Here is a 144,179-nt window from a genome sequence, read left to right as displayed (position 1 = left end):
TTATCTAGTTCTTTCTTAAATTCTGTCCTAGCCTTCACAGTCTCCTCTGGCAAGGAGTTCCACAGGTTAACTATGTGCTGAGTGAAGAAGAACTCTCTTTTATTAGTTTTAAACCTGCTACCTGTTAATTTCACTTGGTATCCTCTAGTTCTTGTATTATGGGCACAAGTAAATAACTCCAAGATCTCTTTCCTGGTTAGTTATAGCTAAATTAGCTCCCATACTAACTTGTAAGTATAGCTGGGGTTATTTTTTCCAATGTGCATTACCTTACACATCCACATTAAATTTCATTTGCCATTTTGTTGCCCAGTCACTCGTTTGATGGGATCTTTTTTAGGTTCTTCACAGTCTGCCTTTGTCTTGACTATCTTGAACCGTTTAGTGCCATCTTATTTAATATTTAGAAGGAAAAATATTGCTAGCACCAAATTTTTTTATCACATCATGTGGAACACCAGTGTTCCATGGAATACAGTTTGGGAAACACTGGGATAGACAGTATGGGAAGTTATGCTGTATAATGACCAAAGGGAAGTAGCAAGGGACTAGCGATAGGAACTGGGACAGCTCTAAACTCTACCATCTCAGAAGGAGACGGGATGGGGAAAGAGACACCTACTATATATCTGAGAGTCTCATAAGGCCATACAGAAAAGAGCTAGAATCATCATGAAGGTGAAAGGACAGCTCGAGCCCTGTGCCTCCCATCCCACAGGCACCCTATATAGGTAGGGGGTGTGGAGCTGAATCCAACTTGTACAGGAACACTGCTGGTTGTTCCCCTTCATCAATGAGCATGGAGAAAGTACACAGTTTGCCGCTTTGCTCAAATTCTAGCAGGGGCACACAGGTGGCAGATGAACCTGGACCTGCCCTGGCCAGGGTTGGCAGGAGGATACTGAAGCCCCTGCTACCAATTCATATGAGAACCTTACTGGATGTTCTCTTTCATCTGTGAAAGAGAGCAAAGTGCGAAGTTTGTAGCATTCCTCACTCTGGCTAGGGGATGCAGGCGGAAGATGAACCTGGAACTGCCCCACCCCCAGGTCAGGCACCCCTCCACCTCCTGTGCCTGCTGCAGCTGCAGTGGCCATGCATAGGTAATTCTGACATGGCCTCCGGCAGCTGCAGTGAGAGAAATATGGGATATTTCTCTCTCCTCATGGCAGCCTTCCTACTGGATCCCTCATCTCCAGTCCCCACCACAAAGCAGTGATTTAAATGAAGAAAAGAAAATTAATTGAGTTAAGGACCCAAGCACTACTACTACTAATTTTCTAGCATTTACTACGTTTCAATTGGTGTTCAATTGTTTAACAGTGCATTTAAAACAGCAATTAATCATGATTTATTTTATTAATCACAATTAGTTTTTGAATTAATCACTTGAGTTAACATTGCCTAATTGACAATCCTGGTGTAAACTTCACAAAACGTATTCCCGCAAAAGGCTTCCTTGGTGGCTGCAGAAATTCAAAGAATCAAATAGGCCTAGGGACAGAAATACCTGCCTCATTTTGAAGAGTAGCACAGAAATTTGAACCACTGTGTCCAGGCCCAGCATCACTAATGACCGTATCATTAGGAGAAGGGATATTAGTTGATTCAGATATAGATGGGTTAATTAAATTACCTAACTTCTTAAGAACCTCCAGTATGGGAAGTTATCTACCACAGGGAGTGGGTCACACTTGTCTGTGGTTTCTTTAGAATGCAGACACAAGCTGAATTTGCATTTTAGTTTATTATTCCAATTTATCTTATGCAATTCATCTCCACTTCAAATTATCAGAATTTTGTGCTGATTATTTTTGCAAGACATTTGCTGTGTCACATAAAACAAATCTGGCATTATTAAGTAAATAAAGTAATAATTTACTAGTACCTAGTTTTCAGTCTTGCACTACAGATTGCACACTTGCATGGAATTTTTTATGAAATAAATTTTCATAAAATAACTTACTGGAAAGTAGTTTATTTATTGTTATATAATAATATAATGCTTTGGAAGTATTTCGCTCTAGCAGAGCTGTTTGCTCTGTGACAGAATTAACTGCATGCAGATTAAGTGTAACCATGTAATGTAATTTGTATGCACACAATATGTTAATATACTTCAGAAATGAATAAATGTGAATTTCAGGAAAGCAAGCTTGCCATATTTTTATTCTTCCTTCGATTCAAGCTGCTGAAGAGTATCCACATCATATCCTCCTCAGATTTTATATCAGACTGCTTCAAAATAGCATCAAATGCCACATTAAAAATAAGGATGAGACAGACTGCATTTTCACTTTGCATTCATTGTTCTTTAGTGACCTAAATCACTCCGGCCCTTAAATTATATAAGATCTATAAACCTTATTTTGCTGTGAAAAATTAGGGGCCTCTGGCACAAAGTCAGGCTTTTATTTTAAAGCACTAGCTTCACTAATTTTAATCTACAAAAGCAAACACATGCAGATAGGAAATTATTCTGAAGCATGGGCAGGTGGTCTTATTTCAGGCAGTGGAAGTGTGACTTCATGCTCTGTACCATTTTTAGGATTAGTAGTAAAACTTAGAGCCTGAACTTGACAGGAACAATAGATGAAATACTTGCTTCTTGCGACAGGAATGGGCTCTTCATCCGCTGACCCTCTGAAGCCCTATATAGACCCCGAAGCCAAAAACATACAAATAAATACAGAGACTGAAGCAAGTCTCTAGAATGCAATTAGGAAAAAGAAGAGTATCCTAAACTTCATAGCATTTTCACCAAATGTGTGTTATCCGTAGTCTCCTAAAGTATTTTCTGTTGCATTCCTGAAATTAAGTGCAAGATATTTCTGGCACAGCTCTTGTGTCTGTAGAACTCATGATGACTTGCTCATGGAATAATGCAATAAACAACTGCTGGGGCTACAGTAATTTAAAATATCCTGCAAGGCAAAATGTAAAACAGGCAAATTGAAACAAATTACAAAATTAGTTATTAATAATTTAGGATCTTTATGGTACACAGAACCTGGAGCATTGATCAATAGCTTGTTTTGTATTAATGAACAATCCACCACTGCAGTTTTAGATGTTTTTTGAAGGGTCTATCTGTTTTTCCCATGAAAGCACCTTTAGAATGTAGTGGAAGTGCTTTCTGACAAAGGTCTCACTTACCTGACCACTGCACAACATTTATGGCAGCAAAACGACCGTCCAATTGCAACTGACTAAAGAAGTTGCATGGGAGGAGGGAGAACCAAATGAGAATAAAAACATCTGACCTCAGTCCATATTGTCACAACCTTTCAGAAATATTTATTTACAAAACAACTACTTTTCATACCAATTTCTGTATTCCAACCAAAGCTCCATAGCTCTCATCTGACACACTTTTAAATATATAATTGTGAGTTTGGACTCACCTAAAAACCTTCCTTCCCCTCTTTTAGTACTCATTTTTTCCCACCGCTGAGTAGCAAAGATTAATTCATTATGTGGCAGGGGACTCTCAGTAAACTATCTCCAGCTACAGCGAAAGACAGAAGGGGAAAAAAGCCTGAGAGATAGCAAATTGAGAGTCTTTCAAGTGAGTTACAATGTCTTTATCTCCCATTTGTGTGAATCCAGTCACACAAAGAAAAACCTACCATGAAGCTGTTCAGATGTGTCTAACCATGTTCTTTTGGTCTTTGTATGGGCAACGTATCATGTAGCTTGTTATCATTGTTTTTCATGAAATGCTGGGTTGTAAATTATCCATGCTTATAAAGTAGTCAGGGGTAATTCAACTAGCAAACTGGGTAATTCTGTTCTCATATATTATTTATCTCAGACGTTTCTAATTTTCCTCGTTATGCTTCTATTCCATTTTATGGCAGTTTGTATTTTATGATGTCATTTTCATATCTTGTTACTGTGTATTGATATGTGATTCGAAGCTTAGTACCATAAAATAGCAGTCTATAAAGTAAAGGGACTCATACCAAACAACTCAAATGTTAAAGACTGCATTTATTTCCTGATCAGGTGTCACCATCTGAGTAAACAAATACAATGAGCTGCCTGACTGCTCTGTTTACCGTTGGTACATCACTAAGTAAGCAATTAGGGTAAGTTTTCTAAAATCAAATAATGGCTTTTTGTTGTTCAGTTAAGTACGGCAGTAGGCTGCTTTTGTTGTAACTCAGACAACAAAGGCTATGTCTGTGCTGAGACAATACAGCGGTGCAGCTTCACTCCTGTAAGATCTCCCTTGTAGCCTCCGCATGATGATGGGAGAAAGCTCTTCCAGTGACATAATTAAACCAATTCGAATAAGTGGCAGCAGGTACGTCAGCAGGAGAATCTCTCCCATCCACACAGTGCTGGGCACATACCACTTACGTGGTAAAACATATGTTGCTGAGCAGGATGTTCTTTCACATCCCTGAGTGATATAGTTTTGCTGACATAAGTGATAGTGTAGACACCACCTCAGATTGTCCCCAGACCATGCACAGAGAAAGAAACAAGGGGAAAGTTTCTTGAATCCTCACCACTTTGTCACTCATGCATGATAAAACATTCTGATCATGACAGTCCCAGGACATTAGAGAGACAGGGTGGCTGAGGTCAGACCTTTATTTGGACCAGCTTCTGATGGTGAGAAATGTGCTTACTCAGCCTCTGTCTACACAGCAGAACTATTTTGGGATACCTCAGTATCCCAAAATAGCAACTCCATGTCTTTGACACACACCCGTTATTTGAAAATATTATTTTGAGTTTAGGCTGTAGTGTAGATGTAGCCTCACAATGTAACAGCTGAAGACAAGGTGGAATGGATTGTTTAGCATAAGTTGTTAACACATATTCTAACAAAGAGACTACTCAAGCCTTCGTGGCCCATTACCACCTCTTGTCTCCAAATGGAACGGAAGTGGAAGGGATGAGGGAGAGTTGGTGTAATCTTTATTCATTCCATGCTTTTTGTGCCTTCCAAAGTTACATATTTAATCTTCCTGGCTCCTCCTTTGAAAGTATAGTGCAGTTTCTTGTGAAGATGAGGATTGATGGGGGTGATGTGTGTCTGGGGGTGTGCACTTAATTATCTAACCCTTATAAAAGAGGGCAGCAGGAAGAGGAGGTGGGAGTTGCAACACCCCACAGAAAGCTCAGGGCCTGAAGGCAGTGCTAGCACTGGATTTTACTAGAGCTGCTGCAGAGAAGAATTGCACTAGAAAACAAATGGGCAGAAGGGAGTCTGTGTGGAGTTCTTTATTGCTGGGCCTCTGAGGTGAGAGCCAGGAAATTTTGGGTATTAGAGTAACAGATGAATTTGGGTTTCAGAATAGCTGACTTGAGAAAATGGCACAAGTGCTAAATGCCTTTTTTAAAAAGTTTTTACTGAAAAGCTTAGTAGCTATTGGACATCTAGCATATTACTGTAGTGACTGCCAGTGAAAATGAGGTAGGCTTCAGCAGCTAAAACAGGGAAAGAAAAAGTGAAAAATTACTTAAGACAAGTTAGATGACTTCATGTTTTAACAGGGTCATCTTATTTCACTTCTTAGAATACTCAAGGAATGAAATGAAGAGATATCTGAGCCACAAGTGATTATCTTCGGAAAGGTTTGGAAAGCAGGAGAGACTCGGAGTGGTAAAAAAGCAAATACAGTGCCGCTCTATGTAAAGGAAAATAAGGATGACCTGGGAAATTACAGACCAATTAGTGTAACTATAGTACCTGGAAAGATAAAACAAACAATAAAGCAATTTGAAAATGCTTAGAAGGTAATAAGGTGATAAATAATATTTAGCATGGGTTTGTCAAGAACAGATCATGTTAACACAATGTAAAAGTTTTCTTTGATAATGTGACAAGCCCTTGAGTATGGGGGTAAGTAGTAGATGTGGTAAATTTTGAATCTACTAAGGCTTTTGATACTATCTCTCATGACCTTGTCAAACAAACTAGGGAAATACAACTTAAATCGAGCTATTATAAGGCAGGCACATAACAGCTTGGAAAACAATTTCTAAACAGCAGTTATCATTGGTTGACAGTTAAGCTCGAAGAGCATATCAAGTAGGATACTACAGCGATCGCTTTGAAGTTTGGTCCTGTTCAACATCTTCATCGATGATTTAGATAATGCCATTTATGATGTTTGTGGATGATGCCAAACTGGAAGGGGTTGTAATTACTTTGGATGATAGAATTAAAATTTAAAATTATTTGGACAAACTGGAGAAATGGTGTGAAGTAAATAGGATCAAATTCAATAAGGACAGATGAAAAGTACTCCACTTAAGAAAGAACAATCAGTTGCACACAGACATAATAGCTGCATCTACACTACAGTCCCATTTTGAAAGGAATAAAATGCCAATTTACATATGTCATGCTTCTTTTGCATAATCACGCTTTCAACATAGAATCTTTCAAAAGAAAAACAGCTGTGTAGATGGGTTTTTTTTTCGAAAGAACCCTGTCTACACTGCTGTTTTTCTTTCAAAAGACTTTCTTTCAAAAATGAGATTAAGCAAATAAAGCATGAGATATGCAAACTGGTGCTTCATTTGCATTTCTGATTTGCCTCATTTGCTTTCTCCTTTTGAAAGGGGACTGTAGTGTAGACGTAGCCAATGTGACATGAAAGTCTAGGAAGGACTATTGCAGAAAATGGGATCTGGGAGCCAGAGTAGATTACAAGGTAAATATGAGTCAACTGTATGACACTGATGCAAAAAAGCAAATACTCTGACATGCATTAGAAGCAGTGTTGCTAGCAAGACGTGAGAATAATTCTTCCACTCTACTTCACCCTGATTAGGAATGCATGTGTGTGGAGTACTGTGTTCAGTTCAGTTTTAGGAAAAATTCAGAAAAAGTCTGGAGAAGTGCTATAAAAATTATTAAGGGTTTAGAAAACATGGCCTGAGGGAAAAGTGAAATATTGGGTTTGTTTAGTCTGAGAAGACATGATTGAGAGGGCATATAATAACAATTTTCAAGGGTATAAAAGGTAGTGACATGGACTCAAGAGAAAAATTATTCCTCTTAACCTCTGAAGAGAGAAAAAAAAGCAAAGGGCTTAAACTGCAGTGAAGAAGGTTTAAATTGGACATTAGGAAAAAACTACCTACCTGTCAGGGTGTCTAAGCACTGGAATAAATTGCCTGGAGAAGTTGCAGGATCTCCATTTTTGGACGAACACTAGTCAGGCATGGCCTAGATGAGGGGTGGCCAATACGTGAAGTGTGGGCCAGAATCTGGCCTGCAGAGCCTTTTCATCAAGCCCATGGAGCCAGAAGCAGTGCCATTTTGAAAGCTGTCTGGGCAGCTCCTAGCCACATGTGTCTCTTTAAGGAGCCATTTGCAGCTCCCACCACTGCCGATGCTGACTGCTCCTCGAGCTCCCTGCCCTGCTGTGCTGAAAGAGTAGAACTCAATTAAATTGGTTTAATGGTCAGCAGGAGGGATCTGGCCATTAAACCAATTAAATTGAGTCCCATTATTTCAGCATGGCAGGGCAGGGAGCTACCTCTGCCACACAGTAGGTGGGGGAAGGGAGGAGGAGGACTGGGGGGAGCCATGAAGCTGCAGTGAGGAGGAGATGGCAGCCTGGTGAAGGAATGGGGGCAGGTGGCAGCACACAGTGCTCCTGTATAAGGTAAGATGGTCCTGCTTTGGAGCTGCAAAGGGTTAATCCCAGGCTTGGTGGGATGATTTGGGACTGTGAAGGGTTTAAGCCTGGGGGTGAAGGGGTGAAATGGGGCTGCAATGGGTTTAATCCTGGGGGTGGGGGAGCACTTTGGGGACCAGAGGGGTTAAGCCTGGGGGTGGTTTGGGAATACAGGTGGTTAACCTTAGGGGTTGGGGGGCAGTTTGGGGCTATAAGTTGTTTAAGCCTGGAAGCAGGAGGACATTTTGGGGCTGTGAGAGGTTTAAACCTGGGCCTTAGGGAGCAGTTTGGGGCTACAAGGGGTTAATCCTGGGGCTGGGAGTGGTTTGGGGCTGTGAGAGGTTAAGCCTGAGAAGGGGGAGGCAGTTTGGGACTGCAAGGGGTTAACCACAGGAACCAGGGGTTGGTCTGGAGCTGAGAAGGTTTAAGCCAGAGGGTGGGGGCATGGTTTGGGGATATTTTGTGTTCGGACACCGGAACATGTAAAAAATTGCTATGTGGCCCCCAATGAGAAAAGGTCAGCCACCCTGATCTAGATAATACTGTCATGAGTGCATGGTACTACACTAGATGTCCTCTCAAAGTCCCTACCAGTCCTTCAGTTCTATGGTCTATCTGGATCTTGATCATTAAGAAGGTAAGGAAGCAATGTGTTCAAGTACTTCTTTGCCAGAGTAAGTGAACTGATAATGGGTGGTCTCTTGGTTTCACCAGTCTGGAGGTTGGAAATTATGGTTTCTTGTTGGTAGAGGTCAGAGGTGAATTACTGTTGCCTTGGAGCAACAGGGGAGCAGAGAAGGAATTGTTGCTTTATGGACCACTGTCCCTTTCCAGGGATGGTGAAAGAACTATTGGCTTTAACTATGTGACAAAGTCTAATCCTAAATGTTCATGAAATGTTTCTGAAGATGAAAACTGGAAGAGATTAGAAGGATGCAAATGAACATTTTGAGAGTTTTAAAATTATTCATTGTGATTTTATCTGCTTTCTTGATCAAACACTTTGTTCTTTGTCAAGATGATTTCAAAAGATCCCCAGGCTCTATTTTCTATTATAAAAATAATATTATGATGCTAATTTGGGGTGTAGCAGTGGTAAAATGGATATTGGCTCTTAGTTAAATTCTTGAAAGTGTGGCAGGAAGAGGAGAGGAAAGTTCTGGGACAGCGGAAAGAACAGATTATTTAACAGATTTAGCCTATCGTGTTTCAAAACAAATGAATTACATGTTTCTAATGTTGGGATGCTCCATATTTCAAATGTATTCAGCAAACAGCAACTAGAAAGCCTAAAGGTTAATATCTGTCTTTGTCTTTTCAAAAGCAACACACACTACAGTAGTCAGTCTAAAACAAAAGCTTCTATGGGAAACAAAAACAAAAGCTCATGCTCCAAAATATCTGTTAGTCTATAACTTCTTGTTGTCTTTGAAGATACAGACTAACTCAACTACCCCTCTGATGCTTATGGGAAACAAAGCAATAGTTGGTGGTCTGTAATAGATTTGTGACTAGTTTTCAAAATTAGCTCCCAGAAACCGAGCTCTGGAATTTCTTTACTACCAGTTGAGTACCAGGACTTCTTTTACGATTAAAAAAAAGGCGTTCGGTGTTCCATATGAGTTGGGCAAAGTAGCAAAATTGAAAAGGAAGATAGAATAAAAGAAAGGGCAGGAGATTTCAAGGGCAGAGCAGAACATTCATTGTTTTGAGCTCCCTTTTCCTTTTATCCTCCCCAGCTCAGACCTGTAGGGAGAGTCTCAGCTGACTTCAAAGGAGATATGACAATTTATATACTTTTAGTATCTGGCCTGTGCAGCATTATGGGAAATAGGTCATTTTTATTTTATCCTTTGAGTATGGTTTGGTGCACTTTTGTTCTGAGCTTGAAGGAGATATACTGCTCAATGCTTTCTATGGAAAGTACCCTCTGAACTATAAGAGTGAAAGTGTCTTTTAAACTGAGAAACTGAAATAATTTAAAATTTGAATTTCTAACCATGACAGATGGCAACCTTCTTAAGAGTTGCATCATGTGCAAAAACAGTTCTCCAGATTGATCAGTGTTTCCCTAGTTGTGGAGTGCTTCCCCCATTGCGTATGAAGAACTATCTGACGGGAAAACACGATGACAAACTTCTGATTTCTTTTCTGTAGTTTCTGCTTTCAGTTTTAAAATGAAGTCCTTAGCTGTTATGGGTGTGAAAAACCTTTGAAAGTTGAAACATCTGAGTTTAAAGAGACTCTGAAACAATATCTGTTGTGAAGACTGATCTATAATACTTTATCTGTAAACATTCAGTATTTCACTATTTAAAAACATAAGAAAGAGGAGGAAGTATGAAGTATGAAGAGCTGCACCACCTTTCCCCAAAATGTATGTTATTTCATTTTGTTGGGCACAACAAGTAGCTGGTGCGTGTGTACAGAGTATGAATATCTTAAGATACTTAAGCCTGTATTGTGCTGAAGGAGGACAACTTTAAACTGTTTAGGAAACCCTGCTCTGGACCTTGTTTGGTGAGTGTGAATTTATCTTGTCTAATACATTCTGTGGGAGGAATGGTACTGGATATTTTTAGTCACTTGTTACAAATTCTCAACTATTTTTCATTCTCTGCTTCATATTTCCGTGAAGTGTGTTTTGATCCCATAGTCAATGTCTTGTCCTGATGTCTACAAGCACCTGATTCCCCCAGAAAATGTTTCACTAGAGCAATTTGGTCCATTTTTCCTGATTGTTTTTATTAGAAGGGACATTTGTGTGCAAAAGCGTCTTTGTGTCACAAGAGCTTATCTGCATCTACTATTTATTTACCAATTTTTGATTGCAGTTACAATCATCTTCACATAAACCAACAGTGATTTTACCCAGGGCATGACTCAAAGTACAATTCAGTAAATTGCAGTGCTTTCATTGCTTTTTATCAGGTTTAGAAAGGATTATGACATGACAGGGAAAAGCAGATGAATTACTCAGGAACAAAGATTTTGTATTCATATTTCCCTGGGAATAAAAGTGGGGAGGAAAGAGAATTGTAAGTGGCATTCTCCTTATCTGTAAATATTTCTTACTGAACATGTAAATAGATTGTTAAAAGGAAGCTTCCCATTAGTTATCAGTGGTCAAGACTGTGGCCCTTTAATTGTGAAGTAAAACCAAAGTGAGTCATTGAAGACCATTCAGATCAGAGGCCCACTGTGCTCCCTCTGTTCTGTAGTTCTTTCTTTTCAGAGATCCTCTCCTCTGTCAATTCCATTTCTGCTCCCCAGGTCCACCCCTGGAACCTGAACCCTCCATGGCCACGTCTACATGGCCTCGGTCTTCAGCTCTGCTGCCAGCAGAGCATATGTCTGAATGGCATAAGGGACTGGCAACAGAGGGGGGGTTTAGCCAGCAGAGACACATCCACATGGCCTCTTTACTGCTCTGCCAAGAGAGAAATCTTGTTAGGCTATGCTAATTAGCTGGATGTGTATGCAAATTGGAAGCCAGTTGCAATTTCCAGAAACCTGCTTAGCATATCTCTGCCAGCAGCAGAGCTGAAGGCCAGTACCATGTAGATACATTCCACTTAGCTACAGATCTTCATATATGTTGGTGAAAGTAAAACCATTGATCACAGACCTTTTGCTCATTTGGCTTCCTTACTGCTGTAGCTACCTGGCCTAGCGTTCTCCCCTTTCCTGTCCAACTGTCCTGCTTCACCTAACACTGCTCTGGTTCCTCCTTTACAGATTTCTGGGTAACCCTTTCCCACAATCATTGTAATTCCCCACCTGAACTTTCCTTCACCATGGATTCTCCCCTTTCCTGCCAAAGTCTACAGACTTAAAGAATTCAAGACTAACATTCCCAAACCTTCTCATCTTTGTACATAAATATGGCAGCCAAATAAGCTATATCATAGTTGTGAGCCAGTCAAGCCTTTTGGTGAGTACAATAGGTCTTGCTGTTATTAAAGTTCGATGGAAGTAGATTCATACTGTACTTCCATACTGCTGTAGGATGTCACTTTCAAGGAAATGACTGTGCTTCTCTCTTACCCATCAGTAGGATAACAATCGTGATTTTAAGAAACAAGCACATTTTTGCCACAGTTGTTCCCTTAGTATTGGAGCAGAGCCTTTATTCTTTATGGCAGTGCACACTATATTTGTTAAAGAAGAGGATTTTCACACTGCTCTGGTGATAAAAATGAGTGTAGCATCTCTCAGCAATTATCACTATGACATTAAGACTTGCATCCACTTTAAATGTCCTCCTCTTGCACAGTTTGTAAAAGGGATGATGACAGAGCAAAACATGGCAAGTGGCCCAGTGCCCAGGAAAAAAAAAGAGATAAAAAATGCCCAGCCTTATTTATTTATTCATTGTGAACCCTCAGCTACAACCTTCTTTGTCTAAACTGACCTCCTATCGGAGGCACTAAATCATGTTGTGGACATTCTTTCACTATAACAAATATAATGACATGTTCCCATCTCCTAATTTCCTCATTTTTTCTATTTCAGGCAATTGTATTAATATAGTTTGGCTACTCAACAATGAAAGCTTCCCGCATCTGTATGTTTTGTTGACTGCCTGAGTCCAGCTTTCACACTTACTCTCTGACGGGTTAGTTAAAGAAGCAGTGCCATTCTAAAAGATACATTAGTACACTGTAACTATATTGGGGTTGAATGTACACTTGAGGCTCTTTTATCTCTATATGCTCCAGTAGGGGCACTGTAGCAGTACAAATCCATCCCACACTTCCACACGTAAATGTGATATTATGAGGCCCAAATGAACACTTCTTATCTAGAAATCAGAGGACAAGCATACCACTTGCATGTACCTTCACTAAATCAAAGAAGCAAATAAGGACAAATGACCACTCAGTGTGCAGATGTCAAATATATGATCCCACTGACCTGTCCATTCTCATTACTTTGCAGAAGAAAAACTTCTTTGACAGACAAAAGGAACGTGGTGATACTGTGTTTGCTGACGGGCATATTAAAAAAAAATTAAAACTGACATTTTTATATTGCACATTGCTAACCACAAAGTGGTTCATTTAAGGCACAGTGTGACTTCCAACACCTATGTCTTGTGCTTCTGGGAAACAACTTTAAACCTTTACATATAACTAAAAAAACACTATAATGTTTGGGAATTGATTTGATAGCATAGCATCAGTGACCATTCTGGGAAAGGCAAGATATTAATGTGACCCTACTTAAGTGCTTAGTTCATGCACCCCATTCCCAAGTCTAAAGGATGTCTTCACCACACCAGCAATCAACCCATCAGGGATAGCTCCACCAGGCATTGATTTATGTCTTCATTAAAGACGCAATAAATCGATCAACAAATGTGCTCCCATCAATGCTGGTACTTCAGCAAAATGAGAAGAGTAGCTGGCATTGATGGGAGAGGAGCCCCCATTAACCTTATCACGTGGAAGAACCAAGATAGGTATGTCAACTTCAGCTACACAGCTTGACTAATGGTAAAGGAAAGGGCAGACAAGGCCAGTGAGTAGGTCGTCCAGCTTCTATTTCCTAGAAAGACATCTAGTGGCAGGATATTCGTTGAAGTAGTAGGTGCCATAAAATACTTGCTTAAAGCACAGGCTGCCTCCTCCCCACCTCCCCTGAAAACAAACAAAATGTAACCATATAGATGAAGTTGGGATTCCTTCCAAGAACAGTTCCACTCACTTTCTTTATGACTGATGTACTAATTTTGTAAGTCAAACTCTGTGTAGACCAGGAGTCATCTGGGAGTGCTAGTAAGCAAAGCTGCAGCTGCAGCTGCAAATGTCATACATTACTCTTATTAATTATGTATTATTATTAACAAGGCCACTTGTGAATTCATACTTTGTTCATTTTTAACTTTGTATCCTTAGTTCTGTTCTTTTATTTTTCATGCAAGGCCTATAGGTTTTAAAATCTTCTGTAACAAAGCCCAAATTTAAAATCATATTTAGCAGACCATCCCTTTAAAAACCAGTTCAGATCTATAAACACTCCAGAATACAGAAGACAGGTCTTTATTCAGTTATAAACTCTAATTATGCTAGTCTGTTACTTTTTAATTTTAGTTATTTTTTGCCACCCTTTCATTAATTTGTCTTCTAATAGCCTTGTGACAGGCCCAATATTAAGTGCATGAATGTACGGCCATAATGCAGTTCATTGTAAGTTGACCTTATTTCATGCTGGTGATGTGAGTTAATTCCACTCCTGTCACAAGACTTCAGAAGGAGAGTATGGCACACTACCACAAGTCAATGCAGCTGGAAGTCATTACTTCCAAAGCTCCCCTTGTAAAGCCTTTATAGTGCCCTTTAAAAAAGTGCTCAGCACAATGCAGCGCAAATATTTTTAGATAGACAATGAAGCAAACAGCAATGAACTGAGTTTTGGTTTCCTAACTATAACTTTGTCCCATTGCTTCAAGCGACAAATGGTGCGGAGAGCTACACTATCTTCCTGTCTATGCCAGGAAGTCACAGGCACCACTCATCCCTGCTTCCACTGTACTCAAAGGTGGAGTAATCCTCTGCTGGGCTGAACCAATAGCAAATAACTGTAGTTACACCTAGGCACGCAAAACAGCTCAGCTCCAGCCTGTCCCCATCACTCTAGCCACCTGTCGTCTCTGGGGAAGCTCAGTCTTACCACCTATAGAGTGGGAATAATGCTACTTACCTCACAAGCCTCAGGCAAGGAGTAGCTAATGGCTTTGAAGCACTTTGTAAAACTGGATATGGGTGGGGAGAAATGGGCGTGCAGGCAGTATCTCCTTACTCCTGTGAAACAAGACTCAGGGTCCACATAATCCACACAAAGTTTTACTTCATGTGTGGGTGTATATTTCAAGTCACTATCTAGCTCATAGTTTGGTGCTGGATTCAGATTGTCAACCAAAAGTTTGTCTGTTTATCCAAATCAGTTTCACTATTCAGTAATTAAAAGTCACAAATCTGCTGTCATGAGACCCAGCTTTGTGTCAGGGTGGGAAGTCTCCCTCATAGTACAAAGGCACAACAACATGAGAAATAATTTAACATGAGAAATAATAACAACACTGAATTAAGTGTTATGAAATGCCAGAAAATGTTGCATTGGGCAGAGTTTGTTTCAGAAGAAAGATAAAGTCCTTCTTTTATTTGAACTCTAACAATGCTTGATATCTAATGGTTACATAATATATCCCACTGTGTTACCTTTGTTACGTAGTGAAAACCCAAGAATTCTGTGGATTTCCCAATTAATGTCTTTGGAGTCTTCATTATGTTTCTTTCAAGATTTAAGCACAATAGCTGAAACACTAGCTTTGAGCACATCAACTGTAAAAATTTTCAGAATGCTTAGCAATGTAAAGAACACTCTGGTACTGTGTTCAATACCTCATAAGAGCTTTTCTTTATTTCCAAATTACCTGTATGTGCACCTCTCAGTGCATCAGTGTATATTTATTTGTTTCCTCCATTCCAGCCACCGCTGAAATGAATGGATGAAAAGCTGACGGTTAAGAACTTGACAGCATTTTCCTTGTGAAACTTGATTTTTTGTCAGATTATTAAAGGCTTATGTATTAAGATTCTATTGTGACTGTGGGAACAACAAGAAGTCTTGGGGCACCTCATAGACTAACAGGTATTTTGGAGCATAAGCTTTCACGGGCAAAGACCCACTTCATCAGATGCATGATTGTGACTGTGTGGCCCAACCTGCTTTCCAGTGCCAAAGCTCTGGAAGTTTGTTGGAGTCATGAGGCTTTGTGTAACCAAGGCTGGTGGGTGTCAGAGTACGGGAGGTTGCTGGAGTCAGAGCAGCAGTATCTAGGATTTCTAGCACACCAGTATTTCAGGGTGTGATCTGCATGCTGGTTGGGTAACTGTAATTGTCCCCAGCTGGCAGCTACAGCAACAAAGTGTTTAAGGCATTCATATTTCCATGGCAAGTGGTGACACAATCCCTTGTGGGTCTGGATTGCCCTGCCAAGTCCATGACAAACTGTTTTGATTCGAAAGTATTATATATCAACGTTATTCTGCATTTTGTAGAACAGCAGGCACAAAAACAGGTATTAAGCTAAGCATTTTATAATCTAAAGGCCAAAAGTGACTGAGACAAAGAAAATAGATATAGCAATGGTGGGTTTTGTTTGCATTGTTTTGTTCTGCAACATTGTTATTTATCTTGGTGGGGGAAGATGTACTGCTGGGAGAGTGTGGCTTAAAGCTGAGCAGTTTGGTGTTTTGAAGGTTCAGAAGAAGTTGGTTTTTGGGAGGCATTTGAATGCAGAAGAAGGCAGACCTGTACTTTGGCACAGGACACTCCTTCCAGGAGTAGGAAATGGCATGAAAGGAGGCACAAGGCAAGAGATGGGGTAAAAGTCAGGCCAAGGTCAAAGAATGGAGATCATCTGTAGTACCAGGCTCAATTTTGGAGGCAGAAATCTGGGTCACATCCCAGGAGACCAGGGAAGGGCTGTAGTGAATGAAAGGACAACACCTGTGCTCCCCAGACAATTTCCTGGGTATCCAGAAGTTCAATAAGGTGATTGGACAATCATATGGCCACAGGGTACCCCTGAGCCATACTTCCTTGAGTGTGTATTATCCATAGGGTTTCCTGACTGCTTAATCTCCAGATGGCAGTGTGGGAACATCAGCTGTACCCTCTGAAGCCCCAGGTGTCACTCTTTGCATACTTACAGCGTTGAACTGTCCCCACACAGATTTAGTTTTTTGTTTGTTTGTTTGCTTCTTTCTTTCTTTTTTGTTTTTCTGTTTTTTTTTCCTGAGGCAGCATTGTTTGAAATATTAACCTGCCTCCTAAACAGAAAACTTCTGCAGAAGGTCCTAATGTCAAGTCCGAAGCTATGACCAACAGTCTCTAAAAAGCAGAGGCCAACCAGGATAAGGATGGAGAAAGAACCTGGAGATTTCAGCAGGAAGAAGTCATTAGAAGCCTGAGGAGCACAATTTCAGTTAACTGGAAAGGGAACAAACATGAAAACAGATATGTTCAGCAAGTTTAATGACAGAGGGAAGAAGGGATGTGACCAGTAGAGCTATGACCAGGACACCATTTTGGATGGAAAGAGGTGGGGGGCAGCAGCCATGCATACCAGGACAATGCTTGTTCTTCCTATCTGTGGCTATCAGGGAGCAAGGGCAAAGTGCACAGATTGTATATTTTCCCACTGCCCGCTTCATACACAAGCCAGGAATGAGAGGCATGCACATGAGCCATGTACTTTTTCCTCACTTCCTGATATGGGAACAGGAAGAAGATCAAGCAGTATCCTGGGGCACACAGCTTCTGCCACCCCCAGAAATTGCACCTGGGAGTAAGAGGAGGTGCACATGAGTTTCTATCAGGATTTCTTAGAATAGGAAAGGCCATAACATGCTTGTACGGCAAGGGGGAAGGAAGGTGGAGTGGCAGGGAGTGGGCAGGAATTGATTCAGAAGAAAAGATCAGTCAAGTAGCACTTTAAAGACTAACAAAATAATTTATTAGGTGAGCTTTCGTGGGACAGACCCACTTCGTCAGACCATAGCCAGACCAGAACAGACTCAATCTTTAAGGCACAGAGAACCAAAAACAGTAATCAAGGGGGACAAATCAGAAAAAAAAATGATCAAGATGAGCAAATCAGAGAGTAGAGGGGTAGAAGTGGGGGGAAAGGTCAAGAATTAGATTATGCCGAGTATGCAAACAAGCCCCTAGTGTGACTCGGAAAATTCCCATCCCAGTTCAAACCACATGTTAATGTGCCGAATTTGAATATAAAAGACAGCTCGGCTGTCTCCCTTTCAATAGTGGTGCGAAAATTTTTCTTCAGTAACATGCAAACTCTTAAGTCATTAACAGAATGGCCCACTCCATTAAAATGTTGACTAACCGGTTTGGGGATCTGGACTGCTTTTATATCTCTTTTGTGCCCATTAACTCTTTGTCTAAGGGAGTTAGAAGTCTGTCCAATGTACAAAGTATCTGGGCATTGTTGGCACATGATGGCATATATGATGTTAGTTGAGGAACATGAGAATGTGCCCGTGATTCTGTGAATAACCTGGTTAGGTCCAGTGATGATATTTCCAGAAAAGATATGTGGACAAAGCTGGCAGTGGGCTTTGTTGCAAGGAAAGCTTCCAGGACTGGTATTCCTGGGGTATAGACTGTGGCTTTAGAAGAAAAGTGATGTGATAGGTAGCAAGGGGACTGGAAGGTGGTCAGAAAACCCCAAAGGGGTATGGGCTAGTAGAACAGGTGAAAACCCTTGCTGTTGATGAGAAGGAAGAATGAGAAAGAAAGCATGGAGCTTCAGTTTGCATATTCTTTTCTGCAGAAGCAGCCTAGCATTGTGGAGGATGTGTTTATCTCTAATAACAAGCCTTCCTTTATGCAGCCCCACTAATGAAAAAGTAAGGTGGGAGGGAAATGAATAGTGATTCAGCACACCTCTTTAAAAGCAAGAGGGAAAGGAAACATTTACCAGATAATACAAAATTTCAATTAAATATGCTGCATTCTAGTTTAAATCTATTTTAAATAGTGAATAGAATCAATAGCTATTTGTAATGGCCTCCGTAACTACTAATCATATACCTTGAAGACCTTCCAGGTTTCTGGTAATGACATTGATGGTAATTGCTATAGCATTACTGTTGGCCATAAAGGAAGGGATTTCTCTACTGATTTCATTGTAATGCAAAATAACACCTGTCATTTCTGTTCAGCTTAATCAAGTAAGCCTTTGGAGACTTCATGTTCCTCTGGCAGACTAGAGTACAGTCGTAATCACTCTAAGAACTCAATATCAAATCATAATATTAAAATAACTCTGTGACAACCTACTCAAAACCAAGCCCAGAAAGAATAAACTGTTTTATCCCATTTGCTGCCATATTACTCCATCAAGTTGCTACATCTTGAATAGTTTATATAGCTTGATGATAACAGCAAGACATTCCTTTATGATGATACTTCATGGTAATGTCATTGTGACTTTTCAAAAAGTGTTAGTTGCTGCAATAGGAATGTAAATACTGGAGTTCGTATTAGGAAAATGATACAATTGTTGCTCTTTGGAACAAACAAAAACCCCCATAACCATTATTTTTGAGGTTTTTGCACTAACCCCTTCGACAATGCAGCTATAGAAATAACAGAGCTTAAATATTATTCAGGCTAAGCCAATTTAGAAATGTTTTATAGATTCCTTTCCAATGCTATACAATAATGTATGTTCCTAACATTACTAGAATCAAGTTAACTAAAACGTCAAGATCAAGCTTCAAGGTCAAATTTAAATCAGCTGTGAATGATAGAAATAGGTAAGGAAAAGAAGTACTCAGGTGAGAGGTCCTTCAGACAAATTCTGTAACATTCGGTACTACAATGAGCTCCATTTTCCAAAATGGTTTTCTTTCTTTTTAGCCATTTATTCACCACAGTATCAGATCTGGGGGCAAGATACAATGGATGTTGTATCACCCTAAGAGCCTAAAATGCATACTGCAAAAAAAAAAAATCAAATTAGTAGAGTGTTTTGGTCATGAGACCTGTCTCAGGAATGATCTGGCCAGCTCTTGCTCGCTCTCTCTCTCTGTATTTTGTTTCAAAAGAAAGCTTTCCATCGTGAGAATACCTTCCTTTCTGAGGATGATCCCATGTTCAAATCACCATTGAAAAATTCATTTTCCATTGTAGTGTCTTTAAATACTAGAAGGCGTTTCAGGTATGTCGTGAAGGGTAAAATATAAGAGGTGCCTTATGTATCACCTTTGTGTAGATAGTGTGTGTGTGTGTGTGTGTGTGTGTGTGAAGGATTTTCAAAAACATCGACAATATTTTGAGTCTATCTCTTTTATTTCTGCAGAAATTGAATGTGTATATGAAAGCTGTTCTCCTTTTATACCTGCTTTGCTAAGGGTACTTGAAAAATATTTCAAGAAAAAAATCACTATAATTTTTCAGCAAATAAAATATTTAAAATGTATGAAAAGAGCATTAATGTAAGTCAATAGCATTTTAGGGTTTCTACATGGTGCATTACCCCTCATTAGATGGGTATGAATGCTAATGTGCACCAGTGGTTTGTGTACTAACTGGCTTTGATGGACCCTTCTGGCAAACATTAAGAATTCCCTAGGGAACATTAAGGTAATCCTGTTTGAACCTGGACTACATTTTTGTGCATAAGAACAACATTTGTCAACTCATGTGTCACAACCCAAAAGCAGGTCACAAGAATCTATGAAAGGATCACAAAAATAGATCCTATTTGCATAGAACATTTTCAAACAGATGCCACTTGTGCTTCACCTATGCTAATACTGTGTGTGCCAGTGATGTTACCACCTTTACTGCACATAGAGGATAATAAGTATTTGGCGCCAAAATATCTGTTTTCTACTTACGATATTTACTGGGTTGAGACCAGCCATCAGCGTTTACATATATGTCCCACTCTCCAAAACAAGGCACTGGAGAACTTCGTGAATCCTGGCAGGATCCACACAAACCAGTTTGTTCACATTAGAATTCACACTCTCTAGTCCAGAGTAATGCACCATGTAGACAAGCTGTCACAGGCTGTGTCTACACGTGCACGCTACTTCGAAGTAGCAGCACTAACTTCAAAATAGCACCCGTCGCGGCTACACGCGTCGGGCGCTATTTCGAAGTTAACTTCGACGTTAGGCGGCGAGACGTCGAAGTCGCTAACCTCATGAGGGGATCGGAATAGCGCCCTACTTCGACGTTCAACGTCGAAGTAGGGACCGTGTAGACGATCCGCGTCCCGCAACGTCGAAATTGTGGGGTCCTCCATGGCAGCCATCAGCTGGGGGGTTGAGAGACGCTGTCTCTCCAGCCCGTGCGGGGCTCTATGGTCACCGTGTGCAGCAGCCTTTAGCCCAGGGCTTCTGGCTGCTGCTGCTGCAGCGGGGGATTCATGCTGCATGCACAGGGTCTGCAACCCGTTGTCGGCTCTGTGGATCTTGTGCTGTTTAGTGCAAGTGTGTCTGGGAGAGGCCCTTTAAGGGAGTGGCTGGCTGTTGAGTCCGCCCTGTGACCCTGTCTGCAGCTGTGCCTGACACCCTTATTTCGATGTGTGCTACTGTGGTGTGTAGACGTTCCCTCGCTGCGCCTATTTCGATGTGGTGCTGCGCAACGTCGATGTTGAACATCGACGTTGCCAGCCCTGGAGGACGTGTAGACATTATTCATCGAAATAGCTTATTTCGATGTCGCCACATCGAAATAGGCTACTTCGATGTAGGCTTCACGTGTAGATGTAGCCACACAGTCCCTGGGATTATTTATCTACTTTACTAATAATTCTTTTATACATTCAGTAATACCATGAATTAGGACAGTTGACTTTATGTTTACAGGAAGCATGAACAAACTTGCAAATATTTACACAACAGAAAAATGATTTAATATTTCAAATCAATTGAAGCAGAACTGAACTAATGAAACCTAGGCCCTGATTAAAATGCTTAAATATCACAACCTGCCTTCGTTTAAGAAACTGCCTTTTTAAAAGTATATATTCAAGTTGAGGTGAAAGGGAAATCATGGTAGGATTTGCATTCCTTTTTCAAATATTTAAACTAATTTTATGACAGAAGCGGCTACTAGCTAGAACAGAGAAATCAAGAATTATCAGTTCTGCCAAACTGAACAAATCACTTGGACTATGTCTTCACAGCAGCCCTATTTTGAAAAAAGCTATTTGAGAAAAAGGAGCACTGCATTCTTTCAAAATTCCTTTCGAATGAACATGTTTTGTGTGTAGACACTCTGTGGGATATTTCGAAAGATCCCCTCTTTTCAAAAACTATTTTGAAAGCACATGCTAGTTTAGAAAAGGTCACAGGAAATAGTGCTTATTTCGAAATAACTAGGTCAAAATAAGTCTTATACTGCATCTTAACAGCATGTATGTCAAAATAGGCATTATTCCTACTGCAATGAGGTTTACCAATTTTGAAATAATGCACCTGCTATTTTCAATTTATTTTAAAAAAAATCACTTGTGTAGTGCAGAGTTATTTCAAAATAACAGCTGTTATCTCAACACAACTTGACTGTGTGGCTGCAGCCTTGTGGAGGCCAGTTTTCAAACTTGTGTGCCCAGACACTGAAAATGTGATATTGAACTGGCCCCAAGAAGGGGCTTGGTCACATTTCTTCTAATTCAGAACCCTTTTATTTCCTTTCATTTGCTGCTAACCCAAATGAAATATCCTTTTTCATCCTCTCCACTTTCCTCCAGCTCTTTCCTCTTTTCTGTCAAGAGGACTGAATGCCACATCTCCAAATTCCAAGTGTCCACCCACGATTGAAATGAAACTCCTTGATTTTGATTTTGATGTTGAATTTCAGGCATAACATCATATATTTGTTTGATACAACTAGGCTACGTCTACACGTGCACCCAACTTCGAAATAGCTTATTTCGATGTTGCGACATCGAAATAGGCTATTTCGATGAATAACGTCTACACGTCCTCCAGGGCTGGCAACGTCGATGTTCAACTTCGACGTTGCTCAGCCCAACATCGAAATAGGCACAGCGAGGGAACGTCTACACGCCAAAGTAGCACACATCGAAATAAGGGAGCCAGGCACAGCTGCAGACAGGGTCACGGGGCGGACTCAACAGCAAGTCGCTCCCTTAAAGGGCCCCTCCCAGACACACTTTCATTAAACAGTGCAAGATACACAGAGCCAACAACTAGTTGCAGACCCTGTATATGCAGCACGGACCCCCAGCTGCAGCAGCAGCAGCCAGAAGCCCTGGGCTAAGGGCTGCTGCCCACGGTGACCACAGAGCCCCGCAAGGGCTGGAGAGAGAGTATCTCTCAACCCCCCAGCTGATGGCCGCCATGGAGGACCCCGCTATTTCAATGTTGTGGGACGCGGATCGTCTACACGTCCCTACTTCGATGTTTAACGTCGAAGTAGGGCGCTATTCCCATCCCCTCATGGGGTTAGCGACTTCGACGTCTCGCCGCCTAACGTCGATTTCAACTTCGAAATAGCGCCCAACACGTGTAGACGTGACGGGCGCTATTTCGAAGTTACTGCCGCTACTTCGAAGTAGCGTGCACGTGTAGACGCAGCTCTAATGGCCTGGCTTTGGGCTAAGGCATTCAATGAATTACCATGTAGTCTTATGCCAAGTATTCTGCTCTAGAGATACATGCATTGCTAACGTTTCTCAGATTTCTATAACATTCTTTGCTGTAGTGTCATGGGGCAGATTTGCAAAGGTGATTTAAATGGTAGGTAAGTGTCCAGCCTAAGGTGACAAGTATCAGAGAGGTAGCTGCGTTAATCTGTACGAAAACAAGAAGAAATCCTGTGGCACCTTATAGACTAACAGATATTTTGGAGCATAAACTTTTGTGGGCAAAGACCCACTTCATCAGATGCATGAGTTGGGGGTGGTTTCAGAAGGTTCTTTAAAGAGTGGGGTCCCAGTAAAAGGGAGTGCCAGAGCCAAGGTGTTTTTTGAAAATCCCAGGTGGTGTCTGTCTACTCTAAGAGCACCTACACACCTTTGAAAATCTGGCCCAAAGCACTTCCCAGGTATGTTGAACATACTTGGTGAGCATCTTTTTCTTTCTACTCCATGGTCAAAGAGGTTTGGTTAAGAAATATTCTTCTCTGCACATCCATTCCCATAACTGTTATTGTAGTTATGGTGGGAATGGTTTGTCAGGTTTCCTGCATATGGTTATATTCTGAGGGCATATCTACACAGCACCCTATTCCAGAACAGTTTATTTCAAAATAATGCTGCTGCATACAGAATGCATTTTGAAATAGCACTTAGCCATTTCGAAATAAAGCATTTACACATGTAGGCTGTGGCCACACTACCCCCTCCTTTCAGAAGGGCTATGGTAATGTGGCACTTTGGAATATGCTAATGAGACACTGCTATGAATATGCAGTGCCTCGTTAGCATAATGGTGGTCGCATGTGCTTCAAAACTGCGAGTTTTGAAACACATGCAACATGTTAGCCTCCTGATTTTGAAAGCCCCTTCTTCCCAACTTGTTTTGGGAAGAAGGGGCTTTTGAAATGAAGAGGGTTGTTTTGAAGGGCCCCCAGCTACACGAGCAGCATGCATTTCGAAACTAGCAGTTTTGAAGCGCATGTGGCCACCATTATGCTAACGAGGCCCTACATATTCATAGCAGCACCTCATTAGCATATTCCAAAGTGCCACATTACTATAGCCCTTCTGAAAGGAGGGGCTAGTGTGGCCATGGCCATAGAGCCTATTTCAAATTAGAGCCATTGGATGCACTATGGCTTTTTTCAAAACAGGCTCTATACCCTGTCTTAAATCCCCTGTCTGTTTTGAAATAGCTTTTTCAAAATAGGTACAATTCCTTGTGCAATGAGGCTTACCTATTTCAAAATAACCCAACTGAAATTATTTCAAAATAGTTGTTGCGTTGTGTAGATGCTGTAATAATCATTTCAAAATAACAGCTGTTATTTCAAAATAGCTCTGCTGCGTAGACATTAGTTTAATCTCTGTAAGAGGCTCATTCCACTGCCAAAACTCATCAGTATAAAATTATTTCTTCTCACAAGCTTTTCATTTGGGACTTTTTAAAATACGATAGAAAAGCAGAGTTGTTTGGGTAGGTCATGGATGGAGATGTTTTCACTGGTGTCGCTGGTCTCTTGAAGTTTTGAATACCAGAACCAAGTGTAAACTAACAAAGAGAGAAATATTAGACCAATATAAGGATCAAAATACAAAGATAAAATGTTGGTGGCAGTCCAGACCACTGAGGAGGAATAAGTCTGATTGGGTATGCTCTGACATCCCATTTGGCATCCATCTTCCATCCCACATGAAGTCAACTGCTATACTTCTGTCTGGAAGAACAAGTACATGGATCACTGTGACCAGATTCTTATCCAAGAGACTTTCCTAGCACTTCAGGAGGAAGAAAGTTATTCGACTGAATAGGCAGCTTGACAGGAGATAACCTGAGGCTTTCATAAGATGGATGAATCCGGGAAGCTGCTTTATCAGAGGCTTTACTCCAGTCAGCTTCTACTCCTGTTTTAAACTTGAACCTCCGTCTTTCTGATGGAGCTAATCCCTAATTCCTTTTTAATGCAAATAAAAGAATGCTTGGACACTTTCAAAAAAAGTCTCCTACCTAGAGTTCACTATGCTGGGCAGTTTAGCTCCTCAGTAGAAGAATTAAAATGTTGATAAACACAGTCCACATTTTATCTTGGAATTCTTCATCTACTCAATGGATGACTTGCATGCTGGTGATAAAACACTAATATCAGTGTCTGATGCAGAATCTGAACTGGAGAAGCTGAAAAGTAGAATACCAGAAATCTAGCTGATATTGTAACAAGGTGACATTATTTCAATAAGAATCAAGGGTTTCCAATGAAGACCTCCCTACCAATCATGTGAGCACTTCAGAATCACATTTCAATGTAAAATTAGTTACAAGGGCTCCAGTTATGCCTCACACATTAGCTATCACTGGGCACAAGAAAAAACAATTTTTTTACTGTGCTATTTAGAATTCCTCTTCTGAATCACAGAAAGTTTATGTAGATCAGCTAATAATCACCATTCAGTTATATAGTAGCCTTTGCTTTGTAAGCAAGTGTTAGTTAAGCTTCACAATAGTTTTTTATGTAGTTTTTTGTCAGTTTTACAGACCTGACAGTGAGGCAGTCAAAAGATAAATATCTTTCCCAAAAGACTCAGAACAACTCAGAAGCAGAGGTAGGAATAAAAACAATGATTTGATCCCCTGTCCTTTGATCTAGCCAATAGGGAAGACTCAATAACAATGCACAAAATACTTTTCATTTTCCACTGTTTAAGAGCTCAAGCTAAAACATCCTTCCAAAGAGCATGTGACAAATAATTCTGAAAAATAACTATTTTTCACTGCAAAGTTGATACAGAACATTAAGCACAGCCATGTGTAGCATTTATTCCTCATGTGGCGAGCCCAGAAGAATGTAATTTGTATTTGCTTTAAAATCACACAGTGTTGTTTATGTTCTTTCTTAAGTATATCAATCCATTTGCTGCAGCAAACTCTGAAATTTTGATTAACCTCTGAAGCTCACTTTTCTTGTTGCTAAAAATCATAGCACTGATTTGAGTATACTCTGCAGATGCCAGCTGGAACCATAGCAGGGTGGCTGAATCAGCTTCACTGGTCTTCCCTGCTCATGATTTAGACTGGGAGTGGCATGCTGCTTTCTTTTAGTCAGATAATTGCTTTCATCAGGCAAATTGTATCTCAATAATCTAAACTCAGGTTGAAATAAATTTGATCTCTGAGACAACTACATACTTTCAGCAACGCTCTCGTTGCCCTTTCATGGAATCATAGAATCCTAGGGCTGGAAGGGACCTCAGGAGGTCATCTAGTCTAGCCCCCTTCCCAAAGCAGGATCAACCCCTACCTGTATCATCCCAGCCATGACTTTGTGAAGTCGAGACTTAAAATCCTCTAGGGATGGAGATTCTTAGAGTACCTTATGTCAAAGGAGGAGATTGACATAATAGGCATCACAGAAACCTGGTGGAATAAGGACAATCGGTGGGACACTATCATACCAGGATGTAAAATATATCGGAAGGACAGGATGGGTCGAGCGGGTGGCGGAGTGGTACTGGATGTGAAAGATAATATAGAATCAAATGAAATAAAAATCATAAATTAATCAGAATGTTCCATAGAATCACTATGGTTAGCAATTCCTTCCTCTGATAGGAATATAGCACTAGGGATATATTATCGACCCCCTGACCAGGACAGCAATAGTGATGCTGAAATGCTAAGGGAGATTAGAGATTATAGAGGCTATTAAAATAAAAAACTCAGTAATAATGGGGGATTTCAATTATCCCCATGTTGACTGGGTAGGGATTCAGAGAGAAAATTTCTTGATGCCTTAAATGACTGTTTCTTGGAGCAGCCGGTACAGGAACCTACAAGGGGAGAGGCAATTCTTGATTTAGTACTGAGTGGAACACAGGATCTGGTCCAAGAAGTAACTATTACAGGACCGCTTGGAAATAGTGATCATAACACAATCACATTTAATATTCCTATTTTGGGAAGAACACCGCAACAGTCCAACACTCTAGTATTTAATTTCAAAAAGGGGAATTACACAAAAATGAGGAGGTTAGTTAAACAGAAATTAAAAGGTAGAGTAACTAGAGTAAAATCCCTGCAAGCTACATGGAAACTTTTCAAAGACATCATATTAGAGGCACAACTCAAATGTATACCCCAAATTAAAAAACGCAGCAAGAGACCTAAAAAAGATCCACCATGGCTTAACAACCATGTAAAAGAGTCAGTGAGAGATAAAAGGCATCTTTTAAAAAGTGGAAGTCAAATCCCAGTGATCAAAATAGAAAAGAACATAAACACTGCCAAATTAAATGTAAAAATGTAATAAGAAAAGCCAAAAAAGTTTTTGAGGAACAGTTAGCCATAAATTCAAAAAACAATAGTAAAATGTTTTTTAAGTATGTTAGAAGCAGGAAGCCTGCTAAAAAAGCAGTGGGGCCCCTGGACGATAGAGACCTAAAAGGAGCAATCAAGGAAGATAATGCCATTGCGGAAAAACTAAATGATTTCTTTGCTTCAGTCTTCACATCTGAGGATGTTAGAGAGATTCCCAAATCTGAGCCATCCTTTATAGGTGACAAATCTGAGGAACTGTCCCAGATTGAAGTGTCATTAGAGGAGGTTTTGGAACTAATTGATAAGCTAAACAGTCACAAGTCTCTGGGACTGGATGGTATTCACCCAAGAGTTCTGAAAGAACTCAGATGTGAAATTGCGGAACTATTAACAGTGGTTTGTAACCTATCCTTTAAATCAGCTTTGATGCCCAATGATTGGAAGACAGTTAATATAACACCAATATTTAAAAAGGGCTCTAAAGGAGACCCTAGCAATTATAGACCGGTAAGTCTAACATCAGTACCGGGCAAATTAGTAGAAACAATAGTAAAGAATAAAATTGTCAGACTTGTAGAAGAACATGATTTGTTGAGCAAGAGTCAACATGGTTTCTGTAAAGGGAAGTGGTGTCTTACTAATCTATTAGAGTTCTTTGAAGGGGTTAACAAGCATGTGGACAGGGGGGATCCAGTAGACATAGTATACTTAGATTTCCAGAAAGCCTTTGACATGGTTCCTCACCAAAGGCTCTTATGTAAATTAGGTGGTCATGGGATAGGAGGAAAGATCCTTTCATGGATTGGGAACTGCTTAAAAGACAGGAAACAAAGGGTAAGAATAAATGGTAAATTTTCACAATGGAAGCGGGTAACAAGTGGCATTCCCCAGGGGTCAGTCCTGGGACCAATCTTGTTCAACTTATTCGTCAATAATCTAGAGAAAGGGGTAAGCAGTGAGGTGGCAAAGTTTGCAGATGACACCAAACTGTTCAGGATAGTCAAAACCAAAGCAGACTGAGAAGAACTTCAAAAAGATCTCAGCAAAGTGAGTGATTGGGCAGCAAAATGGCAAATGAAATTTTATGTGGGTAAGTGTAAGGTAATGCACTTTGGGAAAAATGTACCCCAAATATACATATAATATGATGGGGACAAATTTAGCTACAACAGATCAGGAAAGGGATCTTGGAATTATAGTGGATAGTTCTCTGAAAACATCCACGCAGTGTGCAGCGGCAGTCAGTAAAGCAAATAGGATGTTAGGAATAATTAAAAAAGGGATAGAAAATAAGACGAAGAATATCTTACTTCCCCTATATAAAACTATGGTACGCCCACATCTTGAGTACTGCGTGCAGATGTGGTCTCTTCACCTCAAAAAAGATATATTGGCATTAGAAAAGGTTCAGAAAAGGGCGACTAAGATGATTAGGGGTTTGGAACGGGTCCCATATGAGGAGAGGCTAGAGAGACTGGGACTTTTCAGTCTAGAAAAAAGGAGACTGAGGGGAGATATGATAGAGGTATATGAAATCATGAATGGTGTGGAGAAAGTGAATACAGAAAAGTTATTTACTTGTTCCCATAATACAAGAACTAGAGGACACCAAATGAAATTAATGGGTAGCAGGTTCAAAACTAATAAAAGAAAGTTTTTCTTCACACAGCACACAGTCAACCTGTGGAACTCCTTGCCAGAGGATGCTGTGAAAGCCAGGACTCTAACAGAGTTTAAAAAAGAGCTCAATAAATATTTGGAGGTTTGGTCCATAGATGGCTATTAGCAAGGGGTAAAGTATGGTGAGTAGCCTTTTTTCGAGGGGGGAGATGGATGGCAGGAGACAAATTGCTTGATCATCGTCTTTGGTTCACCTCCTCTGGGGCACCTGGCATTGGCTACTGTCGGCAGATAGGATACTGGGCTAGATGGACCTTTGGTCTGACCCAGTATGGCCGTTCTTATGTTTTTATGTTCTCTCTCGGTAAAACATTCCAGTGCTTCACCACCCTTCTGGTGAAATTGTTTTTCCTGATATCCAACCTACACCTACCCCTCTGTAACTTCAGACCATTGCTCCTTGTTCTGCCATCAGTTTCTACTGAGAAGAGACACTCTCCATCCTCTTTAGAGCCCCTCTTCAGGAAGCTGAAGGATGCTATCAAATCCCACCTCACGCTTCTCTTTTGCAAACTAAGTAAGCCCAAATTCCTCAGCCTCTCCTCATAGCTTATGTGCTCCAGCTCCCTAATAATTTTCATTGCCCTCCGTTAAACCTGCTCTAATGCATTAACATCTTTTCTATGCTGGGGGTCCGAGAACTAGATACAATACTCCAGATGAGGCCTCACCAGTGCTGAATAGAGGGGAAAAATAACTTCTGTAGATCTGCTGTAAATGGTCCTCCTAATGCATCCCAATATGCCAATACCCTTCTTGCCTACAAGGGAGCACTGTTGATTCATATCCAGCCTCTCATCCACCACAATCCCCAGGTCCTTTTCTGCTGCACTGCCACTTAACAAGTCAGTCCCCAGCCTGTAACAATGCTTGGGATTCTTCTGTCCCAAGGATAGGACTCTGCACTTCTCCTTGTTGAACTTCATCAGACATTTTTTGGCCCAATCCTCTGATTTATTGAGGTCACTCTGGACCCTTTCCCTCCCCACCACTGTATCTACCTCTCCCCATACCTTAGAGTCATCTGCAAATTTTCTGAGGGTACGATCCATCCTCTCATCTAGGTCATTAATAAGATGTTGAACAACACCAGCCCTACAATTGATGCTTGGGGAGCCCTATTTGAAACAGACAGCCAACCAGCCATTGAGCCATTAATCACTAGCCTTTGAGCCCGACCATCTAGCCAGCTTTCTATCCATCTTACAGTCCGTGTATCCAATTCATACTTCCTTAACTTATGGGCAAGAATGTTGTGGGACACTGTATCAAAAGCTTTGCTAAATTCAAGGTATATCACATCCATTGACTTCACCATGTCCTCAGAGCCAGTTACCTCATCATAGAAACTAATTAGACTGTTCAGATGACTTGCCCTTGGTGAATCCATATTGAATACTCTTGATCACTTTCTCCTCTTGCAAGTGCTCCAAAATGGATTCCTGGAGGATCCCCTCCATGATTTTTCCAGGGACTGAAGTAAGGCTGACCAGTCTATAGTTCCCTGGGTCATTCCTCTTTCTTTTTTTAAGATAAGCCTTTTTTTTCAATCATCTGGGACCTCTCCCAATCTCCATGAGTTTTCAAAGATAATAGACAAAGGCTTTGCAATAACATCTCCCAATTCCCTCAATACGCTTGTATGCATTAAATCTGGACCCATGGATTTGTGTGCATCTAGCTTTTCTAAATAGCTCTTAGCCCATTCTTTCCCTACCGAGGGCTGCCAGCCTCCTTCCCACACTGCATTGCCTAGTGCCATAGCCTGGGAGCTGACCTTGTCCGTGAAGACTGAGGCAAAAAAAGCATTGACTACTTCAGCCTTTCCCATATCATCTGTCACCAGGTTACCTCCCTCATCCAGGAACAGCTCCACACTCTCCCTAATCACTCTCTTATTGTTAACATGCCTATAGAAACCATTGTTGTTGCCCTTCACTTTCCTTGCTAGCTGCCGTTCTGATTGTGCTTTCACTTTTCTGATTACTCCTCAGCTTTCTCCAGCAATATATTTATACTCCTTCTTAGTCACCTGTCCAAGTTTCCACTTCTCATGCACATCCTTTTTTAGTTTAAGTTCACCAAGGATTTCTCTTGTAAGCCAAGCTGGTTGCCTATCATATTTGCTTTTCTTACAGCACACTAGGATGGTTTATTCCTGTGCCTTCAATAAGACTTGTTTAAAATACTGCCAGTTCTCCTGAACTCCTTTCCCCTTCACATTAGTTTCCCAGGGATCCTGCCAATCAGTTCTTTCAGGAAGTTGAAGTCTGCTCTTCTGAAATCAAGGGTCTGTATTTTACTGCTCACCTTTCTTCCTTTTGTCAGAATCCTGAAATCTACCATTTCATGATCGCTGCAGCCCAGGTTGCCACCCACTTCTATTTCTCCTACTAGTTCTTCCCTGTTTGTGAGCAGCCGGTCAAGCTGTGCATGGCCCCTGTTCCATTCCTTTGGCATTTGCACCTGATGTTATCCCCAACATTCTCCAGAAACTTCCTGGATTGTGTGTGTGATGCCATATTGGTCTCCCAACAAATGTCTGGGTGATTAAATCATCCCATGAGAACCAGGGCCTGTGATTCGGAAGCTTCTCTTAGATGTCTGAAGAAATGCTTGACCACATCATCTACCTGAACTGGTGGTCTCCAGAAGACACCAAACACATCACTTCTGTTGCTTCTGCCTCTAAATTTAACCCAGAAACTCTCACTTGGCTTTTGTCCTTCCATATACTGGAGCTCTGAGCAATTATATTGCTCTCTCACATACATTGCAACTCTTCCTTTTCTCCCTTTTCCTTGTAACAATAGTAATAACTGACTAATGAGAGATTCCAAACTATAATTTTAGGTTGATACATAAAGAGTGTGCTAAATCTGGTTTGTATAATATTACTGAGGTCTGCATAGGCTTATAATAGTTTCATGGCTTCCTGAACATTCTTTGGAACTTTGTGCATTAGCATGATGATATTACATCCAAAGTTCTTAATACACAGGCTGAATTACCTGCTCAGCCTCTGAAAAACCTCCCCAGTTCAAAGTCTTTCCTGCAAAATGCTCTTGTTGCTTTCAGAGTTGGTAGGGGAGGAGAAAGAGGTGTTCTCATGATGACACTATTTCTTATTTCATATCCCAGTTCATGTGCCTGGAAAAATGCTGGCTCAGACATGGGAGTCAAGCATTGCATGTCCTGATAACTACATGGCTCAGCAAGGTAAGCAATCCCCATTGTGCAGAATCTCAGAACTCCACATACAATGATGATATACGTATTTTGAAAAATTTCAGCAAATCATGACTTTTCATATGATACCTTATGACACAATCTCTGTATTAAATATCATAACTACAATATACACAAGCAGTGATGTGGCAGTTTACAGCATATTATTTTGAAATAAAAAATGTCAGACCATGCCATGCTTCCCCTCTTCTGCTCTGGTAAGTAGGGGAGTACAAAGACTTCAGTATTGGTACAGGGAGTGTAGAAGGAGATATGCAAAGCTCCTAGTCTTTTTGTATCCCTTGTACACCTGTGAGGGGTTCAGGCACACAAACTGATTGTGCATGTGAATCTAAGGTTGTAGAAAATGGCGTTGATCCATTAGGAGTGCGCATCAAATGATTATTTATTTTTGCTTAATAGAAAATGTTCTCTTTGTCAGTGCACCCGCAATTGCCTTTGAACTAAATATAGTTGGCATTCCAACGTTACATATTTCCTTAATGACAGTGTTCTGTAAGTGCATTTGCAGCTTGCACAAATGCAAGAAGCATCAATAAGTTACAGTCTGATATATGTGCCTATATTTCTGACTCTAACCTTCCCTCTTTCCACTTTGAAGGCCAAGGTTCCATTCAACAGCCTGTTCTTTATTATTATAAATTATCTGAATTCAAAGGCAGATCTTTTAATTGTCGCTTTTACTTATGACTGGAAACATGGCAAGAGGAACAGCAGCAAATTAGTGGTTTTACTGGTATACTCAACATCACCAACAAAAATATGCACTTTTGTATTACTCGGTGTTGCTTTGCTATGTACAGCTGAATCCCCTTGTACCAAAAACATTAATCTCACAGAGGTACATAAAAATGAGGTCATGAAATTAAAGACCATCTTCAGCCAAAGGTGAAACAAGTCCAGATGCCTGTATGTATTTTGGAATGATATGACTCATTGGCTGTGTCTACACTACAAAAATAGCTTCAAAGTTGCTTACTTTGAAGTACAATTTCAACTTCAAGTACAACTTCAGTTGTACTATAACTACAGCTTGAAGTAAGCAACTCCAAAGTAGAGCATCTACAGACACCCTACTCCGAAGTTAAACTTCGAAGTAGGGCACTACTCCATTCCTGGGAATGGAGTAAGGACTTCGAAGTTGGGAAAATGTGTGTAGACTCTCTGCTGGCTACTTCGAAGTAGTGCCTAGCTTCGAAGTTAGTTCTTAGTGTAGACACACCCATTGTAGATAAATTTAGTACCAGAGAAGAATTGTTTGATTACTGTTATGATATATCCATGCTAAAATGTTACCTCTAAGTGTTAAAGGAATATAACAGGAGGGTTGGATGCAGAGATACAGGAAGATATTTTACTTGAAAGGTATAAAAAAGGTACAATAATGCTTCAGTTTGTTGATACTGCGAAAGTCTAAATGTAATATCACCTACCTAATCTGAACTTTGTCTTATTCTGTAAGGGGCATGTTGTTTTATTAAATGAGTATAAATATTTTTGAAAGGACTATAAGTCCAATGGACCTTCAGTTAAATAAGAATTATATATATATTACACCTACATCCACACACACCCTGCAAGTTGTATTTTTGCTGTATGAACTAAGGAATGGCATGAATAATTAAATTGAGTCATGCAAGGCAACTTGAGCTGGAGAAAAATTAAAATTTTGCCCTACGAAGTGTTTCTTTGGAAAAATATTCTTTTAAAAAAATTAGTCTAATGTTGATTTTCCCACGGTCAATTTCACAGTGAACTGACAATTTAGACATTGGTTTAATTACCAAATTTGTTAATTTTTTTCATTTTAAATGTCTGAATAATTTTTTTTAAAAAAATAAGTTTGATACTTGTAAAACCACTCCTAATTTTCACTAAAATCTGGAGGTGACTACATAGCAAGTGTTTTCGTCCCAAAAATCTCTGTCTTTTTCACAGGCGGAGAGACTGTTTTGCATAATTTTAATCAGAAATAGCTCTCCTCTTTCAGAATTACCCCTCCATGCTGGGCTGAGTACAAATCATTCTACAAATATTCCTGTCACCCCTGGACTCTCCCACAGGTTCTCATACCTACATGGCTCACAGGATAATAGTGCAGTCATCCTCTAGTTCCAATAGTTCCATGAATAAAGGTGTATGATTCTTTTTTCTAAAGACCTTGTAGCATACTGGACAAACTTTAATGTCCACAAATTAAGAACTCTAAGTTTTTTTTTTCCCAGTCTTTTCCATATCAGGTTCAGGGTGCTTTACCTGGCATGAATGTGAAACACAGGTTAGGTTCTACTCAACACTGTATAAATGAAGCCCTGGAACTCAAGTCTTAGTTTCCTTACCAATTCTTAGTTATCACCGACACTCAATGCAGCCAATAACACTATTTATGTGCATAGGCACATGCTGAATGAGAACTATAGTATCAAACTAGTCTTTATGAGGTTTCACTCACTATTTTTTCCTCACGTCAGTGCTGGTGCATGGAAGTAAAAAGTTTCGGACTCTGGGTGCTCACCAGCTGAAGTCAGAGGAGCTTTGTTTTTCTCTGGTGCTTCCCAGCCCTTAGGCACTGACAGGGCTCTGCAGAGTCACAGGGATCACTGGAGCCATCTGGGGTGACCCTGCATGGCAGACAGCCCTGGACTCACTCCTGCATGTCTGTACAAGTTAATATATAAGGATGCAAACATAGCTTGGAAGTTCAGACCTCAGTGAGATAAATGCATTATCTATATCTTTTTCCCTCTATATCTATATCTCATGCTCTCTTGATGAATCTGTTCTCCTAATGTTTATGCAGGTTGAATCTCTCTAGCCCAGCACTCTCTAATCTGGCAGCTTCCATAATCTGGCATGATTTTAATTAGCCAGACAACCACTTATCGCGGCCAACTTTACCCTGGTCTCATAAATTGTGTCTTTAGCCACCAGTCCTGGGTCTCAGTGTTCTGTGCTGCTATTAGGTATAATTTACCCCTAAATGTCTTCTAAGAGCGCAGTAAACAGCAGAAGTGTTAGTAATGCTGCTTGACAGTATTGATCTCCCATTATTCAGCAAATTCTCTTGCTTGGCACCAGTCAAGTCCTGAGGGTGCCAGACTACAGAGGTTCAACCTGTACATATCATTTCAGAATAACAATATAACACTCCAGGTGGTAGAGTTAAAATAACTATGGTACTTCTTAAATGGTGAAGGACCCATAGTCATGCTATGCCTAAAAACATACTAAAATTTCCATATTACACTCACATTTGTATCATATTTCTTAATCTAAACTGATATAAGGTCATTTATCATTCTCACACAATACGCTTTTTTGGTCACTGCTGCCTCTGTCAAATAAGAAGTAGAATAAATTAATAAGACAATTAAATTGGTATATAAGGCCTATAAATCCATGTGAAATATTATATAAAACATGTAAGACTCAAGAGCTATAGATATGCAAATATCTCTAATTGCATGAAAGCTACAAAAATTGAAAGAACAAATAGTTCTAACTTTGAAAGCAATTTGCACTTTCTTGTCTACAGCCACTTTCATTTTTCCGTGATGAAAACAAAATTACTGAAATATAATAGGAATTACTGTATTGTGATAAGCGTATCTGACAGTATGGCTCCAACAGTAAAATCAAAAGCATTGTGTTCCAACGCATTACTCTAACTCACTAGGACTGTATTTGAATGAAGGAGGAGGCATTTACAAATCACATGCTATTTTTACAGCACTGGAAAGATTACGACTCTCCATACTAGTGTGTATTTATACTGGTAAAGTGGATACTCATTGTTGAGTTTGAGCAAGTGTTATGTCTTATGCACAGTGGTGTGGCATAAATAGCAGTTCTGATTGAGGAAACAGTCAGATTAATCCATTCATCCACCTTCACTCACGACAGCATTTGAGCAATGTGCATAAATGTAGGTACTTGGTTACATTATGTCCTACGTTCTTGAACTGGGTCCTATAGGTAATCCAAAATATTATACTTAATTTATAAAGTTTTCATGACAAAAAACCAACCACATTTGTACAAATTTACAAATGTTACCATCGAATAATGTATAATTCCACAAGCCAGGGTTAAATTTTAAAAAGTAGTAATGAAATTTAACACTAATAAAACATATGACTTTGACATTCCTGGAAACTGAAATCGAAATTACAGATTCAGTATGTATCATCCTGTTGGTTTCCTCACAGTACCTCACACTGCTTGTTTCTGTACATCACTCACCACTTGGCTAGGTTTTTCCCTGGTTGCTGCTCTGGGGTTTAGCTTGAGGCCAATGTTCCCTGTCTGCAGCTTGCACCTCACCACTGCATCTGCCTGCAGTCCCTCTCACAGTCTCAGAAACTATAGCACCTTCTTCAAACCTCAGCCGTCCAGCTGTATCACCAGCTGTGTTTCCCCTGCTTCAGATGGTTAGGATCACAGTCCAGTGGCAAATGGGGGGCATCTGAGCCCCTGCTCAAAATCCAAACCAGCAAACCTGTAGATAGCAGACACATGGGCTACGTCTACACGTGCAGCCAACATCGAAATAGCTTATTTCGATGTTGCGACATCGAAATAGTCTATTTCGATGAATAACGTCTACACGTCCTCCAGGGCCGGCAACGTCGATGTTCAACTTCGACGTTGCTCAGCCCAACATCGAAATAGGCGCAGCGAGGGAACGTCTACACGTCAAAGTAGCACACATCGAAATAGGGATGCCAGGCACAGCTGCAGACAGGGTCACAGGGCGGACTCAACAGCCAGCCGCTCCCTTAAAGGGCCCCTCCCAGACACAGTTGCACTAAACAACACAAGATCCACAGAGCTGACAACTGGTTGCAGACCCTGTGCCTGCAGCATAGATCCCCAGCTGCCGCAGAAGCAGCCAGAAGCCCTGGGCTAAGGGCTGCTGCCCACGGTGACCATAGAGCCCCGCAGGGACTGGAGAGAGAGCATCTCTCAACCCCCCAGCTGATGGCCGCCATGGAGGACCCAGCAATTTCGACGTTGTGGGACGCGGATCGTCTACACGGTCCCTACTTCGACGTTGAACATCGAAGTAGGGCGCTATTCCGATCCCCTCATGGGGTTAGCGACTTCGACGTCTCGCCGCCTAACGTCGAAGTTGACTTCGAAATAGCGCCCGACGCGTGTAGATGCGATGGGCGCTATTTCAAAGTTGGTGCCGCTACTTCGAAGTAGCGTGCACGTGTAGACGCAGCTATGTTGTGTCCCCTCCAACAGCTCAGTATGTGTCTATGCACTACTTCCCCTCACCCTTATATCAGGGTCTCAACTCATCAGTCCTAACAGCCAGCCAGAAGAGCTCCCTCACTTCACACTGTCTGCCCGCAACTGCTCTGTCCATGGTGCTGCATGATTATCAGCCCGCTAGAGGTACACTCCTGTCTCCAAGAGCACCCAACAGCAACTCACCACTTCTTGCCCTGCAGCTTCTTTTATATCAGCCCATGGGGACATGATGGGTTGTTCCCTGCCGCCTTTCCCTGAAGGGCTGTAGCCGGCATAGCCTGCTGGGGCTGTTTGGAGGATTCCCATCCCCTGCTCCCCTGATTAACCCCTTTTACATCTGCAAAGGTGACTCTTGAGAATGATTAATAAGATCAAGCTTTTCACTTGTTAGTTATTCATCGGAATCTAGCTTACACTGGCAGTGACCAAAAGACATGGTGGCTGTTTGGTTTGCTATCTGAAAGGCATTGATGGTCTCAATTTAAATACTAGTTTATAAAACACAGTAGAACAGGTTGCAAATTTTTATTTTTCCCACAGTAAAAATTGACTTTTGAGCAATAAAGGTTGATATTTCATCCAAAACCCACCACAGTTTGTTTTAGAAATGTCACAACAATGCTTCATGGTAATTGTATTTTAGAGGCCTCATGCTTCCATTCTCCTTTACCTGGCTGGATTACATCTTCCATAACACCCCAAATGCTTTCCTCTTGATGTGCCACATGGCACATCAAAGGAGTTTCAAGTCTGTCATAGACTATGGAGTAGAAATCCAGCTGAGATCCCAAACCAGAGAAGAATGGAGAACTGAGGCAACTGAACTAAGACTTTCATGAGACATCATGATGTCATAACCTAATTAGAAAATTTTCAGTTTTCAGGCATTCAGGTTTTTAGGGAATTATGACCTAAGGGCTGCGTCTACACGTGCACGCTACTTCGAAGTAGCGGCACCAACTTCGAAATAGCGCCCGTCACGTCTACACGCGTCGGGCGCTATTTCAAAGTTAACTTCGACGTTAGGCGGCGAGACGTCGAAGTCGCTAACCTCATGAGGAGATAGGAATAGCGCCCTGCTTCAACGTTCAACGTCGAAGTAGGGACAGTGTAGACGATCCGCGTCCCGCAACGTCGAAATTGCCGGGTCCTCCATGGCGGCCATCAGCTGGGGGGTTGAGAGACGCTCTCTCCAGCCCCTCAGCTCACTGGTGGCCGCGTGGAGCGGCCCCTTAAAGGTCCCCTCCCCCGCCCTGACTGCAGGAGGCTGAGGCAACGTGCAGGCTGCAGCCTGCACATGCGGGCAGCCTGCCGAGCCCTCAGCCCCTGACACCGGCCATGGCTGCCAAGCAGCCCCCCCAGCGCCCCCAGGGGACCCCCCCCAAGGGCAGGTAGAGCAGCCAGGGCAGCCAGAGGGCCACCCAGTCTGGGAAGCGGCAGCGGGGCCCCTCTTGGACGGAGGCCGAGATGCGGGACCTGCTGGGGCTCTGGAGCGAGGAGGAGGTGCTCCAGGTAATGGGGCGCAAGAGGCGGAACGCAGATGCGTTCGCTCGGCTGGCCGACGGCCTGGCTGCCCGGGGTCACCCTGCCCGCACTCCTGACCACGTTCTCAGTAAGGTCAAGGAGCTGCGGCAGGGTTATGCCCGGGCCCGGGATGCGGCCAGCCGATCTGGGGCCGCCCCCGTCACTTGCCCCTTTTACAGGGACCTCAGGGACATCCTGGGCTCCCGGCACACCTCCTCCCCTCCGGCCACCCTTGACACCTCGGCTGACGAGCCCGAGCAGGCCCTGCAGACGGACTCCGCCCCGGAGGCAAGCCCCGCACCCCGGGGGCCCCCCACGAGGCCATCCCCGGGACATCGCGGCAGGAGGAGGAGGAGGAGGAGGAGGGGGGCTCCTCCTCCGCAGAATCCAGCCTGCAGATCCTCCTCCTGCTATCCTGGAGCAGCAGCAGGGCCTCCGACCCCCAGGGATCTCCGGACCGTGGGAGCGGACCCACAGGTAGGTACCCCTCTCTGGTGGACACCCCGGGGCTTGAGGGGCGGGGGGAACAGAGATGTGTCCAGGGCCCCCCACACGCTCACATGGCCATGGCCCCAAGGACACTAGGGCCATGGCCCTCACAGCACTGCAGCCATCAGCCCCTGCCCCCCGCCACCCTGCATGACAGTGCCATGCCCCATCCCTGGGCCAGGGGGGAGCGGAACCTCGAGGGGCCCCCGGGCGGAGGGGGTGGGACACCCTGCAGCAGCAGCATGTGATGGAGTGGGGGGAGTGCCAAAGGGAGACTCAGGCCACATATGAGCCACCCGAGCCGAGGAGCTCCCAGGGCCAAAGGAGGATCCTGGCGCTACAGCTGGCAGGTGACACCTCTGCCCTGAGCAAACAGGAGGGAGGAGCCGAGCTGGCTTGGAATTGGGGGGCGAGGGCGGGGGCCACAGGTAGAGGCTAGGGGAAGGGAGAGCTGGTAGGCAGCCAGCCAGAGGAGGGGGAAAGCTGCATCCCAGAGGGGCCCCCCTTGGGGTCTTCTCCCCATGACGGGTTGGAAGGACTGTCTCTTCCGACAGCTGGTGCTGTCACTCCTGCCAGAAACTGGCCATCTGTGGGCTAAGAAAGCTCTCCTGCTCTCAGACCCTGCGGGGTGAAGTGAGAGTCGCTCCCACCAGGGGACGGGGTGCAGGGCAGGGGGACCCCTGAACCCCATCCATCACAGCAGCATCTCCCGGGGACGGGGATGGGGAACCTGCAGCACAGGGCGGGGGGGACAAAGGCCACGGCTCGGGGCCCACACTAATGCCTGTCTCCATTCTTCTTTCCCCCCTCCTCTCCTGTGTCCTGCACCTGCACCATCCGAAGGACTGGAAGAGAGCGTCGGCGAGGCCTCGGTTGTCCCGGAGAGCCCTCCGGGACCCTCACTCCAGGGCAGCCCCTCGGCCGAGGAACGACCGGCCCCGTGGAGGGCCAGACGGCAGACCCCGCGCCTGCTACCGGCAGCGGCCACGGACCCCCAGCTGCTGGCCATCCTCCGCCGGCAGCTGGAGGTGTCGGAGCAGCACCTCCGGCTGCAGGAGCAGGCTCTGGCCTGGCGCAGGGAGGCATGGGGGGCCTATATGGAGACCATCAACCGGCTGGTTGACTACCTGGCCCCCCATGCCGCGCCGGCCGAGCCACCACCCGCCATGCCCGCTCCTGCAGCCCCACCACCAGCTGCTCCAGCCATCGCCGGGCCGTCCGCTGTCGCCCCACCACCTCCCCACGAGGGCCACCGTGCCGAGGGACCCCTGGAGCCACCCGAGACTCACCGGCGCCGCTACCTTCCGGTGGAGCCCGCTCCCAACCAGCCGCGGACCAGACTGCAGGCCCGGCGGAGCTCCCGGCCGGGCACGCCCACTGCTGGGCTGTAGGGGCGAGGGGCCCGGGACGTGGCCCCCCCCCCCCCCCTTGTTGGACATACTTTTGTTGGACTGCTTTATTTTGGTGCCCCTGTTTGCCCCGTCCCCCCTCTGTAAATAGTTCGCCCCATTCTCCTCCCTGCTTTGCTTTTTTGTTGATGGTGCACACTTTTTTATTTGCTTTGTGGTTGTATTGTTTTATTTGTGCCCATCTTGATTTGCTTGAACGTTTGTCCCTCCTTCTTTTTGGTTTCTGTGTCAGATATTTATTTAAAAAAAAAAAAAAAAATTCGTTAAGCCAAAAAAAACGTTTACGTTCACCCACAAGTTCGTGCTGTCATTTCTCCTGGACAAGGGGGGGGGGCGTGGTGGGGTGCTCCATGGTGTTGGCGTTGGGGCAGGAGTGTGGGGGAGGAAGGGGCGGGCAGTAGGGGGCCTGGCCAGAGTTCACCCCGCGGCCTGTTGCTCGAAGTGGGCCCGCAGGGCCTCCCGGACCCGGGTCCCCTCTGGGTCCACCTGCCGACTGGGGGCAGCAGGTGGCTGCACATGTGCCCTGGCGGCCTCGGCGGCCCAGCCCTGAAGAAAGCTCTCCCCCTTGCTCTCCACGAGGTTGTGCAGGGCGCAGCAGGCACCCACAATCAGGGGGATGTTGTTGGGGCTGGCATCCAGGCGGGTCAGGAGACATCGCCAGCGTCCCTTGAGGCGGCCAAATGAGCGCTCCACCACCTGGCGCGCACGGTTCAGGCGCTCTTTGAAGCGCTCCTGGCTGGCGGAGAGGTGGCCCGTGTAGGGGCGCATGAGCCACGGCCGGAGGGGGTAGGCCGCATCCGCGAGGATGCAGAAGGGCATGGTGGTGTCCCCCAGAGGGATCTCCCGCTGGGGGAGGTAGGTCCCCGCCTCCAGCCGGCGGCACAGGCCCGAGTTGCGGAAAACCCGGGCGTCGTGGGTGCTGCCAGGCCAGCCCACGTAAATGTCCTGGAACCGTCCCCGGCTGTCTACCAAGGCCTGCAGGACGACTGAATGGTAGCCCTTCCGATTGAGGTATCGGCCGCCACTGTGGTCCGGGGCGCGGATGGGGATGTGAGTCCCATCCAGAGCCCCGAAGCAGTTGGGGAAGCCCAGGGTGGCAAAGCCGGCGACAGTGGCCTGTGGGTCCCCCAGCCTCACGAACCTGTGCAGGAGCATGGAGTTGATGGCACGCACGACCTGCAGAGAAAGCACATGGGACAGCCCCAATGAGGGGTGAGCAGGGTGTGCGTGGCCCTGCCCTGCCCTGCCCTGCTCTGGCCTCCCTGCTCTGCCCTGCCCTGCCCTGGCCCCCCTGCCCTGCCCTGCTCTGCCCTGCCCTGCTCTGGCCCCCCTGCCCTGCTCTGCCCTGCCCTGCCCTGCCCTGGCCCCCCTGCCCTGCTCTGCCCTGCCCTGCCCTGGCCCCCCTGCCCTGCTCTGCCCTGCCCTGCCCTGCCCTGCCCTGGCCTCCCCCTGTGGGTTCTCTTACCTCCATGAAGACAGCCCCGACGGTGGCCTTTCCGACACCAAACTGCTGCCCCATGGATCGGTAGCTGTCCGGAGTGGCCAGCTTCCAGACAGCGATGCCGACCCGTTTCTCCACAGGGAGGGCACGCCGCATGGCAGTGTCCCGGTGCCTGAGTGCGGGGGTGAGCCACTGGCAGAGCTCCAGGAATGTCTGGCGGGTCATCCTGAAGTTCCTGAGCCAGTGGTCGTCGTCCCACTCCCCAAGCACCAGCCGCTCCCACCAGTCGGTGCTGATGGGGTAGCTCCACAGCCGCCGGTGTGTGAGGCAGGGGGTGGAGCGGGGTGCTGCAGGGGTAGGGGCTGAGCCCTGCTGCCCTGGGGGCATCTCCTCCCCTGGGGCAAGAAGGTGCTCAGCTGCCCCCAACATGGCATGAGCCAGGGCAAGCCCTGCTCCTGCCGGGAGGGCTGGGTGGACCTCTAGCTGCTGCTGCTGCTGGGGGTCCATGACTGCGGCGCTCGGGGTCTGTGTGCCTATATGGCTCCTCAGACCGCGTGCTGTGCAGGCTGAGTGTATGTGGGAGGGGCCCTTTAAGGGAGCAGCTAGCTGTTGCCCCGGAAGCGCTAGTCCGCCCTTTGACCCTGTCTGCAGCTGTGCCTGGCATCCCTATTTCGATGTGTGCTACTTTGACGTGTAGACGTTCCCTCGCTGCGCCTATTTCGATGTTGGGCTGAGCAACGTCGAAGTTGAACATCGACGTTGCCAGCCCTGGAGGACGTGTAGACGTTATTCATCGAAATAGACTATTTCGATGTCGCAACATCGAAATAAGCTATTTCGATGTTGGCTGCACGTGTAGACGTAGCCAAGGAGACTCTCAATCCCAAGTGACAAAGGGCATCGATATCATAACACTCATCAGGCCTGACACACATGAGCTGCGTCTACACGTGCACGCTACTTCGAAGTAGCGGCACCAACTTCGAAATAGCGCCCGTCGCGGCTACACGCGTCAGGCGCTATTTCGAAGTTAACTTCGACGTTAGGCGGCGAGACGTCGAAGTCGCTAACCTCATGAGGAGATAGGAATAGCGCCCTACTTCGACGTTCAACGTCGAAGTAGGGACCGTGTAGACGATCCGCGTCCCGCAACGTCGAAATTGCTGGGTCCTCCATGGCGGCCATCAGCTGGGGGGTTGAGAGATGCTCTCTTTCCAGCCCCTGCGGGGCTCTATGGTCACCGTGGGCAGCAGCCCTTAGCCCAGGGCTTCTGGCTGCTTCTGCGGCAGCTGGGGATCTATGCTGCAGGCACAGGGTCTGCAACCAGTTGTCAGCTCTGTGTATCTTGTGTTGTCTAGTGCAACTGTGTCTGGGAGGGGCCCTTTAAGGGAGCGGCTTGCTGTTGAGTCCGCCCTGTGACCCTGTCTGCAGCTGTGCCTGGCATCCCTATTTCGATGTGTGCTACTTTGACGTGTAGACGTTCCCTTGCTGCGCCTAGTTCGATGTTGGGCTGAGCAACGTCGAAGTTGAACATCGACGTTGCTGGCCCTGGAGGACGTGTAGACGTTATTCATCGAAATAGACTATTTCGATGTTGGCTGCACGTGTAGACGTAGCCATGTTGCCCCAACTCACTGCTGCAATAATCTGTATCTAAAACAAATTGGTAATAAGGGAATTTTGAAGTCTGGGGTTTATTTCAAAGTGCCCGCATCTATATGGCCAGTTTGCGTTTCAAAAGCAGCACTTTCGAAGTACAACTGGCTGCCGTTATGCTAATGAGGCACTGAATATTCATGTCAGTGCCCCATTAAACAGTTCTGAGCTATGTTAATTAAATGCCTCTTCTGAAAGGGACGGGTATGTGTAGACACAGCCAGACTCTCCAAGACAAAGGACTATTGTTTCACTGTCTTAACTGTGTCTCCAACATAAATTAAGGAAGGGAAGCCAAAGCACTTGTACATGACAGATAAACAAAGGTGTCAGGGAAGCAATGTAGGAAGATGACCACTTAACAATTACGATGAGAGAGGGTGATTGCACATTCAGGAAGACTTCCTGCCCCTTGAAACAGATCAATTAAGTTTGGGAAGCAGAGGCAACAAGTGATTGTCCCATCTTTCAAAGAAATCAACTACGTTGGGCATTATGTAGGATTCCTGGTTAATGACTGGAAGAATGATTGTGATAGGAAAGAGTCCTTGAACAACAGACTCAAATGTATTACGTTAGATATTAGTCTTAGGTTTTGTCTACGCTGGCAATTGAGTGACAGAGTTTAACCCCACCTCCTACAGATGACAATTTTCCCAAGGCAACCAGCAGTGTAAAAAAACAACAGAGTAAATGCTGCTCATAGGGAGTGGAAGATATTTGTTTACACTGCTTTACTTTTGGTGACACAGCTGTGCCAACACAGCCATGTCACAAAAAACTGTGAAGTGTAGACAAAGTCTTAGACGTATATTTTCATTTTTGTTTCTTTGTAATTATTTGTATCCCTATTCCTTCTATTTGGCATCCCTTAAATCTAGGCTCTAGTGTTAATACATTCATCTTACTATTAAAAAGCCATCCCAGTGCTGTATACTAAACTCAGGTGTTCATGTTTTAGTTTATCTAGCAGCCCATGTGTATTCTGCCTCTCTGGAGGCAGTGAACTTGATCATTTCTGTGGGGATCCAGTGAGTGGGACTGGGGCCTAAAAGAAAGACAGATTGGGAGCCACTCAGGACTGGAGAGGAGTATGGATATCAGCTTTCAAAAAAAAAACAAGGCTGGCAGGAGGGCTGAGGAAGAAGCCACTGCACTGTAAGCACGCTCCTGATGATAGGGCTCTGAGTCAAAGCTGCACAGCACAGCATTCAGGGCTACTGGGCAGGTGGTGATACATCTCTTTCTGGTGTGCACGTCCCCTCAATGGCTGCATCTACACTATGAGATAAATTTTCTCCTAGACTTCGCTATCCTTTTTCTTCTAACTTTGAGAATACAGACCGGGTCCCAGTATTATTTTCAGGAATTGGTTGCAATCATGGGAGGGGGGACATTCAGTGGATGGCCAGTTGAGAACACAGTCTGTGCACAGAACCCCTATAATGCACCAGAAAGCCAAAGACCCTCCCCTCAGCAACTCTCTTTTTTCAAAAACTTTCCTATCATCTCTTTCTTCAAGGTCCCTGTATTATTTTCAGGGATTGGATTCAATCACAGGAGGATGGACAGTTAGTGTATGTCCAGTTGAGAATTAAGTTACAGCAGAAAGACATTTCTGTAAACTTTTTTGCTATCTCTGTGAATACCCTACTTTTCCTTCCTTCCAAAGGGAAAAAAATGGACGTTTGCTTAGCACAGGATGGGAATGAGGAAAATGAAATCTGGGAAGGTGATATCAAAGACCAGTGAACATACATAGAATGCTGTGGGGATGAGGCAACTGTGGGCTAGCTTCCCACAAGGCACTACTGCAACAGTTGATGTTTGGCAATTGAGTGCGACAGCAATGCCAACTTTGTGAGGAGAAAGAGGGGAGGTAAGGATAGTCAAAATTGAATTTATAAATTCCAGAGTCACAAAATGGATATTAATAAATTTGATTTTATCTTGTAGTGTAGGTGCAGCCAATGTGTCACAACAGCAAATCTAAAGCAACTGGAAGGTATGGGAAGCAGATATTTTAGAAGAAAGATTTAGTCAAGAACCCAACTTTTTACGAAAAATGCCAAGATGTCTGAGCAGTCCTAATGTATCTGTCCCTGATTCATGTTATAACAGTCCATGATGAAAGTCTTAGCAAAGAAGCTTGAGATGAAACAGAGACTGCCTCAACCACTCACCTCTGAAGGTGAGACTGTAACATTGGAACATTTTTCTGGGCAGAGCTGAGAAGCCCAAATCAGGGCAAATTCCTTGACACAAGCCTACTTACAGCCCAAGACTGGGGTCTTCCACTATAAGGCCACCAAACCTGTCACAAAGAGTGCTTCTGTTGCCACACTGACCAATAAGAAGTCACACAAACAACTCCCTTGCACACTCCAGTTTCCCTTGTGCCACCATCAGTATCCCTACTTACACAGAGGAGCGGTTATGAAAATCAATCTTAACAAATCTGTACAGGTTCTTCTGTTCCCAAAGGACCAGTGACATTCACAGGTCACTGTATACCTCAGATCTTAACCGCAAACAGCATTCTGTGCCATTCCTTAAAATCTAAAATCTAAAGGTTTATTAATAAAAAGAAAGAAAAGGTTGAGAGGAAAATTAGTAAAGCAGTCAAATTACATACACCTATCACAAAGTTCTTGATGCAGGCCTGAAGTAGAGGTGGAATAGTCTGCTACTGTATAAGGCTCTGGGATACACCCTTTGTTAGAATAGCTCCTCAAGCCTTCCAGGCCCGAGTTCATAGGAAATAAGCTGCTGGAGTGATGAGCTGGAGTGAAGACAAATGGAGGGGTTTTCAGGGTCCTCTTTATACCCTTGCACATGGGGTATTCCATGGTTCTCGCTGTGCGTAAGCGTGTCTGAGATGGAGCCTGTTCAAGTCCTTCTTAGGCAATCAGCCATTGCCCATCTATTGGATTGCATGTGCACAGCCACATTAATCATTTGTTGATTGGAACCTGATAAGTGCCTTTGTTTGTCACGTATTGCTTCACTTGACTAGGAGCCCTTTCACCACAGGTTGCCAAGCCTCCCATTGAGGCTAAAATGTCATATACAAGTACAGAGACAATACTTATAACTACAAATATAAAAATGATACATACACATGAACAGTAAAAGTAGACTCAGCAAATAATAAGCTTTCAATAGACATCTCACTTGGCCCACTTTGCACAAGACTTGATGCAACATAGACCAGTGGTTGCAAAAATGGTTTTCATGCTTATCTAAAAATCCATTAACATTACAGAGACCCTTTTGTGCCTCCAGACTAAAGATAAAGAATAGTGGAATGCAGCAGAAGAGTGAACAGTACGTAAGGACTTTTTTGGTTTTGTGTATATTTTTGTGCTTCAGCTTGCCTACATGTTTTAAACAATCCTGTGCAAACATTCATGTAAGTCCCACTACAATGGACAGGTTATTAACCCCATTGTCTGACAAGCAGAACCAAAATACAGATTGAGTAACAGACTGTGACAAAGTCAAAAAGAGGCTGGAATGGAATCTAGGTTGCAAAACTCCCTGTCTTCTGCATTGCCCAATGGACCATGCCTCCTCCCCACCACCCCGGCTGTCTTTCTTCAAGACTTTAAATGTATACACACATGAATTCTAAAGCAATTGCAGAAAAGTCATGTTTAACACACAGCACTATAAATTAATTTGTGTATGGCGATTACACTGCGGTTCAGTTGCTAAGCCGTCATTCTCAATAAAGACATAAAAAAAGCACGTTCCCTGTAGCAGACTGTCTGTCAGTCAAAGGGGCACAGTGAACTATGGTAGTGCATGATCTATATGACTTGACATTTGTACGGGAAGGATTTGGAACATTTTGCTGCAGGCCAAATATGTCTTTCTCCCTTGTTGGTAAAGAACCAGAGACTACCTTATTAGCTGTCAATTCTGAAACTCAGCAAACAGAAATCTAGTTTGCTTGGGAGAAGACTATTATGAGAAAGTTAAAAGTCAAATATTTAATTTGCCATTACAAACATCAAGCAAATGAAGAGATTAATTCCTTAGAAGGAAGTCACAAATAACTGCATGACTGCTTCAATTATAGATTAATACAAAACTATATTTTAAAGAATGAAAACATGATCGAGGTCATACATTACACTGATTAATGACTGCTTTTCAGAATGCATCCAGTATGTCTTATCAAATTATATTTATACACAGATTAATTAAACTGAAAGCTTTATGAAAAAAAGGGCAAATTGAGGTCAGCTCTTTGCCCAAATTTTTACAAAGAGGTTTTAAAAAATGATTTGATGTATTTGATCACAATTAAAAGTCTCAACTAAAACCTTCACAAAATACCAGCTCAGGAAAGGCATATTTGTAAAAGTTTTTCCTTCACCTGTTTAGTACATTAATTTCTGACATAATTGGAAACACTGATGTTCTTGCTTTCTAACCTGTCTAGGAGACAGTCTGAAAAGCACATTTGGAAAAACACGCATTTTAACACTCCACACTATTGTTCTGTGCTGTCTGGGCCTACTGCTCAGAGACCACTGCAGCCATCTGACTTAAATAGGTTAGCCAGCTAACATTCCAGTTTATTTGATGGAGCCTGAAAAAAAGATTGATGGACAACAATTTGCTTCCAACGGTGTCTTGCATTTCTAGACAGTCTGTTTTTCAAATGCCTCTGTATAAAGTGACATTCAATGGTGCCCTGCAAGTGATAATGGGATATCTTATGAATGCTTCTGAAGATTTGGAAATTAGTACTGCTTTGGGGAAAAATTAGTCATCACTTAGGTGTAAAATAAATTGAGTGCTGTAATAACATAGCTCACTGTTATTGAAGGGCTGGTCTTTCTTTTAAATACAAATGACAATAATAAAATTGACTATCCTATACAAAGTAATAGTGCCCAAATTGTGTTAGACACTGTACAAGCACACAATCCCTATCCAATATAGTTTACAATCAAAACAGACAACATAGGTGCACATCTTGTAAATTAACCCTTTTCCCCAACATCATTCAACATTTAGGCTACATCTATAATAGAGGGTTTTGTCGACAAAACTCGCTGTGCGTCTGCACACAAAATGTGTTTTGTTGACAGTCTGTCAACAAAATTTGACACTTCTGCCTCTCCATGAAGATGAATAATGCCTTTGTTGACACTTTCTGTCAACAAAAAGACATGTACATGCTCTGGGGGTTAAATTTAAAATTTAACCCTGGCTTATGGAATTATACATTATTCGATGGTAACATTTGTAAATTTGTACAAATGTGGTTGCTTTTTTATCATGAAAACTTTATAAATGAAGTATAATATTTTGGATCACCTATAGGACCCAGTTCAAGAACGTGTCCCTATTTAGGAGATAATGTAACCAAGTACCTACATTTATGCACATTGCTCAAATGCTATCCTGAGTGAAGGTGGATGAATGGATTAATCTGACTGTTTCCTCAATCAGAACTGCTATTTATGCCACACTCGTGTGCATAAGACATAACACTTGCTCAAACTCAACAATGACTACCCACTTTACCAGTATAAATACACACTAGTATGGAGAATCGTAATCTTTCCAGTGCTGTAAAAATAGCATGTGATTTGTAAATGCCTCCTCCTTCATTCAGATACAATCATAATGTGGGATACATGCCCAAAGTGCACTGCACTGAATACTACTGCAAGTACAAGTGTGAACATGCTCAAGCATCTGACACTGTCAGTACAAAAGGCCTGGATAAAGACAGTGCAGAGCTAGATTACCTGCACAAAACCCAAAGAAACAGCAGTACATCATAGTGTTGTTCTCCACCGTACATATTAAGCTGGGGGTGTTTTTGGTCTGCCTAGGAGTATGACATTATTGGATGTTGAAATGAACATGAGAACCTTATTGTAACCTCTGTCCTTGTTTTGCACCAAATCTTGTGCCAAGTGGGCCAAATGAGGCGTATAATGAAAGCTGGAGAGTCGCCAAATCTGTTAATGCTGCTTATATGTTTGTATAATTTTTATATGTAGAGTTATAAGTATTGGCTCTGGGCTTAAAGTTGAAATTTGGTGGTAACGTCCTCCCCGGGTGAAGAGATACTTGACAGAGAAAGGGCCTCCTCAGGCTCCAGTCCACATTTGAAGGAATGTGGCTGTGGTCAAGTAGCCAGAGATACTGCCTATGGCAGAATGCCAAGAAAAGGACTTTGCCAGGTGACCTGCTCATGTTATTCTCCATTATGAACATGCTCCCAGACAGGGAGGAACAACAGATCTCCCTTCACGTGGGCAAGGCTATATCAAGAACCCTGACATTCCTTTGATTTTTCTTCAATCTACAGTCTGCACTTCAGGAGCAACTCTGCTATGAAACTGTGCCCAGAAGGACTTCTGACAAAGGATTTACTCCACAGACTTTTAAGATAGCAACCTATTCCATCTGCTGCACCTTCCGTCTAGAACTTTTTGAGTGCTGTATGTAATTTGATTGCTTTAACAGTATCACTCTCACCTGATTCTTTCTTTCTTTTTATTAATAAACCTTTAGATTTTAGATTCTAAAGGATTGGATTGGCAGAGCATGCTGTTTTGGGTAAGATCTAAGTACATATTGACCTTGGGATGTGGTTTGCCCCTTGGGGCTGAGAGAATCTGTGTGGATTTGGTGAGATTGGTTTACATAGCCTCTCCCCTGTGTAAGGAGGAATACTGGTGGTGCCACAAGGGAAGCTGCACTGTCTGAGGGAATTGCTTGTGAGACTTCTGTCTGGCCAGGATGGCCACAGGAGTGCATTTTGTGACTGGTTTGGTGTGTCATATAGTGGAGGATCCCCAGTCTTGGGCTGTAAGTAGCCTGGTTTTAAGCAATTTGTTTTGATTTGGCTCTCTCAGCTGTGCCCAGGAAATCTCCTACATTACTGGGAGAAGGGGGGTGATTCTTGGTGGTGTGAGGGAGTAAGGAAAGCAATTCTTGGTGATGTGGGGATCAGGGGGTGAGGGGGATATAAAAATGCTGAAAAGGGGACCAGCTTGACTGATGACTCAGTACCCAGAAATGAGGAGTATGAAAAGGTCAGCCTAATCCAGGACTCTCCCCATTCTTATCATGAAGGAGGCTGGGCAGCCCCCACCTCCCTCCCCATTCTGGTGGTAATTACACTGGGTTATTGACTATACCTTCTGTGGGCATTATGCCTGCCACCCCACTGAGAGGCACCGGGAAGGAATTTTTCCCTTTCCACCATATTGGCCCAGGAGCAGTTGGGCTTTCTTACAGCAGGTTCAAGTGGACCCAGTTTGTGCAGAACTTGATGGGTGGTAGGCCATATGTCACAACTCAGTTAAGTGTATAGAGGATGTTCAGTGCAGGACCTCCATAAAAGAAGGCATAAAGTACTGGGAAGATGTCTCAGGGGAAGGATTTAAGGAAAAATGCTCAGTAACTAAGCATGCTAGGAGTAGTTGGGGACTCCTATGATTAGTATGACATGGAGCCAAAGCCCCATCATTATAGTCTACCTTACCCCTCCTACAAAGCTGATGCGAGGTCAGGTCCCAGGAATGGATCTGCTGGAAGGACATGAGTGGGAAAGGTGGTGGGAGATCAGTAAAGGCACTCCGCTTAATTATGGGAGAAAACAAGTGGAAATTCCATGCACTGTGCGTGTTATCTGCCATGTAGTTCCGGACATCTAATAATACAAGTTGTAGCCTGATTAAATCCATATAAAATGCCACCTGTCCTTGTTATGGCATAGCCAATCTACAAGAAAACATTTTTATGAGAATTCATTTCCTCTGTGTTCACACCTCATATGTGTTCACTTACTATGAACATTTACTTTCAAAACTGTAGCAAACACCATATATTACTGTACATTTAAATATAAAAGCTAAGGTGTGGAATCATTAATACATTTGTCACTTTGCTAGAAGGAGAAAGCATTTGAAATTTATAGAAAACTTAAAGCAAATTACTTGATCCACTGAATGAATGATTTGGTTACCCGACCTTGTGGTGAGGGAAAAAAAATAAAAAAGGTTGAATTAATACCCTTTCTAAAAGCACAGAACAGCTACTGCCATGCTCATGTTTGACTGTAAACAAATAAGCAAAATAAATTGCTGCACTATTTATATTGGAATAACGTTGTAAGTGAACCTGGAGCTGTGGTTCAACATGGGTGACGTGAGGGGTTAATGGAGGAAAGAGAAGTAGGTACAGCATTTAACAAGTAATTATGGAATATTAAATTAGTTCACTATTTGTAAAGAATTCCTAATATTAATTTGAAATAAGTCTTCACTTCACTCGTAATCATTGTGTTGTCCGTAGTAAGGAAAATTGTTGACAAAAAGTGTTGTATGAAGAGGATAGTGTGCCCTTTTCCTTACTGACATTTAAAATACACGCCTACCTACGCAGATTTAACATCAAATTTAAAAAGACGCAGCAAGGCCACGCTCAAAGGCAGAAATCTAGCCACCTCAATTTTTAAACATTTATGTATGCATATCAGAAAAACACATTTTGACTCCCTTTGCAAAGATAAGCATTTCAGGGGCTAATTGGGTAGGATTTAGGATTCCACTACTGAGTTAACTTGTCACAGTTCAGATTTACTAAATGAGGACTTCTTTTTCTTTTCATCAGCTACCTCTTTTGAAAACAGGACTGAAAGCAAGTGGTCCGTTCAAGTTCTGTCCTACAAAGTGCTGCTCAATTCCTGGAGGCAATGGGGGCTCTCAAATTCCAATGGGATTTGCCAGGCCTTTCTGCTTGCCTTTTCTGTAATTATCTTTTGTTTGTCTTGTGCTGCTTGGGAAATATTTAGGGAAGGTCAAACCGTTTTGAATTAGAACAGGCTTTAGTTGTTACAAAAGAATTATCCAAACTGGACAGGACAGTTGAAGGAAAGGATGGTATGGTATTTTGGTGTTGCCATGCACTGTTTTGTGAACACAGATGGAGGCTGGGATGCCCAGTCACTACACTGAATTAAATGTTGTTGCGCATGCTCAGTTTTGCACTTCTTCTAGTTATGTACATGTGGTCTTTTCACCAAAATTATTTCATATGTAGAACATATATTACATGTGGAAAATAGAGGAAAAATCATATATATGCACAAAGGCTACGTCTACTCTTGCCACCTTCTTCGAAGGGGGAATAGTAATCAGGCTGATGGGAGATTACTAATGAAGTGCTATGATGCATATGCAGCACTTCATTAGGCTACTTCTCAACCGCGGGAACTTCAAAGTTCCAGCATGCGTGTAGCCGCGGACACTTCGAAGTGCCTGCACTGCTTTGAAGTGCCTTTACTCCCCAAAATTTAATAATAGTCATCTCCCATCAGCCTGATTACCATGCCCCCTTTGAAGTTCGGGACAAGTGTAGACATAGCCTATGTAAAGCATCTCTAGGATGCCCACACAAATGTCGATAAAGCCCCGATGGTCCACCAGCAGCTGCAGCATGCTGACGTGATAGCCTATGTCCAGGGCACAGATGGTAATGTGCACCACATGAAGCATGATGAAGCAGTTGGGGAAGTCAAAGCCTGGGAACCCCATGACCACCTTGTCCCAGTTCCTAGTGTGTACCAGGGACAGTACTCAATCAGGGGGTGGGCTACCTTGGTGGTTTAAGCATTGGTTTGCTAACCTTAGGGTTGTGAGTTCAATCATTGAAGGCCTCATTTAGGGATCTGGGGCAAATATTTTTTTTATTCCTGTGTTGTGAACAAGACACGAGAAGTCATTCTTCTGCTCTACTCTGAGCTGGTTAGGCCTCAGCTGGAGTATTGTGTCCAGTTCTGCGTACCACATGTCAAAAAAGATGTGGAGAAATTGGAAAGAGTGCAGAAAAAAGCAACAAGAATGATCAAAGGTCTAGAGAACATGACCTGTGAAGAAAGGCTGAAAAAACTGGGCTTGTTTAGTTTGGAAAAGAGAAGATTAAGGGGGGGGCATGATAGCGGTTTTCAGGTATCTAAAAAGGTGTCATAAGGAGGAGGGAGAAAACTTGTTCTTCTTGGCCTCTGAGGATAGAACAAGAAGCAATGGGCTTAAACTTCAACAAGGGAGGTTTAGGTTGGACATTAGGAAAAAGTTCCTAACTGTCAGGGTAATCAAACACTGGAATAAAATTGCCTAGGGAGGTTGTGAAATCTCCATCTCTGAAGATATTTAAGAACAGGTTAGATAAATGTCTATCAGGGATGGTCTAGATAATACTTGGTCCTGCCATGACAGCAGGGGGCTGGACTTGATGACCTCTCAAGGTCCCTTCCAGTCCTAGTATTCTATGATTCTATGGCTGGGCACACAGTTGCCCCTGCCTCCTCCTGGCCTGGCCACCCACACGCCATGCTGGAAAACACCCTTCTGGTGGGGAAGCCTCTCCAGCAGTGGGACTGACTCTGGCTGGAGTGTCACGGGCACCTGGGGTCAGGCCTCACCACTCCACTCCCTTCCCTGGGTCAGGGCTGTGAGCAGGGCAGGCCTTATCAGGTGGAGGGCAGTGCCTACAGTTGCCTTGCTCACCCCAACTGCTGCCCCATGACCTGGTAGCTGTGTGGGGTTGCAAGTCCCCAGATGGCTATGGTGATGGCGACCTGCTTCTGCAAGGCTACATGTAGGCATCCTGGCAATGGGGGCTGGGAGTGGGGCACGCACCAGCATAGTTCCATGAAGGTGTCCCTCCCCATGCAGAAACCTCACAGCCAGCACACATCATCCCACTCATGGCACAAGTGGGACTGACTGTGAGGCTGCAGTTGTGGCTGCTGGGCACAAGGGGCCTAGTGGGGGCAGGTGTGGTGGCCTGCAGGGTACAAGAACATTCATCAGTACCCAGAATACATATATGATGGCAGTCAGGAGAGAGGCCAACAGCCATGTCAGGGCATACAGGCGTGCAGGGGGAGGCTGGGGATCCATGCCTCTGGGGCCTGGGGCTCAGCTGTGTGCAATGCCTTTTTTTCCCTGCACCAGGCAGACAGTTCCACTGGCCTCTGTTGGAATGTACATGGAGTGTGACTGGCAGCAGGCCTCAAGACCATGTGAACCTGGGGAACTCCTCAGCGTGCACTGGAGATTATAATGCTAGGGGGCCTTGTATGGGTGCACATTGCATCATCCCCCCAGAATGGCTTGGTGACCATGTGACCCCCGGTGTATGTACAGCCGCTATGACCCCGGGTGCCTGAGGCACGGGCCTCAGAGCGTGCAGAGAGTCGAGGCTATGGGCTACTGTGCACCATGCCCTCATGGCCAGATGCTCACAGCAACCATGGCCAGCAGCCAGCCAGCCACCAATATGGGGGTGGCCAGCCCCAGCATGGAGATCCCGTGGCCAGCACCAGCAGGGCCCTCTGATCCCCTCCCCCAAGTGCTTTAAATGCTGCAAGGACCCAGAAACTCCATGGTGGGAAGCTGAGGGAGTGGAGACTGTAAGCATGTGTACACCTGCCAGACATGCCCCTGAGGTGGCAACAGGCACCATGACCAGCAGCCAGCCACCCCGGGATGACAAAAGCCCCCCTAGGGAGCCGGCGGAGGGCAGCCAGGAGGCTACCCAGAGCATCAAGCACAGGGCCCCCTCCTGGACCAAGCCAGAGCGCCAGGACCTCCTGGGGCTCTGGCAGGAGGAGAAGGTCCTGTAGAACACCATGAGCCACTGCCACAACATCCACGTTTGCCAGCCTGGCCACCAGACTCACTGCCTGAGGCTACCCTGCCTGCATCACTGAACAGGTTCACTGTAAAGTAAGAAGAACTCCAGCAGGGGTACATGTGGGTCCAGGACAGTGCCAGGTGGTCATGGCAGGCCTAAAACAGCTGACACTATTACAGGGAACTGTGGGACCTCCTCATGTCTGCGGACAATGCCCCACCAAGCAGTCCCATGGACACAGCAACCCCTGAGTCCCCATTCGCCACAGAGGTAGAAACAGGGCCTGGAGAGGAACAGGCTGGACCCTCCACCCAGGCCAGCACCCCAGAGCCAGAGGTCCCACCTGTGGATGAATCATCTAAGGGATCCCCGGTCATCAAGGTCCCCTCTTCCTCCTCCTGCCAGGCTACCTTGGGTGGGACATCCCTCAATGTGTTCGAGGGACCCTCCAGTAGGTGCACCATGCATTGCATTCCCCTGTGCTGGGGCCACCCCCAGCCACAGGGAGAACAGTCTGACTGGGGCACACCCATGCCCAGCAGGAATGCCTGCAGGTGGCACACAGCCCATCCTCCACCCAGATGAGGCGTTCCCCATGCCTGTTTGCCTCCCACTTCCCCATTAGCCAGACAGAATCCGCTATGGCCACCACTGTTCCCAGATCACGGCCTGGTCTGTGCACAACATGGGCAATAGAGCAGGGAAACCCTGCCCACCATGGGGGCCTGCTCATCCCTCAGGTCATGGGAGGGGAGGCTGCCACATCTTAATGAACTGCTTCTTTGTATAGAAATGGTGATATATTACTATGATAGCAGCATAAAATATAATTTACTCATGAATTTATGAACTGACATTAAACCCTACTTTGTTACACCAATAAATCACATTTTCTTCCCTATCTTTTGTTCCCATATTTCCTTATCAGTTTATATCTCTATGGAACAGAACAGTTCAAACTCTTGGTCAAACCCTTAGATGTCATGTATCACTTTATATCACCTTCACTTTCGTAACTCCATGGGCTCTTATTACTCATTAAGGACCAGACTCAGGGAAAAGACTCTCATTGACTTGCTCAACATCAATAGGTTTTACTTACCATTTTAAAGTTATGCAGTTATGTACTTTTTTTTTTCTTCAGGATTTCACTTACATCACTCTTATCAGTGGCACTTTCCATTGTCATGTCACTGCTTTTATTGTGTAACCACCTAGGTGTCAAAGGGTCTTCAAAGAGATGCTCTGTTCTATTTCAGCTTGCTGCAGGGTTCCTTTTATGGTCTGCTCATCAACAGATTGAGCTGTTATATTCTACTTTCTTCATGGAAATCTAGTTTATTCAGAACCTGAAGTTTATCTCCAGTCCTGCTGGCTTTCCTCTTGCCGTTCCAATGAAGTCAGATTCAGCCACTTACATTAGAACAAAAGCTGGACCTCAATGTACTTAGAAACCCATTATAGCACTGCTGTGTCACCACTGGATTACAGGTGAAAAATATCTGGTCCTTGCCTTTACACATTCTAGCATGTATAGATGCCCTCCCATACCACCACAGTGTCAAGATCACTGTGGCTACGTCTACACTAGCCAAAAACTTCGAAATGGCCATGCGAATGGCCATTTTGAAGTTTACTAATGAAGTGCTGAAATACATATTTAGCACCTCATTAGCATGTGGGCGGCCGCAGCACTTCGCAATTGACGTGGCTCGCTGCCACGCGGCTTGTCCAGACGGGGCTCTTTTTCGAAAGGACCCCGCCTACTTCGATGTCCCCTTATTCCCATCTGCTCATAGGAATAATGGGAATTCAAAGTAGGTGGGGTCCTTTTGAAAAGGAGCCCTGCCTGGACGAGCCGCACGGCGGCAAGCCACGTCAATTTCGAAGTGCCGTGGCCGCCCGCATGCTAATGAGGTTCTGAATATGTATTTTAGCCCTTCATTAGTAAACTTCAAAATGGCCATTCGCATGGCCATTTCGAAGTTTTTGGCTAGTGTAGACGTAGCCTGTATGTTGAATAGTCTCATCGGTGTCCTCTGATTTGAAAATATCCATTACCAGTGGTTCTAATACGGTATGTCTTTTACCTCAAGGTAACTAGTATGAAGGAAACCAAACCAACTTTCCTAGAGGTTTTTTAACCCCTGTAGGTATTTAAGACACTAGTTTCTCCTTGGTTATCCTTTAACTACTAAAAAATTCAATATGATACTTGGAATCTTTTCAAGTTTTGTAAATAGCATCCACATTTCTATGCAAAATTTCCCATGGAGTTCACTATTGAATTCTAATACATGCCCTCCCATGCATTTGGCACTGTCACCTGTGACCCACTGAGGAATGATGACAGTATTCATCCATCTCCCTTTGTTCTAAACAATCTGCCCAAATAACTGCATTGGACTCGACATTTTTATATGCCAAAATCTGCTAATGGGTTCTATCAGGTTTCTGCAGATGAAAGAGATCAAAATGAAACAGTTTCCTACATACTATTTGGTCTCTTTGATTATGTTCAAAGGCCCTTCAGTCACGGTAATATGCCACTAGCCTTTTCCTCTGCATCTCAAGCTGTGACAATTTAGATAAGTGGAAATTTTTAATAGCTCTTATGGAACCACTGCTGCACCATCGGAATTAGTGAGAGCAGGAATGGACCTTGAAAAACATTACAAACAATCTTATCAGAGGAACTTTAAACTCAGGGACTTTTAAAACTGCCTCCAAAGCAGTTTACATTGAACAAATCTCAGTATAAATCAGAGAGACTTGGCTGGCCCATTTCACAGAGTATTAAAAAAGCCACTCAAATTCACTTTTTCAAGTTATGCTGTTTTTATTCAGATAACTTGACAAACAACCCTTAACAAGAGATTACCATGGACTCAACAGGGCTTAGGTAGTGAAAGACCCATTTCTAGGGTTGGAAATTTTTGTTACAAAGCTATTGATGAACTGCTGAAAATACACAATATACTCAACCATCTTTTGTTTTTTGTAGGCATTAGTAGTCTTCCTCCTTTCTCCATCAAGGAAGAAAATGCAAAAAAAACCCTGTATATTTAAATATTTTTAAAATAGTATCAGTGACTATCACCATTCTATGGTAGAATAAACAAAAAATAATTCATTCATAAAACATAGGACTTTTATACAGTGATTTTTATACAGGGAGGTCTGAAGAGCATAGCACCCAAAAAGCCTTCACTAATATACCTCATTCCAGTCCAGCATTATCTCCAGATCTGAAGAAGTGGGTCTGCCCCATGAAAGCTCATCACCTAATAAATTATTTTGTTAGTATTTAAAGCGCTACATGACTGCTGGTTTGTTTGTTTTTTTATACCTCATTGAATTAATTTCATTCATGCACCCAGTGGAGAAAGAGGAAGAAAAGATGGAGTCATGAATCTCTCTTTCAGTCTCTTCCTAGGGAGTAGTCTGGGCACATTAGGGGGGAGGATTGCAATGATACCAAGGAGCCTGGTGATGGAAAAAAAAGTGAACTGCAACTTGCTTTCCTTGAAAATCCAGCCAGTGGAGAGAAGAAAGGCCAGCTCCATGGTCATATCCTTGAAGAAATGTTACGGCTATGGTCTGAAGAAGTGGGTCTGTCCCACGAAAGCTCACCCAATAAATTATTTTGTTAGTCTTTAAAGTGCTACTTGACTGGTTGTGGGGAGGCAGGCCACTAACTCATTTCCCTAAACACTTACTGATGGGGCAAGACAACACCACGGTAAAGATATGTAGTTTGGTGCACAGTACAGTCTGCAATTGCATCAATTTTCCTCTGTCTTCGATGGGATGTACTTTGCAGGAGAAAGAACACAATATTCTCCCTACAGCACCAGCCTGAACATTACATTAGCTGTAAATCACTTGCTGTTTATTACTCTAAGTCAGTTTTCTTTCCTCCCAGAAAGTTTCTTGATCATTTTGGGGAATTTAGATGGTCAGTAACAGAGTATTCTGGGACTGCATTTTTTTTAAGTCATATCTCAGATTCTTACATACAGGGACTTTTTGTTACCGTGTAAACTGCACCATAACGTGCAGCCTTAGGAGCATCCTTGTAAAGGTCAAAGAGGTTTAGTTTGTTCAGCAGACCACATCTTGCTTCCTTTGGACATAATACTGAGTTGATAACAAAAGTGTGTGGGGGACATGCATCTTAGAACTCTAGAATGGCTTTATGAAAAGTTGGGGGACAGAGTCACTTAGAAATGTTAAGTGTAGAATGTAGACAGTAAATTCCGTCAAATTAGGATGGTGGATTGGAAAAAATTGCATTCATGTCTGTGCATCTATATGAGGAAGGTATAATCATGCTTCAGAAAGTATATCTGTCTAGTTACGTTTTGAGTGCAGAAGTAATTTGCTTGAACTTGTGTGGAGTTCACTATTAGGAGATGTATTTAAAGATACTACCTCACCCACCTTACCTCAGTGATTAAATTAGTCATTTAAATATCTTGGATTTCTTTAAAATGTATATGCTAGGTACATATAAGTATATGTCTTCATAATTGTTTTACATGCAAGACACATTAGGTGGGAGTCAAAAGCAAGCACCTTCTTTTGAAAGCAGATTCGAAAGGCTCTCTTTGACAATGAATGTGGCAGCATTGAGGCAGCACCCAGAAAAAGGCACCGGGAATGACTAACTGACAAAGCCAAGAGTACCTCGGTTTTTGTATAAAACAAACCAGCAGTCATGTAGCACTTTAAAGACTAACAACATAATTTATTGAGTGATGAGCTATCAGGGGGCAGACCCACTTCTTCAGATCTGGAGATACAGCATTTCCAGTACAGACCAACAGTTACGTAACACAGAGGTACAAATAATTGAAATAAAAACTGACAAATCAGGTACGTAGAGCTGAAGGAGGGGGTGAGGGTTATCAGATGCTAAGTGTCCTGCCCGAGATCATTACGAATACCAAAGGAAGGGGAAAAAGTCCTTGTAATGCGTGAGGTAACTGGTATCTCTATTGAGGCCAAGTGTTAATGTATCGAATTTGAGTATAAACCTCAGTTCTTTTTGATATGTACAGGATGACTAACTGGTGCAGATTTGCATGAGAAAGAGGCCACTATAAATCTCAGGTGTCTTTCAGGGGGCCCCAGATCTCATCTTGTCAACATCAGAGCATCGATCCAAATCAGCAAAAGACTGGATCTTCCCTTTCCCCAGCTAACTCAGCTGATCAGTGAAGTTAGGGGGATCAATCAAGTGGTAGCAACAAGATAGGCTGAGTTTGTGTGTGTGAGTGAGCACCTACCCATATGATCATACACGTATGATAAAGTAGTGATGGACACATGTATTACCAGCAAACGTGTCATTTTGCCTTATTCCTCTGCAAAAGACCCCATGCAGTTCTTTTAAGTACAACAAGACTATGTTTGAGTCTCACTTTCCTTATTTAAGGGAAAGTATGGTGCACTATCAAACACTCTTGATTGTAAAGCATAAGGGCTCAAAGAGAGGATTATGTGACTCAAATTCTCCATTCTAAGATAATCTAAATGTCCTTATGGCTACGTCTACACTTGAGAGTTTTGTAGACAAAACTGGGGTTTTGCTAACAAAACTCGTGGAGCATCTACGCACAAAATGCATTTTGCCAGCAGAAACTGCCAACAAAAAAAGCTGTGCAGATGCTCCAGAGGGCCCTTTCGTCTAGAAAGCAGATCAAAAAAAACCAATCTGCTTTTATGTGTAGATGCAATCTGTCGACAGAAGTTTTGTCAGAACACCTCTTCTGATGGTAACTGCTGTAGACAGATGCTTCTAGTGCAGATGTAGCCTATCTGTTCAACCAAGCAGATTAGACAATATGGGTCGTGGTTCCTCCTCCTCATTCCCAGGATGTGGCTCATTTGCCACAGTGTCCAAAACGGCAGGTGGGGGGAGCTATCCCTGGGCCCCAGAAGGCTGCAGAGCTCCCTTTAGGAGAGGCAGGATGAAGGCCTTGCCCCTGAGCAGCCAGTGGAGTCCTGGGCCTTGGCATAGCTCCTGGACCTTGCTCTGAACCTGGTTGGGGTACAGGAGGGTGTCTCTGGTGTCCAACCCATCCATGAGCAGGGTGAAGGTGGCTGTGTTGCAGTGCTTGCCACCCATCGCCCGCAGGACTTCCTGATCCTGCCCTAGTCTGAGGGGAACCCGCAGTGCTGGGTCTGTATAGGATGGTGCCCATTTCTTTGGGAGCTGGCTGAACTCCTGTGAGCCCTGTAGGGGCTTGTGGGGGTGCAGGGCTTGAGGCTCCCCTACCGGTGGGGCTGGCTGCTGGCCATTTGTGGTGTCTGGCCTGAAGGGGTGGCTGAGAGGCATGCTCAGTGCAGCACCTGCTGTCCCTATTGCTAGCCTGCTCTCAGCTTCCTGTCACAGGGTTTCTGGGTCAGGGTAGCTATAAGGGTAGCTGGACACAGAGATCATACAGCCCATGCGCCAGCTGGCCAGCATCATGGCGGACTGAAAAAGTGGCCCATGGAGCGTCCATACATGTTTTGTTTCAAAAGGCTCTTTTGAAAGGGGCTGCTCTTCCTGATCTGAGATCAGAGGAGAGCTTTCAAAAGGGGCACTGCGTTCTTTTGATTTACTTTTGAAAGAGTGCATTTTGTGTGTAGACACTCTGTGCACTTTTTCAAAAGTGCCCCCACTTTTCAATTTATCTTTCAGAAGACCATGCTAGTGTAGATGCAGCTAAGACATTTACATCTGAGAAGCTTCTTAAGCAGGCTTGGAGTTACATGTTCTTTAACAATTTTCTATTACTTTTCATTGTTCCCTACTCATTAAACATTTCAGGGTATCCTACTGTAGAAATGGCAAACAAAAGGGATACATGTTTTGGATAAATTTTATTTTGCCAAATAAAAATGCATTCTAGGCTTTAATAAGCCCTTACATTAATATTCTGGGAAAACTTTCATATATTAACACATACCTATATGTCATGATAACATTTTACTTCTTTTGTTTTAAATCATTAGAACTTGACCCTAGGACCTTAATAATAACTTGACTTTTCTACTGAGTTTTCTTGGAAAAGTGCAATTGTCCTATCAGGTTTGTTTATTAAATCTTTGATTGAACCAATGATTTCAGTTTTTGTGTTAGCAGTTAGCATAGCTGCAAGCACATACTGGAACAAGAATGGTTTGTATTATGCAAACGAGTACATTTAATCTATTTCCAAGATTATTTTGCTGATACATTTCTTCTTCAGAGGATTTGTAAATATTTTTATTTGTCATCTTCTCTCTCTAAACAGTATACATGATCTCAGCAGCAGGATGGACTCAGGAGCCTGCTCATTCTCCAGGAAACAACACAATTCCTTCTCTTTCACAAAGAATTGCTACTACCTCACAATCAAGGAGCGTTCCTGGAACAAAGACAACTTTTCTTTTTTCTATTCCAACTGAAAGGACTCCAAACTATTTTACCACCTGGAGAAACTAGCTTTTCTAAAACTTACCACAAATACGTGAAATTAAGAAATTTCTCTTTAAACCATAGCAGCAAATGAGATGCTAGGGCTAAATTTGGAAACCAAGCAATGTTTCATTATGGTGAATCAGTTTATTCTGTGATGTGAAGCTTGAATGGCATAACAAGGGGGGTTGCACACAGATCAGTTTTGGGACAGGTTCTGTTCAATATCTTACATCAATGATTTAGATAATAGAATTGAGAATATGCTTATAATAGTTGCTGATGATACCAAGCTGGAAGAGGTAGCCAATAGTTTGGAAGATAGGACTAAAATTCAAAATAACCTTGAAAAACTAGAGAAATGGTCTGAGGTAAATAGGATGAAATTCAATAAGAGCAAATGCAAAAAAACTCCACATAGGAAAGAACAACAACTTTCAAATACCTAAAATGGTATTACAAGTAGGAGGGAGAAAATTTATTCTGCTTAATCTCTGATGACAGGTCAAGAAACGTGAGGTTTAATTTGCAGCAAGGGAGATTTCAGTTAGACGTTAGGGAAAATTTCGTAACTGTCAAAGAAGTTAAGCACTAAAATAAATTGCCTCAGGAGGTTTTACAATCTCCATCATTGGAGATATTTTAGAGGAGGTTAGACAAGGATGATCTCAATGGTGCTTGGTCCTTCTGTGAGTGTAGGGAAATGGACATGATGACTTCTCACGGTCCCTTCCAGTTCTACAATTACTAGATTCTATGATTCAGTGTTTGAAAACAGAGTCTGTACAGACAAAAATGCATTCCATATGAATTTAATATTCCTTTTCTATTTGCTAACGTTAAATCTGTCAGATGACCCAGAAATCCACATTTAAAAATATTAAAATAATTGTTTATGTGCAAATACACATTGAGAATGCATTTGTTTAAAATTAGATGGAGAAGACTGGACATTAAAACAATTTACAGTTTTAGAACTAATGCAACATGCATTGCCTTGGACAATTGGCTAATGCCTTGGACAACTGGCTTAAACGGGACAATTTAACCCTACAAAACCTATATATTCTAGTAGGCATATATAAACATATTTTTATACTCCGGTCTTGTTTCAAAATGTAAGGGCAAAATCAAAATATAATAACCAAAAACTTATGTAATCCACATTATCAGTCCAAATTTAGTAGTTTTGAAGTCTGCTGATGCATCTAAGCTAAGGAATAGCTTTTAGTTTTTGGAAGGTACAGCTTGGTGGTTTGAGCACTGGCCTGCTAAACCCAAGGTTGTAACCTCCACCTTGAGGGGGCCCAAAAGTGATCTGGAGGAAAAAAAGATTTGAAAAAAAAAAAGAATCTATCAGAGAGGATGATAGGTCCTGCTGTGAGTACAGGGAATGGGACTCTATGACCTCTCAAGGTACCTTCAGCTGGTATTTTGAAATAGTTTTTGAAAAGAGGAGCTCCTTCAAAAGATCCCACAGAGCATCTACATGCAAAACACGCTCTTTTGAGTGGAATCTTGAAAGAGCACAGCCCATCTTTCAAAATAGCTCTTCCCGTCCCGTTTCAGGAACAGCACTTTCTTTCTAAAGGCTGTTTCAAAAGAGAATATGTGTAGGCACAACACGCATCACTCTTTCAAAAGAAGGGGTCCTCCATTGCGCCAGCCGGCTGGCACACAGAGACATCCCTGCCAGCACAATCAGATCTCTATGGGCAGCCTGTCTGGCTGCATTTAAAGATGCAGGGACCTAGAAATCCTATGGTAGGAAGCTGAGAGCGTGCTGACAGCAGGGACAGCACAAGCTCCCACCAGCACACCCTCCAGCCGACTACAGAGCTCCCCAAGCCAATCCTGCTGCAGCATGTCAAGCAGCCAGGAGCTCCATGCCCCCCAGAACTTCCCTTCAGGCATCCAAAGGCTCCCAGGGGCCAAAGAAGACACATACACCCCACTCCACCCCACCCCCCCAGAGCAAGGCGGAAGTAAAGGACTGGCTGGCACCAGAATGCCATATCCTTCAACTGTCAACTGGCCTAAGCTCCCGGGGCCACCCTGCTCACACAGCAGACCAAGTGGGCTCCAAGGTGAAGGAGCTAAGGCAGGCCTGTTGCTGGACCCATGATGTGGCCAGCTGCTCAGGGGCAAGGGCAACCATGTGACCCCACTTCCAGGAGCTCAACCATCTCCTGGGGCCCAAGGATCTGGCACTGCTGACCCACATCTTGGACACTGCTCGGCCAGACGCAGAGCCTGACAGCAGACCTGAGCAGGTGCCTGGAACAGCAGCAGGCAGCAGCCCCCCCTCCACCCAACAGGTACAGAGACAGAAGCGCAGAGCCATCATGGGGGATTCCAGCTATGGGACTCTCATGACCACTCTGTCCTCAGAGGTCTCCAGCTGGGTCCCCTCCACCTGAGCCTCCCCCAAGTTTCTGGAGGGACACCCAGCTAGATCTTGTGTATGTCAGACACCCCAACACATAGGGAGAGAACACCTACCTCTGCCACAGGTGGTAGCAGGCCACTCACATGGCCACCAGCTCCAGTCTGGATTCACTCTGGATGCCCATGCCCCCTGGCATGTGGACACGCATGCGGCACTCAGCACCCACACCCATGGACAGCACCACTGGCTGCAAGATGCCCAGAGAGTGGTGGGTGCTGACCGATGCCTACATGTGCCCCACCCATACAGGGACCCCTCCAGACACCCACAGGGCCCCCAGGCCATCAGACAGTGGAGTAGGGGGCACAGGAGAGGGTGGGCATGGCCCTGGGGGGCTAAGTCATGGTACTGATGGCCTGTCCCTGCATCCCCTACTTTCTTCACAGCTCCACAATTCAAGGGACAGCTGAGCCCCATACATGGGCCAGGGAGCCCCACACCAGAGGGAGAGGGGGCGAGGACTGCACCCTTACCAGTGCCCACACTGGGCAGCTGCTTGGGCATGTTCCGGTGCCACAGTGGGGAGGAGGAGGCCAATGACGATGACACCCACACCTCCACCCTGTGGGACATGACTCCTGTGAAGCGGGATTGGCTGGCAATGGAGGGGAGGGCTGGGATTGGGTGGTGGGCAGCCTAGATACCCTCATCCAGGCTGTGACCTCCTGCCTGGTCCAGCCATCCACTCCCTCAACACCTGCTCCCACAGGTCCCACTGTAGATCCCCCCATTGGTCCCTGACCTTGCTGCCCTGCTGCCACCTGACCTCCCCCCAACCTCATGACTTGTACTGGCCCAGTGGCTGACAGGCAACGCCAGCCATGGCAAGCCAGCCCCCTTTTTACCCCCACCCCCCGTCCCTCCCCATGGCCCCAGGTAAACCTGAGCCCACTAGACCCCTCTGATGCCCTACCTCCATGTGGTTGCAGCCCCACACTAGCTCTGATGGAGACCCTGGACCCAGGGCAGTAGGGGCTCTTGCACCCAGTGTGGGTCCTGGCTCTCCACCCAAGTGGAGGTTTAAGTCCCCCCACCTCCTCCTCAGGACTCCCATTCCCTGTCCAGGACACTCTCTGAGTTCCATGGCCTGCACCCTCTCCCCAGGACCCCATTGTATATAATTCCCTCCCAATCCCCCTTGCAAATAGTTTATTATTCAGATTAAACAGTTTAGATTCTTTTGCTATCATTCTAGTAAATCATTTATTTGTCACCACTCCCGTGTCACTGGTGTACGTTGGAGTGTGAGGGTGTTGGGGTTTGGGAGGGGGTTCATGGTGGAGGACTGGTGAGAGCTGGGTGTGTGGGAGGGGTTTTGTGGTGGCAGCTGTGTCGGGGGGCACAGGGGCCCCTTGCCAAAGGCCTCCCAGAGGGCCTCCCTGACCCGCACCCCATCCTGCTGCATGTGGCGGCCCAGGGCAGCAGCTGGCTGCTGGCACCCATGGCAATATTGTGGAGGGTGCAGCATGCACCCACAATATCAGGCACATTGGGGAGGCACCCCTTCAGCCATCCAAATGTTTGCTCAAATGTTGCTGCAGGCCCAGTTAAGACGTGCATTAAAACTATCCTGGCTGGGCCTGGTATGTCCCATGTAGGGCTGCATCAGCCATGGGTGCAGGGGATACACAGCATCAGCCATGATGCATGGGGGCTTGGTGGTGTCCCCAGTCAGGAGCTCCTATGCAGGGGGATGTACATCCCCACCTGCACCCTGTGGCTGAGCCACGAGTTGTGGAAGATGCAGGTGTCGTGGGCTCACCTGGACAACTCCACACAAATATCCATAAACCACCCCTTGGTGTCCACAAGGTCCTGGAGCACCATGGAGTGGTACCCCTTGTGATTTATGAAGGTGCCTCCACTGTGCTCTGGGGCCCAGATAGTGATGTGGGTCCCGTCCAGAGCCCTGAAGAAGTTGGGGAAGAAATGTTGAGGTCCCCAAGACAGATGACTTGGTGAAGTAGGACATCATTGATCACCCAGATGGCCTGCATGGGGTGGGGGTGGGGGAAATGCTCGTGCGTGCATGGCAGGTTGCTCCATGCATCCCTGTCCCTTCCGCGCCACCTGGCTCTGGTCCCTCTCCCCGTCCCTCTCCCCCTGCCCCCCATCCCCTTATCCCCTCACCCTCTTGTCTCTCCCCCGTCTCCTCTCCCCTGTCTCCAAGGGTCTCCCTTGCCTGGGAACCCCTTGATTGTGGTGGTTGGGGAGGGATAACTCAGTAGTTTGAGCATTGGCCTGTTAAACCCAGGGTTGTGAGTTCAATCATTAAAGGGGTCATTTAGGGATGTGGGGCAAAAAGATTTTAAAAAGATCTGTCAGGGATGGTGCTTGGCCCTGTTAAGAGGGCAGGGAACTAGACTCAATGGCCTCCCAAGGTCCCTTCCAGTTCTGTGAGAGGTATATCTCCATATATTCTCTTTCTATTCTATTCTTGTCCTGAGCATGCCTTATTTCCAGGACGATGGCCCTGACAGTGGCCCTGCCCACCCCAAACTGGTGCCTGTCCAGGGTGGCCTCAATTTCGGGGTGCACAATCGAGACAGACATAGATGCCATTACCCTCACACAGAAGAATGTAAAATAAAAATAGTCCGAAGACAAAAAATTGTGCACTGACTGCAGCCTTTGTTTTATTAAGCAATGGATTTGGTTCTTTAAGTCTGTTCACTTCATTTTCAGATCTCTCAAATTATGTCATAGTAAGTCAAATCTCTGATGTTCCCAAGTGTGGAATTTGGCCCATTAATACCCGTGAATGTCACTAAAGAAAATCTAAATGGTGAAAGGAAAGTTATGTTCTTTAAATATGGTCAACACTACCATGGAGCTAAATGGTGCCTAATTTTTTTATGTGCATCATGAAAAAAATTGTTACCTTAGTCTGTGATCTCTGTTCACTGAGTTAGGCAATATAAAAAGTACCCTGGGATCTGCATTAGACATGACTATGTATGCCTGAAACATAATTTACCTTCTTAATGGACAATTAGACTAAAATAAATTGGTGGTGTAGGCAGCAAACATCTCAATGAACTATAACTATAAAGTTTTAAAATTAAAATGAATTGGAAATACTGCATATAGGGACATTCTTTATTGATTTCAAGCAAATAATTTTGTCCCTGGACCTGAAAATATTTCATGATATTTGTCAGTGGAGAAAAATTGCGGCCTTAATTGCTTTCATTAGGGTTGCCAGAATAGATTTGTAGCCAGGATAAATTGTAACATGCAGGATCCATGAGCCTTGTCAGCTTTTCATCTGTATACATGTCAATGATTGGAAATTATTTGATACAGTCTGCCAGGGATACTCTGATGCATCTTGCCTTTTAATGTGACCTCAATCATGTGCTAGACTTTCGTTTCCTTCATCACATACTATACACAGAAAGTCTTTCTTCTGTGTTGATTTTTTCTTATTGTGTATCTCTTACAGCTATGTAAATCAATTTACTATTGCTACAGATGTCTACAATCCTATTTTAATCAGTATAAGATATGTACACACTGGAGAAAATCAAGAAATCTTGGTTTAGAAAGTGGGGCCCCTATCATTTGATATGTTTATGCTGCTTGTGTTTATCTGTAGTATACATAAAAATAAAGTCATCTACTCCACAAGATACTGATTTCAAATCCAGATGATTCTCATTAAGTACTGGCCCTGCTATCTGGAACTTAAAGTCATCCTACTTTGCCTTTGTGAATGTTAGTATTTTACCATTTGCAAAATATATATAAAAATGTAAACATCCAAAAGCAAAATAAAAATGGATGCTGTTTAAGAAAGTATGGCCATTATTCTTATTTTATTCAACTCACTGGTGCAGAAAATGTAATTGGCCACTAATAAGTAACCATTCTGGGGGTTATACATTCTGTATTACATACCGTAATACCTGATAAAATTGACACTTTTTCTAAACACAATTTACCAGAAAGCACTAGTGTCCCAATCAACAAATTTTATCCTTCCAAGGTCCTTCCCTAACTATTTTATGTCTAATGAGTGGCTTTGACCTCCCCAGTGAAAAAGTGCAGACACTAGAAAATCTGCTGTGCTTTGCTTTCAGTTCATTTATCTAATAATGTCTAGAGTAATTTTTGAAATGATAGACATTGATGAAAATAATTAGGGCCACCAGCCTCCACCAACAAATTTTTTGGCATCTATTCAATTTCTTTGGAATCCCAGGGGTAAACTCTGACTATATCATAGTAAATGGATATGGATAAGAACATTGATTTAAATTACAGCCTTACATGTAATTATTGCTAGATGCAGTGTTATTGTAGCCATGTCAACCCCTAGATAAAGAGATAAGGTGGGAGAGATATCCTAGAATCTCAGAATACTAGAACTGGAAGGGACCTCAAGAGGCCATCAAGTCCAGTCTCCTGCCCTCATGGCAGGATCAGGTACCACCATTTAGATCATCCCTGATAGATGTTTATCTAACCTGCTCTTAAATATCTTCAATGACAGAGATTCCACAATCTCCCTAAGCAATTTATTCCAGTGCTTAACCACCCTGATAGTTGGGAAGCTTTACCTAATGCCCAAGTTAAACCTCCCTTGCTGCAATGTAAGTTCATTGCTTCTTGTCCTATTATCAGGGGTCAAGGAGAACAATTTTCTCCCTCTTTCTTGTAATACCCTTTTAGGTGCTTGAAAACTGCTGTCACGTCCACTCTGTCTTTTCTTTTCCAAACTAAACACACTCAGCTCTTTTAGTCTTTCCTCACAGGTCTCGTTTTGTAGACCTTTAATCATTTCTGTTGGTCTCTCTGGACCCTCTCCAGTTTCTTCACATCTTTCTTGAAATATCCAGAACTGGACACATTACTCCAGTTGAGGCCTAATCTGTGCAGAGTACAGAGAAAGAATTACTTTTCATGTCTTGCTCACAACACTATTGTTAAAGCATTCCAGAAGAACGTTTGCTTTTTTTTGCAACAGTGTATCACTGTTGACTCACATTAGCTTGTGGTCCACACACACACACACACACACACACACACACACACACACACACACACACACACACACACACACACACACACACTCCGGATTCCTCTCTGCATGGTCACTGCTTATTGTGTACATATGAAACTGATGGCTCCTTCTTAAGTGAAACACTTTGCATTTGTCGTCATTAAACTTCATCCTATTTACCTCAGCTCATTTCTCCAATTTGTCTAGATCATTTTGAATTCTGACCCTGTCCTCCAAAGCACTTACAACCCATCACAGCTTGGTATCATCTGCAAACTTTATAAGCATACTCTCTAAGGCAGTGTTTCCCAAAGTGTGGTATGCATACCACTGTTGGTACATGACAGGATTTCAAGGGGTATGCAGCAGAAAATAAATGACTAAAAATCAAGAGATAAGCACTGGGAGAGGGAGCCCCCCAAAAGGTACACAAATGTTTCAAGTTTGGGCAACACTGCTCTATGGCATCTAAATTGGTGATTAAAATATTGAAAATAACTGGTGCCAAAACTGATCCCTGTAGAACTCCATTTGTTATGCTCTTCCAGCATGACTGTGAACCATTAATAACCACTCTCTGAGAATGGTTATCCAGCCAGTCATGCACCCATCATTTAGCAGTCCCATCTTGGTTGCACTTTCTTAGTATAGTGATGAGCTCAGATGACTAAAGTCTAGGTATACCACAGCTACCACTTTCTCCTTACCCTCAAGGCTTGTTAGCCTATCAAAGAGAGCTATTATATTAGTTTGACAGGATTTCTTCTTTATAAATCCATGCTGGATGTTACTTATCTTATTAGCTTCCAGCTGTTTGCAGATGAACTCCTTAATTATTTGCTCCATTATCTTTCCTGGCACACAAGTTAAGCTGACTGGTCTGTAGATTCCTAGGTTGTTTTTATTTCCTGTTTTATAAATGTGCCCTATTTTTGCCCTTTTCCAGTCCTCTGGACTCTCTCCCAACTTCCATGACTTTTAAAATATAATAGGTGTCAGCTCTTTGAGTATTCTAGGCTACATTTAATCAGGCCTGGTAACTTGGAGTTATCTAACTTTTCTAAGTAATTTTTAACTTGTTCTTTACCTATTTTGACCTCTAAATGTACCCCATTTCCACTAGCATGTACTATGTTAGGCAACACCTCTGCCATTTCCAGGTTTTCTGTTTTTGTTTCCCCCTCTTCAGATAGCAATGAGCCTACCCTATTCTTAGACTTCTTGCTTCTTTGTAGAATGTTTGTAGAACGTTTTCTTGTTACCTTTTATGCTTCTAGTTAGATTGAGCTCATTTTGTTCCTTCATCTTTCTAATTTTGCTCCTACATACTTTTTATATGACTCCTTTTTATTTTTAGATCATTTAAGATCTCCTGGTTAAGCCAAGGTGGTCTCTTGCCATACATCCTATATGTCCTATGCCGTGGAATAGTGTCATCTTGCACCCATAAAAAATCTTGCAACATCCCTTTTAAAATCTGCCAAGTATCTTCAATTTTTTTTCTGTTGGTCTATGTCTAGATTACAGCAATTTGTTGATAAGATTTTGTCAGAAGATATCTTCCAACAGAACTTCTGTCTACAGATCACAGGCAAAATGCCAAGTAGATAGCCAGAGCGAAACACTTAGTTCACAGAGCGGCTGGACTGCCTGGCCGATCTCTCGACAACCCAGCCAACCAGAAGCACAGTGGACAGTTCTGCCCAGTGTCCCAGAAGCCATGTCTGTTGACAGAGGTTGGGTCTACACTATAGAGTTTTGTCGACAGAAGGGGCCTTCTATCAACATAACTCAGTGAGGGTCTGCACACTTAAAACATTCTGTCTTTAAAGTCTTGACAGAACTCTGCATTTTCCTCAACAGTATTATCCCTCAAAAATATGAGGCATAACAATCTTGGACGAGAGTACTGTTGACAAAAGTGCAGTGCAGACACTTCGGTCAACAGGGAGGGCTTCCACTTGCCTGGCAGCCCTCTTTGCAGAGTTGCCATTCTGCTTTCTGGCACCAGAGGGCAGTGCAGTCTGGAAGCTCTCTGTCGACGGAGCAAGTTTTGCTTAGACGCAATCTATTGGCAAAGGTTGTGTCGAGGTAGCCCTGTCGACAGTAACTTCTGTTGACAGATGCTTCTAGTGTAAACATAGCCAGAGAGCCCCTGTCTGTCAACAGGGGGCCCCCAAAAATGTTCAGACCAGTTTTCTATTGACAGACCTCTGTGGACAGAGGCTTTATGCCTCATGCAAAGCGAGATAAGACTGTTGACAAAAGTGCTGCATTCTGTCAATTTACTGTTTTCAGAACACCCTAGGAGTCTGGATACGCCCCAGGTTTTGTCAACAAAACCCTCTAGTATAGACATATCACTAGTTTTGCTTCCCATGGGACCTTACCTACTAGCTCTCTGAGTTTACTAAAGTCTGCTTTCCTAATCCACTGTCTTTGTTTTGCTGTTCTCCCTCCTACCATTCCTTAGAATCATGATCTCTACCATTTCATGATCCCTTTCACCCAAGCTCCCCTCCACTTTCAAATTCTCAACCACTTCTGCCGTGTTTGTTAAAATCAAACTTAGTGCAGACTGCCTTCTAGTAGCTTCTGCCCTTTACCATCTGAAATAAAAAAATTCTCAGACACATTCCAAAAATGTTTTGGATCATCTGTGCCATGCTCTGTTATTTTCTCAACAGATGTTTGGATATTTGAAGTCCTCCCACACCACCAAGTTCTGTGCTTTGGATGATTTTGTTAGTTGTTTAAAAAAAAGACTCATCAACCTGTTCTGCCTCTTAGGAGGTGTGTAGTAGACTACTAGCATGACATTACCCTTGGTTTTTATCCCTTTTAACCCAAACCAAAGATTCTCAACAAGTCTATCTCCTGTGTCTATCTCAACTCTCGCCAAGTGTATGCTTTTTAATATATAAGTCAACACTTCCTCTGTTTTTCCAAGCTTATCCTTCCTGAACAATCTGTACCCTATACCAATATTACAATCATCTGTATTACCTCACCCAGTCTCTGTGTATAGACTAGGTCATAACTGTGTTTACATACTAGCTTTTCAAGTTCTTCCTGCTCATTCTCCATACTTCTTGGATTTTGCATTGTCCCTCCTTTATTTCTGCTATTATAGGCCTTTATCATTCTGCTATTATAGCCCTTTAACGTCATCGTCAACAAGAACCATGGGCTCATCGGTGTCTGATGCCTCTCTCACTATTCCTTATTTCTTCCTCACCTAGCCTCCCCACACCTCTTCTCTTTTAAAACTGTCTTACACTTTCTCTTGAGTTTTAGCTTGATGTTTGTAATCACTAGACTGTGAACTGAGTCTATATCTGTTCCTTGGAAAGTTCTGCACTGCTGTGCTGATGTTACCCATCTGCTTCCTATCAAAATCATATCTATCATTTTCTTGGACGTCCTGTCATTCGATCACCATGTCCACTTCCTACAGTCCTTTTGTTGGCATCTCATGTTGCAGATCAGCATCTCATGCTCCATTGCAAACTCTAGTAGTTTCTCATCTCGTTCGCATCTTTCTCCATATTCCTGACTCTCTCCTTGTGTTTGTTATCTGTATCAACTTTTGCGTTCCCATCTCCTCCAATGATCAACACATCTCTCTCTGGTATCTCCTCCAGCATCTTTGTCAAGCCTTTATAGAATAGCTCCATTTCTTCCTCCATGCTGTTAGATGTGGATGCATACACGTGAACAATCAAGATATTGAACGGTTTTGTTTCAAATCTTACTATCATCAGTCTTGCACTCACCTGAGTCCTAATAATGCTTCTCCAACTTTTGCTGAGAAAGAATCTGACTCCTGCCTCATGCTCTATTTTGTTCCCTGACCATATGACTTTGTACATCTCTCCCGATGCCATCCAATGCATCTCCACCAGTCCAAGTATATTGCATCGGTATACTTCCTCGCTCTCATTTCTCTCTCCCATTTCTAATACATCTTCCAGGTCTCCATGTTTTTCATTTATTTGTGGATTTTGGTCACTTCTGTTGGTGAGAGAGACAAGCTTTTGAACTACACAGAGCTCTTCTTCAGGTCTGAGAAATGTACTCACAGACCAATACACGATCAAACTTAGCATAAGTTAACAGCACATATTTTAAGGGACCATTCAAGGTGAACGGGCCTATTGTTGCTAGGTAACATAAATGTTGTTTTGTAATCAAGTAACAGTTCCACTCAAAAATTTCTGTACCAAGGATAGCAATCTGACCCTAGGTCCTTCTATGGGAATTATAATATCTGAGGGGCTCTGTTTTCATCTGTTATACTTCCCTTAAAAGTTTCCGTAGCAGTGGTTCCAAAATAAAGCAGAGCAAATAGTTTGTAATGAAATTTATTACACCATTTCTATTCTTTGCTTGAAAAAATAAATATTTTTCTCAGATTTTCTGCTATTGGAAACATTTTTAAAAGTGAGTATTTCAGGGATTACAACCCATGCTGTAACAGAAGAAATCTTAGCTATACTACCAAAACTATAGCTGACTGTGGGATACAACTTAGTGCTTTGGAGCAGTTTACTCTAAGTGCTACAGCTGCTACATATCAAATTGTTCCTTATTTTTCATCTTTCCTGATGTTCTGCTTCCTGTTCAATGTTCCTGAAGGCAAGTGAGTAAAGAAGGACAAGTCAGACAGGAGCTGGGGCTCAGATTGAAAGTCAGGCACAGCCCTCTTTCATGTCCCAAACATTTTCTGTTAGTACAGACCACTTTCAGGTGTAATGCAGATTTCTGCTGTGAGTTCACTACAGTGTGCATTTTTCATGAACGTCTATGGAATCCATTACAATGGGGACAAGAATTTTACCCTGAAGCTCCAAGAACTTGTGTTTGGGATTTTTTATACTTAGCACCACAGCAGGAGCATGGGTGTTGCTGAACCAGAGAGCCCCAGTGACCAGGAATGGGGACCAGCTTGGAGTCTGACAGCCAGAAGTCTCAGCATGGGCTGGCAGCCACAGTCAGGTCAGTGACAGGGAGACCAGCTACAGCCACGGCCAGTGAGTGGAGGAGCTGTGGCTGGGACTGGGAAGCTGCAGCCAGGGAGCAGAGCGCAGTAGCTGAGGCCAGGAAACCACCACTGGGATAGGGAAGCTGAGCCTGGGGCAAGGAAGTTGGAGTGAGAAAGCCTAGTCAAGGCCAGGAAATTTTCCAGATCTGAAGAAGTGGGTCTGTCCCACAAAAGCTCATCATCTAATAAATTATTTACTTTGTTTTTAAAGTGCTACAAGACTACTTTTTTCGTTTTGAGAAGATACAGTCTAACACAGTTACCTCTCTAGAGCTGCTTCTGCACATGCCACCTCCCCTCAGAGGAGCCATGGTTATGAGGCATTTCAAAGCAGGTCAATGAGGCGCTCACGTGCATATTCAGCACCTCATTAGCATAATCGCAGCTGCGCACATTTCAAAGTGCAGACTTCAAATTGCAGAATGACAGTGTAGATGGGGGCAGCTTCGAAATAAGCGCCCCACTTCAACTTTCCCTTACTCCGATCTAGTTCTGTGGGAGTAAGAGAACGTCAAAGTGGGGCATTTATTTCAAAGCTGCCCCCATCTTCACTGTCAATCTGCAATTCGAAGTCTGCACTTCAAAATCTGTGCGGCCACCATTATGCTAATAAGGTGCTGAATATGCATGTTAGCACCTCATTAGCCTGCTTTGAATTGACTCATCACCATGCCACCTCTAACACAAGGTGGCAAGTGCAGAAGTAGCCTGTGACATTTAAATGAGTTCTAGAATTTAAGCAGCAACTTGTGCAACAAGAGGAAACTTTATATAGCACGACAAGTATTAGAGGGGTAGCCATATAAGTCTATATCTGCAAAAACAATGAGAAGTCCTGTGGCAGCTGATGAAGTGGGCATTATGGGCATCTGACAAAGTGGGTCTTTGCCCATGAAACCTTATGCTTCAAAAAATCCGTTAGTCCATAAGGTGCAGAAGACTTTGCATTTTTTTCTTTTAATATACAGCATAAATCTGAGTTACAAAGCCCTTCGCTGGATTATTAGCTGCGGTTCCAAATCTGTTGCAACAGGGAATACCATTTTTGAAAAACTAATGGAGGGGAGCTAAGCTCCAACTGTTTAATATATTTTATTTATATAGTCTCCGGTTTAAAGATCCATTTTGAAATTAATTTAGTGCATGCTCAGTGAGACAATATATGCTGACAGAGCTCCTTAGCTTTTGTCACAGATGCTTATGCAGCATCCCTCAATGTCTTCTTTCAGTGACTTTGAAAGCTAATGTGTTATAACTGACAAAAGGAATTAAAAGGAACTTTACTGGATAATGGACTAAATAAAAATGGCAAATTGAAACATAAATGTTAGCATCACCTTTGTGAGTTCAGGCTTTTTATAAGATATGACATTTTGATACAATCTACAGAGATACGATTGTGATACACGAATGAGGTTATCTGTAAAGTACAGACTGAATTGAATAATGAATTGCTCTAAATACTTAACCACTACTTCATAGCTGTAATTAATTACTAAAGCATCCTTAACAAATGGAAATGTAGAACATTCTTTTTAAGGTCTAATTTGCGTGATGATCGAAGTTCCATAGCAGCAAGATCTAGGGAGTTATTTTACAACAGTGTAACTCCATGGATTTCAGTGGATGTACTTGTGTCCTGATTTATTCTGGCGTTTTCAAGTGGACAATCATGCGCCTATTGTTGGTAAGAGTGGTACATGATTTTCCAGTGTACAATTGTGTCAAACAAAAGCAATCAGGGAATTCTGTTATTAACTATATTTTTGCAGGATACTGGCAATAATTTTCCCCATGCACGTCTGTAGAAGTTTGTGTCAGGGAGCAGCAGCAGCAGCAGCAGCATATTCACTGACTATGATATAGTGCAGGTGAAAGGTAAAGGAATTTACATATTGAATGATTCCTTGCAAATCTTTTTTTGCTTTGGCAAGAGTCAGTATGCACGGATTCAAACTTGTTAAATGCCTTAGAATTGTGTCTCCCAACCTCGTTCCTGGGCAACCTTGTGCTCCACTTCTACACAAGCATACCTTCCTCTGCATTTTGGACAAAGCCCCACCACTGCAGTCATCTTGTCCTCAGAGCATGCCAGGCAGCAGCTTGCTAGGATCATCTAATTATCGCCTTGGTTGTGACAAACTCAACCAATTGATATGACTACACCATAACATTTTACACTGAAAACTGCTTTGTTTCTTTTCCCATCACCCAAACAGAGGCCTTTAAAGAGGCCAAAATGCTGCTTAGGCCACACCATTTCGACACAAGACTTCCTCAGTTATAGAACCTCCTGTTGTCAAATGGCTATTTAGATAGGTAAAGCTATCCACCCTGTTGGTATTATTGCCATCTACAATGAAGCATGAGCAGGACTTTCGTTTCCATTGTAGAGGCGGCATACACAACTTTGGTGTTGTCACCACTGACCTTAAGTTCTATAGAGTCTGCTCTGTGGAACATCACAGAAAAAGTACTTGAGAGACAAAAGGAAGTTACATCATGTTTATAGATTTTGCAGGTGTTTTTATCCCAGTATTTTGAACACTGTAGATTCTGTATGCAGTGTCTGAAGATATGCATGAGTGCCTCAGTATGTAATGCCTGAGGATTTTGTGTGCCTAGGAGAAAGAGGGTACTGCTATATATTTACTTGTAAGAGGGCCATTGGTTGTATTGCAGGCTGATTTTCAAGGCATCAGGGTGTACCAGAGATGTGTTTTCTCACCTGCATTATGTAATGTTTATATATATATATATATATGTATATATATATATATATATATATATAGGCCAAGGTACAAAGTGTGAAATATGTTTCATTTTTAGAGGATCTTGAGTAAATTGGTGACAGTGTCTTGACCTGACCTGAAGAGATTCCTGACAAAGTACAGCTCATGCTGCAAGAGGTACAAAAAATTACAGAATGCTTGGGTGTCATTTAACACATTTCTGCAAATGGTATTAAATTACATTTATACCAAATTGTTTTTTCAGAGATCCCAAAATCCATTCAAACTTGATACAGGTATAGTCATGAATTTGCTGACACTGAAAACAGCCACCTCTGGGATGAAACACTATAGTATTTATTCTGGCAAAGAAATACATAGGCCTTCTTCTGATAAATTTAGTGAATCTGGTTGTGCTTTGCTATCAAACCTTTAGAGTGCTTCTAAAAAACTAGAAAAATCCTCCTGATTTATGTTAGTTACACTTTTAGTCTAATTTCAATTTTTCAAAGATTTTCCAAATTTGTGCTTATTGCAATTTTTATCTTTTTTTCTGAGGAGAGTTGCAAAAGTGCATAAGGAATTCTAGAACACAAGTCCCATTCACTTGGAGTGGGATTGTATTCTTAAATGCCTCCTAGGCTTTCAAAAACCTAACTCTAACTGCAGTTTCTCATTTTAAAATATTTTCTTTTTGGAATGTTCCCTGGTATATAACATAACCCTAACAAAGGGCCATGTTCACAACGATAGGCATTAGGACCCCAGAGGCTAAGAAACATGGTGTTTCAGTAAAACATTGAACATCTCAAGATTTTGCCACAAACATGTTAAAACTGAAATGAAATATACTTTCATATTTCTATATAAACAGCCCTTTTTGTGGCACTCCTGATTTTAAATTACACATCGTTAAATGCTTCTTGTTTTAGTGCTGGAGTCAGTAAGGTGTTGGAATGTTGAGTCCTTTATCCTGCCAGAAGGAAGTAATGCTGAAGAATCAAAACAAAAAGCAGTCAAGTAGCACTTTAAAGACTAGCAAAATAGTTTATTAGGCAAGCTTTCGTGGGACAGACCCACTTCTTCAGACCATAGCCAGACCAGAACAGACTCAATATTTAAGGCACAGAGAACCAAAAACAGTAAGCAAGGAGGACAAATCAGAAAAAGATAACCAAGGTGAGCAAATCAGAGAGTGGAGGGGTGGGGGGGAGGTCAAGAATTAGATTAAGACAAGTATGCAGACGAGCCCCTATAGTGACTCAGAAAGTTCCCGTCCCAGTTTAAACCATGTGTTAATGTGCCGAATTTGAATATAAAAGCAAGCTCGGCTGCTTCCCTTTGAAGAACGGTGCAAAAGTTCTTTTTCAGTAACACGCATACCTTTAGGTCATTAATAGAATGCCCCATTCCATTAAAATGTTGACTAACTGGTTTGTGGATCTGGAGTGTTTTGACATCTGCTTTGTGCCCATTAACCCTTTGTCTAAGGGAGTTAGAAGTCTGTCCAATATACAAAGCATCTGGGCATTGTTGGCACATGATGGCATATATGATGTTAGTAGAGGATGAGTTTGCTTTGATTTCTGTGCTCATGTTGACTTTCCCTTTTAAGCTAAACAGAACAAAAGGATAAGAAATAGAAACAATACAGTAAATCCTTGAGTTACATGGGGGTTGCGTTTCTGCAATCCCAACATAATTTGAATTTTCATGCAAGTCGAGGGCTTGAAGGAGCCAAGAAAGTGGCAGAGAGCAGGGAACCAGAAGGCAGCCTGGTTCTCGCCTCCCCACTGATCGCAGAGAGGGGAAACTGAGCAGGGCAGCTGCCTTGTTCAGTTTCCTGACTCCAGCCAGTGGAGAGGAGCCAGAAACTAGGGAAGCCTGGATCCTGGCTCCCCTCTGCTCCAGGGAGCCAGGGAATTAGCCAGGTCTGCTGTTCTGCTCAGTTTCCTGGCTCTGTATGGAGTAAAGGGACTTGGAAGTACCCAAATCTACACTTTGAAGTTGCCACCGGGGACATTTAGCCTAATGAAGTGCTGCATATGCACCAGAGCACTTCATTATTAATCTCTCAACACCTTAACTACCATGCCCCCTTCAAAGCTGGGGTAATCTAGACACAGCCTACTTGTATTAATGGGAGGGGTTCTCTTCTCAGCATAGACAACCCACCTTGCTGAGAGATGGTAAAACTAGATCAACAGAAGAATTCTTCACTGGAAGTCACTTCAAGTTAGCTATATTAGCTGTGCGGGGTCAGGTCCCATTTTTACAACAGGTCAGGTAAGTTTCCTGAACCAAAAAATGGTCCCTGTGTCAGGTTAAAATCAGCCTTTATATGCTAAATACCCTTTTTTTAGTTTCTTGTTCCTCTAGTATCTATTTGAATAACTATATACAAATCACCCCAGCAGATGATACTTCTCTGAAGCTGTTTACAGTGCCAAGGACAGCAGCAATTAAACCCCATGCTGTTCTTCATTCCTTCCCCATGGAGTGAAACACAATCACTATCTCATAATGATCCATATAATATTCATAAAGTTAATACCCATAGTCCCCAAAGATACTGTATTTATTTGCAATATCTGTCACACAGTACTTTTTCTTCTTCTTGATATTATTTAACTGCTTTCTTTACTTTTCTATATGTAGGGAATGTGGCAGAAGGAATGCAGTGCTGCTGAAGGCTAGGAGGAATGTGTCTCCCAGAGGTCATCTGCATGAGAATGCAAAGGTGTGCATGTGTGATACCTTTTGAGGCAAAACCTAATGGGTAGCAAGTAAGCCATGAGATTTGGTCTATTGTAAACATGTAGTTGTAAAATCACAATTTAAGCTGACACTTAATGCGGGAGTTGTGAGATCTCACCAATGCTCCGGGTTGTTGTGGGGGACAGGGCAGTCGCCTTAGCTGTGTAAGACATTGATTACACAGGGCTCCCTGGTTTAAAGCACTGGTTGAGCCAGCTTGCTGAGTGCCATGGCCCTGCCTATGCCTTGGCCATATGGCTATAAGCCTGGCTTGACTAACCCTTCCCACCTGTTGAAAGATAGAGCTGGATACTAGGGTGTTTGTGAAGCCCCATGTGAGAGATGCTAGGAGCTGAAGTCACAAAGTGGCAGCTGAGGCCATGCAGAGCTGAAATCAGAGGGTTCTGCCTTAGGGCACTTCCAAGCAGTGGGGTTGGGCGTGATGATGGCAGGTGACCAGTAGGAGCGGTGGCGGGTGGCTGGTGGTAGCAAGGGGAGGCTGCAGCCAAGTGGACAGCTAGGCTGTGTCTACACGTGCCCCAAACTTCGAAATGGCCATGCAAATGGCCATTTCGAAGTTTACTAATGAAGCGCTGAAATGCATATTCAGCGCTTCATTAGCATGGGGGCGGCAGCCGCGCTTCGAAATTGATGCTTCTTGCCGCTGCACGGCGCGTCCAGACGGGGCTCCTTTTTGAAAGGATGCTGCCTACTTCGAAGTCCCCTTATTCCCGTGAGCTCATGGGAATAAGGGGACTTCGAAGAAGGTGGCGTCCTTTCGAAAAGGAGCCCTGTCTGGACGCGCCGCGCGGCGGCAAGGCTCGTCAATTTCGAAGCGCTGCTGCCACCCGCATGCTGATGAAGCGCTGAATATGCATTTCAGCGCTTCATTAGTAAACTTCGAAATGGCCATTTGCATGGCCATTTCGAAGTTTGGGGCACGTGTAGACACAGCCTAGCTGTCCACTTGGCTGCAGCCTCCCCTTGCTACCACCAGCCGCCCGACACCGCTCCTACTGGTCACCTGCCATCATCACGCCCAACCCCACTGCTTGGAAGTGCCCTAAGGCAGAACCCTGTGATTTCAGCTCTGCATGGCCTCAGCTGCCACTTTGTGACTTCATTTGCACTTCATTTGCACTTCATTTGTGACTTCATGGCCTCAGCTGCCACATGTGACTTCATGGCCTCAGCTGCCACATGTGACTTCATGTGACTTCATTTGCATGGCCATTTCGAAGTTTGGGGCACGTGTAGACGTAGCCCTAGTATTGCCCTGGTGATGTATCTTTGGGTTTGGGACTGCACCGCAGAAGGTACATCCTGTAACTGTGTGTGGGGTAAAGGGCCAAGAGCCCCCAGCAAGAGACTGGGTTCTACTGCATATGGGGATGGTATCTGGGTGAAGGGGGTTTGTCTCTCCTTTGCTTAGATATACTGCATCTGTCACTGTAACCTTGGGGTAGGTTATGGTCATTAAACCAGCCATTTCTATCTCAGACTCTGTGCTTGCGAGTTGGGGCGGGGGGGAACCGCCTTACAGGCACCTAGCACAGGGGTGAAATTGTCCCAGGCCACTGGGTGTGGGCTCGAGCCGGTTGGTTGTATCCTTGACAGGAAAACCCCACAAGAGTTGAACCCGGCCCTTCTGGCAGGCATCTGGCATTAACAGAAGGGTTACATATATATTGAAGTATCTTTATATGCTGAGCAGAGACCAGGATGAGAAACTTCTGTCATCTGCTTCAAGTGAGGAGCAATATGTTTGCCATCTTGTGATGAAACTGAGCTGCAAAATTAAATCTAGATTATTATAGCCAAGCTTTTGAATCAGCTCACTGTAGAGCTTACAGCCAGATGTCAAATGGATTCTGAACTGCTGTTAAGTCTGTGGGTGTTTGAGTCAGGGTTAGAAACTCAGCCATTTGTTTAACTCCAACCACTTTCTTTATAGAATTCTCATGTTGCATTCTTCCAAGGTAACTGGCCACTTTTCATTCCATCTTCACTTGAAATCATTAGCTAGCTCTGTAATTATCCCTCCTTTGCCATACTGCGCTCTTGAAGAGCTGCACTCACAGGAGCACTTGATAATGCTTTTCCTCAGAACATCAACATTCTCTATAGGTCCATTTTAAACTTACAGTTTGATGCACTCCACAGAGGTGTTTTAGTAAGTCTTTTTAATTTTCTGAGTCAAACCACACCTCTCAGTGTTTATGATCCTAATGTACGCAGGTATACTTCACCTAATATGCTGGGAAGAAACATCCACTGCTGCCCAAGGAGAACTAGCAAAATGCTAAACTCTAAAATTTAGTTCCCTTCTTCTCCATTCTCTAACATCAAGAGAGAAGGAAGGAAAGAACTTCCCTGTGGCTAGGGCACTAGCTTGGGGATGATTTTGCTGCTCTGCCAGAGATTCACTTAGCTTTCTTGGGTAAATTGCTTAATTTCTCTGTGCCTTAGTTTCCCTCTGCAAATAGAAATAACAACACTTCCCTACATCACTCGGGTGTTGTGAGAATAAATACACTAAAGAGTGTGACATGCTCAGTGTTTGATTGTTTGATCTAAGTTTCTTTCTAAGACTTCTTTACACGTACTCAAACCAGTAAAAATAAACCAAAGCAAACAAAAACTCCCATATTATCAATCAAGCTATTTCTCCCAGTGGAGAAAAAAATGTTGTTTTATTTCTACTTTAACATACTGGGAGCAGATGAGATGCAATAGCCCTGTGTGCCATAAGAATAGCTAGAAAGTGAAATGCTAGCTCCAATTCCATTTCAGTACATTGCAGAATGCATCCTCACTGGCAGGCAGTGTTGGTATTTCACATACTTCCTTTTCAGAATTTACCCTCTCCAATATGTTTCAGTTTTACCAGGGTTGGTAGGGAGCGAAGTGGAAGTGTTAATCATGTGAGGGAAAGGGCACAGCCACAGGAGCAGTTGGACTCACTCAAATTTGAGACTCCATGAATGCCAAGTTTAAATAAATTTAATATTTTTGAGGCACGTACGTCACAAGAATTTAAGTATTGGAAAAACAGGCTATTTCAAAACTGTGCAGTGAACTTTGGCCAAACATGTTGGGGAGCAGTCTTTCCGTGGGTTCCCCCTCTCACGCAAACTACATGAAAGCAATATCTGATTGTGAAGCCTGTGGCTGGAACGTGCTAGAAGTTCCAAGTGCTGTGTTTCCATATCCCAACTTTTATTTTAAATGTACGTAGTGTAAGCAAACTTACAATCTATTAGCCAACATGGCAAAAGAAGGGTATTAACCACTTAAAAAGACAACAGAAAGGTAAGGAATCCACAAAAAACAACTGACGAGTCATCTGAAACTGAAAATTCTTCACTGATGTCTCTTTCATCAAGGAGAATGACAACGTATGGGGAAAAGTGGGACTGTCCAAATGCACCTATCATTGCTTCTAGGGCAAGAAAACTCTAAGCTGGCTTACTGATTTTTCTGATCTTGATGAATCACAGATTTAGCCAGAACTTTAGTGTTTTCTGACTGCTGTTATCTGCTGGAAAAAAAATGCAGATTTCCATCCATTGGTGTACTAGATTTCAATGGCTGGAATATCACATCTAAAATTTCCTAACCTGGTCCTTACATAATGACTAAAATACCAGCAATTGTTTGAGGTTATAAACTTGTTTCATGCTTTTACAATGGCCACTGACAGGCATTTTCAGTTCTTTGTAGAGTCTGCAGCCTATTCAAAATGTATCCTGTTGTCCGCCCTCTAGCATAGCCAGACAAGCACAACTCTGTCCATTATTAAGTGTATTGATGAACAGCTGTGACGAAAGGTCCATCTATAGGGGAAACAATGGTGAGTCAAAAGGCATTAGTCAGAGCGGGGGTAGAATGAGAAGACAGTATTGAGTCACTTTGGGAGGAAGGAAAATTACAGAATCATAGACATTGTCTGTGAGGCCAAAGGGATACTATACAACCAACCAATGGACTGTTTTTTGGGGCAAAGAGAAGATGCTGCTTGTAGGGCAAACTGCAGTGAAGATTTCTAGGTGGAGGCTTTTGTTACCATTTTGTCAGCACACCTTTGACTTTATTTCCTTGCCATCTTAATGGTTAAAACTTTGAAGATCTCTATTTTTATTTGTATTTGCTGCTTAATCATGAACACGATGAATTGGAAAAAACTTGTTTTTGAACAAGCTTGCTCACCAGTTGGGTTTTGCTGGCATTTTCAACAATAAGAGGACAGCTTGACATAATTTCTGTAATGTCTTTGTCAATCTGCTATGTGATTTCTCCCCACTTTTAGGAGGGAAAAGCAGCAAGACAACTCAGTTGTGACTCTTGTAAAGCAATATGATACCTGCTCAATATGAATTTTCTGAAGGCTTTTAAGTGATTGGTCAATTAAAAAAAATCAGTTATAGTTTCTTGTCAGATAACTTCCTGCTATTTCTGTTTTATTTTCCATCTCCAGTCCCCCTTTTTTTGTATTTCCTTTGCTCAGTGCCATAGAGGACTCTCACCTATGCAGCTCTTTCTGCTTTTTTATTCTGCTTCCTATATTCTATTACTGCTGAACAGAAACTCCTTAGCTATTATCTTAATTTTCACTTTTTTAAATTCATTAATTCCTTGCCTTTCACACTCCATTGCCTTTCTCCATCTTGTCTCAAGGCTATTAAGATTAGATTTAATCTCTGATGGTTTCCTGTTTTTCTGTTTGACCCAGAGAGTTTATCAGCTTCTGTCTTTTTCTCCATACTTTTGCAGATGCATGTTATAGATATTGTCATCAACTTGTCCATCTTTTTCCAAGACACTTGCTGTCAATGTTAATGTTGTATTTGTTAGAGTCCTGTTATTCCTGTCTCATCATCCTTAAATGCTGACCACTGATTTCTTCCTGCTCCATTCTCACTCTTCAGCAATTGTAGCAATCTGAATCTGGATGATTTGCAGCATTCTCTGATTTGTTACAGGGTTTGGTTGCAGTAAGTGCATTAGCTGGGCCCTAGCTCTGATTTATCTCTGATGTTTCCTTGTTCAAATTCAGATAGGTTTGTAATTTAGTATGATTTACCAAACTTTCTTGTGGCTCCACTCTAATCTTACTGCACTATTTTCTCCCCTTTTATCTAGATCCAGTTAAAAATTGCTATATTTATGCTGAATTTATATTATAGTTTCCATTGTAGCAGGGTCAGTCTCACTTGTGGGCTCCAGCCCCTTGTTCAGTTCACAGTCCTGCAGATAAATTGGGTACTGTGGCATGGACCCCACATGCCCAAGAAATGGTTTGGGCTTCCGTCGCTTGGCTGAAAGGGTGCTAAGGTAGATGCCCCCTGGTCTGCCTGGGTTGGGTAAGCAGTCCTCCCCAGCCACTGGCTCACCCGTGTGGTCACCTGGGGGACGGGAGCCCAAACACACCCTGTGGGAATTCCTCACCTCCCCAGCTATCTCTGGCAATGCTAGTGCTGTTCTTCTCAGCTTTCTAACGCATCTCCTCTCTCCAACTTCCTCCTCTGCTCTCCTCCCTTTCTTTCAGCAGGGAAGGCTTTTTAAATGGCCCTGTGGCAGCCACAAGTGAGATCAGCTGAACCTAACTGATTTATAGCAGCCCCTTCTCAGCTGCTTCCATGGGTCAGCTGCTCCTCAACTTTGTTTAGAGCTGCCTCTCTCTCCTCCTACGATGGCCCTCTGACCTGACCCAGTCACACCATCTATTGATAGGGCATTGGAGGCATTTTTCTACAGATAATTTCCTATTATTATTTGTTTGTATTACAGCAGTGCCCCATTTGAGATTGTTACCCATTGTGCCAGGTGCAGAACAGAGGTAGTGTTAAAGTTCATGCCTCGAAATATGTAGTCTAAACAGATTAAAGGAATAGGGGAAAGACTAGGAGTGAAGGATGTAATGTTTTGGTAGGAAGGGAATAGAGAAACAGAAGGAAGTGAGATGGGACGCTGAAGGAAGGAATGGAAGTAGGATAGGAAGAGGGGAAGAAAGAAAGAGCAGCTCATGGAGGCAGTAGTGGTTAGGCTGAGCTAACTAGATTGGTAGAGTGGGTTGGAAGAAAGAGCCTGTCAGCAGATGAGAAGGAATGTTCTGAGTGAAAGCTATAGAAAGGACTCTGATGAGAAATTGCCAGAGTCTGGTAGCCCATGATGCAACTGCTGCTGTATCTGCTCTGCAGACTAAGCTTCTGATCTTGCGCTGAGTTCACCACAGAGCCTCTCTTCACCTCCCTGGGCTTATATGGCAGGAGGAGGATTTCATAGGTCTTTTTGTTCCTGAAGATGGACTTTGAGCAGCAGAGTTCTGGACTGAGGGGTAACAAGGAATGTTGTAGGCCTGACTGGGCCTCTCTCCCCTTCCAACCTATATGCCCTTTCTTACATATTTATTAAATAAAGCAGTTTATATCCTATGTATGATTAGTGGACTTCCATTGCTTCTATCTCCCTCTTCTCTAGAACTAACTCTCCCTTGTCAATACAAATGCTAGGACAGTCAGTGCTAGAACTGGATCTATCAGAGCCACATTATATGCCATCACTGGATGGAAAAAAACCCATGAGGAACATGAGGAAGAGCTATCACATCACCCCCATGGTCTCAGTAATGGGCAAAGAGATTCATACATGTCACTGTATAGTGTAGCAAAATTTACTAAAATCTTTGGAATCTCCAATATAATCACTATATAAATGCATTTTGTTACTATCATTATCATTTCCCTTTTGAGGGGGTCCTATAGTTCACTTGATATCTATCTCTTATTAGATAAATAGCATAAAGATCAATGTATCTATATGTGATTTGCTCAGGAGGACGTATACACTGTCAGTCATCCAAGAACAGCTTGTTCTTTTGCATGAGCTCTTTGAGTACTTTCAGGGGAAGTCAGTTGGAGCTGTAGGAAGGATTCTTATATAAGATATTAATAAGATTTTATTGATTTTCTAAACCAACCCTCTTCTCTCCCGATCCTCAGAATAAAATTTGTATGTAGGCAACTAGACAAGCATGGTTTGAAAAAATACTAACTGCAGCAAAACAAATATGGCTTCAAAATCACCAATTCATAGTGCACTGCTGCCAAGATCGTGAGAGGGTTTTATAGATGTGTGTCAGCCAAAGTCAGTAAGGTAAGGACATATTTTTCCACACGATGTGCGAAGATTATATAACCACACTGCCCACACTTTCAAAATTCTATTTGCAATGAAAGGAGATTTATTGTGATACATAAATGATATGGACTTTCCGACAAGAAGGAAAAAGCCTCCCGTCTTCAATAAGAGACAGATGCGCTGCTGAGATTCAAACTACACATAAACTGCTGCTACGCTATACATGTTGCTGGAAATGAAAATCATAGAATTTGGAGGCTATTTGCCTGTTATGATAAGTATTAGAGTTTGGGACATCAGCACTTTGGCACAGAAGGTTTTGATATCTGATCTGGGAAGGTAAAACTTATCTGGAAATAAGCTGGGGGCATTGATGTTTTGGGGATTACCTTACATGTTGATGACATTTATTATTACGACTGCATTATATTATGCAAATAACACCCATATTAAAAATATCTGGTACATGCCAATACCTGTCCTAAAAATTAAAAGTCCTAAGCTAGATGCAAATACATTGAACAATGCTGACAGATAATAAATATGGATTACCTTGGAAATGTTATATCCCACCTCTCTAAGGCAAGTTAAATGTGCAATAACTAAAAACATCTTACATTCCAAAATGTCTTCCTGCAGCTGTCTATAATCAATTCACTCACCTATTCCCCTCCTACTGCACACCATGGCTACGTCTACACGTGCACCCAACTTCGAAATAGCTTATTTCGATGTTGCGACATCGAAATAGGCTATTTCGATGAATAACGTCTACACGTCCTCCAGGGCTGGCAACGTCGATGTTCAACTTCGACGTTGCTCAGCCCAACATCGAAATAGGCACAGCGAGGGAACGTCTACACGCCAAAGTAGCACACATCGAAATAAGGGAGCCAGGCACAGCTGCAGACAGGGTCACGGGGCGGACTCAACAGCAAGTCGCTCCCTTAAAGGGCCCCTCCCAGACACACTTTCATTAAACAGTGCAAGATACACAGAGCCAACAACTAGTTGCAGACCCTGTATATGCAGCACGGACCCCCAGCTGCAGCAGCAGCAGCCAGAAGCCCTGGGCTAAGGGCTGCTGCCCACGGTGACCACAGAGCCCCGCAAGGGCTGGAGAGAGAGTATCTCTCAACCCCCCAGCTGATGGCCGCCATGGAGGACCCCGCTATTTCGATGTTGCGGGACGCGGATCGTCTACACGTCCCTACTTCGATGTTGAACGTCGAAGTAGGGCGCTATTCCCATCCCCTCATGGGGTTAGCGACTTCGACGTCTCGCCGCCTAACGTCGATTTCAACTTCGAAATAGCGCCCAACACGTGTAGACGTGACGGGCGCTATTTCGAAGTTACTGCCGCTACTTCGAAGTAGCGTGCACGTGTAGACGCAGCTCATGTATTGCACTGCACTGTTTTTGAAGTGATTTACAAAAAATGTTTAAACTTCTTCTGAAGCAGTGGGTATTGGCCACTGTCAAAGGGAGATACCAGGCTTGGTGAATTACTGGTTTCACCCACAATAACAAATCCCTCAGACTCAACGGTATCAATTACCTTACACATTATTAACAGACACTTGCAGCCAGTATTTTTCTTCCCTGCCTCCCTTCCTCCTTCTGTCCTATCTAACTGATTCATCAGTTTTATCCCACTTTTTTCTATAATGTTTTCTATCTTTCTGTTAAGTTCCCTTCATTTCAGTTTGAATTTATCAGAATTTCCAGGTCAGAAAAAGGGGGTCTGTCCCACGAAAGCTCACCTCCTAATAAATTATTTTGTCAGTTTCTGAAGTGCTACAGGACTGCTTTTTGTTTTGTGAACATACAGAATAACACAGCTACCTCTCTGCGGCTGCTGCTACACTATCATGGTCCCATTGGAGGGGCTATAGTAAGGAGGCAATTTGAAGCAAGCTAATGAGGCACTGATATGCATATTCAGTGCCTCCTTAGCATAATGGTGGCCACACAAACAAATGTTGGTTTTCAGATTGACAGTGAAGACAGGGCACCTTCGAAATAAGTGTCCCACTTCAACAGTCCCTTACTCCTGCAGAACTAGAACAGAGTAAGGGAAAGTTGAAGCGGGGCGCTTATTCCGAAGCTGCCTTCATCTACGCTGTCAGTCTGAAAATCAACTGTTGTTCATGTGGCCACCATTATGCTAATAAGGCGCTGAATGTGCATTAGCTTGCTTTGAGTTGCTTCATTACCATGGCCCCTCCAACAGGACCATGGTGGTGTAGCAGCAGCCTGTGACAAGAACAAATCCTGTATTTCCTCCTCTCTCACATATGCGCATAACCCATGTAACTTTCAAATGATGCTCATCATTCTTCCAAAGACATATAAAATAATATTTGCTGTCACTTTTTATAGTGAGTGTTCTAAAAATATTTTAAAAACCTGGAAAGGTTAAGTGCTTTAACAAGACCTTGCTAAATCTTTAATTTGTTTTTATAACAGAATAAAGTTATTTAGTTTTATACCATTTGTGAGGAGAGCCACTTTGTGGAAGGATGCTGCAGTCTAAAAAAATACTGCTCTCTTCGTCCAGATTTTAAACTTCCAGAAATGGCACCATGGCATTTTAGCTGTATGAACACCTGCTTATTAGCTGGGGATTTTTTACCACACAGTTACATCTCTTCATTCAGTTTACAAAGTCGTAAAATATTCTTGCTAGAAGGTTGCACCACAATGCAAGTGGATGTGTTAGAATTCAGAATAATAACATACAAGACCCCAAAAACAGAAAGAGACACAGGTTGCACTCTAAAACAAACTTTAGAATCACAGAATCCTAGGGCTGGAAGGGACATTAGGAGGTCATCTGAATCAACCAGGAAGAATAATTTATCCACTCTGCAGTCTGCCCCCTCTTGGAGCCCAGGTTTCTCTACAGAACTTTCCCTGGAACGCAGAATGCAGAAGCAGAAAGTGCCTGAAATTTTAAGTGCCAGACTAATTTTTTAATACTATTTTCAAGACCTGAGAGTGCCCATCCACTAAACATTATGCACTGTTGGCTGTCGGGGTCTGAACAGAGTTGAGTTATTTTTTCTGACTGAGTCTCTAGACACACTCTCACTGTGCAGAGAACCTCCAGGTAGCATGTTTTTCAAGAGATGGGCTTTGAAAAGAACTGCTCAGACCTTGAAACTAGTGCAGTCTTTTCCAAGACTCTCCAATAGCTATTGCATGTCCTCAGAAATCTACTGAAGCTGTCAGCACTGTGCATTAGTATTTCCCCACCAAGAACTATATGGCCATGAAAGCAAGGGGACACAGGCTCTGTAGAAGAATTTCTAAACCAGGAGTCAGCAACCTTTTCGAGGCAGAGTGCCAAAATTTGACCTTTTGACCTCTAGGTATTGTCTGAGTGAGGGTGATACTTTCTAAAGTCACTACTAGTGCTACTTTCTCCAGCTGCATTAATAAATGAATAAAGATGCAGAGATTTACTATTTAAGTGATGGCTGGTAAGCATTAGCTGGTCTTATGTTAATCCACAGGCTGCATGGGGGGTGAGATTCCTGCCTCGTGTGCCGATGCCAGTTGGCTCCCACGCCGGGGGTTGCTAACCCCTGTTTTAAACCAAACACATTACTCACAAAGCACACATGATATGCAGTGTTAGGGCATATAAAGGAAACCTGCACACAAAACTTTTCCTCCAGATCCTCACCTCTCCAAGGCTACGTCTACACGTGCACGCTACATCGAAATAGCTTATTTCGATGTAGCGACATCGAAATAGGCTATTTCGATGAATAACGTCTACACGTCCTCCAGGGCTGGTGCCGTCGACATTCAACGTCGACATTGGGCAGCAGCACATCGAAATAGGCGCTGCGAGGGAACGTCTACATGCCAAAGTAGCACACATCGAAATAAGGGTGCCAGGAACAGCTGCAGACAGGGTCACAGGGCAGACTAGCGCTTCTGGGGCAACAGCTAGCCGCTCCCTTAAACGGCCCCTTGCAGACACACGCAGCCTGCACAGCACGCGGTCTGCAGAGCCTTAGGCACGCACACCTCGAGTGACGCAGTCATGGACCCCAGCAGCAGCAGCAGCAGCAGCAGCAGCAGCAGCAGCAGCCAGAGGTCCACCCAGCCACCCCTGTAGGAGCAGTGCTCGCCCTGCTCCATGCCATGTAGGAGACATCTGAGCACATCCTTGCCACAGAGGAGGAGCTGCCCGCAGGAGAGGAGGACGCAACCCCCAACCCTGCAGCACCCCGCGCCCCCCCCCCGCCTCATACGCCGCCGTCTGTGGAGCTACCCCACCAGCACTGACTGGTGGGAGCGGCTGGTGCTCAGAGAGTGGGACGATGACCGCTGGCTCCAGAACTTTCGCATGAGCCGGCAGACATTTCTGGAGCTATGCCAGTGGCTCTCCCCTGCACTGAGACACCAGGACACCTTCATGCGGCGTGCCCTCAGTGTGGAGAAATGGGTCAGCATCGCTATCTGGAAGCTGGCCACTCCAGACAGCTACTGATCCGTGGGCCAGCAGTTTGGCATTGGCAAGGCCACCGTCGGGGCTGTCCTCATGGAGGTAAGAGGACCCACGGGGGGAGGGGGAGGGGGAGGCAGCCCTGGCGGGGAGGGGGGCCCTGGCGGGGGAGGGCCACACACCCTGCACACCCCTCATTGGTGCTCTCCCATATGCTTTCTCTGCAGGTCATCCGCACCATCAACGCCCTGCTCCTCCACAGGCTCGTGAGGCTTGGGGACCCGGATGCCGCCATCGCGGGGTTTGCCACCCTGGGCTTCCCCAGTTGCTTTGGGGCTCTGGATGGGACCCACATCCCCATCCATGCCTCAGAGCACAGTGGAGGACGCTACTTAAACAGGAAGGGCTACCACTCAGTGGTCCTCCAGGCCTTGGTGGACAGCCGGGGCCGTTTCCAGGACATTTATGTGGGCTGGCCTGGCAGCACCCACAACGCCCAGGTATTCCGGAACTCGGGCCTGTGCTGCCGGCTGGGGGCAGGGACCTACATCCCCCAGCGGGAGAGCCCTGTGGGGGACACCACCATGCCCCTCTGCATCATCGCAGATGCGGCATACCCCCTCCGGCCCTGGCTCATGCACCCTTACACGGGCCACCTGTCAGCCAGCCAGGAGCGCTTCAACATGCGCCTGAACCACACATGCCAGATGGTGGAGCACACATTTGGGCGCCTCAAAGGGCGCTGGAGGTGTCTCCTCACCCGCCTCGATGCGGGTCCCACCAACATCCCCCAAATTGTGGGCGCGTGCAGCGCCCTCCACAACCTCATCGAGAGCAAGGGGGAGGCATTCTTTCAGGGCTGGGCTGTGGAGGCTGGCAGGGCCGATGTGCAGCCACTCGCTGCCCCCAGTTGCCAGGTGGACCCCGAAGGGACCCGGGTCTGGGAGGCCCTGCAGGCCCAGTTCGACGAGGCCGCGGGTTGAACGCTGGCAGGCCCCCCACTGTCCCCCACATCCTCCACAACACTCCCTGCCCCTACGCACACACCACAGAGCACCCAAGAGCACCCCCTCCACCTTTCTTGAAAATAAAAACAGACATTTGTTTGTAAAACCAGATCTATATTGAACTCTCCTTATTAATATCTTAACTAACTATTTACAGGCTGAATAAATATTACATATATATATATTATAAGTCCAATAAGATGAAAGAAAAAAGGGGAAGACAAGGAAGGGGAGAACTATGTACATGGGAGGGGCAGGTATCAGCATCATAACAACAACATAACAACAGGGATCTAATAGAAACTATTTACAAACATACATAAAAGTGAGGGGAATATATACAAAGGCGGGGGCACGTCCTGGGCCCCACACCCCCGAATGTCCAGTGCTTGGGGGTGGGCGGACGCGATCCACGCCTCGGCCTCAGCCCTGGCCGGGGCTGGCTGGGGGCTGGGTGGACCGGGAGATAAGGCCGGTGGGTGTCAGATGTCCCCAGGTCCCCCTTGGCGGAAGGGGCCTCGGTGGCGGGTGGCGGTGTGACGGCGGGTGGAGCAGCGGGTGGAGCAGGCAGGGCGGGCAGAGAGGCGGCCGGCGCAGCATGTGGGGCCAGGTAGTCCGCAATACACTCGAACGTACGCATGAAGGCCCCCCATGCCTCCTGGCGCCAGGCCAGTGCCCGCTCCTACAGCTGAAGGCGCCGCTCCTCCACCCGCAGACGCTGCTCGGCGACCTCCAGCTGCTGATGGTGGATCTCCAGCAGCTGGGGGGGTCCGTCACCATCTGGTGGTGGTGCTGGGTCTGCAGTCGTCCCCGCCGTGGGGCTGGTCGGTCCTCCGCCGAGGGGCTGGCCTGGAGTGATGGCCCCGGTGGGCTCTCCGGGACCACTGACACCTCACTGGTGCTCTCCGGTCCTTCCGATGGTGCAGCTGCGGAACACGGGGGGGAAGAAGAGTGGAGACAGCCGTTAGTGTGGGCCCCGAGCTGTGGCCCTTGTCCCCCAACCCCTGTGCTGCAGGTTCCCCCTCCCCGTCCCCGGGAGATGCTGCTGATGATGATGATGGGTGTCCCACCCCCTCCCCCCCCGGGGGACCCTAGGTTCTGCTCCCCCCAACCCCGGGGATGGGGCATGGCACTGTCATGCTGGGGGGCAGGGCCTGATGCACTCTTCTGAGGGACATGCCACTGCTGTCCGTGGGGCCATGGTCATCTGGGCATGTGGAGGGCCCTGGTCATATCTGTTACCCCCGCCCCTCAACCCCGGGGGTGCGCACCAGGGGGGGTACATACCTGATGGTCCGCTCCCACAGTCGGGGGACACCCAGGGGGCGGACACCTGGCTGGAGCTCCTTGAGGGCAACATAATCCGCAGCCCCTCGTCACTAGAGGAGGACGCCCCCTCCTCCTTCTCCTCTGGTGCCCCAGGGGTGGGCTTCTGGGGGGGCCCCCGGGGTGCGGGGCTTACCTCCAGTGCAGACTCCGCCTCCGGGGCCTGCTGGGGCTCATCGGCCGATGTATCAAGCGTGGCCAGAGGGGAGGAGGTGTGCCGGGGGCCCAGGATGTCCCTGAGCTCCCTGTAAAAGGGGCAAGTGATGGGGGCAGCCCCAGATCGGCCAGCCGCAACCCGGGCCCGGGCGTAACCCTGCCGTAGCTCCTTCACTTTACTGCGGACATGATCCGGAGTGCGGGCAGGGTGACCCCGGGTGGCCAGGCCCTCGGCCAGCCAAGCGAACGCATCCGCGTTCTGCCTCGTGCTCCCCATTACCTGGAGCACCTCCTACTCGCTCCAGAGCCCCAGCAGGTCCCGAAGCTCGGCCTCCGTTCCGGAGGGGCCCCGCTGCCACTTCCCAGCCTGGCTGCTGGTCTGGGAGCCCTGGCTCCCCTTGCGGGGGTGCCCTGGTGGTGCTTTGGGGGCTGGTGGGCAGCCATCGCAGCAGTGGGCAGCTGGTCTGGCTGCAGGGAGGCGTGCAGGCTGGCCACATGGCTGGGCTGCCTCCTGCACGCTCTCTCAGCTTCCTGCACAGGAAGGCAGGGGGCAGGGAGCTTTAAGGGGCCACTGCACGCGGCGACCATCGAGCTCAGGGGCTGGGCAGAGCGTCTCTCAACCCCTCAGCTGATGGCCGCCATGGCCGACCCCGCTATTTCGATGTTGTGGGACGCGCAACGACTACACATTCCCTACTTCGACGTTGAAGTAGGGCGCTATTCCCATCTCCTGAAGGGGGTAGCGACTTCGACGTCTTGCCGTCTTACGTCGATGTCAACTTCGAAATAGCGCCCAACACGTGTAGCCATGACGGGCGCTATTTCAAAGTTGGCACCGCTACTTTGAAGTAGCCGGCATGTGTAGACGCGGCCCAAGAGTCCCTAGGGTTTAAGTCAGTGACCCTTTAAGAGCCCAGGATCCTCCATTCTCCATTCCACTGGTGGCAAGAGCTACCTTCTTTTGCTTTTGTCTCTTTTCTTTCTAAAATAGCCAGTGAGAGTTTTCTATGACATTCTAGTCCCCTGATCAGATGACTCTCCTCAGTGGCTTCCATTTTGTGATTAGGGGATCCATTGATTACAAGCCCACATAGGGTAGTCTCTTCCTTTTGGTGACAGCTAAATTATTATCCTATGACACTTCCATTTGAATGTCAGGCCCCGCCAGTTAATGATACTTGATTGTTCTTCATCAGCGTATATACTCTACGTTCCCCTTTGGGAAGGCGAACACAAATGCAGCTGATTGGAAATGCACCCTTCTTCCTCAAAATTGTCAGGAAAAGGGTGCTTTTAAAAGTGGGGCTTCGTTTCCAATGAACCCCATCTACTCTGCTTGGGTTTTATTCTGAAAACAGCACTTCAGGAATAGTGAGTGGCTGCCATTATGCAAATAAGGCATGCAATATGTAAATCAGCACCTCATTTGCATTTCTGATCAGCCACATTTCCATTCCCCTTCCAAAATGGGAATGTAGTGTAGATGCAGTGCACCAGCATTTTGCTGGGTACAGAAATATCTCCTGACATTTCCTGAGTGTTTCAGCTAATTCCTTAGACTACAGAGCCCCAGTGAAGGCACAGAAGAGTTTTGTAATCAAAATTGTGCCCACCAAACAAAAGTGGAGTTTTTAGTTTGATATAAACATACTCAGTCTACTCCATCACATTTCTCTCTTTTCTTTCTGAACAGAGACAGCAAGCGTAAATTGGATTCAGATCAAACATTGATTCATTGGCCCATGTCTTTTTTCAGTTACTTTGAAAAGTTCTTTTACAGCATTTATGATCCTGACAGGACTGAATATGAGACTGGCTCCTTTCATATGAAAAAGACTCCACAGTCAATTCATCCCAGCTTCCACATATGATAAATTTCTGTATAAGGTGGTGTTGATTATTTTACTTCATATTATTGAAAAGGAGTATGACATGATGCTCCCCAGCTGAACTTCTTTAGCATAATCTAGCACAGTAAATTAATGAGCACCTAATCCCAAATGGGGAACATACTTAGGTACCTTAGCGTTCAATGGATGTTCAGAGTGTCTAGTGTCTCACAAAAGATATGTTGTAAGTCTGACTTTTTACTATCCACCGAACACCTTCTTTTCATCTGAGTCCTTAGTCACAGAGATGTGACCATAGCAGATGTAGAATTCAATTTCGCTAAATCCACGTTCCTCAATCCCCAACTCTAAACTTGCTCACCAGGGCTCAGTCTCAAGCCCGAGGCATTTTCTGCAGCAATAAAGCAAACTTAGAACACCAAAGCCATGTCTACACATGCACGCTACTTCGAAGTAGCGGCACTAACTTCGAAATAGCTCCCGTCACGGCTACACATGTTGGGCACTATTTCAATGTTAACATCGACGTTAGGCGGCGAGACGTCGAAGCCGCTAACCCCATGAGGGGATGGGAATAGTGCCCTACTTCGAAGTTGAACATCGAAGTAGGGCACATGTAGATGATCCGCGTCCCGCAACATCGAAATAGCGGGGTCCGCCATGGTGGCCGTCAGCTGAGGGGTTGAGAGACGCTCTCTCCAGCCCCTGTGGGGCTCTATGGTCACCGTGTGCAGCAGCCCTTAGCCCAGGGCTTCTGGCTGCTGCTGCTGCAACTGGGGATCTATGCTGCATGCACAAGGTCTGCAAACAGTTGTCGGCTCTGTGGATCTTGTGTTGTTTAGTGCAACTGTGTCTGGGAGGGGCCCTTTAAGGGAGCAGCTTGCTGTTGAGTCCGCCCTGTGACCCTGTCTGCAGCTGTGCCTGGCACCCTTATTTCGATGTGTGCTACTTTGGCGTGTGGACGTTCCCTCGCAGTGCCTATTTCGATGTGGTGCTGCGCAATGTCGATGTTGAACATCGACGTTGCCAGCCCTGGAGGACGTGTAGACGTTATTCATCGAAATAACCTATTTTGATGTCGCTACATCGAAATAAGCTACTTCGATGTAGGCTTCACGTGTAGACGTAGCTCAAGAGTTTATAGAAACTAGAACAGATACCTGTAGCATAGCTGAATTATTTGAATGAAGACTTCATTGACTTTCATTGAGCATAATTTACTCTTGTACTACATCAGCTTTTCTGTTATTTTGGTGATGTTTCATGGTGTAACTTAACGATAAATCAGGTCCATTCTATTTACAAGTTAGCACCTCAAACCTCAACCTCAGCATAACAATTTTCGCTTGTGGTACAGTAAGAACAATAGCATTAGCTATAACTTACCAAAGTCAGTGGCAACATCCAGTATTTTGGGATATTAGGAGTCTCTACAAATCACATAATATCCAAAAATTAATTACAGTGACATGTTTTTGAAGATACTATTTCTTTCTCTGCTGTGTTCCGACTACTCTCAGATACTGTCCAAAAATATTTCACCACCTACTAAATAGTATGACAGCACCACTTTGTGTCAAGAGTCTGAAGGAAATAGTAGTGTTGCTATACAACACAAAAGCTCCTCTGTATTCTGTCTCTTCCTTTGCTAAATGAATTTTAAATTGTTTAAATTGTTTGTCAACTCTAACAAAACATATGCACTACAGAAATATTAAATGTTATGAATAAAATCACTAAGCATTTTACCACAGAATAGTATCCATGTCCCCTGAATTTTAGCCAAAGCAATCAGTCATTCCATTGTCAATATAAAACAGTGACTTTGACCCAAGGAAAGAAAAAAAAAAGATCATAAAGCATCAAACAAAGAGTCTTTAAAAAGACAGCTAGAGTTGCAGAGCATACTGATGGAAAATGATAAAGCAGTAGTAACATTTTTATATGAGTCATCTACAGGCAATTTTGAAAACACTAAAGAAATACTATATAAAAAGGCAAAAACACAAAGTAAAACATACTTAAAAGGTCATTCCCCCCGCCCCATGTCTCAGTATTCAATATCTTGGCCTTTGTTCGCAACATTAGTGAAGATACATTTCCTAGATGCACAAGAATCACACTTCAGAATTCGTAACTTTTATAAGACTTAAAGATAGGTACAAGGAGACCAATTTTCCATTTACCGCTGGAGGTATACATGGAGAGACAGTAAACTGCAAGTTGAGGCATAAATCTACAAAGTTCTAACTCACCATGTGCTAACTGGTAAGCATGACTGGACAGAGATGCATCATATGCAAGAGTGGGTGTGCGACAAGAGGGCATTCTTCAAATCCAGAGCTAGAAACAGTGACTGGAGTCTGCCCACGCTGGAAGCACATGGACCTGAAACTGGGCCTTCCCTCAACATACTGGTGATTGGTGATGAATTTGCATTGAAGCTTATCAGTATCATAAAAATCTCTGATCCCTGCAGGTGTAGTAACAATGGTCCAAATTTTCAATGAGCAGAAACAGACATTGTACAATTATAGTCAACTATAGGAGGAGCCATGCTGGTTTAAACCATTTGAGAATCTGGTCCTTTGTCTTCCCCTAGGAAAACAGTTAGAACTTGACCCAGACAAGCACAACAGAAAATATTTAAGTGGATTCCCTGACTCTTCTATTGCTATGGCACTTTTACAATTAGTTAATTCCATTATTCTAACATAACTAGTACTAGCTTCCATTCTTCTCTGTACCAGGGAAGACTAACAATTCATCTTCTGTGGTAACCTGTCTCTGACAATGACCAGTTGAACAAGCTTCAGAAGCTCGCCTCAGTGCATCTAATTGTGCAGACTGTACTGTGAAGTCTTTCTCTGACCCAAGCTGGTGACCACCTTATGCTCGAAAGTCGGGGGAGGGGGGTTGGCAGGGTTGAGAATCTGGCAGCTTTTAATTTTATCCTCAGTGATTTAACCATAGGTGCCATTTTTATTCATATGCAGGTACCTAGTCTGTTAATTAGCATCTACAAAGCACTTTGAAAATGTAAATGGCAGTGGACCGTGATGTTTTGAAATTAGAGCTAGATTCAGTTTCAGATGTTTCAGTGACAGATCTGGAAAGAGATCAGTCTTCAGAGACATAGTTTTGAGGCGTAGTTTTGAAATCTTGTTTTCTAATAAGGAGTATTCTGCACTAAGTCTTTATAATATACAGACCACTCCTAACGGGGTTCCAACAACCTCTGTTAGCCTGTACGTGTGAGAGTGTAGTTGGCTGAGATATCCATACAAGGTGAGTTTTTTGTGCTGTGCCTTTAAGATGTGCAGGCTAGAATTCACAGGCCAGTGGAGAAGAGTAAGGTAACTTTAGGCTGCATTTTGCATCCTACTGATCTTAGTCTGTTCCTGGGACTTTGGAATGGCCTCTGCCATAATTCTGACAGTCTCAGGTTGCTGTCATAGGATCCCCTATGAGAGGCGGTGCTCTATAGAATCTCCTTAGCAATGTATAACCTCAGCTGTGGCTCTGTCTCCTGCTCCATTCCTGCCCCGGTCACTCTATATGCCCCTTCTGTCTCCATCACGCCTCTTATGCTCAAATTGCAAATGGACACTTACAAGGTAGCCTCTGCAATCTTCTCCAGTTCCATTACCCAGGACATCCTCCCTTAGTTAGTTACAGAGATTTTTAGAGACCCTTTCAGAAATCTCACTGCTTCAGTCTTTCACCCAGTATAAAGATACCAGAGCAGGGTTTGGTCTCCGATAAGTTACACTAAGGGCCCATAGTAGCAAGACACTTCACAGCCTGGGAGACCTTACCAAGCACCACACAGGGACAAGAATCTTTCCCGTTTCCTCTACCCTTTTCTCATTGGCCACCTCCAGATATCCTGCATTTGTTCATGTTGCTCTGTGGAGGTGAAACTTCTTACTTAGTGTATTTACTTTGTTGAATCTGGTTAAAATCCAAGGCAAATTTAAAAGAGAAATTCTTTTTGGATAATTCTTCACTAACTTTTATCCTTTTTTTTCTTTTTTCTCTCTATCTTTTTGCACAATGTGGTGCCACAATTATTTAATTAAATCACTAAGGCTACGTCAACACGAGCCCCAAACTTCAAAATGGCCACACAAATGGCCATTTTGAAGTTTACTAATGAAGCGCAGAAATACATATTCAGCGCTTCATTAGCATACAGGCAGCCACGGCACTTCGAAATTGACGCACCTCGCCGCTGCGCGGCTCGTCCCAACGGGGCTCCTTTTCGAAAGGACCCCACCTACTTCGAAGTCCCCTTATTCCCATCAGCTCATGGGAATAAGGGAACTTTGAAGTAGGTGGGGTCCTTTCGAAAAGGAGCCCCTTCAGGACGAGCCGCGCGGCGGCGAGGCACGTCGATTTCAAAGTGCCGCAGCCGCCTGCACGCTAATGAAGCGCTGAATATGTATTTCAGCGCTTCATTAGTAAACTTCGAAATGGCCATTTGAGTGGCCATTTCGAAGTTTGGAGCTAGTGTAGACACAGCCTAAATGTAGTAAATTATATGCCAGATACGAGATGCTTAACTTAATGTGAGTTAAGCAATGCATTCGCAAAATTAAAAAAAAATCTTGTTCCTTATCTGAATCCCCTTGTTTTAATGCCTATTGTTGGGGAGGGTTAACTCCTTTTTTTATGCTACAGACATGATGGCAAGTGTCAAGAAACACTTTGTTTAGACCCAGTAGTCCTTTTGAAATAATTACAGTACTGAATTTCCAAGCTCAAATTTTTCAGATAATTAGTGGTTCACATTAGCTGCCTATCTGTTGGTAGCAGGTATTTCAATTCCAACTCATCTCACTATTAAAATACAGTTTAAAAAGAAAGAAAAAAAAACTGCATAGAGAATAACATTTTCTGGGCTTTTTCAGAAACCTCCAGTCAAGTAGCTAACTACAGGATGAACCTCTTTAGTCTGGGACTCTCTGTTTCAGTAGGACCATGTATGTTGCTGCACCAGAGAGGTCCAGCATCTGAGAGTAGGGGCTGGCTGGAAGTCCAATGGGAGAAGAGCTGGTAGCCAGGAGGCCAGCCGGTGCTGGGGTCCAGAGGCCTAGCAGCTGGGAGCATGGCCAGGGCCAGAACCATAAGCAGAGACAGTTTGGTGGCAGACGGTCCATCTCAAGGCCAGGAGAAGAGCCAGGCCAGTAGCTGGGGATTGGTGGCCAGAAGCCTAACCTAGGATCAGAGCTGGGCTAGAAGCATACCTGTACCAGTATCCAGGGAGTCTGGCAGCTGGAAATTGAGCCAGTCCAGTAACAAGGCCAGGGTAAGAACCAGTCCAATGGCTGAGAACAGAGTCATTCCAGATACCAAGAACCCAGCCAGAGCCAGGATCAGAGGAAATCCGGTGCCCTGTAGGCCAGTGGCCTGCATGCAGCCCATGACTGGGAGAGGAGCTGGGCCAGCAGTCCAGGGGCAGGTAGCCCAGCAGTAGAGTCAGTAGCTGTTAGGGGATCCTGTGAATTGGGGCTAGCAGCCAGGAGGGTAGCCCAGCCAGGAGCAGAAGGACCGGAATTAACCTTCCCTGGTCCACCAAAATTCCTCTTGCAAGACTGATCATGTCCTGAGAGTGCTGAACCAGGGAGGTGTAACCTATACTAGTATAGCTTTTTCTTATTTTATGCCAAAAAAAGGTGAAAATCTTTGATCTGTTTGGTAAAATATGACTCTGAGATATCTGGAAAAAATAGCTTTATCAAATTGTATTAGATAGAGGCTCATGATCATGGTCCCAGGTGACAGAACAGTGAGAGTAATTGAAATGATGCCCACGGAATCAATTATTTATTATTAAGTCATGATAAGTATCTGATTGCACAAACCAGTGTGCCATTCATACAGTGACAACTGTAACATTCTGGAGCCATTAAAGCTGATGGCAAAATTCCCAAAAGCTTCAGTGGAGCTGGGATTTAACCCATGTACTCTTCTCTGATAAACTTACAGTCTTTGCCCCTAGATAGCAGGGAGCTATACACCCGCTTTAACTGTAGACATGTGAGTAGTTTCATTAATTACATTGGGATTACTGTAATGCATACATTTTAACGACTGTAACAGTTCTCTAAGAGATGAGAACACTAGTAAAAAGAAAATGGGTTTATGGTTATGTAGGTTATCTATGTTTATCCCTTGAGGAAATAGGCGCACATAACTGTTTTTTTAAATATGTGAAACACCTCTGGTTTTAGAGGGTTTTGAAAAGTCTCCCTGAGCATTGTGTTGGCAAATAAGACAGTTATTTATTCTCTGAGCCTTTCAGCACTACTTATGTTTTGCAGGAACTTACTCCACTGAAAGTGTGGACTTTAGCTATGGCTTAGTGTTGAAGGGGGTGCTTATCACTCTTTCACAAGAAACGCAGCACAAATGGCAATGACTATGGTTGAAATAATTACAGTCTGCACTTTGCCAAAAAATGTATTTCAACTTACTATCATCGCATAATATTGCCACCCCAGTCAGCAGAGCATATTAAAAGTGTCACCAAAACAGCAAGTTAATTCTAAGGTTCCATCTTCATCAAATTAAAAGCCACCAGCACTGTGCTATTGATTTAATTAACATTTTCATCTCTTAAGGTAAGGCATAATTTCCACATTCTGAAGAAACAACAATATATTTATGGATTCATAGAAAAGCATTAATTCTGTGAATTCCATTTCATATACCCCTCTGCATGTAATTAAGAATTAAGTTCCTTATAGTGTATTTAAGTCACAAGCTTTTTTATTCAGGGGCTTTTTATTCAGTATTAAGCATTACGGTATATACAGATTTTAGAAAAATATAGAAAGGTATCAATGAAAGTAATTCCAAAAGTTACATTATTACTAAGACCACATTATGTGTCTTGCTAATATAATAGAATCATTTTAATAGGACACACTTCCCATCTGGGTCCTAGGCAGGATTGGATATCAGCTGAGTCAGAAAGCTGAGCTAAGACAGAATGCAAAGTCTGCTAATAGTCTTACATGTTTCTATGGTCCCATCCAGTCACTGTCTGGCTTACTGCCAGCCACACACATTTTAGTGGCATTGTTGCTGTTACTCACTACTATCCTGGTGCCACTTGCTCATCATTCCTCCTTGGAAGTTTTGTATAGTTGCCATATGCATCCATCTCTGGATGTCAATTTGCAAGGCACTACCAGAAGACTTCTCTTCCAGGACAGTCATTCCCTCTTCTCCTAAATGCAATCCAGGTTCACAGCAAGTTGACCAGGTATATTGATCGTTCTAAGATATTGATGCCAAGCTACTGACCCATAACTTCATAGAAAGTTAGGGTTGGAACTCAGGAGGTCATCTAGTCCAACTCCTTGATAAAAAAAAAAAGGGAGAACACCAACTAAATCATCCCAGCCACAGCTTTCTCAAGCCAGGTTTTAGAAACTTCTAAGGATGGAAATTCCATCATCAACTCCTTGGTAACCCATTCCAAGGCTTCACTATGCTCCTAGAGAAAGTTTTTCCTAATATTCAACCTAGACCTCCCCTACCGCAACTTAAGACCATTGCTCCTTTTTCTGTCATCTGTCACCACTGTGAGTAGCCTGGCTTCACCCTCTTTGGAACCTCCTTCAGGTAATTGAAGGCTGCTTTCAAATCTCCCCTCACTCTATTCTTCTGCGGACTAAATTAGCCCAGTTCCCTCAGTCTCTCCTTGTAAGTCATGATCCCCAACCCCTCTAATCATTTTTGTTGTCCTCCACTGGACTCTCTCCAATTTGTCCACAACCTTTCTGTAGTAGAGAGGAGGGGGGAAACTGGAGATAATACTCCAGATGTGACCTCACCAGTGCCGGATAGAGGGGACTAATCACTTCCCTTGTTCTGCTGGCAATGCTCCTACTAGTTCAAACCAATATGCAGTGAGCACTGTTGACCCAGCTTCTTGTCCACTATAAGCCCCAGGTCCTTTTCTGAAGAACTGAGACTTAGCCAGTCAGTCCCAAAGCCTGTAGTAGTGCATAGTATTCTTTTGTCCTAAGTGCAGGGCTTTGCACTTGTCCTTGATGAACCTCATAAGATGTCTTTTGGGCCCATTCTTCCCATTCGTCTGGTTCACTCTGAACCCTATCCCTATCCTCCAGCTCATCTGCTCTCCCCCATCTGAGTATTATCTGCAAACGGCTGAGGGTGAAATCCACCCCATCATCCAGATCATTAATGAAGATGTTAAACAAAACTGCCCTGAAGGCTGAGTCCTGGGACACTCTGCTTGATACCAGCTGCAATTATACATCAGGCCATTGATCACTACCTGTTGAGCCTGAATATCTAGTCAACCTTCTATCCAACTTACAGTCCATTTATCCAATCCATACTTATTTGTCTCGCTGGCAAGAGTACAATGGGAGACCATATCAAAATCTTACTGCTTCTTGTAGGATTGTAAATCAATACCCCCAACATCCTCACCACTATTGTAAATCTGTTTTCCCCCTTCTGCTTCTCTAATACAATCTTAGGCCATCTTCTTTTAACCACTTTCAGAATGGCCATAGGAGTACTACCCATGTCAATACTCAGATATATGTTGCTGATGCTAGTCATTGTGATGCTTGTTTTCTGGAAAAAAAAAGTGGGGCACTGAGGCACCTCAAAGGCAATCAAATTTATTTTGCCATAAGCTTTCCTGGGTGAAAAAGTGGGTTCCAACTCATGAAAGCTTATGCCCAAATAAATTTGGTTGTCTTTGAAGTGCTGCAGGACTCCTTGTTGTCTGAAATAGCCTAAAATGGCAATGCCTGTGAAACTTGCTTCTGGAGAATATTCTTTTCCATGAAATCTCACTTGTCTGCATGTTTCTGGTGCTCATGAATAGCAAAAAAGCGTATCAGTCAGTTTAGACACAAGGATGTTCACACATATTAATCTACTATATTCATCAAACTCGATTCCTAATCCTCAGTGAGCTAGATCCATTCATTTCATCTCCAGGAAGGGCTTCAAGAGTGACAGATAAAGGTACATTTGACTAGTGGGAAAAAGCTTATATGGCACAATGAGGAAATCTGAGCACTGATATGGCACAGCTGGGGAAAAATTAGATTAAGACATTTGCTGAAAGGAACTCTGTTGCTGATGACAATGGATAAAATTTCCACTTAGCAATATGAGAATAAATTAATCTATATCATTGCTTTGTATAAAAAAGCTATACTAAAAGCAGAATAAATTATCATTCCATATGAAAAGTTTCTAGAGTAGTTTTTGCAGCACTACAGCAATAATTCTTTTACAAAAGGTAGCACATTAAAAGAATAATTGTAACTGTCACATAGTATTTATGGAGTGGTAGAATTCAACTATATGGAGACTTTAGAGTAAGAGGTGAAAAGGGAAAGTTGTTTTCTCTATTTTCTTATCAGCCACAACAGCGTGGGTTTAAAAATTTCACCCTATTATCTTGTTCGCACTCAAGGAAAAGAAGATCATAGAGCAAGACAGAGGGAAAAGCAAAAATAATTACAATAGAAGAGATTCTGATCTCACTTGCAACAGTGTACTGTGAGACCAAAGAACTCTGAGCTTTTCTAGAACTGCTCCAGATTTACAATGATGGAAATCAGATCTGAACCTGAATCAGATTTTACTATAGGCACAATGTTCTCCCAGGTACTTCAGCATGACTTCAGATTATCTTTCACAGAGATTCTTCTATTAGTAGCAATATTGGCTCCATAATGCTCTAGAATGGTGAAGGTCCCAGAGCAGAAGGGTCTCAGGGGAAGGAATAGGAAGGGTAGATGCTCATTCTGGATGAATGTCATGACTGCCAGGAGCAGCATAACCAGAATACACCACTTAGTTCCTACCAAGCCCTCAAAATAAAGCCCAAGAAGGAGTTCCTCTAGCCCCTTATCCACAGCAATGTTGGCAAAGGCATCCAACAAGCATTTCTTCCTGGCCTCTTGGGCACCCAAGCCCCTGTGAAGAAAAAGGAAGCTTTCAGGGACAAATGGGAGCCTTCAGAATTAAAATGAAACTGGATATTTGACAGAATCTGGAGTTGGTCTTTCAAACACAGGGCAAAAGAAACTTAGAATTGGATGCCAAGAGTTGTTCAGTGCACAAAAAGAGGCTTAAAAAGATGTACATGAAACAAGGCAATGTGAAATGCTGCACATCACGTTAGGGACTCAAATTTATACTACTTAAATTTAGATCCATTATATTTATAGTATGATAATATTTTAAGTGTGGGGGTGGAATTTTAAACATTTTTCAGGAGTAAAGCTAATTTCATCCTAATGTGACCCGCAGTATCAAATTTCCTGACAAAACTCCCTTAGGGGATTAACAGCTGAGTGTAATTTAATATTGCAAAATATTTCTAACTGTAAAGTCTGACTATCCTAATGCTTTCACTTTCATATTGCATTATGCCTTCCAGACCCTGATTTGGATAGTGAATGTGTCTGCCATAAAACAATATGCACCAGAGGAGAGCAGTTTTCTAAAGTGATTTGTGTTTCAACCATGAGAAAAACATTACAGATGCATGCTGTTTTGAATAAGGCATGCATACAGGCATTTAAATCACTTACAGTACACTTTGTGTATGAATAACCAGTTATAACTAGATACAAAACAGATGGCAAAGTCTTGATTTAAAGTGATGTACCCATTAAACTATACTATTGTATTCTGTAAGGAAGATTTGCTCACTGAAAGGGATTTTTTTGCCTCAAAACGTATTGGAAGCACAGAGCGGGTCACTGTATCAAAGAACTCTCAAAAACATTCATTGTAATTATAAATGATCTGGGATTAAATTATGTGACCACCCAAATGCTATTTTTGATGTGTGCACAACACACTTCTTTCACCAGCTCTATAAACCTTATACCTCCCTCTCCTGGAAAATAAATGTCTGTGTCTTTTGTTTATTTATTTTTTATCAAATTATGTAACTAAAAAAATAATTCAAAACAATCTGGACAAAACTGGAGAAATGGTTTTACATGAACTGGATGAGATTCAATAAGAACAAAAACAACAAGAAGTCCTGTGGCACCTTATAGACTAACAGATATTTTGGAGCATAAGATTTTGTGGGCAAAGACCCACTTCGTTCCATGCATTAGAACAAATGCAAGGTACTCCACTTAGGAAGGAGGTCAGTTGCACTCATACAAAATTAAGGGGTCATGGTAATCAGCCTGAACAGAGAATACTAATGAAGTGCTAATTCTCCCAGCAGAAACTTTGAAGTTCTGGCATGCCACATAAGGTGCCCTTACTCCCAAAAATTGAGCCTTCATTTCAAAGACTCTGCATTTGATACTGGGGAGATGCTACTTAGATTTGATATAAGTCAAGCTTGCGACAGTCAATATTTGGAACTTGGTGACACTCAAAACACCTCTGAGGCTTATAGCCCAACACATAAGCCTTTCGCAAAGCGAGGTGGTCCATCACTGATTTTATAGTTCACTGCATATCATTTATTCTTTCTTCTCATATAGCTCTTAAGTCTCAGAAGACTTCATCCAACAGGCGTCCAATTTTCCAACAATTTAAATTGAAAAATAGCAAATGCAGCTCTCCATAAAAATCAGTATTCTGCCACCAGGATGTTGGGTTTTGTGTTAGAATGACAGCCTTTGGGAAATGTGCAAATCTCAGAAGGGTTGAAGACTGAATATAGGTCAGTACTCGGTTCAAAAACACAGACTGATGTACTTGAGCAGGTTTATCTTCCATTTGTGAAGCAAATATTACTTCTATTAACAGTATTTCTTACCAAACAAGACAAATATCAGAGAGCAATCTTTCCTTAGGATGTGATAGTTGTGTTTGAGTTACATTTTTAAAGGTTTACAGAATGATAATGCAATTTTTGAGCAATTTTTCTTAACTACTGGGTAATGTTAGCCCTTCTTGCGCTACATATTGGCTACGTCTACACGTGAAGCCAACATCGAAATAGCTTATTTCGATGTAGCAATATCGCTATTTCGATGAGTAACGTCTACGCGTCCTCCAGGGCTGGCAACGTCGATATTCAACTTCAACGTTGCGTGGCACCACATCGAAATAGGCGCTGCGAGGGAACGTCTACACGCCAAAGTAGCACACATCGAAATAAGGGTGCCAGGCACAGCTGCAGACAGGGTCACAGGGCGGACTCAACAGCAAGCCGCTCCCTTAAAGGGCCCCTCCCAGACACAGTTGCACTAAACAACACAAGATACACAGAGCTGACAACTGGTTGCAGACCATGTGCCTGCAGCATGAATCCCCAGCTGCCGCAGCAGCAGCCAGAAGCCCTGGGCTAAGGGCTGCTGCCCACGGTGACCATAGAGCCCCGCAGGGGCTGGAGAGAGAGCATCTCTCAACCCCTCAGCTGATGGCCGCCATGGCGGACCCCACTATTTCAAAGTTGCGGGACGCGCAACGACTACACGGTCCCTACTTCAACGTTGAACGTCAAAGTAGGGCACTATTCCTATCCCCTCATGGGGTTAGCGACTTCGACGTCTCGCCGCCTAACGTCGAAGTTAACTTCGAAATAGCGCCCAGCACGTGTAGCCGTGACGGGCGCTATTTCGAAGTTAGTGCCGCTACTTCGAAGTAGCGTGCACGTGTAGACATGGCCATTATGTGTCATTCATTCAGTCTTTCCAGCACAGACTATGATTTTCTGTATTGGGGCATATAAACATCCAGAACATGCCCGTGTGTGCTCAGAATGATGCAAATGCCCCCAGTGGCAGGGGAAAGAGAGGCAGAAATCAACAAGCATTCAAAGTGGTAGCAGTAAGATATCTTGTAAACTGAATGGTTATGTTATCTTTACTGTGTCCCAGAGAGATTGACGAGAAGGAGGATTCCTGACAAGGAGGTCTTGTAACTTCAATGAGAAATTAATAGAATCTAAGAAATTTGAATTATCCACTATATTGTTTCCAGCAGAGAGTTAGCCAGAGAGATAAATCTGTTCTCCTAGTAAACAGTGAACTTCCCAGTAACTGCCACCATACTGTTTCTTCACCTGTTATTACATTTGCTTTCATTCACCTGTCTTTCTTCTCCATTGCAATTAGCAAAAAAATAAATACAATGTTTGATCACAGAAAGTGGAGGTCAGATAGTACTATGAGTTACAGTGGGGATATTCACTTGTATATATATTTTGTTCAAGATATTTCCTAAGGTAGCATGGCTGTTAAGACATTTGGTAGATAAGGGGGTAAAAGGAGGTTTATGTAATATGAGTGCACCCATGTTTAAAACACTCAAGAGATGTTGGAATATGTGGGTGGGTGCCAGTAGACAGTGCTTTATTAATCCCAAACCAATTAATTAGCATAATTTTAAAGCACTCTATTTACCACAGATGTTTCTGCACATGATTTGATGTAAATGTACTACCACTCCAAAAGCAATGTTCATATACTCCACCTCTCGATTTGGAATACAAAAGAAATCGTAGCTACGCAGACCTTCCTGACTACTTTACAAGTGAATCATCATGCTGTAAAGGAATGCTGTCAGCAATGGCGATTGGTAAAACACAAGAACACTTAGGGCTGACAATTATATACACTGCACACAAATGAGTAGTTCCGGCATCATCCCATCCTCCACACCAATAATTCCTCTGGTCTTATTGCTCCCCTTACGCCTTATGAAAAATAAACAAGCAGTCACTCAGTTCTGAGCCTCATCTCTTCTGTGCCCACTTCTCCAGGCCACAGATCCCTTATCCCTATCTACTGCCTCCTTGAAATCAGAGGCTAGTCAGCTCTTCATTCCTCCTGCCTCCGTGTTCTCCCATTAGGATCCTCACCACTGCTTCCAAAGAAGAGGTGTGCTCAGCTGTCCACTGTAGCTACATGTGAACTCAGTCTCTGGGACTACTTTAATGGTGCCTCATATCAAACTAAGCAGGCAGCCTGTGCCCAGGTGCTGCCTTCAGAGCTCTTCTATGCTTGCAATAGAGGGTCCCACCTCTCACTTCAATATTTGAATTTGAATTTTGGTTTAGGCTATTACAAAGACAGAAGCCATTTCCAAAATTCAGAGGCTTGGTATGTGAACAGGCTAAAACTTTGTGACTGAAAGAGCACCTGGAAACAGGTGTTATATGTTCCCAGCCTTGGCTCTGGCAATAGGAAAGAGAGTGGCAGAGTTAGAACCACAAAACTATCCGCAGACTATCCACAACCCCCTCTGCGGTGACCCTCCCATAGCCAGCTTCATTATCTTTCAGGCTATGATCTGCTACTCCTCTAGCACAAAGCAGACATACTGGAGAATATAAGCTTGCATGTCAAAAATGAGAAGGAAACTTTAAACATCTCCCAATACTACTAATTTTTAATTAGCAACCCAGGACTTGTGTCTTATTTTTTGTGACTCTTCTCAATCCTCAGGGCAAAGTCTATTATCCCAAATGGATTTTTCACAGTAATGTTAAATTGAGCATCACAAATTTGTAGTGCACTAATTTAGCTCAATTTGATAGGCATTTCTGATCAGCAAGTCTTAAGTGTTTGAACAGAAGAAATGTGGTGACATTAAAGAGTAAGAGAGTTCTGCAAGTTTCTCATTTGAAGATTCAGCATGTTTTAACAACTGAATTGCTCCTATAAATATGTTGTTCTGGATGCAAAAGGTTGTGTCATTGACATAAATGAAAACAACTAGCACATAAAATAAGCATAGACTGGGAATACATCTGATTTTGTAAGTTGCTTTGTATAGAAATACGAAGGAATTATAAACTTATTGGAAACTATTAAACTCAGGAGCTCATTTGTTTGTCAGCACCAAATCTGGAGGTTAGTATTTTATATCCATGACAGCTAGTAACTTCTTGATTTGTCAGTCTATTTGCACCAAAAATGGAATGTTAATGTCAGAACATTTAGGTAACCATCTGTTTCTTAAAATGTCTTCAGAGAAAAATTTTACATCAAAATCTTAAAAAAAAAACTCAAAAGGCCTTGAATTGACATTCCTGGAGGCCATTTTTTTTCTATTTTTCAGGAGGCTAGGAATAGCACAGGTAGTGGCAGTATGCAAACTTCCTACATACCCTTTATTGCACCCCCAAATAAAACTTGCCAACATCTCTGTCTTAAGGAGCTAATAGAGGAGGTTTCTGAGCTTTTAGCTATCATTTTTGAAAAGTCCTGGAATCTGGGAGAGATTTCAGAAGACCAGAAAAGGGCAAACATAGTGCCCATCTATAGAAAGGGGAAAAAGAACAACCCAGGAAACTACAGACCAGTTAGTTTAACTTCTGTGCCCGGAAAGATAATGGAGCAAATAATTAAAGAATTCATCTGCAAACATCTGGAAGAAAGTAAGGTGATAGGTAACAGTCAGCATGGATTTGTAAAGAACAAATCATGCCAGACCAATCCGATAGCATTTTTTGACAGGACAATAAGTCTTGTGGATAAGGGAGAAGAGATTGATGTGGTATACCTAGATTTCAGTAAGGCATTTGACATGGTCTCACATGATCTTCTTATCTTATCAATAAACTAAGCAAATACAACTTTGATGGGGCCACTATAAGATGGGTGCATAACTGGCTGGATGAACATTCTCAGAGAATAGTTATTAATGTTTGCAGTCGTGCTGGGAGGGCATAACAGGTAGGGTTCCGCAGGGATGTTTTGCGACGAGTTCTAGTCAATATCTTCATCAACAATTTAGATATTGGCACAGAAAGTATGCTTATTAAGTTTGCAGATGATACCAAGCTGGGAGGGGTTGCAACTGCTTTGGAGGATAGGCTCATAATTCAAAATATTCTGGACAAACTGGAGAAATGGTCTGAGGTAAACAGAATGAAGTTTAATAAAGACAAATGCAAAGTAATCCACTTAGGAAGAAACAATCAGCTTCATACATATAGAAGGGAAGCAACTGTCTAGGAATGAGTATGGAGGAAAGGGATTTAGGGGTCATAGTGGACCACAAGCTAAATATGGGTCAACAGTGTGATGTTGTTGCAAAAAAAGCAAAAATGATTCTGGGATGAATTAACAGGAGTGTTGTGAGCAAGACAAGAGATGTCATTTTTCCACTCTACTCAGCACTCATTAGGCCTCAATTAAAATACTGTGTCCTGTTCTGGGCACCACATTTCAAGAAAGATGTGGAGAAACTGGAGATGATCCAGAGAAGAGCAACGAGAATGATTAAAGGTCTAGAAAACATGAGCTATGAGGGAAGACTCAAAGAGCTGGGCTTGTTTAATTTAGAAAAGAGAGGATTTAGAGGGGACATGATATCAGTTTTCAAGTACCTCAAAGAGAGTTACAAACAGGAGGGAGAAAAATTGTTCTCCTTGGCCTCTGAGGATAGCACAAGGAGCAATGGGCTTAAGATGCAGCAAGGGAGGTTTAGATTAGACATTAGGAAAAACTTCCTAACTGTCAGGGTGCTTCAACACTGGAATTAGTTACCTAGGGAAGTTGTGGAATCTCCATCTCTGGAGATATTTAACAGCAAGTTAGAGAGACACCAGTTGGGGATGGTCTTAATGGTGTTTGGTCATGCCAAGAAGGCAGGGAACTGGACTCGATGACCTCCTGAGGTCCCTTCCAGTCCTACTGTTCTATGATTCCATGACAGTAGGGTTTTTTTTCTTTTTTTTTAATTTATGCCCATCCAATCATTTACATCTGTTGAGATTGGCAAATTCAATTGCTGAAGGGGTCAGGGAACTAAGATTATTATTTTCCTGTCTTAAAAAATATTATGCAGTTTTGGATAAATCAGATAACTGTTTTACCTCTATGTTGAATAGTAACAGAGAAGGAGCCGTGCTAATCTATACACTATCAAAACAAAAGGCAGTCAAGTAGCACTTTAAAGACTAGCAAAAGAATTTATTAGGTGAGCTCACCTAATAAATTATTTTGCTAGTCTTTAAAGTGCAACTTGACTGCTTTTTTTTTTATTTTGTTTTACCTCTGTATATCTTGCTCCAATTATATAGCCTGTGATTTGCAAGACAAAAGTATGAACAAATTCCAGACCACAATTAATCAGTGCAGTGTTTGTTTAATTATAATATCAAGAAATTAAGACGGCAAAACATTCTCTAGAGATATGTTTAAAGTGCCCTTTCTTATTTTCAAAGGTCTCTACTGAAGTTTCCTGAATATTATAAAGAACGCTTTAATGAAAGATAAGTTTCATTTTGAACTCACTATGTTAACCTTTCAGCTGCTTCTATTGCTTCTTATAAGAGTATATATTACAAACAGTTCCACAAATACCAAAACACTAGCTTTCTTGTGGATTTTTTTATCTTTCCAAAATATACATTGCGACAGTGAAACAAAAAAAATTAAAAAAGTAAAAAAGTCTTTGGGTAGTTACAAGAATCAGAGGATGTTAATGGTCATGTTAAATGTGTTTTCTATCTTTTAGTGCAAGCAAGTAGTCCATCAACAGAATGACCCCAAGACTGGCCGCAATCATGCACTGTGATGGTCGTACAGCAGAATTTCTCCTCTTTGCTTTTGCTCAATTAGAATGTACATTGTTCTGTGCTCCGCTTGCCTGATCCCTGATGTATGTTGGAATGTCCATATCCAAAGCATGAGGGAGCACTCTGCATGCAACCAGCAGGGATACCTTATGCCAGCTAATAACAAGCAATACACAGAGTCCCTTGCCTTAACTGGGACAGTATTTGCTATGGTTTGTGGGAAGGCTTACCAATCAGTAGCCCTTCATTCTGTCCTTTCTACTCAGCATTCTATCAGAGTATGTGTGCTGTTCCCAGGTTCACAGAAGGCCAAATACTGGCTAGTTTATATGGGGTAATCGATGATTTTGTCCTCAAGTATTAACCTGCTTGGCGTGAGGTCTCCAATCAAGCTGGAAGAGGAGGGAGACGGAGAACAAGTTGCTGTTTGTAGTACAACATACGTTAAATGAAAATCATCTGGAAAGTTCTTCCTTCATGGCGATGGCAATCAACATCTCTCTACAAATTTACTGTTCTGTTTCAACTCTCTGGCTTATTTAGAAGATGAATGAAAAAGCAGATTAAAAGCAAATGCATATGACATAATTAGATTAGCCCTTTCCCATTTAATACAACAAATATGATGGTTGTACTAAAAATGGCTATACAATATAGATGAAAGTGGTTCCATGTTTGTTCTACCTCAATGACTATCATAGAAACTTTGGATGGTTTTCACAAATCAAACTGTCTTGTGGCACCCTATAGACTAACAGATACTTTGGAGCACAAGCTTTCATGGGCAAAGACCTGCTTCATCAGATGCATGAGTGGGGGGTGGTTTCAAAGAGGTATTTAAAGAATGGGGTCCCAGAAAAAGGGAGGGCCAGAGTTGACAAGGTCTATTCAGCAAAGTGGAAATGGCCCATTATCAATAGTAGATATCAAAAGAGAAAGAAACAAGTCACATCAGACGGGGATATGAGCCATTGTCAGAATCTAATGGGGAGAGTTAAAACCCAGGGCAGAGAAGCTGCCTGTGTAAGCTGCGAGCCACTCCCAGTCTCTGTTTAATCCTTGGTTAATGGAGTCAAATTTGCAAATAAATTGCAGCTCAGAGATTTCTCTCTCCATTTGATTTCTGAAATTTCTCTGTTTCAGGACTGCCACCCTTAAATCTGCTACTGAGCGTCCACTGGCATGCACAGGCAGAAATTATGGAAAAGCAGTATCGCTTACTCCATAATCGCAGCCATGCAGAACACAATGCCATCAACAGCCTCAGAAACAACTCTGACATTGTCATCCAAGAGGCCGATAAGGGAGGCGCTGTTGTCATCATGAATAGGACAGACTACCAAAAGGAGGCTGGCAAGCAACTCTCCAACACCACATTCTACAAGCCTCTGTCCCAGGATCCCTCTGAGGAATACACCAAGAAACTACAGCATCTGCTTCAGACCCTCCCTATACAAACACGGGAATGATTTACACAGACACACCCCTTGAACCCAAACCAGGTTTATTCTACCTGCTACCAAGATCTATAAACCTGGGAATCCCAGACACCCCATCATCTCAGGCATTGGCAACTTCACCACAGGCTTGTCTGGATATGTTGACTCTCTACTTAGACCCTATGCTACCAGCACCCCCAGCTTTCTTTGAGATACCACTGACTTCCTCAGGAAACTACAATCCATGAGTGACCTTCCTGAAAACACCATCCTGGCCACCTTGGATATAGAGACTCTTTACACCAATATCCCACATGAAGATGGGCTCCAAGCTGTCAGGAACATTGTCCCTGATGAGACCGAGGCACAAATGGTGGTGGAGCTTTGTGACTTTGTCCTCACCCACAACTATTTCAGATTTGAGGACAAATTATACCTTCAATTCAGTGGCACTGCTATGGGCACCCACGTGGCCCCACAGCATTCCAACATTTTTATGGTTGACCTGGAATAACACTTTCTCAGTTCTCGTCCCCTAGCGCCCCTCCTCTACCTGCGCTACCATCATCTGGACCCATGGGAAGGAGGCTCTTGAAGAGTTCCACCGTGATTTCAACAGTTTCCTCCCCACCATCAACCTTAGCCTGGACTAGTCCACACAAGAGAGTCACTTCTTGGACACTACTGTGCAGATAAGTGATGGTCACATAAATACCACCCTATACCGAAAACCCACGGACCGCTATGCTTATCTACACACCTCCAGCTTCCATCCAGGGCATACTACACGATCCATTGTTTACAGCCAGGCACTAAGGTACAATCATATTTGCTCTGATCCATCAGACAGAGACAAACATCTACAAGACCTTTACCAAGCTTTCCTCAAACTACAATACCCACCTAAGGAAGTGAGGAAACAGATTGACAGAACCAGACAGGTACCCAGAAGCCATCTGCTACAACACAGGCCTCGCAAGGAAAACGAGAACACCACTGACCATCACATACAGCCCCCACCTAAGGCCTCTCCAACACATCATCAGTGATCTGCAGCCCATCCTGAACAATGATCTTTCACTCTCACAGACTTTGGGAGGCAGTCCTGTCCTCACCTACAGACAGCCTGCCAACCTTAAACAAATTCCCACCAGCCACTACAAATCACAAACCAGTGGCTCTAGGTGTGGAACCAGCCCCTGCAACAGTCCTTGCTGCCAACTCTGCTCACATATCTACACCAGTGACATTATCACAGGACCTAACATCAACCATCCCATCAGGGGCTTCTTTACCTGCACATCTACTAATATAATATATGCCATCATGTGCCAGCAATGCCCCCCTGCAATTTACATTGGCCAAACTGGACAGTCTCTCCATAAAAGAATAAATGGACATAAATCAGACCTCAGGAACAGTCATGTACAGAAGCCCTTGGGGGAACACTTCAATCTCCCTGTACACTCAGTAGCAGATTTAAGGGTGGCAGTCCTGAAACAAAGAAATTTCAGAAATAAAATGGAGAGAGAAAACTGTGAGCTGCAATTTATTTGCAAATTTGACTCCATTAACCAAGGATTAAACAGAGACTGGGAGTGGCTCTCATCTTACAAAGGCAGCTTCTCTGCTCTGGGTGTTAAGATCTCCCCATCAGACTCTGAGGATGGCTCACATCCCTGTCTGATGTGACTTGTTTTTTCTCTTTTGATACCTACTATTGATAATGGGCAATTTCCACCTTGCTGAATAGACCTTGTCAGCTCTGGCCCTCCCTTTTTCTGGGAACCTATTCTTTAAATACCCCTCTGAAACGCACCCCCCACCATTCATGCATCTGATGAAGCGGCTCTTTGCCCACAAAAGCTTGTGCTCCAAAATATCTGTTAGTCTATAAAGTGCCACAAGACTTCTTGTTGTTCTCCAAACTATAGACTAACACAGCTACCTCTCTGATACAAATCAAATTGTGGTTTGTTAAATTTTGTGCCATGAAACTTCAAACAAGAACCTAAAAATCAAGCTCTGTTCTCTCTATCAGCACCTCCTACATCACTGCTAGTGCTAAGATTCTGCAGTTAAAATGTTGGTGATAATTGTACTGATTATGAGGCAGAATAGAATACAGTTCACAGTTCCACAGCTGTCTGGCTGTCCAGCACTACCAACACCTGTTGCCAGTAAAAAGTAGCTGTGGCTCCAAGATAATATGCAAAATCATCATCTCTAATTTAGCCCCAGTCATAAGACATGATGTGACCTTAAAAGTCATGTTACAAGTCAGGATTTGGTCTATGGTGTTTGACTTTCAGTATATTTCATAAGTACATAGCCTACATATCCATTCAATAACTAGATCCAGGTAAGTGGATTGCGTATTAAATCTCAGATTGTGTCAGTGAATTTCAACAGACCTTCACTCATTTTAAAGGCTAGAAAATAGCTAGACTAGACTAGGAAAATAGCTCACATTTTAAAATATGCTAACACATTTTCACTAACATGGTTTTTTAATAGGACTTGGACTAGTGGGCACATTGTGGTGGATTAAAAATCTATTTTCTGGTTATGGTCAATTGTAGACACCTCACTGAGGACTTTTGGTAGCAGCTAAAGGCTCTAACCAAGATCAAAGTCTCATTGTACCAGGTGCTACACAAACACAGAGCAGTAAAAGTCTCTTCCCCAAAGGTCTTTCAAAGTAATCTAAATAAATAAGACAGAAAAAGGAGTGAGTGACTGGAAGTAATGCTATTATCATTAATATATTGGAAACTGAGGCAGATAAAGGAATTTACCCAAATTTGTATAGAAAATCTGTGGCAGATCTTATAGTTGAACATAGAGCTCTCACTTCACTACCTTTACTACAAGACTTCATCCACCCTTGGGGCGACTTAAGTATAACCGGTAAGTACACAGATGGAAGTTTGGTATGGCAAAGATATGCAAATATTGCTAATGTGTATAGCACATATGTGAATTTGTTAAATATTTGAAGACATGAGAGAGTTCTTTAAGGAATCTGATCCATTCACAGGGGAAGCTCAGCTGGTACTTTTAGGAAATTCAGACATAGAAATTGTCTAAGTAAATCTAAGGTAACTGTGACAAGAGCTGAATTGTTATGCATGCCTGCTGTGCTCAATCCACTCAGATGAAGAATGGGTGTAAGGAGTTTTCTCATGCTATCAGAATAACTCAGATAACTTGCGTTTGAATTATTTTTAATACTTGGAGTTTAAACCAGTTGAGGCCATTTGTGAAGGGGATTTGCCGAAGTGATTGGTTGGAGAATAGCAAAGGAGACACATCCCACAACACTATAGGTCTGGATGAAGGGAGCAACCTGCTGTTGGCCATTTCTACAAGCTTCTTTAATTAAACAATAATCTTGAAAATTCATGTGAGAGCTCTTCCTTTTTTAGTGGCTCTGACACAGCAGGTATGCAGTGTGGTGTCTTGTTAAACAAAAGCTGACAGCTACTTGTTTTAAACACAAACAAACCTTATAATTTCACTGCCCAGGCACTAGTTACAATAGTTCTACTAGGTCTGTTCCCTCACTGTACATTAGCTGGCTACAAGAAGCACAGGACTAAGATTGAATCCTCTTGATATCTTTCACTATATTTTAGTGTTTTTGGAAGAATACATTTTATTCTCATTGTCATTCGTGTGTCTTCGGAGAGCAAGCTTTCATGGCATAAATGTAAAGAATGGCAGTCTATTAATAGGCAAGCATACCAAGAGCATCATTCCTCATTGATAACTGTTATTATATTTGATACAATTTTAAGACAGTCATAACTAGCTGTCAGTGTCAGGGTTGCAATGATAAATGGAGCTGTTGACTGGATAACACACAATGCACTTTGTTTTATTTGTTTCTTGCTCTGCTGTTCTAAAGGCATGTTCAAAAAAAAGTTTTATTTTATGATCCTTTCCAGCTAATATAATTTTGTTGATATCTTCCTTCTATCTTTCTTCTGAAGTTACATGGCTTGTATAATAAACATCAACATTTATCTCTAATATTACTGTGCTGCAGTTTTTAGGTTTGAGCCTACTTTTCCTCACTTCTAGAGTACAGCAGAGGATATCTTAAGCAGTAAAAGCGTAACTTTCAGAATGCTGTCTGTATAACACTTTCAAGCAGCCTTTTCTTGATGTGACTAAGAGATTATTTCCATATTATAAGGAAGATAAGTAAAAGAAAGAATGCGGGGATGTTAACCTCCCCGGAATCAGAGGATAGAGGTGCTAGGCACCATGATTACCCAGCTTGTCAAGGCTCATTATTCTTTTCCCAAAGTATAATGTAGCTCTGAACACATTTTAAATCTGGAAGTAGTTCAGAGATTACAAGGTATTGCTGATTATTTAGGCTTTTCAGGTACGCCAGCATAGTAACAGCAACGCAGGGTCCTGTGGCACCTTATAGACTAACAGAAAAGTTTTGAGCATGAGCTTTTGTGAGACAGACTCACTTCATCAGATACTGGTCTTGGAAATCTGCAGGGCCAGGTATAAATAAGCCAGAGTTTCCCTTTGGTTTTTAGTCACAGCTAAATACATGGGGCACATTGCTTAAGTCTTAATATCTTTAATTCTAGTTGGTTATTTAACACACAGGTTCTAAAACGATTTTCCATAGAGCTGGTTGATCACATGGTACCAGCACTCCTTGTTTCTGGAAGTTCATTCACAACAGATGAAAGCCATGGTACTTGCAGTACTTTCCTAATGTCACTTTTCCACATAAGGGCCATGTCCACACTACCCCATCCTTTTGGAAGAGGCATGTAAATTACAGCCATTCAAAAATGCAAATGAGGCACTGACATGAATATTCAGTGCCTCAGTTGCATAATGGTGGCCACCCGGCCAGCCGAAAGTGCTGATTTGGAAATAAAAATAGCTGTGTAGCTGGGGCTGCTTCAAAAGGGTGCCGCGATTTCTAAAGTACGCTTCTTCACAAAAAAATTTGGGAAGAAAGGTGCTTTTGAAATCAGGGCACCTTTTTGAAGGTACCTCAGATACATTTTCGATTGGCCGTGATTTGCTTGCCCCTTCCAAAAGGGAGGGGTAGTGTGGCCACAGCCGAGCAGTGCTCCTAGTTGTTCTAGGGATGCCTCATGATTGCAAATGGGAAGTGAAGCAGTCTGGTGCCTGTCACTCCCCCACCCGTCTTTTTGGTCTGCAGTTACCATTGTATGCTGCCCCTTTCTCAATGCAGATTGCAAATCCACACTCAGTCTCTAAATATCATTTGTTATGTCTATGCTGCTGTTTTTCTGATATGCAGTCTTACATTTCTTTCCATAAAATCTAATGGCATATCAAGTACGGGGACTCACTTCCTTATGAGGACACAGCAAACAGCACTGACACAAGGGCGTCTGTTAAGGTATGTTCTCTTTTGATGGATTTTAGTTACACAACCAAACAGCAGCAGTACAATTGGGAGCATGCTCCTTAATTCATGTTAGGTACTTCAGTTAGAATGCCCCACGACACCTGTCAGCCTCCCAGGAATACCTGTCATCAATTCAACCCTTTGTGATTTCTGTTTCGCCACTGTGCTGTACTTGACCTTTTTAATGCCAAACTCAATGCAGACTGTTAACTTATGTCAGTAAATTGGAATAATAAAGCCTAGTTTGGGACTGAGAGAATAAAATCCTGCTTGAAATTCTGCATCACAAATTCAGGGGAATTTACAGTCTGAAATGAAAAGCCTTATCTGCCACCTCTCATGCCCTGTAGATGCGCTGCCGCCTCAAATGATTTCATGTGTGAGCCAGGCTACCTTAATATGAGAACATTCACAAAAAAATAGAAAACCAAATCTTTGTTTTAAAAAAGCACTAATATCTCCTGTCCTTTAAAGGTTCCTACATTTTCTTGTCAGCACAGTGTTGCTATTTTGTGTATAAATACAACAGGAACATAATCTCATCATCGTCATCATCAACAACAACCACCGTTTGGTGTCAATGCCTCCCTTACTATGTCTACCGAAAACACTCCTACATCTCAATACACAGACATAGTTTCCCATGGGAGAATTCAATCTCTCCTTTTTTACAGCTCTAAGTGCCTGAGGGCCATCTGGTGGCTATTTGAAGATAATTATTCCTTCATTAGCACCTGTTCTATTTACAAATCGTTGGAACTTCAAGTATGTCCTGTTAGTGTGGGCTAATACGTCTCTGCCTTCTTCATGTAACCCTTCTTCCAGTAACAGTTGGTAGCAGCCAGAGCTGGGTTCAATATCGAGGGGTTCCTTTTCATCTATCTCACACAAAAGCAGCTTAAGCCCCCACCCAGTAGCCTGGGAAATTCACATGCCCCTGGGTGCCTTGAAGGGACAATGCTTCCCCACTCACAAGCACAGAGTCTCAGCGTAAAAACGAAACTTTTAATGAGAGGCAGAAATCATATGGCATTAGCTTGGGAAAAATGCCACACCTTGGCTACGTCTACACTAGCCCCAAACTTCGAAATGGCCACGCAAATGGCCATTTCGAAGTTTACTAACGAAGTGCTGAAATGCATATTCAGCGCTTCATTAGCATGCGGGCGGCGGCGGCGCTTCGAAATTGACGCGGCTCACCACCGCGCAGCTCGTCCTGACGGGGCTCCTTTTCGAAAGGACCCTGCCTACTTCGAAGTCCCCTTATTCCCATCTGCTCATGGAAATAAGGGACTTTGAAGTAGGCAGGGTCTTTTCGAAAAGGAGCCCCATCGGGATGAGCCGCACGGTGGCGAGCCGCGTCAATTTCGAAGCGCCGCAGCCGCCCGCATGCTAATGAAGCGCTGAATATGCATTTCAGCACTTCATTAGTAAACTTCGAAATGGCCATTTGCGTGGCCATTTCGAAGTTTGGGGCTAGTGTAGACACGGCCCTTGAGTTCATAACCAACCCTCAAGTAACCATCCCAGCTCAAAGAAAGTTCAGCTGCTGTTGGTTCTTTCTGTCTATGCCAACAAGCAGACCCTCCAAAGTCCATTGGCATCTTCCTACATTACCTCTGAGCTGCTGCTCCTTCCTTCCCACCTGAATGTGTTCCCTATCGTCATTGCAATGCCCTGCCAAGTCAAATTGAAAACTACCTTTATACCATATTTCATTTCTTCTTTGCAGGAACCTAAGTTATTGCCCAACCTAAAATAACTGTGCAGCCAAAGACCACAAGATGGAAACTTTTAGTAACCCAGGAACACAGCTGTTATAGCTGCCATCTGTCATACTACTTTTGCAGTCCACAAGGAAGGAGCTGAAGTTAAAAACGGAAAAATACCATTATACTTCATACTTCAACACTTGTTATTTAAAATACGTTATTCAATACCTTATATTAAAATGCAGTAATGTTTACAATTCCTCAATGTCCGAGCTGTTGTGTGATTTAGTTTGTTTAGATGCATAGTCACAGAGAGATAGCCCTGTTAGTTTGTATCTTTGTAAAATAAAAGAGCAGTCCTGTAGCACTTTAAAGGCTAGCAAAATAATTTATTAGGTGATGAATTTTCTTGAGGCAGATCTATTTCTTCCAGATCTGAAGAAGCAGGTCTGCCCCATGACAGCTCATCACCTAATAAATTATTTTGTTAGTCTTTAAAATTCTATAGGACTCTTTTTTTGTTTTGTGTTGCTAGGTGCCTTTTTCTTCTGGCAAGGCTGGAGAAATAACTGTTTTGAAACTGTCAGACTCAAAAAAAAAAAGTGGCTTTTCAGGCCCGTAGAGTTTACACAGCTATTGTTTCCTGAGAAATATTTTTTGCTTATGGTGACTCCTCTACATAATGGTAGGGGCAGGATTTCATAGTCTACAAAGATGAGCCAAGAACATTTGACTTGCCTTAAAAATCAAAGAACCAGCTTGAGTTCCTTTTACACCAAAAGTTTGCTGAATTACGCTTATAGAAGTGAGGACAATCAGAGAAGAAATGGACTATGTTCTCAGCTAACAGAGTCCCCGTGGAAGAGGACTAGACAACCACAAAGAAAATCCACCAATCCAGTTTCTGCATCACCACATATTCCATCCTTTGCATCCAGCAAACAGCATTGAAAGGGACAGGGAAACAGAGAGAGACTCCAAAGCGTATTCTCTTCCCTGAACTTTTGAATTACCAGCTCAAGCCAGTTGCATCACCACAGAGATGCATTGGACACGGCACTGAGTGTGTGCAGATACCTGAGTGGATGTTTCACTCAGTAGCTGCGTCTACACGTGCACGCTACTTCGAAGTAGCGGCAGTAACTTCGAAATAGCGCCCGTCACGTCTACACGTGTTGGGCGCTATTTCGAAGTTGAAATCGACGTTAGGCGGCGAGACGTCGAAGTCGCTAACCCCATGAGGGGATGGGAATAGCGCCCTACTTCGACGTTCAACATCGAAGTAGGGACGTGTAGACGATCCGCGTCCCGCAACATCGAAATAGCGGGGTCCTCCATGGCGGCCATCAGCTGGGGGGTTGAGAGATACTCTCTCTCCAGCCCTTGCGGGGCTCTGTGGTCACCGTGGGCAGCAGCCCTTAGCCCAGGGCTTCTGGCTGCTGCTGCTGCAGCTGGGGGTCCGTGCTGCATATACAGGGTCTGCAACTAGTTGTTGGCTCTGTGTATCTTGCACTGTTTAATGAAAGTGTGTCTGGGAGGGGCCCTTTAAGGGAGCGACTTGCTGTTGAGTCCGCCCCGTGACCCTGTCTGCAGCTGTGCCTGGCTCCCTTATTTCGATGTGTGCTACTTTGGCGTGTAGACGTTCCCTCGCTGTGCCTATTTCGATGTTGGGCTGAGCAACGTCGAAGTTGAACATCGACGTTGCCAGCCCTGGAGGACGTGTAGACGTTATTCATCGAAATAGCCTATTTCGATGTCGCAACATCGAAATAAGCTATTTCGAAGTTGGGTGCACGTGTAGACATAGCCAGTAAGAATGGCTCAGCACAGGCAGAGGCCAGACACTAGAGACTGGATATGGTATGAAACATTTGAAATGCCTGAACTACTCTGACTTCCCCCTTTCCCTTCCCAGATCTAGGCAGATCTGCATACAAGCCACCAACCAGATCCCCTCCTGTATAATTCAGGAAGAAGGGGGAATTAAAAAACAAGAGTTGGGGTGAAAGAGGTATGGTGCTGGATTTCTGGAAAACCTTAAGTGTCACTAAACTATTCTTTGAAAAGTTGCCCCTGTTCTTCTGCCATTTTCTTATTCTCTCCTTCCCTTTCTGCCCTCCCCCATTTCATGTGACCCAGGGATGACTGCTGTCAATAGGCTGTAGCCAGACAAAATCTCCCCACTACAGACCAGCTTTTGCCTCCCCTCTAAGGTGCCTCAGAGCACACAGGGCACTGAACAGCAGTTAAACAGCACAGTCTTTGATGTCTCTCACTGAGGCCTGGATGTGCTGGCTCATCGTGACCCTGAGAAACAGAAAACCCAGATAGAGGGCTAGCAGGCTAAATGTCCATAAGGAGGGCCTCAGGAAATTACCCCAGCTGGCATTGATGGATTTGACGCACCCACACAGGCATCCCAGAAGGGAAATCTCCGCCCTTGTAAAAGAATGTCCTGTACTCCTAAATTGCTTATCTCCTGTCTTACAAGTGCAAATTAAGTAAGAATTGCCCTTGTAAAAACTGGCATCACAAAAGACAGACCAGTACGATCTGGCACCACAGATAAGAAAGAAGATAGGTGACCCAAGGGGTATAAAGATGGGCCCAGCAGCACTCTGACTCCATTTCCACCAACTACCTGCTGGTCGGGTCAAGTGATTGCCTCCCGAGGTCCGCAACTGGGGACACCCAACCTCGTATTCGTCTTTCCACGGAATTGAGTGACCGATCCTGGCTTGGCTACGCAGGTATCAAGAGACACAAGGAGGGTAAGATACACCCACATTAAGGTCTCCTTTTTGGTGTACACAGATAAAGAATTAGAGCTCTGTAACTAGATGTTGTTGTATTAAGATGTCATTATGTTACATGGTAACAGATATCTTTGTATTGGATTGTAACGTAACCTGTTAACACCTGTACTCTGCTAGCATATAAGAAGTAGACAATAGCCTTTTGTAACCGCACGCTTATAACTGTAGCTTAATAAACTAGTAACTAGTTAAGATCTAAGCCTGACTGCTGTTACTCTCTGTCACTACAACACAGCTGGCACAATAAAAAGAACTTTAACTGTTTGGTTACCACAGCCTGGCCATAGGTGAGAGTGCTAGAAGCTCCCTTCTCCAGCAGTAAAAAACTGGGTTGTTTAGGACCCAGGGGAATCCGTCAGCCTGGTTTGTCACTGCCCGCAGTGATGAGCTCTGTGCTCTCGCAGTTAAAGACTCGGATGGTAACAAGGGCATAGTTGGTACCTCACTGCACATTACCCAGCCACCGGCTAACATAGGGGCAAAGAAATGCAAGACGCAGGGACTTGTTGTTTGTTAATAACCTGTTATAGCTTCCACTAAATGCTTTACAGTGGTTCATAGAATTCTAATAGTCATTGATGCCTAACTGTGTCCTCTTCAGGGACCATGTTGAGGTAGAGCAAATGATTAGTATTGCTGTCAGTGGGGCCAGGGCAATCTTTATAGGCGACCTTTACACTACTGGGTAAAGGTCAGGCATCTAAGGGATGAGTGGATTGTTGGAATGTCTCTGGATGACTGTTGATACACCAGACCGGTACACTATCCGTGTCCCCATCCCCACTGCACTACAGGATAGGTATGAGGCCATAACACAGTGGAAACAAGATGGGCACAGTGGACAAATCTGTGAGTGGCAGCTATATCTCAGAATAAGGCACCTCTAGAAACCTGTTGACATTGACCTATGAGGAGTCACTCGGGCTTCCACGTAGATGGAGCACTTTATATGACTGAGGCTATATGCTACATAGATAGATCTGCATTTTCCAGTTGTACAAAAGGTTAGAGACACACACCACTATCTCCAACTATGTACCTACAAAATGCATTTTAAAAAAAGGAGCATTTTAAAAAGAGGAGAGATTCCCATTTTTTAAAAAATGCAAAATGATAGAGAGCATCAGCACAAATGCCTACTAGAGAACACAATTATCTACTAAATTCTGAGAACTCAAATCAAAGATACGTGCTTGCTTACCAAAACACATTTCTCTCCCTGAAAAACACATTAAAAACAGTACAGTTCATATGACAATGTCCCTAGAGAAGCTACTCTACATCTCAAAGGTACTGTAGTATAAACACGTGATATGACAGCTGCTAGAATAAATAGTCAAATAAAAGAAGAACAAATTGCAAATATAAGTATATATATATATACAGTAAGCTAGTGAGGTCTGTCTAAAATCTGCAGTAAGTGTTATATGTTCTTTTTGTTTTCTGATTATTTTCATTAATTTGCACATACATTAAGCAGTAGCTGAGACCATTTCTTTTGTGACTGGCTGTTCTTTCCTTCTGAAGGGAGTCTGCATACACAGGAGAATATGAATGCATATGATGAATTGCAAATATAAACAAACATAATGTGGTATCCAATCATGTGAATTAGCAAACTAAAGGCAGATGGTAAGGAATTACATCTAACTCTCCTTTATTATAAGCAATTCACTGCATTAAGTGATGGGCAAATCTCCAAGGCTTTGAGGGAGTCAGCCAGGTAAAAGGACCTCTGTCTCATTCTCCGGATTGACAAAGGCTAGAACCAAAACAGAGCTCTCTGAAACTGAGCAAAGTGTCATCCTGTGTCATTCTGTAACAATCAGTGTAACTAGGGAATGGCACTGCTAAATTCAGAAGGGAGCCGCATACAGCTCTCCTCAACCAGATTTCAATGTAGGCCCTTAATAGACAGTAGAGTTGGGAAATCTTCACACCAAAGATTAGGTAGAAGAAACAGCAACGAAGGGTTCTGTGGCACCTTGTAGACTAACAGAAAAGTTTTGAGCATGAGCTTTCGTGAGCACAGACTCACTTCATCAGATGCTGGTCCAGAGTCTGTGCTCACGAAAGCTCATGCTCAAAACTTTTCTGTTAGTCTATAAGGTGCCACAGAACCCTTCGTTGCTGTTACAGATCCAGACTAACATGGCTACCCCTCCGATACTAGGTAGAAGAAAGGTATTCTTTGCTGAGGGTACCCTCAAAAAGTTTGGGGGATGATATTTTCAGCACTGATTAGAGGATATGGATATTCAATTCCTGTTTATCACTAATGAGAGCTGGCATTCACATCTTTTATGTTGCTTTGAAAATCTCACTCTAGAATTCATTTCAGATAATTATCCTTGAAATCACACCCAATCAAGCTCTCCAGAGCTTTCCCATCTCTGCCAAGCCAAGTACTCTCAGACACTCATGCTAATTGGAGATTTCTTAACTTAATTGTCCGTTATCATTGCAGTGCTACCTCAGTCCTTTGTAATTACAAGTTATTTCCAATTTTAAATATATGTTAGACAGAACAGACCAAGTTCCCAGCTGCTGTAAAAAGGCAAAATTCCTTTTAACTCCATATGACCTGCATACATTTATACCACCCCTGGGTGGATTCAAGTAGACAAAAATTCAAGGTAAAAACATACTCCAAAACTCTGTCATGTATTTCTATCATTAGTGTAAATCGGAAACCTATGAAAATAGGCCAAAGATCTGATGTAAATTTAGCTCTTAAAGATCACCTGGTCCAAAAAATATACAAGCAGAGCCAAAAGCACTTTGGCTATGGAAAACGAATGGCTACAGTTGGCATTGTGCAAAACTCCTATCCCAAAAATGCTTCAGAGAGTAACCTAATTACTAACCAATGGATAGAATTGATTTTGCCTTCAGGGTTTCCTCTTTAGTTATAACTAAAAATATTAATAGGACAATTTTTGTAAGAACAACGAAGGGTCCTGTGGCACCTTATAGACTAACAGAAAAGTTTTGAGCCTGAGCTTTCGTGAGCAGTGAGTCTGTGCTCACGAAAGCTCAGGCTCAAAACTTTTCTGTTAGTCTATAAGGTGCCACAGGACCCTTCGTTGCTGTTACAGATCCAGACTAACACGGCTACCCCTCCGGTAATTTTTGTAAGGTTCATGTTGTTAAATCCCCTGGGCCAGATTATGTCTGGTTCATGGCTACACAAGGAGAGAAGAGAATTCAAAGACTCAGATCCACAGAGGTACTTAGGCCAGACCAAGGTGCCTAAGTTCCATTTTGACACACCACCATGATTCACAAAACCCCTGCTCAGCTCCTGCCTTAACTCTGTAGGTGTCTACAGTCAATCAGTGCCTGTGCTTGTTCAGTAAAAGTTGTCACTTTCTTTAGTTTGTTGTAACGTTGTATAGCTTGTTCAGTAAAAGTGCATAACTTTCTGCCTCTAGGCATCCCGGATAAACCCCAGATTGATTCACTCAAGTCTGGCAGGCTTGAGTACCTGGCTGGTACATCTGCTCAGATCAGATGTGACTTCTATACGAAATAGCCTAGAGAAGAAGATGGCTATGGCCCATGGCTATACCCACCCATTAGTGATTAGCACTCCCCTCCAGGACATGGAAGTTCCCCAGGTTCTAGTCCTCCCTCTGACTGGTGAGGCAAAGGAGTTTGAATAAGGATTTGGTGCAAGTTCTGTAACCCCTAGCCATGGGGTATTCTGTTGTGGCACTCCCTCAGTCTGTCTTCTCCAAGCTGTTCCTCTTTAATTAACTGAATAATTACACAGCAATTGGGTCAGGGAAAGAGTATTACAAAATATAAGTACCTTGGTGGAGCTGAGCCAAAAAGCCTTCACTCCTCTCATATACCATGCAAAAGATAACAAGGAGTTCCTCTGTTTTAGGATTGCCTCCTCCATGGTCCCAGAAATGCTCATTACTGCTAAGAAAGAAGGGGGCATTCCTCACTGTAATTTTTTAGTGAAGAAAAGCCCTCTGGTGCTTTTGCAATGATATCACTGAAGTTCAGCTGGGTTTAGGGTCATTCATAGGAGGTGAGAGAGGAAGTGAGCAAGTTGCACAGGAACGTACTCACATCTTTTGTAGGCTTTGGCTTTATTTGAAAGAAACTAAGGAATGTAAAAAATTCTAGCCTAACCCTTCTCCATAAGTTCTTCCTTCAGCCTCCTACCTACAACTACTCAGCTCACACTTCAGACCTCTCTGCCTACAGAGCTAAGCCAACCCTCCTTTGCAGGTATGGCAGAGTTAAGTAGCTGTCCATTCCGCAGTGTATCATAAGGAGCCAATTCAAAAAGTTCCCTTTAGGGTTCCCCAACTTGTTTACAAGGGGGTTCAACAGAAGAGTTCTGCCAGCCTGTTACAAATATGGGTGGGAGCAATTGGCCTATTAACAGTAGCTGTAGAGAGGCAATACGAAACAAACATTAGTTTGTATTGCACCTTCTCTTTTACGTATAAGATGTATGATGTAAGATTGGACTGCTGAAATATTCCCCGTCCTAGCTCAATGACTGTCTTAGCTTTTATCAATGGATTAAAATCATAAGCAGAGTAGCTTTTGGAAGAAAAAAAAATTTAAGAAGAAAACTAGTTGCCATTATTGACTTTCTTTGAATGTAAATGATTAATTACTAGGTCATCTAACCCTCAGGAGTGATACAGTTTATTGACCATTACTCTCCTCCTGCATATTCAGTATTTTATTTTGTGTTGTAATGTTTGTGTGTCAATAAATACATTTCAGAAAATCAATATACAGTACACAGTTTCATTTATTTGTTTCCACACTCTTTTAAGTGACTAGCTGACACAATGTGCAACATAATATGGTTTTGTCTATGCTGGGCGTAAAGATGATGTTAGAATTATGCTAGTGGACATAAACTTCTCAAGGTCACATTTAAACTTGATGTAAATTGGAGTGAAGACAAACCCAGAGAGGCCACACACAGGGACGAGACTGCTCCACAATGCAGAGTGGGCATTTGGGCATACCTGGAGTAGGTTCAGGCTAAAAATTATTCAGTTCTATAGGTCGAAAGCCCTCTGATATTCAGAGCTGCTGCTGTTTCCACCACCCATGAGCCATAGAGCAGAACAGTAGCTATATGAATTATTTCCATCAAATAATTTTGTTGGGACAAATTCCTTCTTGTTTAGTCTAATTTACTTTCTCTGCAGAAAGTTTAATGCAGTAGTGCATTATTCCCCTTCCGGGGGTGCGAGACATGCCTGATTTTTTTAGAAGGTAAATCATCAAAAACACAAATTAAGCACAAGCACATAACTATAATTACTTTGTTTCATCAGACATATGTATTTAGTAACATTATACATTTTAACAATTTCTGTAATATACAAACAAATAATTTATTTTCAAGTTTTTAAGCTAATTGTGGTGAAATTATCTTGCCACAAAATACAGTGTATCGCCACGTTGCGGGGTATTTCTTGATGCATGACATACTGGTTACAGTTTACTTCCACAGCAAAACTCCACAACATTTCTGGGTAGTATTTGTGCATTTTTATATGCCTACTGTACTATTATTTGTGGTGAGTAATAACATAACATTCTTTTACATGTATTTAATATGCATTTTAAAGTGTAAAAGGCCCTCCATCCCCATTTTTTATTTTTCATAAGGGGTGGGGAACATATTTGATTTGTGCTAAGAGATGCAAGAACATATTTTGAGAACCAAAGGGGTACAGGCTGCAGTAAAGGTTAAGAACCACTGGTCTAATCATATGACCTTAAAAGGCTTGCTGGAACTTGAACTCAACATCAATTTTTTGTATTGAGAGATAGTAAAATCTAAGCATTTCTCATATTGTTTTGCAAACAACTCCCAGAAATTATAGGGCATGATACATGATCAAAGATAGTGATAGAATAATGGGATCACCCTCAAATAAACTTCTATTATACAGACACCTGGGATAACCTTACACAATAAAAAAACATTGTTTGCTTCAAGTAGTTGTTTATAGTAGTATTAATGTACCACTTCCAGTATATATAGTCCTTCCTCTTCTTTAAGAGCACTATTTATGACTTCCAACCACAGAAAACGCAAAAATGGTTACAGAAGTCAGTAGATTTCTAAGCCAGCATTTCTTCAACTTCCTCTTACCTTGATCTTCATCTTTCCAGTTTTACTCACTATTTTTGAGGTAAGCAATTTGTATTGGTTCAACATTCTGGGAAAAATTTCTCTACACAATGTATCAATCAATAGAAAGTTACATATTCAATATCTTGCTATAGATTTTGTTTTGTTTACAGACTTAAAATAGACAGAACAGAAGCTCACACTGCACAGATCAGTCCCATGTACTTCATATTGATTTTCATGAATACAGATTTAGTGTCTGAACTATTTCACAACAGTGGTGGTTAGGGGATCCTCCCTGGTATGGATGCCAATTTTCATGGAAGGTTGTTTTTTTTTCCTAAAACATGCAGAAAGGGAATGAAAGGCAGTTACGATGAAGAAACAGCATGGCGTTAGAAGGAAGCAGAACGCTTTGCTGAGTAGTTGTTCCAAGAAAGTTCAGAAGTAACAAAACTTAGACTTTGCTGTTGGCTAAATTGACTGGGAAGTGTTGCACCAGCTAAAGTAGGAACAAATATACCAACTGAATTGAGCTGCACTCCTGCTGATGAATATAGTGCACAACTTGCCCATCTAAGGGTTTTGAAGAATGTATTCACCGCTCCTTGTCAGACTGTAGTACCACTAATGTTCCATCAGGAGAAAAAAAAAAAAGTTTGAGATTCTGGGAAGTGATAAGCATGAAGAAAGATTGAATCTTCTGAAACTTAGAGCTAGATTTTCAAACCAGGTGGCATTTGCGAGCTGTTCCTGAGTATGCATACACAGAAACCTATTTTCACCACACCTCAGTGCATAGCCAGAGATTATCTATGCTCTGGAGTTGTTTGGAAGCATGGCCACTGAGCAAAAAATCAGGACAACTTTAATTCGAAGGCTTTCCATCTTAAGGAGAGGGAACATTTCAAGCACAAACAAAAGGACTTCAAGAGCAACGACCAAAGCTGTTAGCACACTGTGGTTCAGCAATGTTTCAAAACTGCCATACCTAGAAGATGATGAAAGGCTGACATAGTGAGACTTTCCCACCCTGCTCCAGAATAGATTCACATATGTGCCACAATGTAGTCTCTATAATTGTTGGGCAGCAACTACAGAAGTTCACATGAACAGACTTAATATGTTCATAGTGCCCTAATATAGCCACATTTGAAATAAAAGTGGTCCTTTCCAGGGCTGAAAAAAAGAGCTACAGTTCATCATCCTACCCACCTGCTGTGATAGACTGGTGAGTATTGCCCTACAGGGTTCTACAAAAGCATTTCAACTGTGGCTAGAGCGGTATTTGAATGGTCTACTGACTGGGCAACCATGTGACTTTTCAATCAAGTGATTGGAAGGCTTGAAGGTTCCATTTTGAGGCAGGATAAACAAAATAACAACTGAGATAAGAAAATTCAATAATGTTCCATTTTAAGAAAGGTCTGATTCAAAAAAATGAAATTCTTGAACAGTCCCTTCTATTTTTTAAGATCATTTCAAACTTTTGTTGCCTGTCAACAGCATGCTAAACAGCTGATATCCTCTGCTACACATTATAAAATATTATCTGGAATATCATTGAAGCTTTAAAGACTATGGAGAGGATGCAAGTAGAATATTCATTGATCTAGCTGGAACCAGATGAGAGAAATTTTAAGTAAATTATCTTCACCTACTAAGCATTTTTAATCTAATAGTATAATGAACAGGCTCAAGGAGTCTGGTTTGAAGGGGTAATCATTTTCTATTCTCAACACCATAATTTTTAAAAGGTCAGTGATCCCACTGTGGTTTTTATGCTGACATTCATATAACACATTGCTTTCCTACATTAAGGACTGTTTAACAGAATATAGCGTATGAGACTGAGCAAATGTAATAGTTGTATGGACTAGGGTTGGGAAGATAATTTGCCATCTTTTACCTGGATCTATGGTCTATGTTGCCTAGAACTACTTTAATAGAGTTACTTTAATACTAGCATGGTTCTTTTCTCGTTGTTCCAAAGGACAGTTTAGCATAAAATTCCTCGGAAGTTCCATTCCATTCACTTTGGGGGCTTCAACTTCGGTCATGCTACTTGAGGCACCTATTAGGGCATGATATTTCTGTTTTTTAGAAGAGCGCTAGCAAAACTGTGCTAGAGATTTAAGTACACCCTTTGCACTTACATACTGTCATATTACATAGACTAGGTTTATGCTATTTACAGATTTGCTATGCAACTTAAAAAAACTATGAAACTGTAATGTTCAGCAATTCCAGTGACTCTGGAACTATTTTCCTAGCAAGTGTGCTGAGAGCCACTGACCCAAACTGCAAATGCTGGATGTGATGGAAACCACTTCAAATCAGCCCTCCCTTCACTTTCCCCATGCACCCGACACACATTCCTAGGTCTAGTACCTATGTAGTAATATATACATTTGCCAAATTATTAGCAAGGCTTATGTTGTACCTAAACTGCCACTATTCACACCATATAGGCAGATCATAATGGTTCAATAGTTCTCAGCCACAGAAGACAGATAAAATAATATTCAGTTATGCACAAAGTTGGGTTATGATTTTTTTCATGTATTAAGGTTCATTTCTAATTATTTTTTACAGAAGTACTTACTTTGTATAGAATATGTTCTGTAAAATAACTGCATATTTGTAGTACATATACTTTGACTCATTAAATCCCCAATTAAGCAAAGTACTAAAGTACATGCCAGACTTTGGAGTACATGAGTTACTGCAACTGAAATCCATCTATGAGAGTACTCATAGCCAGTTATATGATTAAATATCTTGATGACCTAAAAGCATAAAAATGTCCATACTGGATCAGACCAAAGGTTCATCTAGACCTGCCTCCTGTCTTCTGACAGTGGCCAAGTGCTTCAGAGGGAATGAACAGAACAGGTAATCATCAAGTGATCCATTCCTCGTTGCCCGTTCCCAGCTTCTGGAAAACAGAGGCTAGGGTCACTAGCCCTGATCATCCTAGATAATAGCCATTGATGGGCTTATTCTCCATGAATTTATCTAGCTCCTTTCTGAATATTGTTGTAGTCTTGACCTTCAAAATATCCTCTGGTAAGGAGTTCCACAGGTTTGCCATGCATTCTGTAAAGAAATATATCCTTTTGCTTGTTTTAAATCTGCTGCCTGTTAATTATATTTGGTGACCCCCTAGCTCTTGTGTTATGGGGAGTACAACCACTTCCTTATTTATTTTCCCCATACCACTTCTGATTTTATAGACTGCTATAATATCCTCACCTTAGTTATCTCTTTTCCAAGCTGAAAAGTCCCTCGTCTCTCCTCATATAGAAGCCGTTCCATGTGCTTAATCATTTTGTTGCCCTTTTTTGTACCTTTTCCAACTCCCATCTATTTTGTTAGACAAAGCAACCATATCTGCATGCAGTTCTCAAGTATTTCTATAGAGGCAGTGTACTTTCTGTCTTATTTTCTGCCCCTTTGTTAATTTGCTGATTCCCAACATTCTGTTAGCTTTTTTGACTGTCACATCACACTGACTGGGAGCTAAGAGCTATATTGCCCCTGGCTACCTCATCCTATTGTAAGCCATGGTGCGGAGGTGCACCACCTCAATGAGAAATCTAGGGGCATAATGCCTCACAGAGCTCCCTTGTGGTGCTTGGGGACATGAAATTCTATTTTGTTATGGCCACTTAAAAGGTGAAACATAATCTTCTTCACATAGTTAGCCAGGTCTGCTGGTGAGCCCAGAGTGTAGGAAGTGGCAGAGAACAGAGGATGTCATTCTGTCATTCAGGCCTTTTTGCAGAATTCAGAAGAAAAGAAACTCCTATATCTATGCTTTAGCATGTTTGCATAGCCACTGACTTGTATTCTGCATCCTTAGCAGGCACGTGGTCCAGCACAGTCAGAAATAAAGACATGAAATTAAAGCAGTAAATTAGTAAAATATTTAGTAGCAATTACTAATTTAGTATCAAGCCCCAGTTGTTTGTTGTTGTGAATTCTAAATGGTGCCAAAGTATGCAAGTAGTTGTATGACAGGTACAGTAATATGTTCACTTTGATCCTAGATTAGGAATCTGCCCACCATAAAAACTCAAAGTTCAGATCCAGGGTTAGGGTTTATTAATGTCAAATGGAAGTCACCTGCATGCAACTGACAAGATGCATGGCTTTCTATGCAGGAGCCTGATTTTCTTCCCACACTAGAAAATTAACTCCTCGTGAATCATATCAATGTATTTCTTTCCCATGTTCCCTTGTTTTTCACCTATGCATTTGAATATAGATACAGTGACAGATTTAAATCCAGTTTTCTTAAATCCACACTGGTGCAATAATCTTACCTATGCTCTTAATTTGATTTAAACCATATACATACAATTTAAGAAAACTTTCTCCCTGCAACTGAGGGGAAAAAAATCCATTGACAATTACTAAGATGTCCAGGTTCAGTCTTTAGGCTCATTCCTGCAGACCATTTGTGTACGTCTTTTAAGCTACGTCTACACGTGAAGCCTACATCGAAGTAGCCTATTTCGATGTGGCGACATCGAAATAGGCTATTTCGATGAATAACGTCTACACGTCCTCCAGGGCTGGCAACGTCGATGTTGAACATCGACGCTGCGCAGCACCACATCGAAATAGGCGCAGCGAGGGAACGTCTACACGCCAAAGTAGCACACATCGAAATAGGGGTGCCAGGCACAGCTGCAGACAGGGTCACAGGGCAGGCTAGCACTTCCAGAGCAACAGCTAGCCGCTCCCTTAAAGGGCCCCTCCCAGACACACTCAGCCTGCACAACACGCGGTCTGCAGAGCCATAGGCACGCAGACCTCGGGCGACGCAGTCATGGACCCCCAGCAGCAGCAGCAGCAGCAGCAGCAGCCAGAGGTCCACCCAGCCACCCCTGCAGGAGTAGGGCTCGCCCTGCTCCATGCCATGCGGGAGGCAGCTGAGCACCTCCTTGCCACACAGGAGGAGGAGTGGCCCGCAGGGGAGGAGGACTCAACCCCCAACCCTGCAGCACCCCAACCCCCCTGCCTCACACGCCAGCGGCTGTGGAGCTAACCTACCAGCACCAACTGGTGGGAGCAGCTGGTGCTTGGGGAGTGGGACGATGACCGCTGGCTCAGGAACTTTAGGATGAGCCGGCAGACATTTATGGAGCTATGCCATTGGCTCACCCCCGCACTCAGGCACCAGGACACCGCCATGCAGCGTGCCCTCCCTGTGGAGAAACGGGTCGGCATCGCTGTCTGGAAGCTGGCCACTCCAGACAGCTACCGATCCGTGGGACAGCAGTTTGGCATCGGCAAGGCCACCGTCGGAGCTGTCCTCAAGGAGGTAAGAGGACCCACGGGGGGAGGGGGGGGAGGCAGCCCTGGCAGGGCAGGGGGGCCGGGCAGGGCAGGGCAGGGCAGGGGAGGGCCACACACACCCTGCTCACCCCTCATTGGTGCTCTCCCATGTGCTTCCCCTGCAGGTCGTGCGTGCCATCAATGCCATGCTCCTCCACAGGCTCGTGAGGCTGGGGGACCCGGATGCCACCATCACGGGCTTTGCCACCCTGGGCTTCCCCAATTGCTTCGGGACTCTGGATGGGACTCACTTCCCCATCCGCACCCCGGTGCACAGTGGAGGACGCTACATAAACTGGAAGGGCTACCACTCAGTGGTCCTCCAGGCCTTGGTGGACAGCCAGGGCCGTTTCCAGGACATTTATGTGGGCTGGCCTAGCAGCACCCACGACACCCGGGTTTTCCGGAACTCGGGCCTGTGCCGCCGGCTGGAGGCGGGGACCTACATCCCCCAGCAGGAGAGCCCTGTGGGGGACACCACCATGCCCCTCTGCGTCATCGCAGATGGGGCATAGCCCCTCCGGCCCTGGCTCATGCACCCGTACACGGGCCATCTCTCTGCCAGCCAGGAGTGCTTCAACCAGCGCCTGAACCACGTGCGCCAGGTGGTGGAGCGCTCATTTGGCCGCCTCAAAGGGTGCTGGAGATGTCTCCTCACCCGCCTGGATGTGGGCCCCACCAACATCCCCCAGATTGTGGGTGTGTGCAGCGCCCTACACAATCTGGTGGAGAGCAAGGGGGAGGCCTCTTTTCAGGGCTGGGCTGTGGAGGCCGACAGGGCCGACGTGCAGCCACCTGCTGCCCCCAGTCGCCAGGTGGACCCCGAAGGGACCCGGGTCCGGGAGGCCCTGCGGGCCCACTTCGATGAGGCCGCGGGGTGAACACTGCCAGGCCCCCCACTGCGCCCCCCCCCCCATCCTCCACAACACTCCCAGGCCCTACACCCACACCACGGAGCACCCAACAGTACACCCCACCCCAACTTTTCCTGCACAAATAAAAGCAGACACTTGTTTGTGAAATCAAACTGGTTTACTTTCAACTCTGTTCTATAACTAACTAATACAAACTATATACAGGAACTTCTAACTAACTTAAATATGAAAAGTGTACGTACGTATTAACAAAAAAAACCAGGGATAACAAGGAAGGGGAGAACTATTTACATGGGTGGGGGGGACTGGGCAAACGGGGGGCACAAATGAATAAATACCAACTATATACAAGGGAGGGGGCCACGTCCTGGGCCCCACGCCCCTATAGTCCGGCACTGGGGGTGGGCAGCCAGGAGCCCCGCCTCAGCCGCAGCCCTGTCCGGGGCTGGCTGGGGGCCGGGCGGACCGGCGGATACATCCGGCGAGTGTCAGCTGGCCCCAGGTCTCCCTCGGAGGAACGGCCCTTGGTGGCGGGTGGCAGGGTGACAGCGGATGGCGCGGTGATGCGCGGAGCAGCGGGTGGCGCGGCGGGTGGAGCAGTTAGGGCGGGCGCAGCGGCGGCCGGCGCGGCATGGGGGGCCAGGTAGTCCGCTATGCGGTTGAATGTCTCCATGTAGGCCCCCCATGCCTCTTGGCGCCAGGCCAGCGCCCGCTCCTGGACATGGAGGCGGCGTTGCTCCACCCGTAGGCACTGCTCCGCGACCTCCACCTGCCGGCGGTGTAGGGCCAGCAGCTGGGGGTCCATCGCCGGCGGCTGGTGCTGGGTCCGCTGTGTTGCCCGCCGTGGGGCCGGTCGGTCCTCCGCTGAGGGGCTGGCCTGGAGCGATGGCCCCGGAGGGGATTCCGGGACCACTGATGCCTCGCCGGCGCTCTCCGGTCCTTCCGATGGTGCAGCTGCGGAACACAGGAGGGGGGGAAGAAGAGTGGAGACAGGCATTAGTGTGGGCCCCTTGTCCTCCCTTGTCCCCCCAGCCCTGTACTGCAGGTTCCCCATCCCTGTCCCCGGGAGATGCTGCTGTGATGAGGTTCAAGGGTCCCCCTGCACTGCACCCTGTCCCCTGGCGGGAGTGACTCTCACTTCACTCAGCAGGGTCTGACAGGAGAGGTTTCTTAGGCAACAGATGCCCAGTTTCTCCCAGAAGTGACAGTACAGCAGTCAGAGATAGTCCTTCCAACCCATCCTGGGGAGAAGACCCCAAGGGTTGCCCCTCTGGGGTGTAGCTTTCCCCCTCCTCAGGCTGGCTGCCTTCCAGCTCTCCCTTCCCCTAGCCTCTAACTGCAGCCCCCAATTCAAACCCAGATCAGCTCCTCCCTCCTCTTTGTTCAGGGCAGAGGTGTAACCTGCCAGTTGTAGCCCCAGGATCATCCTTAGCCACTGGGAACTATTCAGCTTGTCGCTCATATCTAGCCTGAGACTCGCATTTGCACTCCCCCCACTTCATCACATGCTGCTGCTGCTGCTGGGTGTCCCACCCCCTCCTCTCAGGGGACCCTAGAGGTTCCGCTCCCCCCTGCCCCGGGGATGGGGAATGGCACTGTCGTGCTGGGGGGGAAGGGGCTGATGCATTCCTATGAGGGACATGGCACTGCTGTCCTTGGGGCCATGGTCATCTGGGCATGTGGAAGGCCCTGGTCACATATCTATTACCCCTGCCCCTCAACCCCGGGGGTGTACACTGGGGGGGTACATACCTATATGTCCACTCCCACGGTCAGGGGACACCCGGGGGGCGGACACCCGGCTGCTGCTCCAGGATGGCAGGAGGATGTGCAGGCCAGTGTCAGTAGAGGAGGAGTCCCCCTCCTCCTCCTCCTCCGGTGCCCCAGGGTGAGCTCCTGGGGGGGCCCCCGGGGTGCGGGGCTTGCCTCCGGGGCGGACTCCAGCTCCGGGGCCTGCTGGGGCTCCTCAGCCGAGGTGTCAAGCGTGGCCGGAGGGGAGGAGGTGTGCCGGGGGCCCAGGATGTCCCTGAGCTCCCTGTAAAAGAGGCAAGTGACGGGGGCGGCCCCAGATCGGCCGGCCGCATCCTGGGCCCAGGAGTAACCCTGCCGCAGCTCCTTGACTTTACTCCGGCCAGCCGAGCAAACGCATCTGCATTCCGCCTCTTGCTTCCCATTACCTGGAGCACCTCCTCCTCACTCCAGAGCCCCAGCAGGTCCCAAAGCTCGGCCTCCGTCCAGGAAGGGCCCCGCTGCCACTTCCCGGCCTGGTTCCTGCTCTGGCTGCCCTGGGAACCCTGGCTCCCCTTCAGGGGCGTTCCCTCAGGGCACTTGGGGGGCTGCCGGGTGGCCATCGTGTTGGGTGGGGGTGTGGGTGGCTGCGGAGGAGCGTGCAGGCGAGCCGCATGTTATTGCTGCTGCCTGCACGCTCTCTCAGCTTCCTGCACAGAAAGGGAGGGGGTGGGGACCTTTAAGGGGCCGCTCCACGTGGCCACCATAGAGCTGAGGGGCTGGAGAGAGCATCTCTCAACCCGTCAGCTGATGGTCGCCATGGAGGACCCTGCAATTTCGAAGTTGCGGGACGCGCAACGACTACACGGTCCCTACTTCAACGTTGAACGTCGAAGTAGGGCGCTATTCCCATCCCCTCATGGGGTTAGCGGCTTTGACGTCTTGCCACCTAACGTCGATGTTAACATCGAAATAGCGCCCAACACATGTAGCCGTGACGGGCGCTATTTCGAAGTTAGTGCCGCTACTTCGAAATAGCGTGCATGTGTAGACACGGCTTTGTTGAAACGAATGGGTTTTCCAGGCAGACTGTTTACGGTAGAAATACTTCTTATTACTTCCGTACAGGATAGCCTCACTGTGACTCCCTCCTTTTCATAAGCCTATAAATTTATATCCTCCTCTGGAACCCCCACTCATGCATCTGATGAAATGGATCTTTGCTCTTGAAAGATTATGCTCCAGAAGATCTATTAGTCTATAAAATGCCACAGGGCTTCTTGTTGTTCCTGGATACTGTGTGCTCCAGGCTAAGGTGAGGCATGGTAACAAGGAAGAGTGTAAGAGTAACAATGAGGCAAGCAGCCGGAAGCCAAATGGGGAAAAACACTGGTAGCAAGACCTTGTGAACACTGGCTGCTTTTGACTCCTAACTGAGATGAAACATGGCTTCCAGGAGTTTCTCTAAAACACAGGTTAGTAAGAACAGCAGCAATGCCCCGCTCTTCAAAAGATATTTAGGTACCTAACTCCCACTAAAATCAACAAGGCCAAAATGCTTCAAGTCTGTGGCATTGAAACTACTATGGGAGGCAGGAGCTTTTTCTCCAACTCTTACAAAGATTTTAGGTCCAGTGTCTGGTCCTTGTCACAACAGATATCCTGATCCCTTGCATCCTCTGCAGACCTCTTCACCCTAAGCACACCAGTAACGAACAAACAAAACAAAACAAAACAAAACAAAAATCACAGGACAACAGGGATGCAGTTACAGAGAAGATGATCATAGATTAAATTAGCTTATGTACTCTTGACTATATACTAACTATTGCCACCCTGTGATGGCATCTCCTTCCCTGCACCACTCCCAAGGGCTCTTGCATTGCCCTCAGCACTCCACAGCCTAATTGGTACTCCTCTCGCCAGTCCCCAGAGCCTAGTCAGGCCTCATGGGCCTAGTCAAGGTTCACAGGCCTAGTAGTCTAATCAGTACAAATGGCCCATGTTGTTGGGACTGTGCGGCCTAACAGCCGAAGTCACCACAAATTGCCCTTGTGGTCAGGGCAGCGTGGCCTCATAGTCAAAGTCAGGCCTCAGCAGCCTAGTCAAAGTTCAAAAGCTTATCAGCCTAGTCACAACTCCCAGGCCGAGTGGCCTAGCCCAGGCCTCCATAGCCTAATCCAGGTTTCCAGGCTTAAAAGCCAAGTCACGTCTCTCCCTGACTTAATGTCGCAGGGAGGTGGGGGTAGGGAAGCTTAAGCCCTGCTGCTCCACCAAGCTACAGTCTAAGGGCCCTGTTGGTTGTGTGCATGTGACCCCAGCCACTAGCTCAGCAGGGATCCTTATTGCAACATGCTGAGTTCACAACAGTGGTCAGCCCCAACTGACTGGCCTCCCTGGCCTTTATACCTGGGCTACAGTTGGAGCATGCCCAGTAGGGCCTTGGGGAGGGGCCTTTTCCATCCAACAAGCCTGGCCCCCACCTCCCTGGTCAGTGCGGATGTTGGTACACCCCGTCACACTCCCATAAAGATGTTAAGTGAAAAACTCACTACTAGCCTGATTATCTTCCAAAACACTAGAGGCGGTCAGATATTCTGTCACAGAAAAAACAGTTTGGCTAAATACTGTCTCAGTTATATCCACTTACCTTCAATAAATTAGTTTTCATATGCTTTGATGCCTCTAATATATGCTTCATATATGCCTCTAGTTCAAAAGCCAATATTAAGCAGAGCCAAGGAAAAATACTTCATTTGCCTACACTTTAGTTAGCAATTAGTTATTTAATTTGTGATAGCTATCAGAAGAGACATAGAGATAAGATCTATACATTTTTTTGCAGACACAATTAGACTAGTTGAAGACAACTAAAGCAAATTCATTGTGTGTTTTTAGTCATCTCCTCTGCTTCACCTTGGCTCCACCTGCTTTAGGCCAAATCTGGTGAAAACATTGCTTGTGATGAGTGGTTCAGTTGAGCTCTATTTACAACTACTTCTCAACAAACATACTGCAACAGTTCAGCAGGTTCCTTCACTTTAATTAGTTATGATACATCTCTTCAGTGTGATCAATGGCTGACCTCAAAATGGTCCTTCTAAAGCGAAGGGTTATTTCAGTTAATTAGCACCAAATTTATGTTTGCCTTCAGTGAACAACCTACCAAATCAACTTTAGTGGCAGGAATATTAACCAAAATGCAAATTTTAAATAAATGCAGAATGTATGCAGGAAGTGAAATGTGACTATACTTTCAGAAGTACTCAGACTGGAAATTCAATTCTAAGAGTTATGATAATCTCTTCACACAAAATCATGAAAGTCAGTAAGTTCATTGTTTCATTGACACTGTTATCCAAGAAGTGGTTATTTCCTTTTCAGAGTAAAAAAAAAGTCTTGTATCTCTGATTGGCATTTTTCTTTTTTTTTTTTAATAATTTTTAATAGTTACTATGTACGTGTCTATTTAGCACAAGAAGACTTCTCAACAAAAAAAATTATGATTATTTGTTTGAATAAAAACTTGAATGTGCTTTTAATCACCTGATATAAATAATCTATTTTAATGGATTCAAGAATGTTCACAGTAGAAGTTGCAATGCCCATGCAAATTTGTACAAAATAGAAAACAGTTTGCCAATATAAAATTTACAAATTCTCCAATGCTCTGCTAAAGTAGTTTTCTAGTGTGTATCGTATGAGAATATAGGCTGACATGGGCTACGTCTACATGTGCATGCTACATCGAAATAGCTTATTTCGATATAGTGACATCGAAATAGGCTATTTCGATTAATAACGTCTACACGTCCTCCAGGGCTGGCAACGTCGACGTTCAACTTCGACGTTGCTCAGCCCAACATCGAAATAGGCGCAGCGAGGGAACGTCTACACGCCAAAGTAGCACACATCGAAATAGGGATGCCAGGCACAGCTGCAGACAGGGTCACAGGGCGGACTCAACAGCAAGCCGCTCCCTTAAAGGGCCCCTCCCAGACACAGTTGCACTAAACAACACAAGATACACAGAGCTGACAACTGGTTGCAGACCCTGTGCCTGCAGCATAGATCCCCAGCTGCCGCAGCAGCAGCCAGAAGCCCTGGGCTAAGGGCTGCTGCCCACGGTGACCATAGAGCCCCGCAGGGGCTGGAGAGAGAGCATCTCTCAACCCCCCAGCTGATGGCCGCCATGGAGGACCCAGCAATTTCGATGTTGCGGGACGCGGATCGTCTACACGGTCCCTACTTCGACGT

The sequence above is a fragment of the Carettochelys insculpta genome, chromosome 4 (assembly GCF_033958435.1).
Source record: "Carettochelys insculpta isolate YL-2023 chromosome 4, ASM3395843v1, whole genome shotgun sequence".
Taxonomy (NCBI): Eukaryota; Metazoa; Chordata; order Testudines; family Carettochelyidae; genus Carettochelys; species Carettochelys insculpta.
The sequence above is the reverse complement of the archived record's forward strand: the minus strand, read 5'-3'. Positions refer to the sequence as shown.